The sequence below is a fragment of the Lycium barbarum genome, chromosome 9 (genome assembly GCF_019175385.1).
Source record: "Lycium barbarum isolate Lr01 chromosome 9, ASM1917538v2, whole genome shotgun sequence".
Classification (NCBI taxonomy): domain Eukaryota; kingdom Viridiplantae; phylum Streptophyta; class Magnoliopsida; order Solanales; family Solanaceae; genus Lycium; species Lycium barbarum.
Window position 1 is genome coordinate 24206524 of NC_083345.1, and position 119180 is coordinate 24325703.

A 119180-nucleotide genomic window follows, 5' to 3' on the forward strand; every position below is an offset into this window, starting at 1 on the left:
GAAGTAAACAGAAAAAAGAAAAAAAGGGTTATTCTAAAAACACTTACTTGGTCTCGAGGGATGACTTTTTTCCTGTTTTTGCGACGTTTCTTGTCTTTATCACCACCAAAACACCCAAGAAAACAACCCATTTAGGCAGGAAAAAACCTTCAAATCTTGGATTCAAGAAAGGGTAATGAATGTATATCTCTTCCAGCCAATAAATGGTGGAGAAAGAAGTAAAGGGTATTAGCCAAGAACCCTCATGAAGACAAAGGAGCGTTTGGATTGAAACGGTCAAGAAAATAGGTAAGAGAGGCTTTTAGGACAAAGGGGGGGAAAGGGGTTTATTACTTTGAAAAAAGAGTCAAAGTGACCGTTACAAATTGAGTTGATAAATGGTGTGGTGGGGTTTATTGTGAGAGAGTAAGAGAAACAGCCTGTATTACCAACGTTACTTATCCCCCTGGATTTTTGCCTTTTCAATAAAAAAATAATGGTGGTTTTCCGTTTTGCTTTTTGAGTTTAATTTCTACATTACAATGGATAGTGAATTTAATAAATATGCATATTTCATTAAAAATATCATCGTCGCTAATGAGATAATTTTAATTTGGATACATTTAAGGTAATCTTTCCTCATTAGTAGGCGCATTAGCGCATTATAATTTCTTGTGCATTGATTTATGTTATTATTTGCTACTTTCTGTACTTTGATTACTCTATTTTATCTGTGCCGCTTTCGTGATTTGCATTTCCATATCGCTTTGAATTCCTTGATTATCCTGTTTTACTGTGTCGCTTGCATTATTTCATTGCAATATCGTTTTAAATCTTTTAATCTTATCTGACCTCCCTTTTTATGCTTCTATTGAGCCGAGGGTCTCTCGGAAACAGCCATCCTACCTTGGTAGGAGTAAGGTCTGCGTACATTATACCCTCCCCAGACCCCAAGATGTGGGATTTCACTGCGTTGTTGTTGTTGTTGTTGTTGTTGTTGTTGTTGTTGTATACATTTAAGGTAAGCTTGTTTAGTCGAAGCGAAAAGGTATAAAGGTTGAAGATTATGATAGAAGCGTAATAGGTAATTGAGTAATGTAGTATCTATTTTGTGGGAGAGCCGGGGGGCTAGTCTCCTCTTCTCATCTTCATATCTTCTCCTTATTTAGTAGTATTAGTTAGTATGCGTGTAGTATCTTATTCTTCACCTTTTGCTACTATATGCTGCTTCATTTGCTTTGTTCATCTTGTTACTTTGTTATCGTTATTTTCTTTTATATTTCTTCTGAGCTGAGGGTCTATTGGCAAGAGCTTCTCTACCCACACAAAAATAGAAATAAGATCTGTGTACATCCTACCCTCTACATATTCCATTTGTGGGATTACACCGAATATGTTGTTATTGTTGTTGTGATCGTCATACTTGAACTGAACATAGCATTTGAAAAACAAAACTAGAGGAGCAACGAGTTCCCTACTTTGTTTTAAGTTTTTTTTTATTAGGGGTAGGGGAAGGGGATTACAGTCAAACCTCTGTATAATTGTCATTTGTTATAACGACATTTCACTATAGTGGCTTGATTTTCTCCGGAACCGATTTTTCATGTTATATTTTACTTCTCTACAACAACATTTTACTATAATAGCAGTGGCATTCATTATAGTGATACACTATTTATAAAATTACCTCTCTATAACAACCATACTAAAATATTGAGTAATAGATTTTATAAGAAATATATTATGTATAAAAATAAAATATAAAATATTTATGATAATCATCATTAATGTCATGCACATAGTAAATTTCAAGTACGAAGAGTCAATTGTTAAGTTCTTAGACAGCTATGACAAAATTCTTCATCGATTCAAGCTTTATATTATCACTAAGAGACTGCAGTTTGCGAAACAACCTACAATTGTAGAATTCTTACGTCAAACATGAATATTTAAATTCTCAATTAATTTTAAATGCATATGTTCCTTGGATTTTAATTCTTTATCGGTATGGTACAGCTAGTTATAGATTTATTAGTAATTAATTAGTCTTTTTAATTTTTAATTAATGGGATATGAAAATCAATTGCAATTTTAAAATTAACAAATTATTGTTTTCGTTTATAACATAAAAAGTGAAGAAAAATAGTTGTTTGAGTACTTTTGTTTCTAACAGTTAAATTAGATCTAAACATCAAATGTCAATATACATGCATAACAGAACTTCACTATAGCAGTCATGAAACTTGAGAACAAACGCCGTCATTATAGAGAGATTTGACTGTACAATGTGGGGTTAGGGATCCGACTCCTCTCCATTTCCTCCAAGTTCTAGCTTTAATTAGGGACACATAGCATAGGTTAAAATTGCTGGCTAAGATTTAATTAACTAAATCAAGATCCTAACCATGATTAGAATAACAAGTTATTTCTTTATTTACTTAGAAAATTTTGACAACCCCACAATTCTAGCTAAAACATTATCTCTTCCATCAATATAAATTATCTTCTCATTCAAACATGGAAATTTAAATTAACCCTGTGTCCCAAAAGAAATTAATCAACTTCTCTTCCCATTCAGACATGAGATATTATTGCACCAAAAAAACGAGTTCTATTATACGTAAATTTAGTGGGCCAATTAAATTAATGAACGTCCCTTAAAAATTAAACCAGTGTATGATATAAGAAAAAAATAACACATAATATTTATAAAATTAAAAGTAAAAATTAAATTCCAATATTCTTATTATTAAATAACTACGAACGTACACTGAAGATTAACAACAAAATATAAAGGGATAATTTCAGAGGGCTCCCTCCAGGTTCGGCTTCGTTTCGCTGACCTCCCTTGTAGTTTACGATATTACGCTTACCTCCCTTATTTTCAATTATTTGTAACAATTCTTTTAACCTATTTATTATTGATATAAAAAAATATGATATGACGAATTTACCCCTTAATAATGTACTTCTTTTGTTAATCAAAGTTATTTCATAAACATACTTTTAAAAAATTTATTTCCATCGATCCCCAATAATACTACTCTGAAAAATTCATAGAAACACCTTTCATGGCTATGATGATATTAAGTACATCAACTATTACTGTAAGTTCTTTTTTCTTTTCAAATTTTTATTGAATATCAATGTTAATTTAAGAAAATTCTCATTCGGCTTTCCCATGGAAAATGTTGCAGCAGAATTGTATATTGATGCCGCTCTTCATCCCTAAGCATAATGAGAAAAATCTAGCTTCTAATTAACCAGATGGGATTGCTTTAAAAATTGAATGGTGTATTTGTTGAATAAATAAATTTTACTCGAAGATGAAAAAATATATTATTCTAAGGAAATTTAAAAGATTGTCTACAAAGTTAATTAAACAAAAAGTACATTATAAGGGGTAAATTCGCCATATCATAATTTTTTATATTATTAATAAATAGATTAAAAGAATTGTTACAAATAAATGAAAATAAGTGAGGTAAGCGTAATATCGTAAACCACAGAGAGGTCAGTGAAACGAAGCCAAATCTGAAAGGAGGTCTCTGAAATTATTCCAAATATAAGAGTGACGTGCTTTAAGCCTTTAACCAACAAAACAGATGATGTTCTTAAGTAGGAAAGAGTGAGAAAAGATTTTTAATATATTGATGGAAGAGATAGTGTTTTAGCTAAAATTGTGGGATTGTAAAAATTTTGAAAGTAAATAAAGTAAATATTTATTAGTCTAATCATGGTTAGAACTAGGGGTGTACATGGAACGGGTTAGTTCGGATTTTTCAAATACCAAACCAAACCAATTGTGTCGGGTTATTGTATTTATAAATCAAACTAAACCAATAAAATTCGGGTTTTTCAACCTCGGATTTTCTCGGGTTATTCGGTTTTTTAGGTTTTTCGGGTTTTTTTCCGGAAAAAGTCTTCATACAAAATATATAACTTTTACTTTAAATATTTCTTTAGTCCTGGTAAGATACAACTATATAATTAAGGTGCTTTTCAAGAAATACACAAATGTGAGATGAGTGATGACATTGTATTAAAATATTCAACAAAAAAGATTAATAAAATCGGTTAAAACAAATATTGCTAATTAATAAGCCATAAAGAAAATGACCATAATCTAAAAATATTAAGTCGTGCTAAAATAAGTACGGCTAATAAGTATTAATTAAATGACAAAAAAAAAGTTATATATTTTCACTCTCTCAAACCAATTATGCAAAACTAAATAATAGATATCCAACATTATTGTCATTCCTAGTATTTGCATTGAATTTCTTTTGTTAACATTAGTGTTGAGTTGGTTTTTGTTTGGACTTTATTTGAGTTACTAACATCCATGAGATATAAAATTTATTGACATTCAAAATTCTAAGTTCAAAGCTTGAAATAGTATGATAAAGGACAAAAAAATATGAAAAAATTTAAGAAATATTTATAAATAACATTACAAATAAATATTTTATGTATAAACTATTCAAAAATTGAATACATATAATGTTGGGTTGGTTTGGTTCGGTTTGACTTTTTTTAGCTAAAACCAAACCAAACCAATTATGGTCGGGTTTTTTTATTCAACACCAAACCAAGTCAAGCCAAACCACTAGTCGGGTTTTTTTCTCGATTTGACTCGGTTTATCGGTTTAGTGCGGTTTGTCGGTTTGCTTTGTACACCCTTAGTTAGAACCCTGTTTTAGTTGATGAAATCTTAGCCATTAATTTTAACCTATGCCATGTGTCCCTAATCTAAGCTAGAACTTGGGGAAAATAGAGAGAAGAGAAATGGAGAGGAGTTAGAACTTGGGAAAAACGGAGAGAAGAGAAATGGAGAGGAGCGGATCCGATTCGAACCCTCACCAACAAGGTGAAAGTCAGGCAGACAACCAACTGAGCTACTAAGATTCCACTCGAATTTCCTACTTTCACCTACATAAATGTTTTTAGAAAACTTCAACTATTAATAGTGTAAAATGTTTTTTTTAATCAAGTCACCTAACATATAACTATACGTAATAATTTTAATTAAAATCTCAAAAAATATGATGAATAGCCTGTTAAAACAGGTTAAATTACACTAATAAAATAAAAACTTTTTATGTTGTTTGGGCATAGAACCTATCTCTTTTCAATAACTTTTGCACTTCCTTTTTTGAGTAAAGAGATTCAATATTACAATTCAAACCAATCACTAACTCAACTGAAATAGCAATAACTGGAATTAATTAGCCTATCTTATGTGATGCGACCACATTATCTGGTAAGCCTTCTTTTTGTTTGTTTATTATTATTTTCCTTGTTTTTAGCTCCCTCTGGATTAAGATATACTTCCTCTATCTCAATTTGTTTGAAACTTCTCCTTTATTAAAAGCTAATGTGATCGTTTTTTAATATTAAATAGAGTAAATCAATTTTCTAAATTAAAATTTTAATATTCATAAATTACATGAAAAGTAGAGTAAGTTATAATTTTCCAGCTAGTATCATAATGAATGAATACAATCTTAAATGTTAGTCAAAATTCATAGTTTTGAGACATTTTAATATGAAGAGAGTAATAGTGCCACCCACTTCCCTTAAAATTAGGCGCTGTATAAAAGATCTCATACTTTTCAATTATATTCCTCTTATTATTTTTTATTTTCCTGCAAATTTTATAGGGATCTTCAGTTTTCTCTTTCAGATCTTCCAGATTTTGCATTATAAATAAATGCAGGGTCAATTAAATGTCCATAATAGAAGTTAATACTACTGGCAAATAGTACGTCGACTGGATGTTATATCAAAATTTTCAAAAATGACATTACTGCTTTTGTATTGAAGATGTTTTTGTATGAATTCCTTTGAACGTAGTTATCCAATTTAAAAAGATGTGTGTGTAATATTCCCAAATATAAGAAATTTCACGTAGTTATGAAAAATTGGAAAAGTACTCTTGACTTTTAACAATGATATTAAGAGCCTGTTTGGATGGGCTTATGCCTATAAGCTGTTTGCAGCTTATAAGCTAAAAAAAATAAGTTGAGATAGTCTAACTTATTTTTTTTGGCTTATAAGCTGCTTTAGATAAGTTAAGTCAAATGAGCCCAATTATTTTTTTGAGCTTATTTTAAGCACAAAATGACTTTAAGCTGGCCAGCCAAACACTTAAAAAAAGCTGAAAACAGCTTATAAGCAACTTATAAGCCAATCCAAACAGGCTCTAAGAAACGTTCTAAATTTAGTTCAAAGTATGTTAGAACTCTAGACTTGCACATATAGTAATTTAGAGAAGAACGAAATGTGGATGACGAAATTTTATTAAAAGTAAATTCACAAGAAATTCGAATTATATTAAATCCAAGATATATTAGTCCAAACAAATATTATGGACTAATATAATTGGATTAATTGCTTAAGTCCAATTGTATGGATTTAATTGAAAGACCAATTCAATTGGACTAGTCTATCTTATCGGACTTCACATGATAAGCCCACTCTATTAGCCCAAGGTCCATGCCACGTATCAAATGACGTGGTGCGCTAAGTCAAGTCAAGGACCAATAAAATCATGCCACGTGCATAAGTGACGCAGCATGCCAAGACAATAGAAGAACCAATCAAATGTCGTCAAGTGTTCAAATGACAAGGTTCAACCAATCATATAAATACCCTAGCTCTCCCCTGCAACTATAAATAGGGGGGCCTTCATAAAGCCAAAGGGGAGGATCAAGAAAAATACATAGAGAAGCTCTCATCCGCAACTCTTCCGTATACTAAGAAGTCTTCGCTCCTAGTGGTGAGCCGCAAGTTTCCATACCTCTACGTTTGTGATTAAAGCTTGACTCCGCATTCGTAGTGAAATCTCAACAACAAGTAATCTGTCCATTCAAGAACAAGCAAAGCCCTTGATTGACCGCTGTATCGTGAGGAGAAGAATCAGAGGATTACATCTTTTTATTTAAGATTTCATAAAGATTGTAACCCTCGCACAAATTCTTGAAATCAAATATTATTCTTTGTCGCTATTTTTCTTGTATGCGGGAAGCGAGGCTGAGATGGTTTGGGCATGTGATGCAGAGAGATGCAAATGCTCCAGTGCGGAGGTTGGCTATGGACGGTTTCAGAAGAGGTAGAGGTAGGCTGAAGAAGTATTGGGGAGAGGTGATGACAGGACATGGCGCATCTCCAGCTTACCGAGGACATGACCTTAGATAGGAGGGTATGGAGGACTCAGATCAGGGTAGAAGGCTAGTAGGTAGTCGTGTTTATCATTTCTTGCGAGTAGCTGCATTGATCTTTAATTTCTTGTCCCTTGATTTTTATGAGTATATGTTGCACAAAATGGTTTATCATAACTTATTCACTTTCGTTGTTTTCATTTTCATAATTGCTTTGAATTGTTTGCCCGTATCTAACATTTCCTATGCCTTTTCTTGAGCCGAGGGTCTTCCGGAAACAGCCTCCCTACCTAAGGTAAGGGTAAGGTCTGCGTACACTCTGCTCTCTCCAGACCCCACATTGTGGGATTCATTGGGTATGTTATTGTTGTTGCTATTTTTCTTGTCTTGATTATTATTTTCAGGAATGAAATTAGTCATTACAAGAAAAGAAAAAAAAAAAAGTAAAGATAAATATTTGCTAATACAATCACTCTACCACACATCCCCATATTATTATCTCTTGCGTGACTCTTCTTTCTTGTGTTCTTTTACTACTAGTTCTCATGACAATGTTACGTCCCAATTTAAGTATTCAAAAAAAGATTGTCTTTTTCTATATTTAATAAATTGACAATTCAAATATCTTACATGATACGTTTATAATCATAAGATTCAGAGAATATTTTATTACATTACACACATCTTTAATTTAAGACCACAAAATTTAATTTTTATTTTTATTTTTTAAATTTCGTGCCTAGTTAAACTAAGACACTTACCAATTGAAACGGAGGAAGTACTATTTAACTTACTAGTTTAGTATGAGACGACATTGAAAGCAAGCTATATGTAGCGTTTCAGAAAATTTCAAATAAAGTTTGATATTTCAAATCAACTCCCCAACTCTATGAACAGTATAGATTCTTCAAGGAAATCTCAAAAATACTTCAATAAAAGTTTTGAAAATCTAAGGTTTAACAAAAAGTACTCCTCTACTCCAATATTATATATATAGTGTTTCTATGGACATTGTAGAGCATAATTATCAAGAAAGGATGGAGTTTAAAATAATGATTTTTGGAAACCTTAGAGACTACTCTTGAAATGGGGGAATTTAGTTGAAAGAGGAGATGAATGGTGTTTGGGTTGTATGAACAATGTTGTTTTAGAGTTTTTAATGAAGAGACTAGATTTCTTTACACATATAGTGAATGATTTGGAGTTAAAAGCTCAACAATCGACTTTCGAGGGGAAGATAAAGACTTTCTTGAAACTTGTTAATTGGTATTGTTCTGACATGTTTTTGATGAATGTGAGTTCGTCCATGTAGATTGAACTCACTGATTATAGATAGGGCGACCAACACGACTTATAATTAAATTAGGGTGACTTTGAGGTATGTCGAGTCTCTAGCTTCTTGTGTATCTTCAAACTAACTCATGACTCCAAATAATAATTTAAAATTTAAATGAGATTCTATGCACGCGGCACAATCTTGCATGGTTTGCTCCTGGATTGGGTTAAAATGATAAAAATGCCTAAATGTCTAAGTCTTGAAATTTATAAAAATGCTTATGACTCTTATATAATCCTCAGTTGTTATGCGATGCATTATATCATTTACATGTGTTCTTATAACTTAAACAACAACATACTAGCGTAATCTCAAATGTGTCCATATAACTTGTTGCTTATAATTAGTGAAATTGTTTGAATCACTCTCTTTCGATTTTCATTAAATAAGTGAAGCGAATAACTAGATTTGATGAAAGGCATTCAGTTGAAGGTCGTGACTTGAGAAATTGAAACAAATAAGGTTTTTATAAAATTCTTGATTGTGATTTTCTCATCCAGTCAAGAGAAAGATCAGCCATGTGAATTATGTACCTTGGTGTATAATTGCTCATCCAGCCGAGCAGAAGAGGGGATCCATGGATTCTATATCTCGATGTACCATAGCCTACCTGACGAGTAGAGTATGTCAGGCTTCATAGATATGGATGATATTCTGAATATATACATTGGGAACTTGTTTCATTATTATTGACCGTATTGGGCGGCATCAAGCGACGACGGAGGAACAGTAATATATTAGTGTAGTTTAAAGTAGCTTAGAGTGGCTAGGCTTAGTGGCGCTTAAAGTATCTTAGCGAGGCTTAAAGTGGCTAGGCTTAGAGGGACTTAAATTGGCTTAGCAGAGCTTGGCGTGGCTAGGCTTAGCGGAGTTTCGCGGGCCTTAGCATAGCTTAGCGAGGCTTAGGGGGCTTGGCATGGCTAGGCTTAGCAGAGTTTAGCAGGGGCTTAGCAGATATTAGCTTCATGTTAGTGTAATTTATGCTAAATAAAAAATTATTTAAAGCATCCACATTACATAAAAGTTGATCGCTCTCTCTTAATACTGGTGTCGTGGACTACACCATTTCTAAATACTCTCTTATTGATTGATTGTTATCTCATATTTATTTATGCTAAATAAAAAATTATTTAAAGCATCCACATTACATAAAAGTTGACCGCTCTCTCTTAATCAATAGGTGTCGTGGATTAGACAATTTCTAATCATTCTTTCTTATTGATTGATTGTTCTCTCCTATTTATGACAAAAGTTCTACACCCAATAAAAATGTCAAACAGAGCAGCAATGTGGGAAAAAGTCTAATCCTCGTGGACTTTTCCAAAAGGGGCGTCTTATGAACAAAAGATTTATCACAGGCCATAGACAACAACCGAAAAAACATCACTAAGGAAGGTTCAAGGTGGGGTAAGATCTGCGCACACTCTACCTTTTCAAATTCCACATTGTGGGATCCCACTGGATATGTTGTTGTTGTTGTAATGAGCTGCCATCAAGCGACGACGGAGGGACAAAATATTAATGTGTAGCTTATCAAAACTTAGTAGAGCTTAAAGTAGCTTAGAGTGGATAGGCTTAGCGGGGCTTAAAGTGGTTTAGCGGAGCTCGGCGTCGCTAGGCTTAGCGGGGCTTAAAGTGGCTTGGCGTGACTAGGCTTAGTGGGACTTAAAATGGCTTGACGTGGGTAGGTTTAGCGGGGCTTAAAGTGGCTTAGCAAGCTTGGCATAGCTAGGCTTAGCGGGGCTTAAAGTGGCTTGGCGTGACTAGGCTTAGCGGGACTTAAAATGGCTTGACGGAGGTAGGTTTAGCGGGGTTTAAAGTGGCTTAGCGAGGCTTAGCTGAGCTTGGCGTGGCTAGGCTTAGCGGGACTTGGCAGAGCTTAGCAAGGCTTGGCATGGCTATACTTAGCAAGGCTTAGCCTGCTTAGCAAAGCTTAGCTTCACACTAAATAAGAAAATATTGAAACATCCAAATTACATAAAGTTGATCTCACTCTCTCTTAATCAATAGGTGTCCTGGATTGTAGTCGGATTATCTATATCGTGAGCACTAGATTAGACCATTTCTTAAAAATATGTGTCGTGATTGTTCTCTCATATTTATGCTAAAAGTTCTACACCCAATAAAAGTGTCAAACGGAGCAGTAATGTGGAACAAAGTCTAATATACTCAAGTCTTTGCCCAAAGGCAAAAGATCTTATAGATAATAGATTTATCATAGGACACGGACAACAACCGAAAAAAAATCACTAAGGAACTTTTTCAATTATTATTGACCGTAGCGTCGGGGATTGTGCATTGGGCGAGCAAAACAGCATAGTCGAGGAGGCGTGGTAGGTCAGTTTCGAGGCAGGGTTTGAAGACCTCTGCTGCTGATCGAAAGAGTGTTGCTGCTGATTGCTCCCAGAGTAAGGTAGCCAAGTCAGATGCCAGTTTCTAATATATAAAATTTGCCCTTCATGAAATTGACTTTCCTTATTTCGGTATAACTTTATTTCCACTATGAGTGACAGTTATGACACATATATGAGTATTCATACTCATGCATCTTTTATTTAATGGCGTCAAATTTAGCGTCGTTAAGTGCAAGATGGTTTGTGTACTGACTAGGCTTCTTGGCTTCTTGCAATTTCATACTTTTAGTGAGCTCATTTTTGGACTCACGGATCAATCTATTTAGTTGTAATCTTTTGTATAGTATATGCTAGCCTCATAACTTTATTGTTACTCATTATTAGCATCACAAAAGCTCTATAGATGGAACTTGAATTATTTTGTGTCACGGGTTACTTGTATAACATTCGAATGATATTTATATTTATGTCTTGTATTATGAGTTGTCGCATTTTAATTCATATGGTAATTATCTCGTTATGCTCATTTAATATTGTAATTAATTAAATAAACTACACTACATGGGTATGAATTGAATACATAATACATCATAATGATTCGCCGGTGCAAATTATAGGCACGGTATGGAGTCCGGAAACTAAATGACCCAAAAAAAGAGAGCAAATGAACCAAAATACCCAACAAAAAAAAGTGGTACCAAAGTACCTTTAACGCAGTAATTTACTGCGATAAAGGACTTAACCTTAACGGCATGGTTAAGTCCATTAGCGCAGTAAATTACTGCGCTGTTTTTTTTTTTTTTTTGGGTTGATTACTCTTTTTCTTTTAAATTTTCACACTTTTTTCGTACTTTAGCCATAGGTTAATCATGTTTCGAGACTCCGGAATGTTAATATTTTATATAGAGCCCCTTTTTTTTGTGCGATTAATAATGAAGGCTCAATACATCAAGGATACGCAAAAGTTCGCGTCGTTGTTTTAGTGGTTGAAAAAGGCTCAAAGTAAGTTTTTGTTTGAAAACTTGTTATCATTAGCTTCAAGTTTTTAATTTTTGGGGTTTCGTGTTATTTTTAAATTAATGCGTAACTTTATTTTGAATATGTCATGATTTTTTTTGTGATCAATTTAGGATGTCACACGAGTTAGTTATAAACGATCGTAAAGACTAAGATAATATTTATAAATATAAATAGATATGCAAAGAAATATAATATTTACTTAAACTGTACAACTTAATTGCATATACACTATCGTGGATGGGTCCCACATGTGGTATGCCTGAAACTATCCTTAGGCCTAAGGTAATACCATCCCCACCAACCCTCGCCATCATCCTCATCCCCTTTTCTCCTCTTAATAAGAGGGTGCTTTAAGCCATGATCATCCACTCTTCGCCTCGCCCTTGCACCCTTAAGTATAACGTGCTTCTTCTGGGGATCTAGTCCTACAGTTACGCTCGAAATCTCCTGTTGATCCACATCGGGAGATGAGACCTCATCCTCATTGGGAGATGTGACTGCAGCGCCGAAGGATGAACCTGAAAAATATATAAAAATTAGTACCAAATTTTATTTATATTGAATACATTAACGAACGTTAAAAAATCAAACCTGTGTATCGACGGGTGGTTGAGTAGGCCCCTGAGAGGGCTCTTGAGGTGGGTTTGGTGTAGAATTTGAAGTTGTCTCATGGACGAGAGGCTGAAGCTAGAGCGTCGTGCTGTGCGAGGTCCAAATAAATGTTTAAGAAAATTAAAGTAATATTCATCTTATATTGAATAAAATTAACTCATGAGAAGACACTTATGGCTCGGCAGTCTCATGAGAAGACACCTGTGGCTCGGCAGACGCATGAGAAAATGCCTGAGTGGGTGGCTCTGATCGACCCACTGGCGCCGAATCCTAAAATATGAAAAATTACGAAATAATAAGTAACATATATATTTAAAATAAGTACTTTAATGTTTTAAATAAGTATATTAAATACTAACCGGGACTAAAAACTTGACGAAATCAAGATACCTGGGACCATCTACATTTCTCACTGGCCGCTCCTCCTGTAATAGTGCACGAAGCGCCGCCCAATCGATGTCATCAAGTATCTCGAGGAACTCATTCTGGCTCGACTGACATGAAGACTCAGGTATCTCCGCAAGTAGGCGCGCCGGCATAAACGCAGGTGACGATAGTCCAGCTGAGCTGCCACAGGGCTCGAACGGCTACGGATGGACTGGAACGGGAGCGGCCTCATTTACCAGATGGTGTCCTCTAGTAGCACCACGTTCTCCATCAGCACCACGTCCTCTTATATCACCGCCTCCTCTACCTAGCTATGCTCCCCGTCTGCCTCTACGACATCCTCCTCCTCGCAACGTCTGATACTGACCCTCTGGAATAGGATCATGCATACCCCTAATATCTCCTGCCTGCAGGATACCGTCTTCAGATATCCGTACCATCTCACCAGCAAGCCCCGCAACTCGAGGTTAGATATATGGTCTAACCCCAATACGCGCTGTCGTTGCACGCTCACTATCTGCATTTGTTTTCAACAGTAAAAAATAATTAATTTTTAAATATAATAATTAATACAATTAAATGCGATAACGCCTCATACTACCCCGCGAGTGCTGCGTATCCTACATCCCTTAGGGGACGTAAAGCAGGGTTACTAATTAAGCGGCGTGTTATCTTATGGTACCAGTGCATGTAATCCCAGATGGGAGTCGCATGACCGAATTCCGCTAAACTCCGTAACCTATGCTCCCAATGCTGGAGCTGGACACCCATAAAAGCCAGAAATGCATCATCGATGGCCGATCGATCGTCTCGTGTATAGTGTCGGAGCTCATGACGAAAGGAGGGGGGGAGGGGGGAGGGGGGTATAGTATGTCGATGCCCAAACTGTCTTAAGATGCGGTCGGGCAGGTGGTCCTCAACGATATCCAGTGTATCAATGGACATCGCGACCTCCACACGGCCTGACCAGCCCTGCAAAAGGCTGGTAAACCATCCAAAAAAGCAGCGTACAACGTCCATAAAAATAGCTGCATAAAATATAGCTACAAATTAGTGATCAGCAAGTACAAAATAAAATAATTAAATTAATAGTGTAAAATATATAAATAGTTTTACGGCATTGTCCGTCATACGATCAAGCTGGCCTTGGAATGGAAGTATACTATGGTGCATATCCATATCCCGGTCAAACCCTGCCGTCCACCTCCTTGGGTAGGGCATGTCATCAGGGAGATCATGCCTAGGTACGGGCTGAAAAGGTAGCATCCTATTCCACACCCATAACTGAATAGGCACCCGATGTGTTCGGGTATAGGATGCCCCCGAATATAATGAGCAGGTACAAACGGGCATGACGATCAACAATCACCTGTTGAGTGTCATCGTGAATAGGATCCTCCCCACGCAAATAGTCGCAGAGGACACTAATCCTCACCCTACTCTGTCCTGAAATAGTAGTAGGGCCCCTAGGCACGAACTCAGTGAGCCTAGTCAACTCCGACACCCATGTCATACCAGGAGGAGGCTCAACCCGACTGTATAATGGGTCTCAATCTACGCGCAATCTAAACATAACCTCCACATCCTGAAGCGTGATCGTGGCCTCACTAGTGCGTAGATGAAATATATGTGTCTCCGACCTCCACCACTCAACTATGGCCATAATGAGTGCCCAATCATGCTGTACCAGACCAATGGAGACGCAACGATAGATACCACCTCGATATAATATCTCTAAGATGCTGGGAGGTGGGGGGGGGGGGGGGGGGCACTGGCGTAAAAGAGTCCACACTATATCCAGCCTACGGAGACGGAGCAACGTCCCCATCTCTATAACACCATCCCATAATAGCTCGGACCTATGATTATCTTGCAGATCAAGTACTGATCTATCGTCGGGCCTCGGGTGAACGCTCGGATCCATGAAGGTGTCGTATCTGTACAAGCTAAATTATTCATTATTCTTGAAATTAAAGTGAAATTGTATTAACTAATTAATCATTTATCGGGAAATTATATTAATGATGTTCAATCCAAAACTAAGGATTTAGTTTATCGTTCGTTATTCAAGATTTAGTTTATTGTTCGTTATTCAGGATTTATTTAGTTATTTGTTATTCAGAAATTATATTAACTAACTATTATAATGAGAATTATATCCTTTGTCCTTTTTTATTCAAAATTTGTCTATTATAAGAATAATGTTGTATTATATTTCTGTGAATGATTATATCTAATTATAATTTACTCAGCTAAATATTTATATTAACTACCTAATTATTCTGCTAACAAACTAATTCATTTAACGGGAATTAAATAGTTACACATAAAATTAGATAACAAATTAGCACATTAACAATTAATATAGGGTAAATAATTTCACAAATAAATAAATTAACAATGACATAATTAACAAATAAAAAGAGATTACTATATTTTTCCAATTAAACAATCAATTAACAAATTAACAATTAATAAATAATTAACAAAAAAAAAAGCAACTGGCAGTTTCAATCAATTTAAGCAAAAAATTACGATAAAACGATTTTTTTTCAAAATTCGTGACATAGAAACATTGATCATGCTTAGAACCATAATGTATTTAACAAAATAGCGTTAAAAAGTTCATAGTAAAGTTCCTTGATCGAAGCTTGCTGTAAGGTTGTTTGAATCAAGTTGTACGTCACTTTTTTCCAATATTCAACCTTTGAATCTTGACTTTCAGAATAAAATTTGAAGCGAAAAGACCATTTTTGGAATGTGGGCCCACTATTTTTTGCCTTTAATGGCGTTTTCTGAGTTAAAAATGGGGGTAGGGGACCAATGGTGGGGAACAAATCCGATGGTCGTTTATTTAACTTCAATAACACAGTACTTTCTGCGTTAAAAGAGTTAACCGTGCCGTTACAGTTAACTCCTTTACCGCATGAATTTCCTGCATTAAAGGTACTTTGGTACCACTTTTTTTTTTGTTTGAGTATTTTGGTTCAAATGACCTTTTTTTTTGGATCATTTAGGTTCCGGACTCCGTGGTATGTCGATCGCGTGGCAATTTTTTTTTTTTTTTTGGGGGGGGGGGGGGGGGGGATGCCACTATATTAATTGGATGAAAAAATATGTACTCTATCTCACTCATATTATATGCTTTTAAAGTTTTTTACCCATAACTAATTAAGAAAAAAATTTAATCCGCTTAAGCATAAAGTGTCTATTCATAATAGGCAGGACATGTCACAATTTCAGCTTACCAAGGAGATGACCGTTGATAGGAAGGTGTAGAGGTCGAGAATTAGAATAGACGGTTAGTAAGTAGTCGGGCGTATTTCTTTTTCATTCCCAGGGTATTAGTATCATTCTTGTATTTTCATATTCTTAGATTCCATTAGTGAATGTTGTCTTTTTAGCCTCAGCTATTATATTATCTTCCTGTTGTTCCTGATTGTTGCTACTGTCTTCTTTTTCATCTTTCTTTGAACATAGAGTCTATCTGAAACAACCTCTCTATCTTCTCAAGATAGGGGTAAGGTTCGCTTACACACTATCTGATAGCAGCCATGGAAGCTCAATGTCACGACCCAACCCCATAGGCCGTGACTAGTGCCCGATCTGGGCACCCAAACACATCTATCAAATGCTATCTCAAATTTTTATCAAACGCATTCAAGTATATAGCAGAAGCCGACAAGGCTATATTTCAAATTTAGATAATTTCCAGAAAAATTTCGGCAGAGTTTCCTTTGTTTTACAGACTATCCAAATTAACCCTGCGCACAGATAATACCAACAATGACCACCCAGGGCCAACAAAGCAACATTTAAACATATGCGGACCGGCCGCCGCGGTGAATGGGATCGCCCAAACACAACATATACACGCATCCGTACAGAAAGACCCCAACCCACAAACATGTCTACAGACCTCTAAACAGACCGACAGAATCATATGACGGGACAGGGCCCCGCCGTACCCATGAACGAGAATATATAAATACAGTAGTGACAGACTGTACCAAAAGATGGGCTCTGAATAAAAGAGCGCTCCAAATGGCAGAAAAATATCCTAGACGGACGGATCAGCAAACCTGTCGTCGGTACCTGCGCGGCATGAAAACGCAGCCCCCGAAGAAAGGGGGTCAGTACGAAATATGTACTGAATATGTAAAGCCTGAATTACAGAAACAAAATCATAACTGGTACAGAACGTACAGAAAAAGTGAGTAGAAAATCCAAAGTATCAAATACATATTTTCAAAACATGCGGAATGTGTACAGAAACATATGTCATATCAAATCCGACCCCTGCCAAGGGACTCGGCAGACAGAACGTGGCCACCCTCCCGACGCTGGTGCCACAACACAGAAGAATCAGAATAGGGGCATAACCCCGTAACATAGTATATCATATCAGATGGCCATGGCAAATCATATCAGAACATGTGTACATGGCACAGCATACTCCACAAACCCATGTACACGTATACCTGCCCCCTCACATCGAGGCACGGCGAACAATGCAGAGGATTACGCTTGACAACATATCCTGGCCCGGGCTCAGTGTGGGAAACATTGGGGCATCCACGAGTGGAGTAGTGAGAAACTAAATGCAGTTAAAATATCATAAATATTTTCAGAGACTCGATGAGGCATATCAATGACAAACCAATTCAATGAAGTCAGACGGGATCATAATAAGTGAGTTTCGGATGTCATAATGAATTACAGAAGCATAACCTTTCTGAAGTCGTTCCGAGTGCCAAAACAATTTATAAGACTTAATGAATTATTTAAAACAATTTTTTTTGTTTAGTAGTTAAATGAGTAGTCAGAACATTTCTTTCCAAAAACTGCTCGAAAACGAGCCTTAAGTACAATAAGGGTAAAACCGGGACTAGTGGGCCCACCTTGGGACAAGCTAGGCGGTGGGCTCAAATTACGCATTTTAGGCTTATGGGGTCACCTACGAAGGTTCTACGGACATTTTATAACTTTTCATAAAGTTTGGGGAAGGTTTGCATAATTTTCAAGAAAGCATACAAAAAAAGGTTCAATTCTATTGAATGAAAGAGGGATATTTTCAAATGCGGATTCCGATGAGCAGAATATTTTCCGAGGCTTGAATCCGATCCTAGTACACCTAGGACATGCCAAAAGAAGAAAAGGGATAGCTTTACATACCTGTCGACGATTATCCGTGAATCCCTTTTGCCTCGTTGCTCTTTTCGCCTATTTATATAAAAGTGACGTTATCGTTAGTAACTATATTTCCTAGTTCGCCACTCTGTAGTTCATTCTTCTATAGGACCTACATTCCCGTCTATATATATGTTCTCACTTAAGTATTCTATTATCTAGCATTTTGGCGAAAATTCGGCAGCACTTCCCCTTATAGGTTCACCTATCCAAATTTCCAATTGTGTTCCTGTAGACACAGAAATACCAGCAACAATACATGGGTACACTTATACGTTCAATTCCTTCAATCCAATAAAAAAAAAAAAAGCGACAATATGATCGTATCAACACAATTCCAACTTTAACTTTCCAATCTTTTCGCCATATAGTTCGGGACAACAACAACTATAATTCTACTGAAAATTAACTATCATGCTTGATCAAAAATAACTCCTGCTCACGGCCCAAAACAGCAACATAACATTACCATTTACAATTTCTTGTGATCAACACTTATCTATCAAGTTTACAAAAATCGCAATAACTTGCAATTGTCCAACTCCAACCAAACAACAATAACATGTTTAGCAACATTGTCTATATAACCGCAAGAGACTATATTAATAGCATACTAACTCATACAACAGCCCATAACGACTTCAACTCCACTTTTTAACCATCGATGTCTTCATTCTTATTTTAGAACCCATGACAACAACAATCAACATTCAAACTAAATTAGCCCATCCATTTACATAAAACAGTCCACGGTTGGACTGTTTTTCCCACTTCCATATATATCATTTCTCTTACATCTTAACTCACATATTTAAAATGTAAACAATACACCACAATGTCCATAACAATCAACAACTAAAGTATCACATAAAACAGTCCATTAACTCCTTAAATCAACTCCTACACGGCTTCAACACAACTACATACAAAATTCCATAATTTTCATTCCTTTCAAACACACTACATCATTCAAACCATCCTTAATACATGTACAAGAAATTCAAACATTACTTCACATAAGCCCTTCACACGGCTAACTTTAAATTTCAACAACAACATTCAATACCAACATGCACCATTTTATACATATTCACAATGCATCCAACTCATTCTAAATGTAAAAGAAAATAACCAATTCTTACCTTGGATACTTGGCTCCAATTTGTGTCTTAAATCTTTATACTTGTTCTTGCTTCTCCACCTCTATCTCCTTGTCTTCTCCTTAGAATTTTTACTAAGCAACAAAACTGATTTTTTTTTTTTTTTAAGCCCCAATCTAGCCGTGAGCAGCCATGGGCATTTTTTTTCTTGCTCTTGAGCTTTGTGTACCAACAAATGACTTGAAAATGGTCATTTGCACTACATCCCATTAAATATATATATATATCCCATATTGCTACACGTATTCCCCCTTTTGATGACTCACTTTTGCACCTTGTTTTGTTAATTTCCAGATTTTGATTCCTTTTTTTTTTTTTTTTTTTCGGGTGGGGCCCACATGGCCCCTTAAGCTTAATTAATTAATGAAGTGATTTAAATTTTAATCCCACTTAATAATCTAATCATAGTTAATTTACCCCTAATCTCCAATAATATCTTTGTACCAATAAAATTCATACACAATTTATGTTTTAATTAAAATTGAAAATTAACGATTTCTATTTCGTATCCGAAAATAATTCCGCCTTTAACTTGAGTCGATTTTCTTGCGGATAATTCGTCATATAAATGTACGGGGTATAACACTCAACTCCATTAAAGGACAAGGAAATGTTATGCCAAGATCAACGGGCTTCAATTAGCAATTAAAAAAATTGTCTTGTGATGGCAGAAGACCTCCAGCCCTATTCAGATTTTTTTCCTCAAGTCTTACACCTATTTGGAGGCCCAAATTAAAGTCCAAAGTGAGATGAAATGAGACCCAAATCAGCCCCAAAAGAAGAAGTTTCCAGCAGCCCAAATTGGCCCAAATTAGTTTCTAGAATAAATAATTAATTGTTGTTTTAATCTATGTTGACTTGCATTGGTCCAAGTGTGGGTAGTCTTCTAGGTTGTTTTAATCTATGTTGACTACATTGGTCCTAGTGTGGGAAGTCTTCTATGTTTCTAGGGAAGATAATTCTCATTTATTTCTATTTTGACTAGTTCCTTCCTTTACAACTATATATAGGGGTGATTGTCATTCATTGTAAGTCAGATTTTGAAGAATATATTATATTGAGAGTTCTTTTGAACCTTTGTGGCATTACTTTAGGATTTATCTTTCAACCTAACTAGTTCCTAGTTCAAGGTAGTAAGATAATTTCTTCCTTGATATCTTTGATTTCTTTTTGGTATTCTTTCGAAGGCGGTTAGTTCTAAATACTAATCGTTGTCTTAAGTTACTCACAAAGCGATCAGGATCCTAATCTACTGTTTTTGATTTGTTATCTCAAGTAATGACGTTAGATTTCTTCCTATAAATCTATACGTTGTTACTTGGATCTTGTCAAGACTTTAGAACTAACGTTCTTGGAAATTCGTGGATTGTTCCTTCGAATTTCCCATATCTTTTATTTTCTAGTTTTTAGATTCTTTTCTATATTTTCTTCCGCACTTCTTATATTTTAATTATAAATTTGGGATCTCCCTAACCTCGTTGTTATCACTATCCTCCTTAGAACCCCACTTATAGTATTATACTGGGTTTTTTGTTGTTAATTAAACGTTTTATTTAATTAACACTCTGGTAATTGAACTAATAAGGTTAAATTTAGGGGGAAATGTAGTAAATAATTTTGTCTTTCAAAACCATCATATATCTTAAATTAAAATTAATCTATCAAAGATGACTAATATTTGAGACCGGCAAGTAGGGGTGTACAAAGTAAACTGACAAACCGCATCAAACCGATAAACCGAGAAAAAAACCCGACTAATGGTTTGGTTTGACTTGGTTTGCTGTTGAAAAAAAAAACCCGACCATAATTGGTTTGGTTTGCTTTTAACTAAAAAAAAGTCAAACCGAACCAAACCAACCCGACATTACATGTATTCAACTTTTAAAATATTTTATACATAAAAATATTTATTTGTAATGTAATTTATAAATATTTCTTAAATTTTTTCGTAGTTTTTTTTTATCCATTATCATATTATTCAAGCTTGAACTTAGAATTTTGAATGTCAATAAGTTTTATATCCTAAGGATGTTAGTAACTCAAATAAAGTCCAAACCAAAACCAACTCAACACTAATGCTAACAAAATAAATTCAATTTACCACTAGGAATGACAATAATGTTGGATATCTATTCTTTAGTTTTGCATAATTGATTTAGAGAGTGAAAATACATAACTTAAGTTTTTTTCTTTGTCGTGTAATTAATACTTATTAGCCGTACTTATTTTAGCATGACTTGGTATTTTTAGATTATGGTCATTTTCTTTATGGCTTGTTAATTAGCAATATTTATTTTAACCGATTTTATTAGCTTTTGCTGAATATTTTAATATAATGTCATCACTCTTCTCACAGTTGTATCTTACCAGAACTAAAGAATATTTGAAGTAAAAGTTATATGTTTTGTATCAAGACTATTCCGGAAAAAAAACCCCGAAAAACCCGAGAAAACCCGAGGTTGAAAACCCCGAATTTTATTGGTTTGGTTTGGTGTATATATTTAAAAATCCGACGCAATTAGTTGGATTTGGTGTTTAAAAAATCCGAACCAACCTGGTCCATGTACACTCCTACCGGCAAGAGTAATTTCAACAAAATTTTATCCAAAAACACAAGGCGAGACTTTTGCATATTTTTTTAAAAAAAAACACGTGGCACCAAACTATAAAGGAGGAAAAACATACTTATCAAAAATCAAAAAGAAAAAAAAATTGGCTTGGTTACTGTTATTTAACCATTTAATAATAAAAAGAAATATATGCTATTTTCGTATTTCAGTTTCAGTTGGAATAGGATTTTGGAGATTGATTCCAAATCTACCCTAAATCTGGAATATTATGTTCAAGACCGTCCTTTTCCGATTGTGATTCGTTCACACTGTCCCCAAACCCTAAACATGATTTACAAAAAAGCTTTATTCCTCTCTTTCTTGTTTTAGTTACACACACATAATCATCATAAAAATACATACCATAAACTATATTTTACGTAAACTCTTACATTACATAGCAGAAAAGATCTTTTTTTCTTCTTCTTTTTTCTCAAGAATTTGAAGAAGATGGATACAGATGAAGGGAAACTATTTGTTGGAGGATTAGGATGGGACATGAAGGAAGACAAACTAAGAGGTTATTTTAGCCATTATGGAGAACTTACACATGCAATAATCATGCGTGATAGAGTCACTGGATTATCTAGAGGATTTGGCTTTGTTGTTTTCTCTGATCCTTCTGTTATTGATGTTATTCTAAAAGAGAAACATGTCATTGATGGTCGTCAGGTAAGAAATATTACCAATTTATGATCACCCCACAACTTATTTTTTTATTGCAAAAGATTCTTGAATGTCTACGTGTAGTACTCCGAAAAAGAAATACTGGAATTAGCTAAGTGGTAGTTAATTAAATTGCTCGTAGGTAATATAATATTTTGATAATCCGTATTTTGCTGTTTAGCTACATAATTTGTCATTTTTTAGTAGTGACTAGTGACCGTATTAAATATGAACCTGCTATAAATCTTGAATCTGCCTGCTACTAATTTCTTGTGTGTTTGGTTTATTTAATCAATCTTGGCCTTCCAGTAAGAAAGATTACCAATTTATCAGCACCCACATCTTTCTTTTTACTGCATTAAGATTCTTGAATGTATACATACATTACAAACAAACAAAAAAACTGTAATTAGCTACTAACTTAATTGCTAATTTGTCACTAAATTTTTTATAGCTGATAGAATATTTTGATAATCCGTCGCTAATATTTTGTTGTTTAGCTACAATATTTGTCCGTCGATAATTCATGTTTTTTTAGTAGTGGCTGTATTAACTCTGAACCTGCTAATTCTAAATCTTAAATCTGCCTCCTACTAATTGAATGTGGTGTTTGGTTTATTTTATCAATCTTGTACATGTAGGCTTAGCCTGTTCAGTTTTTGTACGTTTCAAGATTGACCCCAATTGCGTTTTTCGTTTTTTCAACAGATATATGTTTGTACGTTTTCAAAGTTTAGAATTCAGTTATTAGTTGCATCAGCATGTGTTATGTCTAGGCCTTGCAGTGGCTTCAGTTTTGGCTCGAACTGTTTATGTATATGCAAAAGAGTTTTTATAACGTGTGTATTATAGACCACCTTCTCTAAATTCTAAATCCGCCTTTTTGTCCGCTTTCTCAAATGGTGGCTATGATTAATCATGTTTTCCCCCCTTTTATGGAACTAGAGAAGTGTGGATTGTTCTGCAAATCCTAAATGGGGATGTAGGTGCTCGTGTTCGTCTATTCTTCCTTTTCCCTTGCTTAGCTCATCTGTCACTCTTTTTACTTGTAATTTTACTTTTAGATTGTTTGATTAGAATCTGTGCAATGCTTTAGTGCAAATTGTCACATTTACGAACGCGTGGGGTGGGGGAGGGAAACATTCACTTTGTTTCATTTGGATTTTGTGGAAATGGCCCTGGATCAGCTTTTCAGGGTGGGTAGGACAAATTTCCTTAGAATAATTAAGGATTCTATTTCTTGTTCTTTTCAACAACAACATACCCAGTGTATGTTGTTGAAAAGCACAAGAAACAGAATCCTTAATCATTTTCAGTAAAATATTCATTCAAAGAAAGGACCCAACTTCTAACATTGCGATGCTCACTCTTTTTGGGGAACATTGGTTAGATGACTCTTTGTTATTCTTGTACTTGATGGCATCTTACTTGCAGCTATTTCAGTCAACTAAAGTTACTTATTTGGGAAAAATTTACCACAGGAGAGATGGAGAGTAATATGTTAGATTTTCTTGTTCTTTATCGGATATGTTTATCTGAGCTGAAGTCATTCAAATATTTGATATTCTAGTGGTATGCTTTAGTCACATAAATCTTTTCCTTGTTTTGAAAGTTCTCAGCGGTGTCAAAACTTGATGAACAATTCCGCCTGGAAGCTGTGATGTTGTAGCTTGGCTTCAGCTGAACCACACCTGTCTGTTTACTTGTCTGTCTGTTTTCACTTTAAACTCCAGTTTTGCCATTCAGGTGGAAGCTAAGAAGGCTTTACCAAGACAACAACAGCAGAGCTTGAGATCGCGACTTCCTCATGCCAGTGAAGATAGAAGACCAGAAGGGAATACCAGAACTAGAAAAATATTTGTTGGCGGGCTACCTTCGTCCCTTACTGAAGAAGAGTTTTGCCAGTACTTCCAAAGTTATGGTAATGTGACAGATAAAGTAATAATGTTTGACCCAAACACTGGTCTCCCTCGAGGATTTGGTTTCATCACCTTTGACTCAGAAGATGCTGCTGATAAAGTTCTTCATAAAAACTTTCATGAACTGAAAAATAAGCTAGTGGAGGTAAAACGTGCCCTGCCTAAAGAAGCAAATCCTGCAGGCAAAGCTTACCCGAGTTATGGTTCTTCTGATCCCATTAGGTTTCCGCAGCCTGCTTTTTGTGGTTACACTCCCTATAACAGCTACGGAGCTCTGAATTATGGTTATGGCTACGATCCTTATACTTGGTACGGTGGATTATATATGAATCCATCTTTGGCCGGCATTGGTTATGCCACAAGAAACCAGTGGGGCAGCCAGAATCTTGGGTATGGGGATTTCTATAATTTAAATGCAAGTTATGGGGCTTCTAATCGGTGGGGTGCTTCAGCCAATCGTGGTGCTGTTTTGGCATCAACTAGTACATCTCAGGGTCAAAATGGGAATCAAGGAAATGGTTACTGCAGCTACACAGAAAATGAAGGCCCTTTCACTGATTCTGATGGTAACGAGACTGGTGATAGGCATACAGGTAATACTCCAAACAGCAGCAGTGGTGAGACGCCTACCCAGGCAGGGCAACACGAGGCAAATGGGCACAACACAGAAACAATCTCTGACAACAGTAATGGTTCTCCAGGGGTTCCAGATGCAGCTTGGGTTTCCGATAAATAAGAAATATCGGGTTATTGTGGTTAAACTGAGGGAACACTGACAGCACTGACCATATCATTTAACACCACCAGTTCGGTCACAATAGATCCGATGACTGGTTGAATTGCTCTGCAGTCTATGTTGTGTTGTGTAACAGTTACATTTACATTCCTACCGATGACTAGTGTTGGTTTAAACTGGTGATAAAATGTATTGTCTGTTGAATGTTTTGCTCTTATCTGAATGATTATGTTTCTTTCTCTGCTCTCATACCTCAAGTAGCTATTTGTGTGAAATTTATTCCTACAGTTGGTTACTTGAAAATGATTTTAGTTTCTAAATGTTGGCATATAAACTTTGTTATATGAAAATAGCATAGAATTCAGTTGATTGCTAGTAGTTCTGAGACTTCTTTTGTTTGGGTGCTGAGGGGATTGAGCTATAGATACTTGACAAGCAATGAAGATTCCTTCATATTATGGTCCATGATTTGGAAACTAGTGGTCAGTTCTACAAATATGTAGACAGTAGGCACAAATCTTAGTATACCCTTTGTTGAAGAGGCATGTTTTCAAGATTTATTGATTTGGATGACTTCTTGGAATTTGGAGTAATGAGAGGGACTCAAAAAAGAAGAGGTTGATTTATAACATTTTTTTTTTCTTTCTATTTTATAAATCAAAAGTTTCAAGTCACATATATGAGAAGAAAGCAATTAGGTGATGTAGTAGCTTCAGTTCACAACTCTGTTTCATTCCGTCAAGGTCAAGTATGGCAAAACTAGCTAAGCTATCTATCATAGACAACAATTAGCTAAAGATATCTCTTTTTCACATGAATTCAAGTTTTATGCAATGACAGTACATATTCTGATCCTGCATATGTACTTTTGTTATGGGGATGAGGAGAAAACATTACTCTATAGTTTACAATACTTTAGGAGGAAGATCAGCTCGAGTTTCAGCAGTTGTAAATAAAAAAAGTATGCAATTAGTAAAAACTGCAAACAGAACTCGTGTCTAAGGAAAGGGGAACAAGAAAAAAGAAGTTATATGTATAAATGATGTTTCTCTTATGATGCATTCTTCTTTGGCATAATTAGAGTCATCACTCAAAGTAGAAAAAAGAACATATTTCCAGAATAATTCCAAACACATACAGGTTTTTCAGAACCAAATTCAAACGGGCGGTACAACGTCTTGTGATATACACAACCCAACAAAGTTTTATTGCATAAAATGGTGTAAAGATATTGTAAGGACGATATACAGTCACATCCACGACTACTGTATTTATATTTTCACTTCATTTTATTGCTTATAAAATCATTGTAACTTAATTTGATTTAGTGCAAGCACTAGATACTACTGAGTGTGTGTTTTTTCGTCCACGAAATATCAGGAAATTGCAATTGCTAGCACTTTTTGCAAGGGCAGATAGAAAGTTCATTGTATGGGTTCGGCAGGAAATCGTTAACTTTAACTCAGAGATTAAATATATACATATAATAATCTACGAACTCAATGTCATAAATGGGTTGAGGTTTGAAAAATGGGTTGGAGGCAAGTGAAAGGCTGCCAGAACTCATAAACTTTAAATTTTAAATTAACTTCTGACTTTTTATAGTGAATCTTTTCTAGAACCTGCTATTTTTTGTGATTAAATTTAGTGAAACTAAAAATAATCAAGCCGGCAAAGTCCTGTAATTCAAAGTGACATCTGTTTTTTTTTTATTGTTTAAGGAAATGGTCCTACATCCAAGATTATTGCCTTATTGGTTGTGTGACTAATTCCTAAAAGTGTCACTAGCACTCTATTTTAAGCAGGATATTGAAATCAATTTGTTTCATTGATATCAGCATTTTTAATACTTTAAACCAATGTATTATTATAAAACTAATGGGTATTCTTTCTTGGCAATTCTTAACTTTGTCAATTACTAATATCGTATGCATTTTGTAGCTTTCAAAATTTTCCATGCAACATCATACGTAAAGACAAGTTTGAGGCTGGTAAATACCTATGATGTGACTCATTTTGTTGCACAATAATAACAATACATAATTATTGATTAAAGATTACAACAGTGAATTCAAAATGAGTGTAATCTTACTACTTATATATATATAGTTAAAATACGTTTTGCGTATCTTTATAAGTATTTCGATCCCAAAGCGATGTGTTAAATTGAACACTTAATTGGCCCTAAATTTGCCTCTGTATATATAAGATGAGGCTGTCTTCTCTTCAACATGACTGTTTCTGGCTACTATATTAATTAGTCTTCTGATTTGACGTCGATAATATTGATGCTACACATTCTAAAAAACATATACTCCTATATAAATGTGGACAAGACACATCTTTGTTTAAAATTAAAACAAAATTAGTTGTAGGCAATTATATTTTAGATGCAAAATGAAAGCGACATTTGGAATTATGAGGACATGCATATAGAAACCTTCAATATATAAAAGCTGGCACACGCATGACTTTGAAATATATGAAGCAGTCTTATTAAAATAAAAAAGTTTTACAAGCCCCAAACCACCAAAATTCTGTAATTTATTCTTTGTACATGATGACTGAAAAATTAGAGAAAGGAGATGGGAATATTGGGAGTGAAGATTATACACAAGATGGGACAGTGGACCTCAAAGGTAGACCTGTTCTCAGATCCAAAACTGGCAGATGGAGAGCTTGCTATTTCATTGTTGGTATGTTAATTTTGCTACGACTATGGTATTCAGCTCTTAATTTACCGCCAAAGGTACCATGATCATACATAATAAGTACTGATTTGGAATGAGTTTGTATAGGTCCAACTAGACTCACTTTTTTCATGGATACACATGCAAAGAAGTTTCAAAACATGAGCATGTAATGCGATTATGCTCCTCCCTGATTCATTTAAGTACTTTAAATTTTGAATTCGTCTTTAAATAAATTTGGTAAACCTTTTCAGTTACCTTTAGATCAGATTAGATGACTCGTAATAGGAAAAAGCCCATTAGCTATGCTTATGCAACAAGAAGATCGTGTCATACATGCTTGACAGTCCCTCATAATTACAACCCTGATTATCACTTGGGGACTCCTATTTTTCCAAGTTGTTTATTTTTCTTAAAAAAAAAAAAGAACTATATTCAAAAAGCTCATTTACTTAAAGTAGGCCGTTAATTCATCATTAGAAAAATGGATGTAAAATCTCCGTTTTTTACTTCTACTATTTACGATAAGAGGCTCAAATTATTCCCTCCCTATTTATACTTCCCATTATATGTAGTTTGTTTAGTTATACATGTTTCTAGTGATTCAGCATCATCAAATGATACAAGTCTCGGGTAAAAATCTACAACACACTAAAACATCCTGGTTCTCAACATTTTAAATGGAACATTATCGTGTATCCTCAAACACTTTTTATTGATAAAAAAAAAATTATGAAAAAGTATCTAAATAACTCGTGGCGTTGTGAAGATACATGTATAACGATCGAGATTGGAACAAAAACGATACGACGCTTATAGTTGTATGCTAGATTGCTATGCAATAAATGTCTAACGCTTGTACGCTAAGATATCCCGAAAAAGTCTAAATTATATATACCATCAGTGTAAAGAAATTTTACATTTACAAAATGCTCTATAAGACTAATTAAGCTTTACATATTGATGAAAATGCTAAAAACTATTATTATATATGTACAGGATATGAGGTATTTGAGAGGATGGCATTCTACGGAATAGCAACAAATTTGGTGATCTATCTAACAGACGAGCTCCATGAAGGCACTGTCAAATCCTCAAACAATGTTACCAACTGGGTTGGTACTGTTTGGTTGACTCCCATAATTGGTGCTTACATTGCTGATGCTCTTCTTGGTCGTTACTGGACTTTTCTCATCTCATCTTCTATTTATCTTGTGGTAATTATTATAACTTGTTTCATCTACATCATATAAATATATATATGTATGGATAGTAGTAATCCAGCTTTCATTTCATCAGGTCTGCCAAAGTCATAAAACTATTTTTTGTAATTAAAAAGCAACTCAACTATATATGCATCAAAGAAAATAAAAGACGAAAATCTCGGTTCCAGAAAATATATGTAGGTTGCCACTTGTATAAAATTGCCATGTTAGTATAGACTTATAGTCATGCATGTCATCACCTCACTTTAAATAGTATTCACGTGGCACCACCTAAAAATACCTTTTCTGACTCAACTTAATTGCCAATGACACCATGAGGCACCTCGCGGGATCTTCTATTTTTCAATTAGTAGGTCAAAAATTGAGCTTTTATTTTTTTAGTGGTGCGCATGCATGGATTTTATTAGGAGTGTCAATGGTACAGTTCGGGCAGTTATTTTATAAAATTTATACTATACCATTTTTTTGGTTATTTTATTTGTATAACTAAAATAAGACTTTTCGAAACCGTCTCATCATCTTCGTTTTGGTACAGTGCGGTTAACTTTTGGTTTTTCAAAAAAAAAAAAAAAATCTAAAAGACAATAATAAAAGTTACAACAAGCTAACATGTATACTTGTGTAGGACTTTGGCAAAATTTCTCTCTACTGTTTAAAAGGTCATGAATTAAGAAAACATGAAAGACAACAACAATAGAGATTTATCCCACTATTTTATCATAGTGCAAAATAATTTTAAGCAGAGATTAAAAAAAAAAAAGATCACATGAGCGAGAAGAAATCAATCAAGATGGGATTCAAGAACTAAGTCTACTAAGATTAAGTATATATTCAATAAGAGAAATTTAAACCATACGAGAGGAAAGACATCTACTAAGTTGTAGCTTGCTACCCAAGATCATTGGGTTACCTTGTAGCTTATTAGTTACTACTCGAGATGCTAGAACTAATTTAGTTTCGATAGGAGTAGTATAATAGGTTTCAGTGTTTGGTGTTAATTATGTTACCGGCTTGTAGTCGTTTCCATCACCCCGGGTCTAAAGTAAAAAAAATAATATTTTATTATTTTTAAACTTAATATATAAAACACATATATTATTCAGTACAGTTCGGTATTTTTTCGTTTAAATTTTTATGAAATAAAAAACCTACCTAATTATTCGGTACGATTATAAATTTATATAAAAACTGTTGGTTTTATTAGGAAAATCTAAAAATCGGTTAGATACGGTTCGGTTCGGTCGGTTAAGTCGATTTTTAAAAATCCATTGAAACCCCTAGATTTTATGTAAGGTGAGTTATTAATGTGACAACTTGCGTTTTTTGGGATCAAATTTAACATTTCTTGGCATTTTTTATTTTTGTGATATATAGGTGCACGTCAGTTATTTTTTCGTTATAAAAATTAGTTTGATGACTTTGATGCAATAAACTGAAAATGGACTGACAACTATTCGTAAAATTAACCCGTCACATCACATATAACCACTTTTTTTTCTTGTACTTTTAACACATTAATTGCAACAGGGAATGTGCTTGTTAACACTAGTTGTTTCATTGAAATCCTTGAGACCTCCAAGTTGTGGCAAAGGAATCAAAGACATAGACTGCACTAAAAAGGCTTCTGCTTTCCAAATTGGCATATTCTATTGTGCTTTATATATAGTTGCTATTGGAACTGGTGGAACCAAACCTAACATCTCAACAATGGGTGCAGACCAGTTTGATGAATTTGAGCCTAAAGAGAGGTTTCAAAAGCTCTCATTTTTCAATTGGTGGATGTTTAGCATCTTTCTTGGAACTCTCTTCTCCAATAGTTTCCTTGTTTACTTGCAAGACAATGTGGGGTGGGGTGTTGGTTATGGCCTTCCAACTGCTGGACTTGCTGTATCTATCATGGTGTTCTTGTTAGGGACTCGTTATTATAGGCACAAAACTCCTTCAGGGAGTCCATTTACTAGGATTGCTCAAGTTCTTGTTGCTGCTGCTAGGAAGTGGAAGGTGGTTGTCCCTAATGACCCAAAGGAGCTTCATGAGTTGAGCTTGGAAGAGTATGCTAGCTCTGCAGGCATCTTCAGAATTGATCATACCACTTCTCTAAGGTGACAACATTCTGATATTTAATTTATATACGTTACAACATAAAAAAAAAAAAAAAAAAAAAAAAAACTAAACTAAACAATCAATCAAAGTTGTCGCCACGTGACAGAGGTCACGAATCAAGCCTTGGAAACAACCACTTGCTGAAATGCAAGGCAAGGTTGCATACAATAGATCCAATGTGGTTCGGTCTTTCTTTAGACCCCGTGCATAACGGGAGCTTAGAGCACCGGCTTGTCCTTGAGTGTATTGTAACCTGTTGTAGTAGATACTTTACCATATTTTTCAGGTTATTAGATTCAGTAGTTACTTGAATGGTGACCTGATAGTTTAAAAATTCTCTTACAATGGTGACCTAAGGTGAAAACATTCTGATAGTTTTAGATGCTTTGACAACATTGAAAAGTTTAAATTGTCAATTAGAGTTGTCGCCATGTGATCAGGTGGTCACGAATCAGGCCGCGAAAACAATCATAAAACAACCACTTGCAGAAAAAGGCACGGGCGCATACAATAGACCTAATGTGGTCCGGCCTTTCCCTAGACCCCGTGCATAGTCAGGTTACCATTGAGTGTATTTTAACCTATTTTAGCAGACAATTTGCCCTATTTTTCAGGTTATTAATTTCGGTAGTTACTTGCATGGTGACCTGATAGTTTAAAAATTCTCTTGTATAGAAGTTAAATGCTTGGTTTTTAATTTCTTTGCTTGGATTGTGTGTGATTGGGATTATTTTACATGCAGACCTCTTGACAAGGCAGCAGTAAAAACAGGGCCTAGTTCACCCTGGATACTTTGTCCAATCACCCAAGTTGAAGAAGCTAAGCAAATGATAAAAATGCTACCAGTACTTATAGCAACTTTCATACCAAGCACAATGCTAGCACAGACACATACGCTCTTCATTAAGCAAGGGACAACTTTAAAGAGAGGAATCGGTCCAAAGTTTGAAATTCCTCCAGCATCTCTTACAGTCTTCATAACAATCTCCATGTTGATCACCATTATTGTGTATGACCGCTTCATCGTACCCATTCTTCGAAAATACACAAAAAATCCAAGGGGGATCACATTGTTGCAGAGACTAGGGATTGGCCTTGTCTTGCATATCATAGTCATGCTTATTGCCTCCTTCATCGAAAGAAAAAGGCTTAGTGTAGCAAGAGAAAATGGAATTACTGAGAAAAAACAGATTGTTCCGCTATCTATTTTCGTTCTGCTTCCACAGTTTGCATTAATGGGAGTTGCTGATAACTTTGTGGAGGTTGCAAAACTTGAGTTTTTCTATGATCAGGCACCAGAGAGCATGAAAAGCCTTGGTACTACATATGCTACAACTAGTTTGGGTATTGGCTATTTCCTCAGCAGCTTTTTGTTGTCAACTGTGGCAAATGTCACCAAGAAAAATGGACACAAAGGGTGGATTTTGGACAACCTCAATATCTCTCATTTAGATTATTATTATGCATTTTATGCCGTCTTAAGCTTTCTCAACTTTCTTTTTTTCCTGGCTGTAGCAAGACTCTTCGTTTATAACACCGAGATCAACAAAACCAACGAGGAGTTGCGAGAGGCCATGCAACCCTCACTTAGCAAGTCAATAATCGAAGAAGACAAGGCACTGGTTAAATAAGCCAGTTTGCAAAACCCCCACCCCCCACCCCCCACCCCCACCACGCCCCCGCAAACCACCAAATACCTTAATGAATTGTGTAATACAAAATTATGAAACTTTAGAACCAAGGTTGTTATCTCTCTATTTCATTATGGATTCCTTTTCAGTATGTCACGTTTATATACAATATCTTGGAAGGACATTTTAGCTTTCAAGATTCAACTATATTTCATGGTGCAGTAAATGTACAACTACTTGTTACAATCAACAAAGATGCTTTCCTCTCATCTATCACATATATAAAGTCATTTATTTAGCAGGACTCTTCTTCTATAAGTCATAGTATCTCAGTTTCACAACTACTTGTCAACCATGATTGTCTAGACTTAATCATTTGATAAAGTTCTTAATTTACTGGATCATTTGCTGCAATACAAGCTTTTGCCCCTGCAAATAAACAAGTTTCTGAATGCGTCAACAGGAGATGAGTACTTTTACACTCAGGAAAAGGTGCCAAGTAAAGTGGAAAGGAAGAAATTGAATAGAGTATAGTGGATAAAAGCAGTACATATGAAAATCATAACAAAATTTCACAATTTGGAGAAATTCTGATATTATTTACTACTGCGTAATTTGCACACTAGGAATCCTGAGTTTGAAAGATTTCTAGAAACGATTTCAGGGGTATACTAAAGAAATTTGAGAACTAATGAATTGTAGTTCGTAACAAAATATTGCAAAGGAGCAAAAGAGAAGCTATAGCACACATTGTGAGCTTGAACAAAGGTGACCGGAAAAAGGATTGACATGATCAATTGCATGATATTGAGTGGATTGATCATACATGTTCTCCTTCTTCATCATGGTATCCTTGCAAGACAACTACATTTTGGTGATGTAACCTTGATACAGCGATATCTCTGTCAAGAATTCCTTTAGCCCTTGTACTGATCCTTCTTTTGCTCGCTTGACAGCAATAATTGTTTTATCAGTGAAAATCCCCTTAAAGACAGACCCATATCCTCCTTCCCCAACTTGATTTGAGTTATCAAAGTAGTTAGTGGCCAATATCATTTCTCTGAAAGTGAAGCTTTTAATTTTTGCAGAAAAAGTTCAAAGAAACATATCTGAATAAACTAAAGGTAAAGCTTACCAAATGAGAGAACACACATAAACGTTTCCTTGATAGGATGCTTTGGTATTTGGCATGTCATCTTTTGATAAACACAACAACAATTGTTGAAACAAAATGCAGCAAAAGCACCTGCTACAACGCCAACTATCAAAGCTGTTACATCCCGTATTTTTGAACGTCAGATTATTTGTAAGCTGAGGTGGGGCCCACACGTCAAGATTTTTTTTTTATTTTTTTTGGGACATGTGACAAATTATATGAATCACATATGTGAAGTTAAACACAACTCAAGAAGGACCCTTGGGCCAAATCAAAGTGGAAGTCCTCCAAACGAATATTTTTAAGAAAACGTTTTCGGGTGACCTGACTTTGGGGGGCAAAAACGGTATTATATGTTTGGAATTTGGAAAAATACCAAGAAGTAGAAGTTGTAGATAATTGAATTATCTTTCCAACCATAGGTCGTGGGTTCCCAGGTGACGTCGGTACAAGGAGATATGGACGTTTTAAGGTCGAAAGGTCAGTGGGCTAGGCCCAACTCGGGACCAACCGAGTTGGCCCAAAAAAATGAAAAGAAAAATTTAGGCCCAAGGTGAGAGGGTGGCCGGCCATACCTGGTCCAAGCCCACCAAATTAATTAATTTCCATGTGGCAAATTAATTATAAAGGGATCATTATCCCTTAGATGATTCAAGAAACTTAGAAGGAGAAAGAACAAACAAAACAAGAGCAAAAAAAAGGGCCATTTCGGGTTTGGCCATAGAAAATTCACCCCTCCAAATCTTCCTCCAAAAATTATTTTCTTGTGGTATTCCTACTAATTTAAGGGTCCTTTACAACTTGGTGTAATTGTTTTGGAAGAAGGAGCACTTATTTCTTCAAGTTGACAACTTGTTCAAGTGAAGGAATTGTAGAAAAAGGTAAGAATCAATTCCTTTTTCTTATGTTATGAAGGTTTGTTTATGTTGTGGTATGTGGAAATGAGTAGAAATTATGGAAATAAGGAAGTTTGCAAAGTGGGTATGTATATATATATGTAGCCATGAGTGTATATATGTTGTATACATATATGAGTTGAATTTTATGTTGTATTCTAGTTGTGGTTATGGTGAAAATTATATTGGGAATGAAAGTTGAATGAATTTTGGTTGAAGTTGGAATGTAGAAGATTATGTCACTTTAGAATGATTTTGTGATATTATGGAAATGAAGTTGTTAAGATGTGAATTATAATTATGGTTGATGAAATTGGAAGATGGAAATATGTTATGAATATGTAGGTTGAAGATTTGAAGTTTTGGGTGAATTATGTTTTGGTGGAAAGTTTGTATATTTTGTATATCTTGTGAATATTTCGTAGAAATGATATGAAATATTTCCAAATTATATTGTGATGATCTAGATTAATGATGAATGTGAAACCATTGAGATTAGTTTGGAAATTGAAGTTGAAATGAAGGTTATGACATTATGTTGGAAAGATAGCTAGTTAAGTTATATTGTGTTTATAGTGATTGTTGTTGTTGTTGATGTTGTTGTTGGGTTGTTGTTGATTGTTTTGGCCGAGTTAAATTCTCGGGGATGCTATATGTATAGGGGAGATGCTGCCCAAATTTTTGTAGGCAATTATGAATAAAGATTGAATACTTAAAGATTGGAAATTGAGAATTGGTAAATGTGACCAATTGCAGATTTTGGGCGAAACGGGAATTGAATTTGGAAAGGCGTAAAGAGCATATAAGGTATGTAAGGCTATCCCGATTCTTCTTTTGGCATGTCCTAGGTGTACTAGGATCGGATTTGAGCCTCGGAAAGTATTCTGCTCATCGGAATCTGCATTTGAAAATACCCCTTTTTCATTCAATTGAATTGAACCCTATAAGTATGCTTTATTGAAAGAATTGTGCAAACTTCCGCAAATTGTCTAGAAAATTTTGGAATGTCCCTAGAACCTCCGTAGGTGACTTTATAAGCTTAAAATACGTAATTTGAGCCCACCGCTTCGTTTGTCCCGAGGTGGGCCCACTATTTCCAATTTTACCCTTTATGTGTCTATGACTTGTCTTCGAGCGTTTCGTTAGAGATACTCTAACTACTCCTTTATCTACTAAATAAAAACTATTTTAAATATTTCATTAAGTCTTATAAATTGTTTTGAATCTTGAAAACGATCTCGGATAGATTATGCCTCCGTAACCCGTTATGACATCTAAATTTACTTACTATGTTTCCGTCCGATTTCATTGATTTGATTTGACATTCGATATGCCTCATTGAGTCTCTGGAAATATATATATGGTATTTTTAGTGCATTTAGTTTCTCACTACTCCGTTCGTGGATGCCTCAATGTTTCCCCCACTGAGCCCGGGCCAGGATATGTTGTCAAGCGTAATTCTCTGCATTGTTCGCCGCGTCCCGATGTGAGGGGGCAGGTATACGCGTACATGGGTCTGTGGAGTATGATGTGCCATGTCCGCCTATTCTGATCTGATCTGTTATGGCCATTTTGATATGATATTATATGATACGGGGCCACGCCCCTTTTCTGATTCCTCTGTATTGTGGCACCAGTGTCGGGAGGGTGACCACGTTCTGTCTGCCGAGTCCCGTGGCAGGGATCGGATATGATATGACATATGTTTCTGTACACATTCTGTCTGATTTGGAAATATGCATTTGACACTCTGGATTTTGTACCCATTTTCTGTAATCATTATGATTTGACTTCTGTGATTCCGTTTTACATATTCAGTACATATTTCGTACTGACCCCCTTTCTTCGGGGGCTGCGTTTTCATGCCGCGCAGGTACAGACGACAGGTTTGCTGATCCGCACGTTTAGGATCCCATTTCTGCTATTTTGGGGCGCTCTCTTCTACAGAGCCCATCTTTTGGTACAGTCTGTCACTGCTATCTAGATATGTACTTTGTTCAGGGTATGACGGGGCCCTGTCCCGTCTTATGATTATGATATGTTCTGTAGAGGTCTGTGGATACATCTGTGTGGGTTCTGTACATATGTTTGGGATGTTTTGTTTTATGATAGCCTTATCGGCTTCTGTGTGCCAAGTCTGCTCTTCGGCTAAATTCTGTAGCATCCACTAATGTTATTATTATATTATTATTCTGATAATATGCTAATTTGGGTATTGGGTACGTATAGGTGCCCAGATAGGGCACTGGTCGCGGCCCACGGGGTTGGGTCGTGACAAAAGTGGTATCAGAGCGGTGCGTCCTCGGAATGTCCACAGACCGTGTCTAGTAGAGTCTTGTTTATCGGTGTGTTGTGCACCACACCTATAAACAGGAAGCTACAGGACATTTAGGGTGTTTCTTTTTTTTGAAATCTTAGATCGTGCGATAGAGCTGTGCTATTAGGATGATTCTGTCCTGATCCGTTGTTGTTTTTCTTTCAGTGATGCCTCCGAAAAAGGCGACGGCTGCCCAGAAGAAAAAGGGCGTGGTAGGAGAGACCAGCCGGGCTCAGAAGGGTACTCGGACCCTTGCTCAGATGATGCGTGATATTGCGTCCCGGCCAGCAGACTCTGCTACGTCTTCATCATCAGAGGAGTCTGGGGCAGCTCCACCAGTAGCTCCAGAGGTTCCAGTACCTGAGCCTCCAGCTTCACAGCCAGGGGCTGAGGATCGGGCTATGAGAGATGCGGTCCAGTTGTTGACCAGACTGGTAGCAGGGCAGGTTCATAGGCACGGACTTGGGGATGGTCGTGCAGACAGACGTGACAGTTCGAGAGCTCGTGAGTTCCTGACCTGTAATCCTCCAGAGTTCTTCGGGACAAAGCCCGAGGAGGATCCTGAGGAGTTTATCAGGAAGATGCGGCGCACGTTACATTTGATTAAGGCATCTGCGACAGAGTCAGTCGAGTTGGCTTCGTACCGGTTGTATGATGTAGCAGCAAATTGGTACGAGTCTTGGGAGTTAGCCAGAGGCGTTGGTGCTCCCCCAGCAGTCTGGGATGAGTTTTCTAAGGCTTTTCTTAGCCATTTTCTGCCTCCGGAGTTACGGCGGGCCAGGGCTGACAGATTCTTATTGCTGAGACAGAGGGGCTGCAGTGTTCGAGAGTACAGTATGGAGTTCGACTCATTGGCCCGATATGCACCTGCTGTGGTAGCTACTATGGCTGATAGAATGCACAGGTATATTATGGGGCTGGACCGTTATTTTGTCGACAGTTGCTTGGTATTGGCCGCTCAGCCCGATATGGATATTGCCCGGATTCAGGCGCACGCTCAGGGCATGGAGGACCGGCACAGGGGTCATCAGCCCGATAGGAGTCAGGATCGGAGACAGCCCAAGAGGGCCAAATCATCTGGGTATTTTGAGGAATTTCGGAGTGGGCAGCCTCAGCAGCAGCAGCAGTCTAGCAGGCATTCTTCCCAGCCGGCACAGAGCACACCTCCGCAGTTCTCAGGCAGGAGATTTGATAGCCCAGGGTATTTAGGAGCAGGCCAGAGCTCCGGGGTTTCAGGTTCGCGGGTAGACAGGAGTTCCGGTCAGACGAGGCCACCCAGGCCTCAGTGTTCTTATTGTGGGAGATACCACCCTGGAGAGTGCTACCGTGCTACAGGTGCTTGTTATTCTTGTGGCCGTCAGGGCCATACTGTGAGAGAGTGTCCGTATAAGGGTAATTTGGGAGGTGCTGCGCAGCCTACCGGATCAGTCGCTGGGTCATCGTCTCCTTCGATAGCCATGCGCCCTGCGGGGCAGGGTACGTCGACATCAGCAGGCCGCGGCAGAGGTAGTGGCGGGGCTCCCAGTTCAAGCGGTCCTTCGAACCGCATCTATGCCTTGACTAGTCGACAGGACCCGAAGGCGCTACCAAACGCGGATACAGGTATACTAATGTCTTTTTCGAAATATAAGTGTATTGACAGATCTAGCCTGTACTTGTGATATATTTTCCCCAAAATGCTTACAAGACCCTATAAGATTAATTTAACATTCGAGGACGAATGTTCTAAAGGGGGGGAGGATGTTACATCCCGTATTTTTGAACGTCAGATTATTTGTAAGCTGAGGTGGGGCCCACACGTCAAGATTTTTTTTTTATTTTTTTTGGGACATGTGACAAATTATATGAATCACATATGTGAAGTTAAACACAACTCAAGAAGGACCCTTGGGCCAAATCAAAGTGGAAGTCCTCCAAACGAATATTTTTAAGAAAACGTTTTCGGGTGACCTGACTTTGGGGGGCAAAAACGGTATTATATGTTTGGAATTTGGAAAAATACCAAGAAGTAGAAGTTGTAGATAATTGAATTATCTTTCCAACCATAGGTCGTGGGTTCCCAGGTGACGTCGGTACAAGGAGATATGGACGTTTTAAGGTCGAAAGGTCAGTGGGCTAGGCCCAACTCGGGACCAACCGAGTTGGCCCAAAAAAATGAAAAGAAAAATTTAGGCCCAAGGTGAGAGGGTGGCCGGCCATACCTGGTCCAAGCCCACCAAATTAATTAATTTCCATGTGGCAAATTAATTATAAAGGGATCATTATCCCTTAGATGATTCAAGAAACTTAGAAGGAGAAAGAACAAACAAAACAAGAGCAAAAAAAAGGGCCATTTCGGGTTTGGCCATAGAAAATTCACCCCTCCAAATCTTCCTCCAAAAATTATTTTCTTGTGGTATTCCTACTAATTTAAGGGTCCTTTACAACTTGGTGTAATTGTTTTGGAAGAAGGAGCACTTATTTCTTCAAGTTGACAACTTGTTCAAGTGAAGGAATTGTAGAAAAAGGTAAGAATCAATTCCTTTTTCTTATGTTATGAAGGTTTGTTTATGTTGTGGTATGTGGAAATGAGTAGAAATTATGGAAATAAGGAAGTTTGCAAAGTGGGTATGTATATATATATGTAGCCATGAGTGTATATATGTTGTATACATATATGAGTTGAATTTTATGTTGTATTCTAGTTGTGGTTATGGTGAAAATTATATTGGGAATGAAAGTTGAATGAATTTTGGTTGAAGTTGGAATGTAGAAGATTATGTCACTTTAGAATGATTTTGTGATATTATGGAAATGAAGTTGTTAAGATGTGAATTATAATTATGGTTGATGAAATTGGAAGATGGAAATATGTTATGAATATGTAGGTTGAAGATTTGAAGTTTTGGGTGAATTATGTTTTGGTGGAAAGTTTGTATATTTTGTATATCTTGTGAATATTTCGTAGAAATGATATGAAATATTTCCAAATTATATTGTGATGATCTAGATTAATGATGAATGTGAAACCATTGAGATTAGTTTGGAAATTGAAGTTGAAATGAAGGTTATGACATTATGTTGGAAAGATAGCTAGTTAAGTTATATTGTGTTTATAGTGATTGTTGTTGTTGTTGATGTTGTTGTTGGGTTGTTGTTGATTGTTTTGGCCGAGTTAAATTCTCGGGGATGCTATATGTATAGGGGAGATGCTGCCCAAATTTTTGTAGGCAATTATGAATAAAGATTGAATACTTAAAGATTGGAAATTGAGAATTGGTAAATGTGACCAATTGCAGATTTTGGGCGAAACGGGAATTGAATTTGGAAAGGCGTAAAGAGCATATAAGGTATGTAAGGCTATCCCGATTCTTCTTTTGGCATGTCCTAGGTGTACTAGGATCGGATTTGAGCCTCGGAAAGTATTCTGCTCATCGGAATCTGCATTTGAAAATACCCCTTTTTCATTCAATTGAATTGAACCCTATAAGTATGCTTTATTGAAAGAATTGTGCAAACTTCCGCAAATTGTCTAGAAAATTTTGGAATGTCCCTAGAACCTCCGTAGGTGACTTTATAAGCTTAAAATACGTAATTTGAGCCCACCGCTTCGTTTGTCCCGAGGTGGGCCCACTATTTCCAATTTTACCCTTTATGTGTCTATGACTTGTCTTCGAGCGTTTCGTTAGAGATACTCTAACTACTCCTTTATCTACTAAATAAAAACTATTTTAAATATTTCATTAAGTCTTATAAATTGTTTTGAATCTTGAAAACGATCTCGGATAGATTATGCCTCCGTAACCCGTTATGACATCTAAATTTACTTACTATGTTTCCGTCCGATTTCATTGATTTGATTTGACATTCGATATGCCTCATTGAGTCTCTGGAAATATATATATGGTATTTTTAGTGCATTTAGTTTCTCACTACTCCGTTCGTGGATGCCTCAATGTTTCCCCCACTGAGCCCGGGCCAGGATATGTTGTCAAGCGTAATTCTCTGCATTGTTCGCCGCGTCCCGATGTGAGGGGGCAGGTATACGCGTACATGGGTCTGTGGAGTATGATGTGCCATGTCCGCCTATTCTGATCTGATCTGTTATGGCCATTTTGATATGATATTATATGATACGGGGCCACGCCCCTTTTCTGATTCCTCTGTATTGTGGCACCAGTGTCGGGAGGGTGACCACGTTCTGTCTGCCGAGTCCCGTGGCAGGGATCGGATATGATATGACATATGTTTCTGTACACATTCTGTCTGATTTGGAAATATGCATTTGACACTCTGGATTTTGTACCCATTTTCTGTAATCATTATGATTTGACTTCTGTGATTCCGTTTTACATATTCAGTACATATTTCGTACTGACCCCCTTTCTTCGGGGGCTGCGTTTTCATGCCGCGCAGGTACAGACGACAGGTTTGCTGATCCGCACGTTTAGGATCCCATTTCTGCTATTTTGGGGCGCTCTCTTCTACAGAGCCCATCTTTTGGTACAGTCTGTCACTGCTATCTAGATATGTACTTTGTTCAGGGTATGACGGGGCCCTGTCCCGTCTTATGATTATGATATGTTCTGTAGAGGTCTGTGGATACATCTGTGTGGGTTCTGTACATATGTTTGGGATGTTTTGTTTTATGATAGCCTTATCGGCTTCTGTGTGCCAAGTCTGCTCTTCGGCTAAATTCTGTAGCATCCACTAATGTTATTATTATATTATTATTCTGATAATATGCTAATTTGGGTATTGGGTACGTATAGGTGCCCAGATAGGGCACTGGTCGCGGCCCACGGGGTTGGGTCGTGACAAAAGCACCATAGGATGCTTTGGTATTTGGCATGTCATCTTTTGATAAACACAACAGCAATTGTTGAAACAAAATGCAGCAAAAGCACCTGCTACAACGCCAACTATCAAAGCACCTTTGCTTTTATGTTTAGCTTGAATATCAGGATTCACTGCTGCAAAGCACGGATCATCTATATGTCTATATGATAAAACAAAAACTCTGAGAAAGGAAGACACTAGGCATGCTAACAAAGATCATCCATGCCCCACTGTATATTACTGTCATTCTATAATAATGGTAGTAACAACTATCAACCATGACTGATGTTTAAAACTTCTTTTCCATTCCATATCCAACCTTGTATTGGTTATGATATGAGATTCTTTTACTATGATTGACTAGAGGTGGTGATGACAGCTAATGTCTTCCAATATTATCCTCATGATTTAACTCAATCAAGAAAATTTTACAATTATAACAACATCGACCAGATCATGTAAATTTGGACTAGAGATACATTGAAGCTATGAAAACTTAACAGTACGAATTGGGTCCCAGCAGAGTGAAGTTAAGGAGTGTTCATACTTCATAAGGTCCCAAAAGGTCAACCACTCTGATTTCCCAAGATGAGAAAATCTCTCTGATACTTTAACAACCTTACTTTTATATAATGTACTGAAGCCAACTGTTGGGAAAAGCTTCAAGTGCATTAGGAGACGACGTCTTTCTTCTTCTTCCCAAGAAGTTGAATCAATCAACATTTGGTAAAGGTCCAAGTGAAGATCACTAGTCATATACAGCTCAAATAGATGCACATATGGATCAAAGAAGGAAAAACTAGCACTTTTCCAGCCATCCAACTCCGAGAGGCGAGGCACAAGACCAAGGAACAGGTGATGTCGGGATATATTCAGAATAATTATCCTTAGGGCGTGCATGAAAAGGACAAGCACAATTTACATTCGTTGAATAATTTTGCATAAAGGTTCAATGCTGATAGCATATCAGAAATTTGATATTACAATTTAGCATCAGATCTTACATCACAAGTTTGGAACGGGTCACTCAATACAATCAGTGGATTTTAAATCATAAAATCCTACCTTTATCTTATATTTATTTTGACGTTATTTTTTCGGTTCCTATATTTTTCTCTTTCTTTTCAGTTTCTTCACCTTTTCGTATGTTTTTAATTTTATTCTTTAGTTTTTTTTGTCTCGTACTCTTCAATTCCTCCAGAAAAATAGAAATATTATTATATTACTTATTTTTAAATAACCAGGTCACCTCCCCATCCTCCCTCTATTAATTTATGGAAATTTTGAAAATTTCTATAAAAAAAAAAGTCAGTTTCTCTCTCGATTGAGGTTTCATTATATTTTTCATGGTTTATGTAAAAAACATACCCGGTGTAGTTCCATAAGTGGAGTCTGGGGACAGCGGCGGATCCAGGATTTTCATTCAGGGTGTTCGGAAAAAAAGAAGAAGCTAAATATAATTTATTCTGGGTGTTCAAAAGTTAAAATATGCACATAAACACAGAAAATTTACCCTATATATACACTGTAATTTTTTGCCGAGGGTGTTCGGGTGAACACCCTCGACAACATGTAGATCCGCCCATGTTTGGGGAGGGTACAATATAGCGTTGCTTATCAGGCGGATCGGGCAGATAATTACGTTTCACGATTCGGCTTATCTGTTATTGCTTTTAAATATACTAATCTGTGTGAACAGATAAGATATCGGTTGATGCGATTGTTATACCCCGTACATTTATACGACAAATTATCCGCAAGCAAATCGACTCAAGTTAAAGGAGGAATTATTTTCGGACATGAAATAAGAGCTTTTAATTTTCAACTTTGATTATCACAAAAATTGATTAATTAAAGTTAGATAAGTAAATTAGTGGGACATGTGTCAATGTTAAGGGCTACTTATATAAGGCATAAGATGACTTATATTCCTCCATTATTCACAAAACTCATCCATCAAAGTAGAGTTAGTGAGAGAAGCTCTCAAGCTTAGAGAGAGAGAGAAGTTCCTGGCGCTACTATTCACGGCGGCGCACTGTTCACGGCGCTGCCACTGTTCACGCGTACTGTTCACGCCACTGTTCACGGGCGGCGCACTGTTCACGGCCAGCCCATTTTTGCCCCCTTCTACACAATTAATTGGAGAGATTTGAAGCTCAAGAGGAGGAAAAAGATGGAGCTCATGGTAGCCATGGCTTTCTTGAAGACATTTCATGGTGAAAAATTAGAGTTTGTCTCTAAGGTAAGATTTAATTCTTTTCTACATGTTTTGGAGGTAGTTTAGACTTGTATAGCTTGGTAGATGTGTGTTGAATTCAAACGGGTTATGTATGTTGATGTTGAATTATAAATTGAGCCGTGTAAGGGGGGTGTTTTGAGTAAGAACGAGGAATTGATTTTAGTAGCATTATGTAGGAATTAAATGGTTAAATTTAAAGTTGTGTTATTTTATGGACATATTGCTATCCTTGCTAAATTGAAAGGATTGAGGGTATGATTATGTTCATATGATTATTGTTGTTGTTATCATGGGTTATGTGATGAGAATGAAGGAAATTAATGGTTAGAAACTTTATAGAGGTCGTGTGGGTGTGTGAAGAGGAGTGTGGCCGTGAGCCATAGTAATGAAAGAGAATGGTGAATTAAAATTTATTTAGCTTGTTAGAGGTGTCGTTGTGACATTGATGACGTAGATAAAGGGTTAACGAGTTGAGTTGGTGTTGAAATTGGTTGTATGTTGTTATGAGAAATTAAGTGATTTTTATATAATTTTTATGCAATTATGAAAGTAAGATGCTAAATGTGAACTATGGTTGTTATTAATGAATTTGGAAGAAAACAATGCGATTTGGTAGTTTCGTTGCAATTGTAGAAGTTTCGAATGGAATATGGAAATGGGCGGAATGGTTCGAATCCTTGGATATTGTTTAAAATGTTATTGAAATATGTTTGGGTAATCTTGAGTTAGTTGATGAATATGGAAAAAAAAAATGTTGATATTAGTTGGATGGTGTGAAGTTAGAATGGAAGAGTTACATTATGTGGAAAGGAAGGGAAAAATTTTAGATTGTTGGAAATGTTGTATGAATTGCTTAGAATGTCTTTAAGTATTGTTGGTATGAATTCGGGTTAGTATTTAAATATATATAAGCATCGATGTTGGCTTGAAGGTAAGTCGTCGAGTTGAATTTATGAAAGTTGTTGAATGATGTAAAAGAGAGTTACTATTATTATTTTGCCTTTCGAATTGGTTATCAATGTTACTAGGTTGGTTATTGTGGTTGTTGTTGTTGATTTTGAGCGAGATAAATTCTCGGGATGGCCTATTTACAGGGAAAGTGCTGCCGAATTTTCTGTAGAATTTAATGATTAGTTTGGAATGAATGGCTTAAGTGCCCTTAGCTAATGATTGGTTATTCGTTGGCATATTTGTAGACCTTGGGGAGCCCGAGGCGTAGATTGGGATTTACTTTAGATTGGCTATCTTGGAGTGCGTACGAGGTATGTAAAGCATCCTCCTTTCTTTTTGGCATGTCTTAGTTTTACATAGGCTAGATTAAAGCCTTAAGGAAATTCCAAATCCGAAATCCGAGCATGATATGATATATATATATATATATATTCCTTGGCACTCTTATGTATGATTTGATGAAATATGAACCATTATGTTTTTGAAAGAAGTGATTTCCAAACTTTGTACAAAAAGGTTTCACTTTAATGAATTTCGTAATTTTTGAATGCATATCTTTCGCATAAAGGCTCGGATTGTTCCGACATTTTCATAAGAGTTTGCATTATGTATAATGAGTATGTTTTCCATAAGCGGGCCCGACTTGGATAAATACCCGTCCGTGGGTCCCGCGACGTTCCTTTATGTAATTCGGGAACTTTTGAAAGAATTCGTTATGATTATTATTTCGATTTTTCAAGTATGATCAGTTTACTTATGTTTGAGTTCATGATAATGATTTTATGCATATGACTACTCACGACTCTACTCGTGCGTTCTGTTATATCTTTCGCCGGTTCCCGGGCCGGTTCTGTTATCGTGCACATTTTGATATACTCCGGAGTTATGCTGTGTTATGGTTCTCCGAGCTACTCGCTAATGAGGGTCGGGTTCCACATATATTTGGTGTTATGCTGTGTATGGCGTTATGTTGTGATGTGATATGTGACGGGGATACGGAGATTTGAAACTTTCTGGTGTTATGCTGTGTTATGACGCCATCGACGGGAGGGCGACCATATTCTTCTATACCCTATGCATGACTTACATGTTTGAAACTAAACATTTTGATATGATTGGATTTGTACTTATGTTCGGCACTTCTGCTTCGTTTATGTCTCAGGTTTGTTTTCTGTATATTCTGCTTTGCATACTCAGTACATATTTCGTACTGACCCCCTTTCTTCGGGGGGCTGCGTTTCATGCCCGCAGGTACAGACGCACAGTTTGGTGATCTACCCACTTAGGACACCCTCTTCTGCTGTTTGGAGTGCTCTTCTCATTTCAGAGCACACATTTTGGTATATATATTCGTTCGCTATGTATATATGTATTTGTTCAGGGGCACGGCGGGGCCCTGTCCCGCCATATGATTCGGTTTGTCTGTTTAGAGGTCTGTAGACGTATTTGTGGGTGTGTGTGCCTACTTCTGTACGGATGTGTTTGCATGACTCTATTCGTTATGGCAGCCTTGTCGGCTCGCACATGTATATGTTGTTCTGTTGGCCCTGTGTGGCCTTTGTTGGTATTTGCTGTGTACAGGGTTATTTTGGATAGTCCGAAAAACAAAGGAAACTCTGCCGAAATTTTCTTTGAAAATCTCATAAATATGAAACACCGCCTTGTCGGCTTTTGATACATTCGATAGCCTTGCCGGCTTTTTGATATATGTATATGCATATGGTTGCGTTTGAAATATGTCTAAGACAGTTTGATATAATTTGAGGCAGCGTGTGATATTTGTGCCTATATACGTTATCTGTATGTGATTAGATTTGGATAAGTATGTTACGATTTGATATGTTTGTCTGTTTGGGTGTCCAAGTAGGGCACCAGTCGCGGCCCACGGGGCTGGGTCGTGACAGCGATATCAGTTAGCCAGTTCGATTTCTCCATGACCGAGTTTATCGTGGCCGTTAGTCCGGTTTCTCCATGACTGAGTTGATCGTGGCCGTTAGTCCGGTTTCTCCATGACCGAGTTGATCGTGGCCGTTAGCCCGGTTTCTCCATGACCGAGTTGATCGTGGCCGTTAGCCCGGTTAATCAGTTACAAAATTGCCGCACGTCAAGACCGTTCTGTCACTTTGTACCGACAACCGTACGGGTGTCAGACCGTACGGCCCAACCTTATCCTTTTAGGGTTTTCTTTATTCGAAAAGGGCTTTATGTTTATGCAAGGCCCATAAGGCAAAACTATAAATAGGGGTATCTCCCTACTTTTAAGGGTTGACTTCTTGAGATCTAGAATATTGTAATAGCTAAAAATACATTAAAGCATTGTCTTTATTTCTCCTTAGTCCGAATATGTGGAGTTGTGATCTTTCATTCAATAACATATTAGCTTTAAACGTCACCGCTTGCATCTTAGCTCAAGTTGTTGATACACATATCCATATACGTATTCTTATCTTTACACACGAGTTCATATATGTTCCATATTAACCAAAAAATAGATTAAAATAGGTCCACATATCCTACACCTCACTTACAAATTCAATTGATTACCTAAAATCGGGATAAACAATTTGGCGCCCACCGTGGGGCCTAAGATAATAGTGGTCTTTTAATCTTGGCTTCTATCTCTTACCCGTTAGATTAAAAAAATCTTCTGTTCATCCCTGTGAAAACAGACCAAATGGCAAGCAGTGGACAATCTGGTCATGTCAACAACGAGATTGTTGTCGAAAACGAGAATAGTGGGCTAAGGGACTTGCCAGCAGATCCTATCGAGCCAAATTCCGTTGATTCGAGGGAAGGCCTCAACCGGCAGAACACCGTGAACCAGGAGAATGCCACCCAGCTGGCCACTAATCCCTTAAATACTCACAATTCAATTACTTTATCCCGGACACAGGGCCGGAAAGTATCGGATACCCCGGATGAGATTAACTTACGTTTAATTTTTGAAATGTTGCAGGAACAGAGAACCGCCATTGCCGAACAAGGAATCGCAATAGCCCAGCTGCAAAGCAAAGATGACAAAGCAGCTCCGGAGAGGTCGAAAGGCGTCCCGTACCCAGAAGGGATGAAACACAGATAGTCGAAAGCAATGGGTCGGGAGCTGGTTCATCCACCGAAGTTCTGAGAATGCTCGAAACATTGGCAAAGCGGGTAGACTCAACTGAGAAAAGGGTGGAACATATAACTCTCGGGTGGATCAGATCCCGGGGGCTCCGCCTATTCTAAAAGGACCGAATTCGAAGAGGTATATTCAAAGGCCCTTTCCTCCCAGTGCGGCTCTGAAATTGATCCCGAAGAGGTTCAAAATATCGGATATCCACAAATATGATGGTACAACGGACCCACAGGAGCACATGACTTCATACACCTGTGCCATAAAAGGCAATGACGTCGAAGAGGATGAAATTGAGTCCCAAATCTTGGCCGATTTTGTGGCAGATTTTACCCCGGCTATGGTCCCCGAGGTTGAGAAAGAGCTTCTGCTAACCTCAGGAAAGGCTTCGGGTATTTGGTCGTTACACACGGACGGGGCCTCGAACCTCAAAGGTTCCGGGATAGGAATCGTCCTTAAAACTCCCGCCGGGGATGTCATTCGACAGTCGATTAGAACTATTAAGTTGACTAACAATAAAGCCGAGTATGAGGCTATGATTGCAGGTTTGGAATTAGCTCGGAGTATGGGGGCCGAAATAATCGAAGCAAAATGCGACTCTCTCTTGGTCGTGGCGTCTTCGAGGTCAAGGATGAGTGAATACAAAAGTATCTGGCGAAAACCCAAGTGATACTACACCGGTTTAGAGAGTGGACCGTGCAACATGTACCCCGGGAGCAGAATAGCGAAGCCGACGCATTGGCCAATTTGGGCTCTTCAATCGAAAGGGAAGAAATCAACCCCGGTACTATGGTGCACTTGATGAACTCGGCGATAGAAAACGGGTATGCTGAAATAAACACGATGGCTCTAACTTGGGATTGGCGCAATAAATACATCGACTACGTGCAAGATGGAAAGCTTCTAAGTGACCCAAAAGAATCACGGTCACCAAGGACAAAAGCAGCACGATTCTGCCTAGTGGACGACCAATTATATCGACGGTCTTTCTTCGGGCCCCTGGCCAAGTGTTTGGGTCCCGGAGAAATCGAGTATGTGATGAGAGAAGTCTACGAGGGGACCTGCGAAAATCACTCCGGTGCAGAAGTCTTAGTCCGAAAAATTAGCAGAGCTGGTTATTATTGGAACCGGATGGAGGAGGATTCAAAGAATTTTGTCCGGAAATGTGATGGGTGTCAGAGACTTGCCCCAATGATTCACCAACCCGAGGAGTTGCTTCACTCAGTGGTGTCACCTTGGCCCTTCATGAAGTGGGGAATGGACATTGTTGGTCCACTACCATGGGCACAAGGTAAGGCCCATTTTATTTTGTTAATGACTGACTATTTCTCCAAATGGGTTGAAGCGAAGGCCATCGAAAATATTAGAGAAAAGAAGGCTATTGACTTCATATGGGACCACATTATTTGCCGTTTCGGCATCCCAACCGAGATAACTTGTGATAACGGTCCTCAGTTCATTGGCGACAAAGTCAATGATTTCCTCGAGGGGTTGAAGATCAAGAAAATTATATCAACTCTGTATCACCCAAGTGCAAACGGACAAGCAGAATCCACAAATAAAATAATAATTCAAAATCTAAGGAAAATACTTGAAACGTCGAAGCATCACTGGAGAGAGGTGCTGCCGGAGGTATTGTGGGCTTACAGAACCACATCAAAATCAAGCACGGGAGAAACACTTTTCTCGCTGGTCTACGGGGCCAAAGCCCTCATCCCCGTAGAAGTTGGTGAACCGAGTCTCCGATTCGGATACGCCACCGGTGGGTCAAACGAGGAGGCCATGGCCATAAAACTCAACCTCACGGATGAACTTCGCGAAAACGCGTTAGTCCGAATTGCAGCCCAAAAGCAGATAATGGAAAGGTACTACAACCGGAGGGCCAATTTTCGACATTTCCAAGTTGGAGACTTGGTGCTTCGGAAAGTTACTTTGAACACCAAAAATCCCAACGACGGAAAGTTGGCACCAAACTGGGAAGGGCCATATAAGATAACAGGAATAACGGGTAAAGGGTCGTATCAGTTGGAGGCCATGGACGGACAACGGTTGCGTAACAACTGGGATGTGGCTCATTTGAAGAAATACTATTGCTAAGGTACGGACGACTACCCTCGTGTTTTTTTTTTTGTTAACCTTTCTTTTTGCAGGAAATCGAGTACCGGATGAAGTTAAATGTTAGGTCTGAAAACACATATTGCACTCTTTTCCTTAGTACGGTTTTGTCCCAAAACGGGTTTTCCGACAAGGTTTTTAATGAGATAACAAGTACAACGTGTTACTTGATAGAAACGAGGACAAGTGTCCAGAAACTCAGGGGTATACCCTACTAGTGGGGACTTGATAGTGCTTACCCGACCATGCTGCTCGGATAAACACTAGGGGACTACTTTACCCACATCGAGGCTTACCCCGGTGAATAAAAAACGAAGCAGCTCAACAAAGTAGGACAACGCCGTTGGGCATTACCCCGGGGAAGTCCTTGTCCAGAACCAGACCTTCTGTATTAGGTTTTGATGTAAGGACCAAACGATCAGAATGAATCGTGTCCATTTAGTATTTGCTACGGCAAAAACAGAAGGAAACGGACAAAGTCTTCATATCATGTACGTGCAAATATTTGCAATATAAAGATTATTGAAAATTCAGATTATTTCATTTCGGATATGTCTTCTTGTTAAACACCCTACCCTCGTTGATCACGGCCGAAATTCGGCATCATTTTATCTAAATACCGTACACCGGGGACTATAGTCGAAATTCGACAAAGGCAACAAGGTCGCACTGAACCAAGCCAAAATCTTTAAACACCCCCGAATGGGGACTGCTATATCAAAATTTGCTAAGGCTGGGATTCAGGTGTCCGAACCTAATCCACGATAAGTGAACTGTAAAAAAAATGTGATTCAGAGACGTCTGAATTCACAGAGCATAAATAAGTCCCACGGGCAAACCACTCGATCATATCTCCGGACAAATTATACCGGACGAAGAGGAAAGCCAATATCGAGGCATAATCCGGAAAAATGGCTTCGAGCAAAAGTCATAATAAACATTCAGATTAAAGAATAAAGAGAACCGGCAAGAAAAATGCACATTCCATATATGTAAGGTTTTTTACACCTGAAATTCCTATGAAGTTAAAAAACAAAAAACAAGCCAAAAAGGCAAAGGCAAAATAAAGGCTAAGTGCAGGCCCTGATCTATCCGGTGCAGCTGGAACAGGAACGCTCGGATACTGTCCTCTCGGAATCCTCGGAATCGGTATCGAGGGCTCTCTTGGCTTCTTCCTCGGTATTTTTGGCTTCGAGTATCAGGGCCGGGAGGTCCCCAAAACCTTGTTCGGCTTGCTCAAGGGTGGTCCTCTGGGACTTCCACCGTTCATACTCCACCACAATCGTGGTATGAGCCTCGGCAGCCTCCACATTCTTAAGGGCTTCTGCCAAATCGGCCTCAACCTGGGCCAGTTTGGCCACTAATTCGTCTCTCTCTTTATCGAGGATTCTTTGGACTTGAGTAGCCGGCTCAAGCTAGGCCTTGAGAATGTCATTGGCCTCGGCCGTCTCCTCGAATTTGGTTTTGAGCTCGTCGCATATCCGAGCCCTATCCTCGTCTTTCCGCTCGAATACCCTAAACGTGTTCTTATACTCCGCATTCTCGGATTCAAGCAGCTTATGCCTCTCGACCATGTTCACGGCATCAGTCTTGACCGAGTCAAGCTACCTCCGAAGTTGAGAGATAGTGACTTCGAGTTCGCCGAGCCTCGAAGAAAATCGAGCGTTATCTTGGCTAAGGCTGACCTTGTCTGCTTCCAGAAGCCGGTTCTTTTCAACCATTCCGGCCAACTCTTCCTTCAACCGAAGGTTTTCGGCCTTCGCTGCTTCGAGCTCGGGTTGAAGGTTGGAAAGGGCAGCTGCTCGGTTCAATTGATCCTCTTTCACTTGCAAAAGGTGCTGGAATTTCTCCGTTTCCCAACCCTGGGCATCCAGCTGGCCCTTAAGGTCGTCAACCTCTTACTGAGCACGGATGAAGGCCTCGTTGACGAGCACCACACTCTGTAAATGAAACAAGAAGTTAAACTCGAATAAACAAGAAGCTAAAATTCATGTTGAATTATGGAAGGATCGGCTGATAAGCTTACACAGTTGCTTGCGTGTATGCTCTCGTTAATAAGACTCTGCCAGCGGACTCCGGTCATCTTTCGCTTGTACGAGTCCGAGATGAGGGGCCTCAGATAGCTTGCAATTCCCACGGGACGAGACAAGAAACTACAATCCTCGGGGACAGTAATCGTGGCCGACCGTGTCCTTCTCGGTTCCACACTCGGGGCCGGAAAGATGCGTACAAGGCTTTCCCTTGAACCAGTCTCAGTGGACCGATTAGCTGCCCTCGTGACTCGTGGGATAGGGAGATGTCCGAAGCCGGCTGCTTCCCCGGTTGCAGGTGGGGTATTCGAGAACATGTCATCGAGGTTATCTAACCTCGGTGCAGGAGAAATTGGAGCGGCCCCAGCGGGCTCGGTAGAGGCAGGTACCTCGGATGTTGCGGCTGGGTCATCACCGGGCAGTGGACCAGCATCCATTGGAGCCTCGGTCTCATGGACCGGCTCAGCTCTTCGTTCGGCCTCAGCAGTCGACGCGAACCGGGATCTTCTAGTCCTTTGCAAGAGGGTCTCCTCAAATGAAGCATCACCTGAAATGTCAACGTATTCAATTGACCTTAGAGGAGTCGGGTAAAGAACTTCTTCCCCACCTGTGCGCAAAGCCGGAGCTGACGGTCCTTCCTCGGCTGAAGGAAATGACGGAGTGGTGGTTTCCTTCTCCGGAACTGAAGCGACGGAGGGTGTCACAATGACCCTCCGAACAAGGAAATCGGGCTCTGCTTTGTCCCTTAGAGTCCGAACGACGCTTCTTGCCCTCTTCTTTGTTTTCTGCCCTTTGTCCGAGGGTTTTCTCCGCCTTTTATTGGCAGCAGCAATAATATGGGATGTCCCCGCTGAATCAAATTCAGGTACTGGCACAGCTAGTCTGACTACTGGCTCCGGTCTTGGCTCCACCGAGCCTCTGGGTAAACCTGAATACTGAAGAGGTTGTTAAAAAAATGGGGGTAGAAGAGACGACATATTTCAGCTCAAGCAGAGTATTACCGTGGTTTTGAGCAACCCATTGGCCACGTGACAGGTTCCCCCATGTCCGTGCTTAATGGGTGTGTTGGCTGAGGAGTGCCCCAACCTATTCATTCATATTTCGGACGGCCGGAGGTATCCATGCTACGGCTGATATAAAGAAAGCGGAGAAGAAATCGTATTAATTCAAGGGAGGAAGTGTTTGACAAAGCATCAAAGGATAGTTAAAGGAAGAACTGAGAAACTTACGATTATCTTTCCACCTCTCCGGGAAAGGCATATAGTCGGCCGGAATAATGTCTGCGGTCCTCACCCGGACGTAGCGTTCTAACCAACCTCGGTCTCTGTCTTCGTCTATCTTTGAAAAGACCGGGTGTCGGCCTCGCTTGGCAAGCTTTATCATGCCTGTTAGAACCCGTATTTTTGTACAGTGGAATAGTCCGGATTTATTTATGATAAGCTAAGGACAATTTTTTTTTTCGGGATACAAAGTCGGGATTCTTAACCTTCGATTTTATTTTGAGATATAAGTTGTGCATGAATTTATTGGTATGGAACAATTAGGAAAATTCGGGACCAAAAGTGATAAAAATTGGAAGATAAAAATCATCCACAATTTCCATGGTTGGCCCACACAAATGGTGTTCAATTTTAATTGGGACAACACATTAGTGTGGGCCAAGGGGCAAGTGTACACTTCGTTTAAGTATTAGAAGATGACCACAATTTTATTTCACTTCATTTGCTTCATTCGCCACACTTGAACAAAAAAAATTGAAGACCCTCCATTGAAGGCTCTCGGCCAACAGCCCTGAAAATTCACTTCCATTTTTAGCTCTCCAAAAATTTATTTCTTGGTGTTAAACCACTAATTAGAGGTCCCTAAGTAACTTGGAAGCATTGTTGGGGTGATCAAGTCCTTCATTCAAGAGATTGGAAAACCCTAGCCTATTAAAAGTTGAAGAGAAAAAGGTAAGATTTGATCTTGTTTTTGTGTTATGAAGGTTCTATTCATGTTGTAGTATCTTATTATGGTTGAAAATCATGAAATAAAGAATGGTGAAGTGGATGCCATATGTATGAGGGTTGGGCGTGTGATGGTGTTGTTGTGTTGTGATTGAAATTATGAATTAATGTTTAGTTAGTTGATTAGGATCATTGTAAGGTGAAGAACAATTGAGAATCATCCATATATGTGTATATATAGTGTTGATTGAAATGGGTCACATTATATGACGATGAACGAATGACCGTCGCCTAATGTTTTAATCGCCGTCGCTATGAATCTTATGTTGGAAATGAATGTTTGTTGACTCAATTTGATGTTGTTAATGTGCGGACTGTTTTTGGAGGTTATTGTATATTTATTGTAATTGGTATATTGATGAGATAGCATTGTTAGAATGTAATTTGAGGATACGAACCATGATTTGGAAATGAAGAAAAAAAATTTTTAAAGGGCTGTCTCGGTTGGGGCTGTTTTCGGCCAGCTTGGAAAAAAAAATCGGGTTGTTGGAAATGTGGTATGAATTGCTTAGAATGCCCTTGAATATTTTTGGTAAGGATTCCGGTTGATAATTGAATGTATAAGCGTCGATTTTGGCTTGAAGGTAAGTCGTCGAATTGAATTTATGTAAGTTGTCGAAAAATGGAAAAGAAAACGATTATTGTATTTTGTCTTTCGGATTGGTTGGTGGTGTTGTTAGGTTGGTTATTGTCGTTGTTGATTGATATAGCCGAGTTAAATTCTCGGGGTGGCCTATTTATAGGGGAAATGCTGCCCAAATTTCTGTGGAATTAAGGGCGAAATTGGAATTTATTGCCCAATAAGTCTTTAGCTAATGTTTGGCATTTTATGGCTTATTTTTAGATCGTGGGCAGCCCGAATCATAGTTTGGACTTAGCTTGAGTTGGATCATATTGGAGAGCGTTTGAGGTATGTAAAGTAACCTTTCTTTTTGGCATGCCTTAGTTAAAGTAGGCCATGATACGAGCCTCTAGGAAACTCTATCCTCGCAAATCCGAGCTTGTCTATGATTCGTATTTGTTTCCTTGGTATTCTTGGGCGCATATGCCATAACATTGATCCTTATATCCTTGGAGTTTATAATTTGTAAAGATTTCATGAAAGCTGATTTTTGGTTTCAAAGATTGTTCTTTAGCGATTCCAAAAGTTCAAACGCCCATAACTTCCTTAGAAAAGCTCGGATTGCTTTGAAATTTTCGTAGGAGTTTGTATGATATAAAATGAGTATGTTTTTCATAGGCGGGCTCAGTCGGGTCTATACTCGTCCGTGGGTCCCGCGACACCCTTTTTTTGTAAATTCGACAACTTTGAAACAAAAAGTGATAATTATTATTCCGATTTCGAATATGACTATTTTACTTATCCTTCAGATTTATAATAATGATTTTATGCATATGATTCCTCACTACTCCGCTCGTGCCTACTGTGATATCGTTCACCGGTTCCCGGGCCGGTTCTGTTATCGTGCGTTTTTTGATACATTCCGGTGTTATGCTGTGTTTATGGTTCACCGTGCTCCTCGCTCGAGGGCCGGGTTCCACTTATGTTTGGCGTTATGCTGTGTTGTGATGTGTGACGGGGATTCGGAGATTTGAAACTTTCTGGTGTTATGATGTGTTGTGGCGCCATCGACAGGCGGGCGACCACATTTTCCAGTGCCCTATGCATTATTTATACTTTGAAAATAAACATTTTGATATGTATTATTTTCTATATATCTGATTCGATTATTATTCAGATTTATTTCTGTACCTTCTGCTTTGCATACTCAGTACATATTTCGTACTGACCCCCTTCTCCGGGGGCTGCGTTTCATGCCCGCAGGTACAGACGCACAGCCTGGTGATCCACCTGTTTAGGACACCCTTCCTGCTATTCGGAGTGCTCCTCTCTTTCCGGAGCTTATACTTTTGGTATATATATTTATTAGTGCATTTGTATATATTCGTTCATGGGTACGGCGGGGCCCTGTCCCGTCATATGATTCTGTCGGTCTGTTTAGAGGTCTGTGGACATGTTTGTGGGTTAGGGTCTTTCTGTACGGATGCGTGTATATGTTGTGTTTGGGCGATCCCATTCGCCGCGGCGGCCGGTCCGCATATGTTTACATGTTGCTTTGTTGGCCGGTGTGGCCTTTGTTGGTATTTTCTGTGCACAGAGTTATTTTGGATAGTCTGTAAAACAAAGGAAACTCTGCCGAAATTTTTCTGGAAATTATCTAAATTTGAAATATAGCCTTGACGGCTTCTACTATATACTTGAATGCGTTTGATAAAATTTGAGATAGCATTTGATAGATGTGTTTGGGTGCCCAGATCGGGTACCAGTCACGGCCTACGGGGTTGGGTCGTGACAGAAGTGGTATCAGAGCGCGGTTGTCCTCGGAGTGTCCACAGATCGTGTCTAGTAGAGTCTTGTTTATCGGTGTGTTGTGCACCACATCTATAAACAGGAGGCTACAGGACATTTAGGATGTTGTCTTTTCTTCTGATCTTAGATCGTGCGAGAGAACTGTGCTATTAGGACGATTCTGTTATGATCTGTTGTTGTTTTTCTTTCAGTGATGCCTCCGAAAAAGGCGACGACCGCCCAGAAGAAAAAGGGCGTGGTAGGAGAGACCAGCCGGGCTCAGAGGGGTACTCGGACCCTCGCTCAGATGATGCGTGATATTGCGTCCCGGCCAGCAGACTCTGCTACGTCTTCATCGTCAAAGGAGTCTGGAGCAGCTTCACCCTTAACTCCAGAGGCTCCAGCTCCCGCGCCTCCAGTTTCCCAGCCAGGGGCGGACGATGGTACCCTGCGAGAGGCAGTTCAGCTATTGACTCGACTGGTAGCAGGGCAGGTTCATAGGCAGGGAGGAGGAGATGGTCGGGCAGACAGGCGCGACAGTTCGAGGGCCCGTGATTTTCTGACCTGTGGCCCCCCAGAGTTCTTCGGGTCAAAGCCCACAGAGGACCCTCATGAGTTTATTCGACAGATGCAGCGGACCCTGCGACTGATTAGTGCTTCTAATACAGAGTCAGCTGAGTTGGCGTCATACCGGTTGCACGACGTAGCAGCCAATTGGTACGAGTCTTGGATGCTGTCCAGAGGTGAGGGTGCCCCTCCAGCTGTATGGGATGAGTTTACAGAGGCCTTCATGGCCCACTTTCTACCTCCGGAGGTGCGGCGCGCCAGGGTAGACCGATTCCTGCTGTTGAAGCAGCGGGGCAGGCCGGTTCGGGAGTACAGCTTAGAATTTGATTCACTGGCCCGATATGCGCCTACATATGTAGCTACCATGACTGACCGGATGCACCGATATATAGTGGGGCTGGATCTGTATTATGTTGACAGTTGCCTGGTATTGGCGGCCCAGCACGGTATGGATATTGCCCGTATACAGGCCCACGTCCCAGGCATGGAGGATAGACGCAGGGGGCGCCAGCCTGACAGAGTTGATGATAGGGGCTAGCCCTAGAGGGCTAGATCGTCCGGGTATTCTGGGGATTTCCGAGGCAGACAGCCTCAGCAGCAGCAGCAGAGCAGATATCCTTCTCAGTCATCACGGGGTACACCCCCACAGTTTACCGGCAGGAGATCTGAGGGTGTCGGATATTCAGGGGCAGGCCCGAGCTCCAGGGCTTCAGGTTCACAGTTGGACAGAGGTTCCAGCAGTCAGATGAGGCCACCCAGACCTTTGTGTTCCTAATGTGGGAGACAGCACCCGGGAGAGTGTTTCCGAGCTACGGGTGCATGCTTTGTTTGCGGCCGTCAGGGCCATCAGATGAGAGACTGTCCGGCTAGAGGTGGTTCAGGCAGTTCAGCTCAGTCTACCGGGTTAGCCGGTGGTTCATCTTCAGCCTCGGTGGCGATGCGCCCTGTGGGGCGAGGTACTCCAGCACCAGCACCAGCAGGCCGCGGCAGGGGTCGTGGCGAAGCTTCGGGTTCTAGCTGTCCTTCGAACCGCATTTATGCCTTAGCCAGCAGACAGGACCAGGAGGCTTCGCCTAATGTCGTCACAGGTATATTACTGGTTTTCTCTCGATCTGTGTATGCGTTGATTGATCCTGGTTCGACTTTATCGTATATTTCCCCACTTGTTGCTAATGAGATTGGGATAGAATCTGAGCCGATAGAGCCTTTTGAGGTAGCTACACCTGTAGGGGATTCTGTTATAGCCAGACAGGTTTATCGGGATTGTTCTGTTATCATATCTGATCGTTGTACTAAAGCTGATTTGATAGAGTTAGATATGCTAGAGTTTGATGTTATTATGGGCATGGACTGGTTAGCGTCCTGTTATGCTAATGTTGACTGCCAGCAGAAGGTAGTTCGTTTCCAGTTTCCGGGGGAACCAGTTATAGAATGGGCAGGTAATACAGCTTCGCCGAGGGGTAAGTTTATTTCATACCTCAAGGCTGAGAAAATGATCAGAAAGGGGTATATTTATCATCTGGTCCGTGTTCATGATTTAGAGGCAGAGGCACCGACCCTTCAGTCAGTCCCAGTGGTTAATGAATTTGTAGATGTATTCCCAGATGAGCTTCCAGGTCTTCCTCCCGAACGGGAGATAGAGTTTGCTATTGATCTGTTTCCAGACACTCAGCCTATCTCTATTCCTCCGTACAGAATGGCACCTGCAGAATTGAAAGAATTGAAAGAGCAGCTGAGAGATTTATTGGAGAATGGTTTCATTCGGCCTAGTGCGTCACCCTGGGGAGCTCCGGTATTATTTGTGAGGAAGAAAGACGACTCGCTGCGGATGTGCATTGATTATCGGCAGTTGAATAAGGTAACCATCAAGAATAAATATCCCCTCCCCAGGATTGATGATTTGTTTGATCAGCTGCAGGGTGCCAGGTACTTCTCGAAGATAGACCTGCGATCGGGTTACCACCAGGTACGGGTACGAGAGGCTGATATTCCCAAGACAGCATTCAGGACCCGATATGGGCACTATGAGTTCAGAGTTATGTCTTTTGGGCTGACAAATGCCCCAGCAGTATTTATGGACCTGATGAATCGGGTATTCAGACCGTTCTTGGATATGTTTGTGATCGTATTTATCGACGATATTCTGGTTTATTCTCGGTCAGAGGCAGAGCATGCGGACCATTTGAGGACGGTACTTGGCACACTTCGGCACCAGGAATTATATGCTAAATTTTCTAAGTGTGAATTCTGGTTATCTTCAGTGGCATTTCCGGGACATATTATTGGGGTTGATGGGGTGCGGGTGGATACCCAGAAGATCGAGGTCGTAAAGAATTGGCCTAGACCTATGACGCCGACAGAGGTGCGTAGCTTTCTGGGATTGGCTGGTTATTATCGGAGATTCGTGGAGAAATTTGCTTCCATCTCAGCGCCTTTGACAAGGCTGACTCAAAAGGGAGCTAAGTTTCAGTGGTCAGATGCTTGCAAGCGTAGCTTCCAGTTGCTGAAAGAGAAGTTGACTACGGCTCCAGTCCTGACTCTTCCCGAGGGTCCAGATGGGTATGTGATTTATTGTGATGCCTCTAGTATTGGTTTGGGATGTGTGTTGATGCAGCACGGCAGGGTGATAGCTTATGCTTCCCGGCAGCTCAGAAAACATGAAAAGAATTATCCTACTCACGATTTGGAGCTGACCGCGATCATTCATGCTTTGAAGATGTGGAGACATTATTTATATGGGGTTCACGTTGATATTTATACAGGTCATAAGAGCCTTCAGTACATCTTTAGGCAAAAGGAGCTGAACTTGCGACAAAGGAGGTGGTTAGAGTTGTTAAAAGATTATGATGTTGATATTCTCTACCATCCGGGAAAAGCTAATGTTGTGGCAGATGCACTTAGTCGCAAGTCTATGGGTAGCCTAGCAGACGTGCCATCAGGGAGGAAAGAAATGGTTCGTGATATTCATCAGTTGGCTAGTCTTGGAGTTCGCTTGGCTGATTCTGGAGATGTTGGGGTTTCGGTTCGAGGTATTGCTGAGTCCTCTATTACAGAAGATATTAAGCGGCATCAGTATGAGGATCCTATTCTGGCACAGTACAGAGATGCAGCTCTGGCACAGGAGAAGACTCCGTTTGAGATTTCACCTGATGGAGTGTTATTTCACAGAGGCAGATTGTGTGTACCTGACGTTGAAGGGTTGCGGCGACAGGTTATGGGCGAGGCACATTACGCTCGATATTCTGTTCACCCAGGGTCGACGAAGATGTACCCTGATATCAGATGTCTATATTGGTGGGACGGTATGAAAAGAGATATAACAGAGTTCGTTGCTCAGTGTCCAAATTGCCAGCAGGTTAAGATTGAGCACCAGAAGCCCGGTGGGCTATTGCAGGGGATGGAGATACCGACGTGGAAGTGGGAGATCATTAATATGGACTTTATTACAGGTCTACCTCGCACTCCACGGAGGTATGATTCTATTTGGGTTATTGTTGATCGGCTGACGAAATCAGCCCATTTTCTTCCGGTTCGGACCACCTATTCAGCTGAGGATTATGCCAGGCTTTATGTCAGGGATATTGTACGACTTCATGGAGTTCCTGTGTCTGTTATTTCCGATAGAGGTGCCCAGTTTACAGCTAAGTTCTGGAGATCGTTTCAGGAGGGATTGGGGACCCAGGTGAGCCTAAGTACAGCCTTCCATCCCCAGTCCGACGGACAGGCCGAGCGCACTATTCAGACATTGGAAGATATGTTGCGTGCCTGTGTTATTGATTTCAGGGGTAGCTGGGATGACCATTTACCGCTTGTTGAGTTTGCGTATAATAACAGCTACCACTCCAGTATTCAGATGGCACCATATGAGGCTTTGTATGGCAGGAAGTGTAGATCACCGATCGGTTGGTTTGATGTTAGGGAGACTGAGTTGATTGGCCCAGATGTGGTCCAGCAGGCCGTGGATAAGGTGAAACGTATTCGAGAAAGATTGTTGGCAGCCCAGAGCCGACAGAAATCTTATGCCGATAAGCGACGTCGACCGTTAGAGTTTCAGATTGGCGATTGGGTGTTCCTGAAAGTGTCACCGATGAAAGGTGTTATGCGATTTGGCAAGAAAGGAAAGCTCAGTCCGAGATATATTGGGCCCTATCTGATTATTCGCAAAATAGGCAAGGTGGCCTACGAATTGGATTTGCCAGCTGACTTGGGAGCGGTACACCCGGTATTTCATGTTTCTATGCTTCGTAAGTGTATTGGTGACCCTTCCAGAGTCTTTCCTGTAGATGACATTCAGGTCACAGAGGAGCTATCTTATGAGGAGCAGCCTATAGCCATATTGGATCGCCAGGTAAAAAGGTTGCGGAACAAAGATATGGCTTCTGTTAAAGTGCTGTGGCGGAACAATAACCGAGAGGAAATGACCTGGGAAGCTGAGGAGCATATGAAGAAGAAGTATCCTCATTTATTTTCAGAACCTACATGTAATCCAATTCTCTATTTGACTATGTTGTTTGATAAATGAATCGTTCATCAATGATTGTATTGTTGTGATAGTTAGTAAGGAAACTCCCCCAAATTGTTGTATGACCGGTAAGGTTAATCTGACATTCGGGGACGAATGTTCTAAAGGGGGGGAGGATGTTAGAACCCGTATTTTTGTACAGTGGAATAGTCCGGATTTATTTATGATAAGCTAAGGACAAATTTTTTTTGCGGGATACAAAGTCGGGATTCTTAACCTTCGATTTTATTTTGAGATATAAGTTGTGCATGAATTTATTGGTGTGGAACAATTAGGAAAATTCGGGACCAAAAGTGATAAAAATTGGAAGATAAAAATCATCCACAATTTCCATGGTTGACCCACACAAATGGTGTTCAATTTTAATTGGGACAACACATTAGTGTGGGCCAAGGGGCAAGTGTACACTTCATTTAAGTATTAGAAGATGACCACAATTTTATTTCACTTCATTTGCTTCATTCACCACACTTGAACAAAACAAATTGAAGACCCTCCATTGAAGGCTCTCGGCCAACAGCCCTGAAAATTCACTTCCATTTTTAGCTCTCCAAAAATTTATTTCTTGGTGTTAAACCACTAATTAGAGGTCCCTAAGTAACTTGGAAGCATTGTTGGGGGTGATCAAGTCCTTCATTCAAGAGATTGGAAAACCCTAGCCTATTAAAAGTTGAAGAGAAAAAGGTAAGATTTGATCTTGTTTTTGTGTTATGAAGGTTCTATTCATGTTGTAGTATCTTATTATGGTTGAAAATCATGAAATAAAGAATGGTGAAGTGGATGCCATATGTATGAGGGTTGGGCGTGTGATGGTGTTGTTGTGTTGTGATTGAAATTATGAATTAATATTTAGTTAGTTGATTAGGATCATTGTAAGGTGAAGAACAATTGAGAATCATCCATATATGTGTATATATAGTGTTGATTGAAATGGGTCACATTATATGACGATGAACGAATGAACGTCGCTTAATGTTTTAATCGCCGTCGCTATGAATCTTATGTTGGAAATGAATGTTTGTTGACTCAAAATGATGTTGTTAATGTGCGGACTGTTTTTGGAGGTTATTGTATATTTATTGTAATTGGTATATTGATGAGATAGCATTGTTAGAATGTAATTTGAGGATACGAACCATGATTTGGAAATGAAGAAAAAAATTTTTAAAGGGCTGTCTCGGTTGGGGCTGTTTTCGGCCAGCTTGGAAAAAAATAAATTCAGGTTGTTGGAAATGTGGTATGAATTGCTTAGAATGCCCTTGAATATTTTTGGTAAGGATTCCGGTTGATAATTGAATGTATAAGCGTCGATTTTGGCTTGAAGGTAAGTCGTCGAATTGAATTTATGTAAGTTGTCGAAAAATGGAAAAGAAAGCGATTATTGTATTTTGTCTTTCAGATTGGTTGTTGGTGTTGTTAGGTTGGTTATTGTCGTTGTTGATTGATATAGCCGAGTTAAATTCTCGGGGTGGCCTATTTATAGGGGAAATCCTGCCCAAATTTCTGTGGAATTAAGGGCGAAATTGGAATTTATTGCCCAATAAGTCTTTAGCTAATGTTTGGCATTTTATGGCTTATTTTTAGATCGTGGGCAGCCCGAATCATAGTTTGGACTTAGCTTGAGTTGGATCATATTGGAGAGCGTTTGAGGTATATAAAGTAACCTTTCTTTTTGGCATGCCTTAGTTAAAGTAGGCCATGATATGAGCCTCTAGGAAACTCTATCCTCGCAAATCCGAGCTTGTCTATGATTCGTATTTGTTTCCTTGGTATTCTTGGGCGCATATGCCATAACATTGATCCTTATATCCTTGGAGTTTATAATTTGTAAAGATTTCATGAAAGCTGATTTTTGGTTTCAAAGCTTGTTCTTTAGCGATTCCAAAAGTTCAAACGCCCATAACTTCCTCAGAAAAGCTCGAATTGCTTTGAAACTTTCATAGGAGTTTGTATGATATAAAATGAGTATGTTTTTCATAGGCGGGCTCAGTCGGGTCTATACTCGTTCGTGGGTCCCGCGACGCCCTTTTTTTTGTAAATTCGACAACTTTGAAACAAAAAGTGATAATTATTATTCCGATTTCGAATATGACTATTTTACTTATCCTTCAGATTTATAATAATGATTTTATGCATATGATTCCTCACTACTCCGCTCGTGCCTACTGTGATATCGTTCACCGGTTCCCGGGCCGGTTCTGTTATCGTGCGTTTTTTGATACATTCCGGTGTTATGCTGTGTTTATGGTTCACCGTGCTCCTCGCTCGAGGGCCGGGTTCCACTTATGTTTGGCGTTATGCTGTGTTTGGCGTTATGCTGTGTTGTGATGTGTGACGGGGATTCGGAGATTTGAAACTTTCTGGTGTTATGCTGTGTTGTGGCGCCATCGACAGGCGGGCGACCACATTTTCCAGTGCCCTATGCATAATTTATACTTTGGAAATAAACATTTTGATATGTATTATTTTCTATATATCTAATTCGATTATTATTCAGATTTATTTCTGTACCTTCTGCTTTGCATACTCAGTACATATTTCGTACTGACCCCCTTCTTCGGTGGCTGCGTTTCATGCCCGCAGGTACAGACGCACAGCCTGGTGATCCACCTATTTAGGACACCCTTCCTGCTATTCGGAGTGCTCCTCTCTTTCCGGAGCTTATACTTTTGGTATATATATTTATTAGTGCATTTGTATATATTCGTTCATGGGTACGGCGGGGCCCTGTCCCGTCATATGATTCTGTCGGTCTGTTTAGAGGTTTGTGGACATGTTTGTGGGTTAGGGTCTTTCTGTACGGATGCGTGTATATGTTGTGTTTGGGCGATCCCATTCGCCGCGGCGGCCGGTCCGCATATGTTTACATGTTGCTTTGTTGGCCGGTGTGGCCTTTGTTGGTATTTTCTGTGCGCAGGGTTATTTTGGATAGTCTGTAAAACAAAGGAAACTCTGCCGAAATTTTTCTGGAAATTATCTAAATTTGAAATATAGCCTTGACGGCTTCTACTATATACTTGAATGCGTTTGATAAAATTTGAGATAGCATTTGATAGATGTGTTTGGGTGCCCAGATCGGGTACCAGTCACGGCCTACGGGGTTGGGTCGTGACAATGCCCCCTCGAAACAACCTCGGGGAATACAAACAGATGAAGTGTGTCATCGTAAATTCCCTATTTATGTTGTTGGCTAACATCCGGAGGTAGGCCACGGTCCTCCAGATTATCGGACCAATTTGGGCCAAGGTCACGTTGTATGTCCGGCACCTATCCAAAATAACCGAGTCAATTGGGGGGTTGAGCTTGAGTGTGAAGGGATAGGTGTAAACATACAAGAAGCCTTCCCTATGATCGGTGATGGACTCGTCAGGACTAGGGGCGAACACTTGCACCGAACGGTTATCCCATCCACAATTAGCCCGGACCTGGTCGAGTTTATCCTCGGTAATGGACGAAGGATATCGCCTTACATCGAACCCTCTATCCACAACCGGAGAAGGCTTCTCGACTTCAAATTCTTTGTTGTAGTTGGGTTTGGACGGTACTATGTCCAAAGCAGTGGGCTCAATGACAGTTTTTCCCTTGGGTTGTGAAGTTGGCTCGGCTCCTTGAGAAGAAACCGAGGGAACATCCTGGTAGGTGGTTTCAGTGTTGGCAAACATTCGGAAGAAATGGAAAAGGAGATTTAGTGAATTCGATAAGGGAGAAGGAACAAGTTAAAAAATAAGAAAGAGTGAAGCAGCAGTTGAAAGAAAAATTCAAAATGGCAAAGTGAGAGAAGAAACAAAGCAGCACTTTCAATCGAAAAACAGCAGATGAAAGGTTGACAAAGTTGGTTCTTGCAATCAATGTAAGCAACAAGTTGGGGGATGAGAACGGTTGAAAGCAGCAAAAAATATGAGATGAAAATGATCAGAAGAGAAGAAGTAAGAAAGTGAAGAAGTAAAATGGTGAAATGAAGGGGTGCATGGCCTTATATAGGCGTGGTAACTGTAGCAGTTGCAGAGGTTGGCCAACCGGGGGTGCCACGTGTCCCATAATTAATGAGACGTGATTTGAAACGACGTGCGTTACGGCGGTTACCGAAGTCGGCCGTTCAGGATGAGACACATGGCTGATGGCAGAGGGACATGACATAACTGTTCCCGCCAAAATGAAAAGATAAGAACGAGCTTATGAAACCGCCAGTTTGGTGACTCATCCACTTCCCGTTACTCCGGTAAAACTACGGTCCGGGAAGTGTGGGGACTATCTGTATACGGTAAAAACCGGATGTATGCAAGACCGGGGACCGGAGATAAGAAGAGACAGGCATGAGTACCGAGCCTTTCCTTCGGACTGGTGGAATTGCACTAGATGTGGCTGATCCGAGAAACGAGAAGCAAATCTGTTTGGTCCGGTATCTCCGGACCAAACTCCACATCGCAGCTAGTCCGGTTTCTCCATGACCGAGGTGATCGTGGCCGTTAGTCCAGTTTCTCCATGACCGAGTTGATCGTGGCCGTTAGTCCGGTTTCTCCATGACCGAGTTGATCGTGGCCATTAGCCCGGTTTCTCCATGACCGAGTTGATCGTGGCCGTTAGCCCGGTTAATCAGTTACAAAATTGCCACGCGTCAAGACTGTTCTGTCACATTGTACCGACAACCGTACGAGTGTCAGACCGTATGACCCAACCTTATCCTTTTAGGGTTTTCTTTATTCTAAAAGGGCTTTATGTTGTATGCAAGGCCCATAAGGCAAAACTATAAATAGGGGGCATCTCCCTACTTTTAAGGGTTGGCTTCTTGAGATCTAGAATATTGTAATAGCTAAAAATACATTAAAGCATTGTCTTTATTTCTCCTTAGTCCGAATCTGTGGAGTTGTGATCTTTCATTCAATAACATATTAGCTTTAAACATCAACACTCGCATCTCAAGTTGTTGATACACATATCCATATACGTATTCTTATCTTTACACACGAGTTCATATGCGTTCCATATTAACCAAAAAATAGATTAAAATAGGTCCATATATCCTACACCTCACTTACAAATTCAATTGATTACCTAAAATCGGGGTAAACAGTTTTATTTATCCAAGATAAAATTAAGTAGCTTTTTTCCATTTTACCCTTGTATTAATTACATCAATTGGCTGATTTTGTGCGTTCACATACCAACATTTAAGAGGTCATCATTAATTGAGTAAATATTTATTGAGGAGAACATGATGAAATATGTTAAGAGGATAAATTAGTCAAAATGCTACCCTTATAAGTGTTTTCATAACAAGCGTGTAAATGAAAAAAATAACAAATATTTTGAGACGGAGGGAGTAAAGATTATATGTCCAAATTCACGGTTAACATAGAGAAGTTTAACTCTCAAAATCTAAACTGTATCACATAAATTGGGATAGAAGGAGTAATTTTCTTTTGAAAAAAGAACAGCTAATACTTCATTATATTTTATTTTTATTTCGGGCGCGGACAAGTACACTGGTAACTAGTTAACTTCATAGCCCTGCTTCATAACACTTGTTATCAGTTCTCATCCTTGGACTTGGAAGTGTCAGCTTCTCAATAAACAACCGGAGTAGCTATGGGTCTCTTTGTAAGTGGATTAGTATCTCCAAAATTAATGTGGGTCGCTAGTTTAGTGCACTGAAGATTTTCCATATGAATTGATGACATTTCCAATTGCCTCTTCAGAGTTTAATGGATTGCTTTTCTTTCCTTCAACTTCAACAGAAGTCCGTTTCGTTTCACCAATGTTATTACTATTTATGAAGCCATTTTCTTCTACAACACTTGCATCACCTTCCTTAGGTAAAATACCTGTTTCCGGGATCTTGATACAAGCTATAATATCTTGATCCAGGGATCGTAATACCTCTTCTGATTTGGTAGCATCAATGCTCCCCAACGATTCAGTGGATTTGTTTGTTTCTTCTTCAGTATTATTAATAAACTCACCGCTAAGCATTTCCTTTTTATCAAGTTCATGCAGCTTCTGTAGGGTTTCAATAGCGGTCTTTGTCGCCCACTTGACATAGATCATGTGCCTGGAAGAGAACAAGGCAATATGCTGAAAACTTGAGAACTTTTGCTTGGGCGTATGTATGTGTGATTTAACCTATTGTAGAGGGTTAATGCACCTTATTTTTCAGGTTACCAATTTCACCTACTATGGTGACTTGATCAGGTGAAATTTTTTCTAAACTGTCAGTTTATAGAAGTTAAGCTCAGCAAGATATTATGTGCATGTTAGATGATAGTTTTAGATCACCGCCATAGAAAGAAAAGTTACCTTTCAGGATCCATCCCAACAGAGAGGAATGTGGATTTCATACGAGATTCAGAATCCAAATAAGCATTCATGATGGTATCAGACAAGTATCCTCCCCATTTAGCAATTTCAAGGAGAAAGTGGATATCAAGAGTAAGCTGTTTAAGATTCAAAATGAGTACTATTACATTCAAAAAATGTGAAAAGAAGATGATGAAGCATGATATCAGATAAATCCATCCGTCACATGGTCCCTAGCATGCATAGGCATGGAGATTTTGAAGTTGCTGATCTGAAACACAAGCAGAAACCAAATGTTCTTATTTTTAACAGTATAATCTATGTATGTCTACTTTTGTGAGTTGAAGGTCCATATTTGATCATATGGTACTTAATACTTCACTTGAAATATAGTTGAAATACCATACGAATAGTGTATAACAAACGTATATATGATGAATAAGATATGTATATTTAATATATAGTTTTATGTATCAAGATGTAAATCTGTTGCATATTAATATCTACAAGTACATTTTCTCTGTTAGACAGAATTCCATGTCAGAATAAAAAGAGCCGCAAAAATTCATCAAAAATTTGAAAATAATTCATAACTTCTACTAATTGATAAAAATACACGAGTCATTTCTACATAACTTTCGCAACCCAGAAATCATGGTTCAAGAAAAATGTCATTTTCTCAGAAACTTCATTTCATTCCGTCACAACCCAGTCACAAATCAATCCATAAACTGGGAAAATGGAAAAGCAAAAAAATATATCAAAAGATAAACGACTATTCAGTCAACAAAAATTGTCACGATCCAATATCACCTAAGCTATGATGGCACCTACACCCCAACCTGGTAGGCGTACCAATTTCAGTTTTAACCGCATTATTGCAATGTGAAATATAAAAATCTGAACAACTATAGGTCATAAAGGTGTCTCAAAATAACATAAGTCCGGAATAATACAGATCTATATTTGTTTTTTTTATTTATTTATTTATTTTGATTTACAATTATTCTGTGGGTATAACCTCAATTTTTGTATCTAAAACGGAACTTACCCACTGGAAATCTTTCTTGGCTGAAGACTGTTTATCACTAGTAATTTGATCGTGAAATAGAAAAAGGCAGGTTCAGGGGTGTGTATCAAAGCTTAATCTGGAAAAGACGGAAATGCATGTACCTGTATAAACTTGACACACCATTCATTTGGCAAATGCTCGTCAGTGATTTTCGAAATTTCTTCTTTATCCAAAATCATCTCAAACATCATCTCCATCAGCTCAATGAATAGATCATTTAACCAATCCATTTCGATAAGAGTGTCATGCTCTTTTAGATTCCTTAACGCGAAATACAGTTCCTGGTAGTTTGATGTTCCAAAGAAAGAAGTTTTAATCCAGAAAAGTGGACAAAAATAATATGCTTTGATCATTATATAATCCTAACAATTGGGTCCACTCTCTTGTTAGTAAAAGGATTAAAATATTAGCAGCAAAAAGTAGAACTAATAAGGCATTCCATCTCTCCCTTATTTCCTCTCATGGTAAGGTCTATGATTTTTTTCATATATTTCCATCCTCGTACCCGCCCACTGGAAGGGTCCTGGTCGTTCTAGATTCTGATCCTAATTCATGAGACATCCCCATGAGTTATTAAAATTGTTGAACTTGTGTGATCCGCCGGAGCAAGTGGAATCATATTGAGTATGAAAATTCTAGCTTTTGATAGTACAAATGAAGGCTCTCAATGAACGAGGTTAAGTCTTCAAAAAATAAATGACTAGGCTAGACCCAATGGAGCAACCCTAACAAAGAGCAAAATGGGCAAGCAAGGTAATTAAAGGTTTGAGGAAACATCAAACAGTAACACTGCTTCTGGAAAATCAAGTACTATATGACTAACTCAACTGCCAACACATAATTGTGTCATTAGTTTGGTTAATGGTCCAGTTTATGAAAGGGAAACATACCTGGTAAGAAACGGTGGGCTCTAGATCAGTGCAACATCCTGGAGGAGGCCTACTTTCAAGTGGCCAGGATTTAAGAATTAATTGCTTGCAGAATTGAGATCTTAGACGACCACAGTTTTCATTAATGAAGAGCTCATAATTATCAATCTCTAACTGCAAGTGGTAGGTGTCACCGAACGCCCTCCTAATCATACTAGAGAAGATTTGTGCTAGTTTTGATAAGTTAGCAATCAGAGAAACTTGTTGTTCTACTGACTCTGCAATATTGGTTCTTGAATCGACTTCCTCAATTTCTCTCTGATTCATCAAGGCGCTTTCGAGAATAGCAGTATACTCTGTAAAAAGATCCAGAAGGCCTCTCAGAAGTAAGCCATCCATATGTAGTTGGATTAGAGGAAAAACTTCTTCAAGTATGGCCTACAATAAGACGACAGATGGCCATTATCTTCTTGCTTTACATCTTAATGAGAAATAAAGTTATTCAGTAAACACTAAGATGAACAATTAAAGTTGTTGTTTCACTGCCAACGGAGTAAGGGTACTCAGAGATAGACACAATCCAGTAGTGTAAAACAAGTAGAACAAATTGTAGGTATAGATATGGCTTCAACTTAATCTTAAAAATGATTAACGTAGTGGAGCAATTTACGCAAGTATTACCAGATTTCTTAACTGTGAGCACCCTACTTCCTTCTCAACTTGAACACTTCACTTACCTGATATGCTTTGAATAGCCTATGAGTTACTATGAACTTTTGCTATAAATAGAGCGAAATCAAATAAAACAAACCTGATTTAGTGTTATGAACTTCCGACCACTGTTGGCAAGCAGAGAATATTCTGATAGCTGGCCGCTGTTGGTGTAATAAATATCAGGCGATAGAATTCCTGATACTAGATATCTTCCCAGAACCCAAGTCTCACATGAGGTAAAGATACCAATAACTTTCTTAAAGTGTTCTACATGGATCTGTAAGACCTCTTGTATACAAGGACGGATATGCTCTATCAAAGTTGATTGCAATTCAATTCCCTGTGCCTCTAATAAAGAGCAATAAGCCATTGTCGATTGTACAGCCTCCACTGCTGTTGATAGGCCAGTACTTGGCTCTACCATGGATATAACATAATTATTGAAACAGACAGCAAATATTGCAGTTTGTTCCATCATCCACTGATGTAATTCCGACTCATAAGGAGAATTCTCGCCATGCAAGAGGGTGAAACTTTTAGCTGCTTGGGAGATCATGGAAAATAAAAACTTCGAGATTTCTCGAAGATATAGTTCGTGTGTGTAGGCCTTCGAGAAAAACAAATCATGTGTGCCAGCTGCAATACGTGAATGATAATACTTAAGCAATAATTGAGTTGCAAGATCACTTTCACCAATTCTGCGGAGTCCGACCAATGCTTTCTGCAGCTCAGGTGCAGAAACTCGAGGATTTTTAGCTACTAGTGTCAACTGATCTGCAATCATGGAGGTCTTCTCTGATATTTTCGAGTTATAGCACGTCAGTTCGTCCGTTAAAGGGTTCTCTGCCAAATGGCTATCTTTGAAGAACTCAGCTTCCTTCTCCAAGAAAGAAATAGCTTCATCCAATCGATGTTCTGAAAGAAGATCATCCAGAATTTCAGAAACCTCGTTTGTGTGAGCATCAATAATGCTAGACAATGATGTGTAATCTGGGAAACTGTCTTCAAGATTTGATTCCTCTGCAAGAAACTTTAGAAAAACACCGCTTGTAAGGTCTTTTATGAGCCCTTTCTGCTTTACAACCTGGTACTTCAGTTGCAATAAGTCACTCTCTAGATTTTTTGTCCCTTCAAATATCCTGCCAGGAAAAGACACAAAATTGCATTCTAGCACTGAAGGTTGTATACATGCCGGGATAATGGATTAATTGGATTACACACTGTAAGGACAATTTGGCAATAAAGTGGCAGCACAAGACAGACAGCGACACATGCACCCTTTTAAGTCTGTTAACCATAAGTCATATACATTCGATAACAAGGGAAGATCTTGATAGATAAGATTACAGTAGAAAAAGGTAAAACAATAGAAAATATCACATTAGTTGTTGGAGTATAATCAAGAGAATGTCATTTGACTTCTAGAAGTTTCTTTTAGTACTAGGGAAACCTGAAAGCTCCTGCTGGCAGTATACATTATCATTGAGGAAAGAGTCCACCTATAGTTTGTGGCGCCTATGAGGACTGACATACCTGGTTCGGGAATGAGAGTTAATAGTTGCAATACCTTTTAAAAAAACTGAATCAGAACACTTGACATCCTATTATAGACTCTATCCAAATGCCATAAAACATGCTCTCTCGGTACTTTAGAACCATTAGACTCTAAGCTTTAGCTAGTGTAACACAAACAACTATGCAGAGAAGTTACTTAGCAATAGGTTATTTTTGTGAGACATAGTGTTGATGCACTAGCAAATCTACAATTTAAAGATTCATCACCCCATAGAAGCATAAAAGAATAACATATGATTGTCAGCCACTAGAATAAGTCACCGGAAATCATCAAAATAACTTTGTTATTGGTTTTATAGAGAAAATAACTAACCCAATAAATGCTGAATAATTTGTGAAGATGATTTTCTGAAAATCTTCCTCGGACTCTCGTTTCAACTCAAGGAGTTCTGAACAAAGGTGAGTAATACCCTGCAAAATCAAACATCATTAGAGAAAATTTTAAACAACAAGGAGTGCTAGGTGAAACACGTTTAAAATAAAGGTTGGACACTTCCGTAGAGATTGTTGTGTTAAAGACATGATTAAGTAAATAAAATATGTCAAACAATTTAAGCTTTCAGATAAAAGAGTATACGCTGCTCAACTAGATACCACAAATAAGATGTTTAGCTTTCAAGCCTTTTCCCTTTTTATCAAGTCTCATTTTCACTTTCATCAAAAATTGATTTTGACGTGTTGGAAGCATAAGAAAGTCAGATGCGCGCATAAGGATCAAAAAGTAATTTTCTAAGAGAAATATACCCTCACGTAAGGAGCTCACATTTAGTAAAATTTTAAGTTTTGCGCACTGTCAATTTATAGATTTTTACATCATCAAGTTAACCCATTAAATTTCATGAATACTGTTAATATATGTTACTTAAATCCTTAATTCGTAAATGAGTTTAACCTCTATTTAAACTACTTTTTATATTGTAAGGTTGTTTAAAAGAAGAAAAAAAGAGTACCTAGCTGGTAGTAAGTTGAAGTAGTAACACAATAATGCTATAAAAGGTTAAATTAATATTCTCTACAATATTTCCTGAGTAAATAAGTATAGGGCTTCTTTCATTTTTGGTCATTATGGGAGCTAGCCAAAATATATGAAATATACACTGATCATGTATATTATGTGTATATTTATGTATAGTGCAGGGACGATTTTATAGCCTAAATTTAGAGCACGTGAACCTATGGTCTCTCCGTATAGGTATTTTATGTATATATTTTCTAATAATGGTATAATATTATCTGCTGACACCCATGCTAGCTATAAAAAGATTAAATGGTGCACTTGGTCAAATGCTGAGTTGGTTGCCTAGAGAACTAGGTATCAATTCCCACTTAATACATTTTCCTTCTTTTTTTAGTAGTGCACCCATGTTCTACAGATCATAGATTTGTCTATGAAGTGTATGTATATTTATATTTAAACATACAAAACCTAAACATTTGATGTCTATTTTGTAAACTAGATGACCGAAAGGCATTGGACCTGTAATTATCTCATAAGTATATCGACAAAAACGTTGAGGACACCAGACCTTAGCAGTCATAGACTGAAGCTCATGATCGACATCAAGTTCACTGGAGACAGACGAAATGTCAGCACTGGAATGACCATCAGTTGAATCATCATCAACGGGAATATCCCTGAAACGAAATCTTGATGTCGACGAAGTAGCAGTAACGGTATCCATGAGGGAATATTGTTTACACAAGCTTATTTGTTGTGTGTGGCCATTGCATGCAATTTCTGTAAATATTGGCAATGCTTTGATTTTGACGTTAGAAACTGCCGGATGAAGACAGAACAAGGAATATAATTGATCTCTATTGTTGTTTTTGCTTTCTCGTTTGCATGTGCTGTTGCCTCAGCCGGCATTTTTTGGTCGTATTCAAGAAAAAGCTCGAATTAGTCCCTTAACTTTGGATTTGTACTCAAAATAGTCCCTTAATCTATAACATGGAGTACTAATAGTCCTTCAAGTATCCAAAATTAATGCATTTTTGGTCTTGGCCGAACAGTTCCGTTAGGTTTTAGGGAAAAGGGTCAAATATACCCCTCTACTTTAGTTTATTGGCTAAATTTGCCCTCCGTTAGCCAAAGTAGTCAAATATACCCCTCCCGTTACAAGTTGGGGCCAAATATATCCCTACCATTAGCAAAATTTCAAAAATACCTCTCATTTTTAACATATTCCCACATAAACAAGTCTAGTCATTGGAATTGGGTGACATGAACGCCACATGGCATTTAACTTATTCTATATGGTGCTTACGTGGCAATTTTTTTAAAAACAATCCAGAAAATTGATTTTTTTTTTTTTAAATCTGGAAAAAAATGGCTTTTATCATAAATCTGAAACTTTTTTATTTTAATAAAACCCATTTTTTTAAAATATATTTTCGAAAATTGGATATTTTCGTTAAAAAATCTGAAAAATTGGATATAAGCCCGTAAAACCCTATACGGTCCGTATAACCCTGGTCGTAAAAATGACAATCCACTTAACTGGAACGAATTTAATTCTAACACTCCCCGTCTGGTTTCCTAAGTCTTGAATCACGAACATAGCTTAGTTAGGAGGTATGAGGTGTTACAATATCTCCCTTGGGATCATTCGTCCTCGAATGATGGTGTCACGACCCAATCCCGTAGGCCGTGACTAGTGCCCGATCTGGGCACCCGAACCCATCTATCAAATATTATCTCAAATTCTATCAACTCATTCTAGTATATGGCGGAAGCCGACAAGACTTTATTTCAAATTTAGGTAATTTCCAGAAAATTTCGGCAGAGTTTCCTTTGTTTTACGGACTATCCAATATACCCTGCACGCAGAAAATACCAACAAAAGCCACACAGGGCTAACCAAGCAATATATAAACATATGCGGACCGGCCGCCTCGGCGTATAGGATCGCCCAAACAACATATGCGGACCTGCCGCCTCGGCGTATGGGATCGCCCAAAAGACATGTACATACATCTATACAGAAAGACCCTAACCCACAAACATGTCCACAGACCTCTAAACAGACCGACAGAATCATATGACGGGACAGGGCCCCGCCGTACCCATGAACGAATATATACAAATGCACTAATAAATATATATACCAAAAGTATAAGCTCCGGAAAGAGAGGAGCACTCCGAATAGCAGAAAGGGCGTCCTAAACAGGTGGATCACCAGGCTGTGCGTCTGTACCTGCGGGCATGAAACGCAGCCCCCGGAGAAGGGGGTCAGTACGAAATATGTACTGAGTATGCAAAGCAGAAGGTACATAAATAAATCTGAATAATAATCGAATCAGATATATAGAAAATAATACATATCAAAATGTTTATTTCCAAAGTATAAATTATGCATAGGGCACTGGAAAATGTGGTCGCCCGCCTGTCGATGGCGCCACAACACAGCATAACACCAGAAAGTTTCAAATCTCCGAATCCCCGTCACACATCACAACACAGCATAACGCCAACATAAGTGGAACCCGGCCCTCGAGCGAGGAGCACGGTGAACCATAAACACAGTATAACACCGGAATGTATCAAAAAGCGCACGACAACAGAACCGGCCCGGGAACCGGCGAACGATATCATAGTAGGCACGAGCGGAGTAGTGAGGAATCATATGCATAAAATCATTATTATAAATCCGAAGGATAAGTAAAATAGTCATATTCGAAATCGGAATAATAATTATCACTTTTTGATTCAAAGTTGTCGAATTTACATAAAGGGCGTCGCGGGACCCACGGACGAGTATAGACCCGAACTGAGCCCGCCTATGAAAAACATACCCATTATACATCAAGCAAACTCCTATAAAAATTATTGGAGCGATCCGAGCCTCTATGCGAAAAATATGGCATTCAGAGATTACAAAATTCCTTAAAGTGAACATTTTCTATGCGAATTTCGGAAAGCGATTACTTCAAATACATCATGGTTCATATTTCATAAAAACATACATAAGAGTGCCAAAGAATATATATATGGATCATAACATGCTCGGATCTCGAATTTGGAATTCCCTTAAAGCTCTAATCTAGCCTATGTGAAACTAAGGCATGCCAAAAGAAGGAAGGTTGCTTTACATACCTCAAACGCTCTCCAATATGATCCAACTCAAGTTAAGTCCAAACTATGATTCGGGCTGCCCACGATCTAAAAATAAGCCATAAAATGCCAAACATTAGCTAAAGACTCTTTGGGCATTAAATTCCAATTTCGCCCTTAATTCTACAGAAATTTGGGCAGCATTTCCCCTGTAAATAGGCTACCCCGAGAATTTAACTCGGCCGTATCAATCAACAACAACAACAACAACCAACCTAACAACATCAATAATAAATTCGGAAGACAAAATAACATTAATAGCTCTCTTTTTCATCATTCGACAACTTTTCAAATATTCAATTCAACGGCTCACATTCAAGCCACCACATCGCTCACACATTTAATTATCCACCCGAGTCTTTACCACAATATTCTAGGACATTCTAAACAATCCACATAATATTTCCAACGACCCGAAAAATTTTCCACTGTTTGGCCGAAAACAGTCCCCTTTTCCATTCCTCATTTTCAAGTCATGTTTTGTACCACAATCCACAATATAACGATATGATTTTCATAAAATATACAATTTACGTCAAACGCACAACTAGCCTCAAAACAGCCCACAATTTCTCAACATCAATCTTGAGCCACTTAAACACTTATTTCCAACTAGAATTCGTTTCGACGATAACTAAAATACTAAGCGATAGTATTACGATCTTCGACACATTATAAAACTCACATTCGCCCGCGCCACACACATACACATGTTAATGATTCTTATATATACAAATTTTATTCAATGCACAAAGTTCTCCAAATCAGTCCGCAACGCTTACTATGTCAATTTAGGACATTAAATTCTCATTTCTAACCTACAAGTCATCACCATAACCATTACGACGCTAAGCGAGATTAATTCCTTCTTTGCTACAATTTGGAGGCTATAAACACGGCTACACTACACATATACATGTATCGATGATTTTTTTATTCTTTTCCCCACTCGATACCAATCTAACATAATATAGAATTAATTCATCAATTCCATTTGTCACACCCATATACACGGCTAGAACACCCATCACACAACCCACTTCCAATCATACTATATTTCATGATTTCCATCCCTATTAACATACCATAACATGAATAAATGTTCACAACACAAAAACAAGAGCAAAACATACCTTTCTTCTTCAATCCACCAAATAGTTAGGGTTTGCAAATGGGTACAACTAATGATTGGATGACCCGAAAAAATCTTCCACGCTACTTAGGGACCTCAATATAGTGGGTTAACACCAAGGAAATAATTTTTGGGAAGCTAGAATTTGATTTGGTTTTCCTAAGGTTGGGCCGAAAACAGTGGGGGTTGGGAGCTCTCTATTTTCTTGTTTTGTGCTAAGTGATGAAGTGAATAAATGAGGAATGAAGACTTGGTCTTCATCTTTTAAGTGGTTCACAAAATATCCACATTGCCTTGGGTCCACACAATGTGTTGGACCAATTAAAATTGGTCACACAATGTGTGGGACCCCTTTTTAATTCACACGGCCCCCATGGCATTTTTGGCACCACATTTTAAATTCCAATTTTATGAATTGTGGTCCCAATTTTCCCTAATTGTTCAATGCCAACAATTTCATATATAACTTATATCTCAAAATAAAATCAAATGGTCAAAAGTCCCGACTTCGAATCCCGGAATGGTCTTGGCCTTAAATTATCATAGTTAATCCGGGTTGTCCTAATGTATAAAAAAAATACGGGACGTAACAGATGGGTCATGGTTAGGAATGCAACTGGACATGGCTTGAGTACATAAACGTGAAGAAAACATGACATGGAACATGGGGACTGAAATAACATGACATGATTTCGTGAAAACATGAACGCTGGGACATGAGATATGAATACTGAATCCATGAACGTGAGATATTAATATGTAAGGGACATGACAAGGCTATGAAGGTTATGTACCTTGAACGCTTTCTGCTTGCTCTTTAAACAAATGCGGATATCTGGATTTCATGTCCTCTTCGGCTTCCCATGTAGCCTCTTCGACTTTCTGACTTTTGCATAAGACCTTTACTGAGGCTACTTCCTTAGTTCTCAACTTGCGAACCTGACAATCAAGAATAGCCACAGGGATCTCCTTATAGGTTAGGCCATCCTTAACTGTTATAGTATCAGCAGGAACAACCAACGATGGGTCTCCCACACACTTCCTCAACATAGATACATGGAACATTGGGTGCACAACCGTAATCTCTTATGGCAACTCAAGCTCATAAGCTACTTGACCAACCCTTCGCAGGATTTTATAAGGTCCCGTATATCTGGGGCTGAGCTTTCCCTTCTTGCAAAATCTCATCACACCTTTCATAAGTGAAACCTTTAAGAACACCCAATCATTAACTTGAAACTCTAAGTCTCTTTGCCGCACATCTGTATAAGACTTCTGCCGACTTTGAGCCGTTCTCAAACGCACTTGAATCAACTTGACTTTCTCCATAGCCTGATAGACCAAATCTGGTCCCAACAGCTCTACTTCACCAACTTCAAACCAACTAATGGGTGATCTACACCTTTTCCCATCGGCTACAACATTCGCCTTCTCTGGATGATAGAGGATATCTACATCATAATCTTTAAGCAATTCGAGCCACCTCCTCTGCTTGAGGTTCAACTCTCTTTGCTTGAAAATATACTGCAGGCTTTTTTGATCGGTGAAAATATCAACATGCACTCCATACAAATAATGACGTCATATCTTAAGTGCAAAAACCACAGCTGCCAATTCCAAGTCATGATTCGGATAATTCTTTTCATGAGCTTTAAGCTATTGAGATGCATAAGCTACAACCTTACCGTGCTACATTAAGACATATCCGAGACCAATTCCCGAAGTATCACAATATACTACGGACCCTTCGGTTCCCTTTGGTAGTGTCAAAACTGGAGCAGAAGTCAACTTCTTCTTCAACTCTTCGAAACTTTGCTCACACGCATTTGACCATTGAAATTTAACCTTTTTCTGAGTTAACTTAGTCTGGGGCTGAGATAGAGGAAAAGCCCTCTACGAAACGTATTTAATAGCCTACTAGACCCAAGAAACTTCTTATATCGGACACTGAGGTAGGTCTGGGCCAATTCTTTACGGCATCTATTTTCTGAGAATCAACTTTCACACCTTCCCCTGAAATCACGTGGCTGAGAAACGCCACTGACTTAAGCCAAAATTCACACTTTGAGAATTTAGCATAAAGCTCACGATCCTGAAGTGTCTACAACACTATTTTGAGATGTTCTGCATGTTCAATCTCACTACGGAATACACCAAAATATCATCAATGAACACAATAATTAATAAATCAAGATAAGGCTTAAAGACTCTGTTCATAAGGTCCATGAAAGCAGTTAGTGTGTTTGTCAACCCAAATGACATGACAATAAACTCTAAGCGACCATAACGGGTTCTGAAAGCGGTCTTAGGAATATCAACTTCCTTAACCTATAACTAATGGTATCTTAATTTGAGGGCAATCTTGGAATAACAGTAGGTACTCTGAAGTTGGTCAAACAAATCATCTATTCTGGGGAGAGGATATCTGTTCTTAATGGTTTCATTATTCAAATGGTGGTAGTCAATGCACATGCGTAAGGAACCATCTTTCTTTCAGACAAACAAGACTAGCGCGCCCCAAGGTGAGACACTTGGCCTAATAAATCCCTTGTAAAGAAGATTTTTCAACTGGGCTTTTTAACTCTTTTAACTCTGTTGGAGCCATTATGTATGGTGGAATGGTTATCGGCTCAGTAACGGAAAGTAGATCAATTCCAAAGTCTATCTCCCTGTCGGGAGGAACTCCGGGAAGATCTTTTGGAAAGACTCATGGAAACTCATTAACAACTGGTACGGATTGGAGAGTTGGGGTCTGGGTATCTGTATCCCTGACTCGGACTAAGTGATAGATATACCCCTTGGAAATCATCTTTCTAGCTTTAAAATAGGAAATAAATCTACCCCTGGGTACTACTGAATTGGCCTTCCATTCTATTACTGGTTCATTAGGAAACTCAAATCTTTCTATTTTGGTCCTACAACCCACTGTGGCATAACATGAAGTTAACTAATCCATACCCATGATTACATCAAAGTCTACCATTTCCAATTCTGCTAAGTCGGCTATGGTTCTGCGGTGATAGGCCAAAACTGGGCAACCCCTATAAATACATCTAGCTTTGACTGACTCTCCAATTGGAGTGGACACTTCAAAAGGTTCATGCAGTTTTTCTGCTTCTATCCTAAATTTCTTAGCAATAATGGGGTTACATAAGGGCATAAACGTCGAAAGTGAAAACTGTTAGTGTACCTATGACAACATCTGCACGTGCCTCTGTATCCTGACGACCTGCTAAGGCATACAAGCGGTTTCGACCTCCGCTTGCAATGCCAGACTTAGTTGCACCATGCCCTGACTGGGCTTGAGAATTCCGAGAAGTTGCTGAATTATGGACTGAGCCACATTACCACTGGTACCTTGTCTCGCTGATGGACAGTCCCTCTAAAAATGGCCCCGCTGGCCACACCCACAGCATATATCCATACCCATACGACACTAACCTAGGTGTCTCTTACCATACTTGCTGCAGACCGGATTATCATAAGTCTTCTGACCCACACTAGCTTGAGAATAGGTGTTATACCCCATTTTAACCGGGTTGAAGCGGAGTACAACATATTGGAGATTCCTATATTGCTTTGTTTTAAGGAGTCGCCACCTAATTGATTTAAGGTGAATTAGGGCACCTAATTATTAACTAAGGTAAAGCTAACTAAACTTCCGTTAATAGTCTGTTTAATCAGTGTGATTCTAGATAAGGGTTCTATATTATCCTAAAGGGAAGGGGTTAGGCATCCTTTAGAATCCGTTAACTACGGTTATCCGGCCAAACTTAGGTTAATTAATTAATGCTAAATAAGGTGCTTTGAATTTTAAGAAAAAGGGCTAAGAATGGTTGTTAAGGTTTTAAGGAAAATATAAGAATGTTGTTTAAAATAAAATTTAGAGAAAATATAATAATTTGCATAAAATAAGACTTTAAATAATTTTAACATAAGAACTGAAACATAGGGAATTAAGTATTGGTTTCCCCTTTAAATTTAACTACCCGTTACTACTAACATTATCCCCACTAATCTCTAGGATTCATCTAATGTTAAGAAAACGAAACAAGGCAAAGCGTTAGTCATTCAATACCAAAGCAAAAATGCACAACGGAGCATAAAATAGAGGAGGAAAGGAATTAAATGGATCGACCCATTTCAGGCCAATTGCTGTGCACTGTTGCTGCTGTTATGGGTCTCGGCCCAGAATCGTTTTACACAGCTGATGGGGCTGACTCGATAGAATGTTTCGTTGGGCTTTGGCCCAACATCAAATGCGGAAGAAGACGAGTTCCTCGGACTCGCACGCGGTGGTCATGCATAAAAAAAACGAAAGGAAAAAGATTAGTATGTAATCGATAAATATGGCTAAACATATAAGATACGGACTCAAGACAGATTGGTAAGTTAAGTATATATACTGTGTATATTTAAGTATATATACACAATTCGGCCAACACAAACATTTCAAATACATGACAGAGTCAACATAAGACGATATCAAATCAACATATATCTCGATCCATGAAGCAGGGACTAATAAGAGAAATTTTCTGGTCAAATTGGGTTTAATGCCTATGTATCAAGGCTGCCAGGTGCTCAAGTATGTTTCAAAAGACATCTTTAGATTGTTTAACTCTAAAACAACATCTAATCTCCTTAAGATAATATAAACCACCCCAAGAACTGAAACTGATGTATGTTAATAGCTCCAAATAGCACATCCATTTTATCTTATGCTAATTTTTAACCAGATTTATTTATCTTATCCACAGGCCATCATTCTTATCATAGTACAAACTGGATACGTTTTCTCTATGTTACAATTTCAGCCCTCCATATTACTATGTCATTACTAAATTGCATTAAACAATCTTGTGTTATAATCAGGAGCAAACAGAAATCAATCACAGATTTAACTACTAGTCATGCCTGACCTAACAACGAACACTTAAACAAGCTCAAACATCCTACTAACTGATTGTCCAGATTTATACGACGACGTGCAACTTAAACCAACTAGCATGATTAACTCATACATCTGAATCGACTGAAGCCAATCTATCACACATAATATATGTCATTACGTAAGCAGAGCCCAACTCGATACTTAAATCATCACACCAGACTGATTAGGTCCGAATTAATATCAACACACAAACAGGCTTACCAAGCTAATCTTAACTAATCAACATATTTCAAAACCTAACGACGATTAAGAAAAGCATAGATTAAGCAGAAAGTAAAAAGGAAAGGGGAAATTACCTTCTTCGGGTGCAGCGAAATGGGTGCGGGGCCTTCGATTCACGTTCGAACACTATCAAATCCGAGCTTGCGATGCTCGGATTCGAACCAATACCCAAGGACGAAAGAGGGACAAAATGTGATCTGGTATTTAAAGCACAACCGATGCAAACGAAAACAAAGATGACTGAATTTTGACTCAATATTCAGAAATAAAGCTGATGCACTAATATTGCTTAGGGGATTTTGGTCGTTAAAGCAAAAGCTTCTAAACTCTATGGAGTTTTCAGGCGGCTCTCCTTTTTTCTTGGGGAATTTCGTGGCTCAAAAAAATCCCAGGTTCTTGGGGGTGTTTCCGATCAAAAAAAAAATTCCTCCCTAGATCGATTCAAACCGCCACTATTTATATGGCTTTTGTTGAAATAGAAGAAAAAATACGCGTGGGGAACAGGAAGGAGTGGGGGTGGCAGTGGCGTGGGGTGTCAGACGCGTGGGGTGGGCGACAAGGTGAAGTGGGGCGGCAGAGGTGTAGTGGAGGGAAGATGGGCGAAAAAGGGGGAGGAAAACAGAGAAGGGAGCAGGGAGGGGAAGCGGCGGATGAAATGAGGGAAAAGAAACCTAGGGTTTCTTTTGTTGAAGAGGGAGTTGGGCCGATCCGGATGGGTAATGGGTATGGGCTGGTTTAAACAAAAATGGGCTGGTGGTTTGAAGATGTGGGCTGGAAATAAACGCGGGCTAATCGATTTGGGCTGGGGTGAATTGAGTTGGGCTGAAAATGTTGGGCTGGGTATTAAAAATGTGGATTGGTCCGAAAATTGGGTTGGTTTCACAAATTAGGCTTTTTCCCAAAATAGTTTTTAGGATTTAATTATGGACTGAATTAATACGGACTAAAATATAAAATATATAATTATTAGTGCTCGGATAATAAAATTATATGACATGGTAATAGTCGTGCAAAATATATATTTTTTTTTAAAAGTTCAACAGCAAATGAAAAATATTATTTAACGGTGTGAAAACAAATGCGATGCCTGCATATATGAGGGTAAAAAATGTTGAAATGATAAAATAAAAAATAAATGCGAATAATAATAATAATAATAATAATAATAATAATAATAATAATAATAATAATAATAATAATAATAATAATAATAATAATAGTAGTAGTAGAAACGGTAATAAAAGATAATGACAGGATAATGCAAATGACGGTATTAATAAGGAGCTAATAATTATAGTAAGGTATAAATATATATTGTTTAATTTTCCAAAAATATTAGAAGCGTAAATAGGTATTTCGGAGGAGAGGCGGGACAAAATTGGGTGTCAACAATAGGAGTATATATGTTGGCCTGAAAGTCTGTATCTTCTGATCATTCCTGAATTTTGGGGCTGGGGCACTGGCTGCAGATATAGCGAGTCCTGATGACCTGTTCTTGAAGAATTTCCTGGCTCCACCTCCCTCATGACTGAAGTTACGTATAGACTTAGTTTTTTTTTTTTATTAAACTCTTTAACTTTCTCTTTCTGAAGAGCTTCTTCTTCTTTCATTTCGTCCTCAATACCCTGAACAAAAGCAACCATCTTGGTAATAGTCATCGTCCCATTCTGAGCAGTAATGTTCGCATCACCATGTAAGTCGGGTATAAGGCCCAACACAAACCACCTAACTAAGGCCCTCATATCAGGGACCATATACTGAGCATACTTAACCAAAGAAACAAGCTTAAGGTAATACTTATTCACACTCATACCATTCTGCCTGAGCCTCTCAAATTCGTAGGCATTCACCTCTCTGACCTCAATCGATTAGAAGTGGTCAACGAAAGAATCTACAAACTCATCCTAAGTTGCTGGAGATGCATCTTCCCCTCAAGACTGTTCCCACGTCTCATACCAAATATGAGTAACATCTTATAATTGATAAGCTCCAAACTCTGTTGTCTCTGTCTCAGTAGCATGCATAACACGAAAGAATTTTTAAAGCCCATCGATGAAGTTTTTTCGCAGATCCTCTGCCTTAAGAGACCCTGTGAACACAGAAGGCTTCATATTCAGGAATTCCTTGGTCCTAAAATTGTTTGACCCTCTACTAGCACCTGTGCAGGAGTTGTTTCCTGACGTTGAGCTTGGTTAGCAAAAATTTTAGATGAGCTGCTGGATTCCTCCCCTAACATCCATATTGGTAGCACTAGGCTACAGAGTAACTGTAGACCGACCTCCGCAGGCCTTTCTGTAGCTGGGGTTTCAGTAGGGGGCACTGCATTCGATGCAAGCCAGCCTTGGTGTGAACTTCCTGAGTCTGAGAGTCCTCAGCAGTAACCTTTTGGCTAGTAGTTGGCGTCTTCTTGGTGTCATTTCTTTTCGCAAGCATTGTCTGAAATATGTAACACCCACGAGTTAGAAGAGTTCCTGAAAACATAGTTCTAACTGCACGATCTAGAGTATGAAAAAAGTGAGACAATCCTAGATGTCTTGGTGGTCAACTGTTTATATGTGTGGCATATGCCCACGTATAAAAATGACCCCACTGGACACGATTTCATAGACTCCCTAAGACACTTGAACCTAGGCTCTGATACCAAGCTTTGTCATGCCCCGAACTATGGCCTGGGCGTAACACGGCTCTCGGTGCCTTGCTACATATGACCGAGCGAACCACATGACTTGCTGAATCAAGATGGGGCATGAACTGATGCGGAATATAAGTTAAAACATGAATAGTATGAATAAAACATGGGACATCATTGTAATACTGAAAATATTGTTTATATCACGATGCGAAAATATTCTGAAAATATAATAAATGCTGAGCCAATACTGGATGTACGAATCTGAAGATTCGACATGACATAACTGATCTAGTCTAGTCTATGAAACCTCTGACATGAGTCTGAATACTAAACTTTTTACCAGGACAAGTCCACCGGCATACCTTAACTGTATAACTAACGATAAATAAATAAAGATAAAACCCCCGAATGAGATGGGCTTCACCAATAGTTGATACGTGCAAGGAACTAACGAGCTGATCCGTCGTCCTGTAAATCTGCATTGTGAAATGCAGGCCTCTAGGCAAATAAAAGGGGACGTTTGTACATTTGAATTGCACTGGTATGTAAAGCAACTGAATGAAATAAGCATGGCACATGAAATAGCAGAACTGAAACTGTATCCATAAGCTGAACATGAACATGAATATCCTCTGACTTGAATATATATATGCAACATGAGTAAAATATTTTAAGTGGGAGAGCCTTAGTATAACCGACATGTAACCACCACGTAAGTACATGGCGTCTGATCTCTGCCCGACCAACTAAGCCGTCCTGTACCTTGCCGAGGTACAAGACATGAACATGAATGGATCCAATTACCCGCAATGGGTAAACATGAAGGAGTCGTCCTAACTGGCGGAGCGATCCTTATCCTATGCTGGCATACGTAGTTTCAGGCTGTCTGAGCCTTTTCGGTAATCTATACAACTCCCAAAACATGAACATGGATATAATTGAATTAGAAGCCCATGAATTATATAAACATGGTTGTAAACATGATTCGTGATTATATTATAACATGAATGTCATACCCCATTTTAACCGGGTTAAAGTAGAGTACAACATATTGGTGATTCCTATTTTTATTTATTTGTTTTAAAGAGTCGCCACCTAATTATTTATGGTGAATTAGGACACCTAATGTTTATTAAAGTTATTCTAAAGTTAACTCCATTTTACAGTCTGCGAAACTTAAGATTCTAGGTAAGGGTTCAATTAGTCTAAAGGGAAGGTATTAGGCATCCTTTAAGACCCATTAACAATGGTTAACCGACCGGACTTATGTTATTTAATTAAGGCTAAAAATATAGATGTAATATGTAAATATTTAAGAAAATATCTTGTAAGTATTGGTAAAGTTATAGATAGTAATAGAATGTTATTTAAAATAAAACTTGTAGAAAAGTAATAGTTGCATAAAAGAGTTTAGTCACAAATGAGCTAACAGAAACAAGATGTGTAATGTTTATATGTATTTGGAGAAAATGACTAAAAAATTTAAAAGAGTTATTTAATAAAGTTTTATAGAAAATACTATTAATTCAAATATATATTTCAAGTGTTAGAAAGAAACTAAAGTGGAAGAGTTATCTGTTGAAACTAGTTTGCCTTTCATTTCTTAAAATGAGATAACTGTCACACCCCATTTTAACCCCGGAGAATTAAATTTAGAAGTACGACGTATTGGAGATTCCTATGTTTTGTTGGTTTTGTTTTAAGGAGTCGCCACCTAATTATTTATGGTGAATTAGGACACCTAAAGTTTATTAAAGTTATGTTTAAAGTTAACTCTGTTTAAGGTCTGCGAAACTTATGATTCTGAATAAGGGTTCAATTAGTCTAAAGGGAAGGTATTAGGCACCCTTTAAGACCCATTAACAATGGTTAACCGACCGGACTAAAAGTCAATTAGGCTAAAATGTAAATATTTATCTTATAAGGAAGTTGATTTAAACTAAAAAAAGTGAGAATTAGCGTTAAAGTGAAAGGCGATGACTAAAATGTATTGTGGGATTTTAGCTCCTTGTTGGCAAATTTCATTCTTCATAGGTATGAAAACCTTTCTAACTTCTCACAAGTAATAGCAAAACACAAAATCCCTTCAATATGTCCTAACGGATGTTGAACTTAACTTCCAAATTTTCAATCTTCTTTGCTTTTAGAAACCCGACAGTTTAATCTGTTTTCTTGCTCACAATTGTGAAATAGGATCTCCTTTTAACCTAGTAACAGTTGTACACTTGCAGGAAGAGCAGTGTATATGTACTTCAGCTAAAAAATTTATGTTCACATAGTTTTTGGAGTTACAAACCTTAGTCTACAAAATTAGAAAGAATCTAGTAGTTTGTATTTATCTAGATATCTAAACTGGTTTCAGTTAATTTCTAAGGCTTTAAGTTCGGCCAGGTCACTGAAAACAAACAAAGCAACAAGTATCTACTATAATCACAGAAGAGAAAAAAAAAGAAAGTTTTTGAGTATGGTAATGGAAAAAGCATATTTTGGTTGCTCGTCATTTCCTTTCACCCTTCGCTTCCTTTGGTTTGGATAAGTTTCGAAAAGGATGAGAGATATGAGTAGCATGAAGGAGGAGGTAGATGCGCATTTCAAGCCCTCGCGGGGTGACGTCGAGTCTTAAAGTAAGACTCTTCCACTCCGGTGTACATGTCAAAACAAAAGAAATAACGGAGGATTAGAGTAACGATATGATTCTTTTACGAAATAAGTAAGCGAAATAAAATAACACTATGGTTCAATTCACAACCCATAAATTCAAGAAAGTTATTACAAACATATACGTGAATGAGGACCTTAAAGATAGGAACAAATAATCAAGTTTTCATACCACAATAAGCACGGAACATGCTCTATGTGAAGTTGCAAATGTATGAGTAACCTTACGAATTTATTAAACTTTCAGTGAATTTAATATTCTTACATTGCTCTCATGTTTTCTAGTGCCCAAACAAAATGCTCATAAAACTGAAAAAGACAACATTTTTAACTGATATTCATCAAGAAATTAACTGGAGCTATGGGTTTAAGGGAACGTTATCCTAGTTTTGTCTCCAGTAGTCTAAAAAAACAAATATTGCTACAATCCAAGGTGTACAGTCATTGGAGTTTTGGTAGTTCTGGTTATAGTGAACATAAAAAAAAAAAAACCAAACCAAGTTTATAAAAAAGAAAAGTTCACAAGTTGTTCTGACAGTAGTCTTTCTTGTCCATACTTGTATTGAGTCAGATTCATAGGTGAAATACATCTAAAGAATGGACAAACATCCCTTTCTATATACACCAGTATACCAAACAGTGGCAGCAGAATTAACATAGGGATTAACTATCCTTGGCGATGTCGAGAAAGAAATAAGAAACGACCATGAAATCATAACAATCCTGTGAGACATATTAACATTCATGTCACAACCAACAGTCCAGCAGCATGATTTATATACCAACACCATATACTTTCTTTTAAAAACAGTTTCGGATCTCGTTTACGTTTAAATATGTTTGGAGATTGAATTTTAACAAACTATAAGGCCTGAAAGATACTCTTTTTGAAAGGGCTGTAATTACGGCAATTCATGACCATAAATGAAACAGAAAATGGCTAAAATGCAACGGCAATTTCGAACCCGAAATACCGCGGCAAAACGGCTGAAATACACCAGCAAATCTAGAACAGAGGGACAATATACCAGACAAGTTCAGTTATGCAAAACATAAACAGCCTCAGTCAGCAGATACAGCAGAATCATAAAACAATAAATTCTTGTAAACGAAATATGCCGGCAGGTTTCGATTAATTCTGTTATTAATAGATTTTGACTTCAAATGGCATGTCAAAGTATTTATTGGACTGATCAATCAAAGCAGCAACATGTAATGCTTATTTAATCACAACTTCTAAAATAGTAAGGATACTTAAACAACTTTCAGATTTTCAATCCCCAAGTCCATTTTTAGATATGACTTAAAGCCATTTCTATCAAGACTGTAAACATGCTAGCAATATTTTCCAAGTTATCCAAACACTTAGTTAATAGTTAAACCATATCTAGATAGTAGAAGAGGACTGGATGGGATTAGCAGTCCAAAACAAGCTCAAAATACCCAGTTTCACCAGAAGTGGCATCCAAAGTTGACAAATGACTTCTTATCTTACTTTTAGAGGAACATATCACTCAAAACAATGCTTCACATATCAAGTAAGTGTATTGCTTTAAAATGAATCAAATGATACATGCTGATCACATTTAACTAGACTAAAACCAAAACGAACCAAACAACTGCAAATACTAATTCCAGATTTTCAAAAAAAAAAAACAAATAGCCTCATTTTAATTAATATAACATCATCTTAATGAAACAACTCGAATATCCAAGACGTAGTATTTAGACCATACTCCCACCCCTTTTGTTTTTGTCATTCTTTTATTTTTTACGAATCTGACAGATTATAAAATTTACTTAGCACTATCTACAAGCACCTTGATATGATTAAACAGGAACTTCAACATGCATAAACACTACTTAATTACCAATAAGACCTCTTCGATTACACCCACATAGCAGATTGCCTAAACTCACGAAATTACTACTAAATCGATTCACAAAAAATCCCAAACAAACTAAACTACTAGAATGAAAATAAACTAAGACGAGGCAGAATTTACCTTTTTGTGGTACAGTGAAGTGGGTCTCGAGATCTCGAATCTACGCTCGAACTCAACGAGCTCGAAATCGATTGAAGAAACTAAAGTTTTAAACAGAAAATGAAAGGAAAATAGAGTAATTGTTCGCTGTCTTTGTTGATTAAAACTTGTGTTTGTGGGGGGTTTTCGTTTCCAGATCTTCCTCCTCAGTTCCTTCCCCCTTTCGAACTATCATTCGTCCTAGATTTATAGGGCTTCGTTTGGTTTGAGAAAGAGAGGAGCGTGGACAGAGAGTGGGGGACAGCGACGAGGAGAAGCGAGAATGGAGGAGAAGAAGAAGGCGGAAAAGAAGGAGAAAAGGGAGAAAGAAAGATGGAGGCGGAAAGAAAGAAGAGAGAAAGAGAAGAAGGGAAAGAAGTAGGGTTAGGGAAAAAAGAATTGGGCCGGATCGGGTATTTTTGTTTTGGGCTGGACCGGGTAGAATTAGGTAATGGGCTGGTAGGCTGATTTATTTCAATGGCTAATGGGTTGGGTATTTAAAATGTGGGGTTGTTTAATTGGGTAGGGGAATAACATTGTATTTGTATTTTAAGCCATTAATTTGGCTGAAAATTGTTGATCCTTCCTCCGCTATTTAATTATTTTTGGGCTTCTAATTTAATAACTGGTATAATATATATTATGCAAAGATAATAAATAATTCATATATAGAAAAAAAATATATTTTACAAAGTGTTGTCTTGTAATTAATTTAACGAGTCCAAACCCGAAAAAAAATAAAATGATGACGAATCATCTAAAATTTGTAGTAAAGTAATGCTCGTAATGTTGAAAATAAGAGTAGCGAAAATAATAGTAGTGAAGTAAAAATAGAGTAGTGAAAATAAAGTATTTGGCTCGTCAGTAAATTTAGAAACCCCGGGTAAATTAAATTGAAATAAAGGAGGGACAAAATTGGGTGTCAACAGATGCCCCTCTTCGACTGGAGACGATGTAAGAGTTTTCGGGCGAAGAATTTGACGTAGTAGCCAATTTTGTTTGGACCAACGAATATGGATTTGTAAGAAAGTACGGTTTAGGAAAATTGGTGGAAATATTATGAGGACGGAAGGAATTATGGAAAATTATGGCCGAATCTCAGTTTCGAGTTGCCTACATATCTCGGGCTGCACAAGAATCAGGCCATGTGTAGTTCGAAAGTTTTTCTGGGTTCATAATCTTGCGGGGGTTGTAGACAGGTGACGAGAACGTTCAAGAATGGAACACATGCTTATAGCCTCCTAATTATAAATGTGGCGCGCAACACACCTTTAAGTAGAACTCTACTAGGCACGATGTGAATTCTTCAAAGATGCCCCAGTGTTGAGTTATGGAGACACTGGGGATGTAGAAAGGAATATGAGATTGTGGAAAGAGTTGATTGAAATAGAGTTTTAGTAGGGAATATGAAAGAAAAATTAACCTACGTATCACGTGTTTGTGGACGTAGGCGGAGTTGAGTTCGAGAGTAGATCCGTGACCTTTGCTTATGAGTTTGATATTCCTCTTCAGCGTATTTGCCCCAGTTCACTGCGTAAGATAAAGTTCCACGTTGTGTTGCATCACTGCAGGTTGTACTTTCTGCCAAAACTGAAATTTATGTCAAAATTAGTAATAAAGTTGAAATTATAAAGAGTGTAAAATGATAGTAAATATGAGTGTGGGAATGAAAATGTAGCCGTGTGGCTAATGTTGTCTCTGGTTGTCTTCAGGGACTTGAATGAATGCGTGACGCGTATGCTGAGGATGTGATAATATCTCTAGTTGCATTTGAAAATGATAGTGATAAGGTCTCCGGCTGTCTTCCGGGACTCGATGATAAATGATATCTGCGAATTTTAAGGTAAATTCATTAAAGTGGTAAAGTAGATGATGAAATAAAGGAATGAAGTAAGGAGTAAAACAAGTGTATAGCCGTTTGGCTTTATGCAGGTGAGGCCGTGTAGCCATGCGATGTCTCCGGTTGTCTTCGGGGACTTGATGATATGTCTCCGGTTGTCTTCGGGGACTTGATGATATGTCTCCGGTTGTCTTCGGAGGCGTAATGATATGTCTCCAGTTGTCTTCGGGGACTTGATGCTATGTCTCCGGTTGTCTTCGGGGACTTGATGCTACGTCTCCGGTTGTTTTCGGGGACTTGATGCTATGTCTCCGGTTGTCTTCGGAGACTTGATGCTACGTCTCCGGTTGTTTTCGGGGACTTGATGCTACGTCTCCGGTTGTCTTCGGGGACTTGATGCTATGTCTCCGGTTGTCTTCGGGGACTTGATGCTACGTCTCCGGTTGTTTTCGGGGACTTGATGCTATGATGTAGCCGTTTGACTTATGCGGGTGAGGCTATGTAGCCATGTGATGTCTCCGGTTGTCTTCGGGGACTCGATGATATGTCTCCGGTTGTCTTCGGAGGCTTAATGATAATTTCTGTAAGGTTCAATGTAAAATCGTCAGCATTGGTAAAGTGAATGATAAGGTGGAGAGTAGTGTCATAGTGTAGCCGTCTGGCTTATGCATATGAGACTGTATAGCCGAATGATTCCCCCGGTTGTCTTCGGAGACTCGACGCCAATCCTGTAAAATTCAAGATAAATATGTGAATTCTCATTTTAGGGTAGAATGACCCAATATGTCCTATTTTAGGGTGGACGAACCCGAGTATCCTATTTTAGGGTGGAAGAACCCGATATGTCCTATTTTACGGTGGACGAACCCAAGTATGTCTCCGGTTGTTTTCGAGGACATGATGCATATGCCGTGTGAGGCATTTAAAAAAAAATGATGTCCTATTAAAGGCGGGCGAGCCTAAAGTGTCCTATTAAAGGCGGACGATCCTAAATGTCGTGCGTTTGTGAATAATGATACTGTCCCTTTGTCGGGCATTTGAAATCAGTAGTGCATATGCAATGCGATGCTTTTGAAAAAATGATGTCCTATTAAAGGCGGACGAGCCTAAAATGTATAGTTATCCTCGGGGTGTGATATTGATGCCTCCAGCGGTCTTGGGAGATGCCTTCAGCTGTCTTCGGAAACTTAACAATGATTCCTGCAAAGTTCAGAGTAAAATGGTTAAAGCTGGTAAAGTATATGATAAAATAATTGATAAAGTATGGAGTAAAGCGGTGGAATAGCCGTCTGGCTCATGATGTTGATGGTATCGTGACAGGCCAAATTTAGGACACGTAATCCTGATTTAATTCGCCTTCAATCTCGTCAACCTACAAAAACAAGTGTATAAAGTTATAAAATTATTTTGATAAAAATAAATTAAAAGATAAGGTTGGAAGTAAAGCCGTATGGCTTTTGAGGCGAGGCCACAATGAGCCCAATGATGCTTTTGGCCCCGATTGATAGACTTGACTGTTGATCTCACGATTTTAGGTTCCTGCGCTCAAAGAAAAATTCTTAGTTTGGGAGGGGGAAGTTGATTCGTGTTGACTCGAAGCTTGACGTTGTTGGCTGCTCCATTCGTCTTATTTGTTTGGATCTTGTGATCTCCATTCAAGCCTCGGTAGATGAACAGTAGTGAAACAATTGAAAGAAAGTGTTTCATTTGAAAGGCATGTATGTAAGTATATGTATAAGGAAAGAAATATACGTAAGTATATGTATATAAGAAAAGATATATATGTAAATGTATATATATGTAAGTTGTAAAATATTCTGCCAACTTTAGATTGTGACACTTCTAAAGTAATCGGTTCATAATACTTCCTGTCTGGTAGCCTTAATCTTGTCGATGCACAATTGTTGTTTTGTCTATATCTTTTCAAAAAATGCCCCAGTTTTGATTCTGAAGGGTGTACTAAATTTATGTTGCGGTGTGACCGAACCTTATATGGGTTGCCTACGTATCCGCCAAGGAATCAGGTCAGAACGTAGTTCGTAAAACAAAAAATGGTCTGAAGTTTTCTAATAAAGGGACCGAACCCGATGTGGATTGCCTACGTATCCCACCAAGGGAATCAGGTCAGCGTAGTTCTGTTATATAAATGGTAAAAGGTTTTTATGGATTTTATCTACGTGTGACGGATCTGTATGTTAATAGTCTACGAATCCCGCCGAGGGAATCAAGCCCTGTGTGGTTTTCTTTGTGTAAGGACTTTGGATTTTCTGTTATAGCGCAACCGAACCCTGTGTGGGCTGCCTGCGTATCCCACCTCGGGAATCAGGTCAGAACGTAGTTCGTACGCATGCAAAAATGGGAAAAACTCTAACCTAGTATGACCGAGTCCCTATGTGGGCTGCCTACGTATCCCCCGAGGAATCAGGTCAAGCGTAGTTCGTAGGGTACATAAGAAATTTTTGAATTTTTTGTTGTAAAGCAACCGAACCCTATGTGGGCTGCCTACGTATCCCCCATGGGAATCAGGTCAGCGTAGTTCGCACTGTTGTTAAAGGAAGGGTTGCAAACTAGGCTGTCTAACCTAATATTGTCTTTCAATGTCTTCTTGACTTGCTAGCTTTCAGGCTTATGTCATCACCTATCGGCTATTTCAATTTCTTTCGAATGGAATCTTGTCTTGTCCCCTAGTTTTTTTTTTTTTGTATGTTGTCTTCATCTCATGTCATAATCCTAGAGTTGGCAGATTTGATAAATAAAGTACAAATAGCAATAGATGATTAAGGAAAATCAGAAATGCATTTATAGATTTTGCAATTAAGTTTCAAAAGATGAGGCAAAGCAACAAAAGTCTTGAGCATGATTCAAACCTCAATTTTAAAATCGTGTTATTTCAAAAGTTTTCTATATGTTCAAACTACCAAGACTCCTGGAGTAAGAATCCAATTCTTCAAAGTCTCTCCTGGTTTGGCATCCCGGATGGTCAGTGTCTTGGTGTCGACACGAATCAACTCTTTTTGGGGATATAAGAACATAAAAATGCAAAATGATGTCAGTCCCATAACATAGAGTCAAGTAAGTAAAGTCATGATCACATAGAGTCAAGTAAGTCATGTAGCAAATAATTTGTCAAATAAAGTCAAACAAATTGTCAAACAAATGTAAACGATTATATCAAAAAAAATAATAACGCGTCCTAATATGCATGTGACCTCTTTGTGCCAGAGGTAGGCCTAACGTTTGTTTGAAGGGTAAAGTGTGCCATAATACGTCATCCCATTGCTTTGATTGATTAAACAAATTCTATTTCCCCAAAATAAAGTACAAAAGTAGTGTAATATTTATTACATGTCAAATGAGTACAACATAAAGTGTTTCCTAATCTAAGTAAAGTAAATACAATTTCCTATGTCTAAATTTAAGCTCTGTTTTGTGATGTCATTGATCTTCGTCATTCATTGTACTCCAATGTAAATCCATACCTGTCATAGAAACGTTAGTCATTCCCTCCCTCCTAAAGTTTAATTAATTAGAGCAAATAGTCAATATTTAGGCACAGTTATCCTTCAAACGTGCATATAAAGTATGATTATTGTCGCTTGGGGTCGTGAACCCGCTTGGACGTTTGGGTAAAGTCATCTAATGGGCTTAATACACCAAGGGTATTAAACCTCCTAGGTCATGAAAAGTATGCTCCTAATAAAGGTGTTGGTATAGCTCTATCTTAGGCTGACTAAGAGTTGTTTTCCTATGACACAAGGTTCCCCCAAGCGGACAACTTGGGAGTGGAAAGTCTGTGGCCGTCGACTGCACCGCCGATCGACTAAATCCACAAGATCGATCCAACTAAAAGGTAATTTGATAGTGAACGGGCGCGAACCGCGAAACCGTTTTAAGTGTGTGAATATGTGTGAGTTTTCCAGAAGTGGAGGAAATATGAACGGAATGACAGTTTTATCAAAGCAGTAACACATAAACAGTTTATATCAAACAAACAGTTTATATCAAGCAAACAATTAATAGCATGTAAAAACAGTTAACAAATGATAAAGTAATTTCAAATAAGCACACAAAGCCTATTTAAACTAAGTCCGTTATGGTTAGAACCTTCTACATCCCCAGCAGAGTCGCCAATCTGTCACACCCCATTTTAACCCCGGAGAATTAAATTTAGAAGTACGACGTATTGGAGATTCCTATGTTTTGTTGGTTTTGTTTTAAGGAGTCGCCACCTAATTATTTATGGTGAATTAGGACACCTAAAGTTTATTAAAGTTATGTTTAAAGTTAACTCTGTTTAAGGTCTGCGAAACTTATGATTCTGAATAAGGGTTCAATTAGTCTAAAGGGAAGGTATTAGGCACCCTTTAAGACCCATTAACAATGGTTAACCGACCGGACTAAAAGTCAATTAGGCTAAAATGTAAATATTTATCTTATAAGGAAGTCGATTTAAACTAAAAAAAGTGAGAATTAGCGTTAAAGTGAAAGGCGATGACTAAAATGTATTGTGGGATTTTAGCTCCTTGTTGGCAAATTTCATTCTTCATAGGTATGAAAACCTTTCTAACTTCTCACAAGTAATAGCAAAACACAAAATCCCTTCAATATGTCCTAACGGATGTTGAACTTAACTTCCAAATTTTCAATCTTCTTTGCTTTTAGAAACCCGACAGTTTAATCTGTTTTCTTGCTCACAATTGTGAAATAGGATCTCCTTTTAACCTAGTAACAGTTGTACACTTGCAGGAAGAGCAGTGTATATGTACTTCAGCTAAAAAATTTATGTTCACATAGTTTTTGGAGTTACAAACCTTAGTCTACAAAATTAGAAAGAATCTAGTAGTTTGTATTTATCTAGATATCTAAACTGGTTTCAGTTAATTTCTAAGGCTTTAAGTTCGGCCAGGTCACTGAAAACAAACAAAGCAACAAGTATCTACTATAATCACAGAAGAGAAAAAAAAAAAGTTTTTGAGTATGGTAATGGAAAAAGCATATTTTGGTTGCTCGTCATTTCCTTTCACCCTTCGCTTCCTTTGGTTTGGATAAGTTTCGAAAAGGATGAGAGATATGAGTAGCATGAAGGAGGAGGTAGATGCGCGTTTCAAGCCCTCGCGGGGTGACGTCGAGTCTTAAAGTAAGACTCTTCCACTCCGGTGTACATGTCAAAACAAAAGAAATAACGGAGGATTAGAGTAACGATATGATTCTTTTACGAAATAAGTAAGCGAAATAAAATAACACTATGGTTCAATTCACAACCCATAAATTCAAGAAAGTTATTACAAACATATACGTGAATGAGGACCTTAAAGATAGGAACAAATAATCAAGTTTTCATACCACAATAAGCACGGAACATGCTCTATGTGAAGTTGCAAATGTATGAGTAACCTTACGAATTTATTAAACTTTCAGTGAATTTAATATTCTTACATTGCTCTCATGTTTTCTAGTGCCCAAACAAAATGCTCATAAAACTGAAAAAGACAACATTTTTAACTGATATTCATCAAGAAATTAACTGGAGCTATGGGTTTAAGGGAACGTTATCCTAGTTTTGTCTCCAGTAGTATAAAAAAACAAATATTGCTACAATCCAAGGTGTACAGTCATTGGAGTTTTGGTAGTTCTGGTTATAGTGAACATAAAAAAAAAAAAACCAAACCAAGTTTATAAAAAAGAAAAGTTCACAAGTTGTTCTGACAGTAGTCTTTCTTGTCCATACTTGTATTGAGTCAGATTCATAGGTGAAATACATCTAAAGAATGGACAAACATCCCTTTCTATATACACCAGTATACCAAACAGTGGCAGCAGAATTAACATAGGGATTAACTATCCTTGGCGATGTCGAGAAAGAAATAAGAAACGACCATGAAATCATAACAATCCTGTGAGACATATTAACATTCATGTCACAACCAACAGTCCAGCAGCATGATTTATATACCAACACCATATACTTTCTTTTAAAAACAGTTTCGGATCTCGTTTACGTTTAAATATGTTCGGAGATTGAATTTTAACAAACTATAAGGCCTGAAAGATACTCTTTTTGAAAGGGCTGTAATTACGGCAATTCATGACCATAAATGAAACAGAAAATGGCTAAAATGCAACGGCAATTTCGAACCCGAAATACCGCGGCAAAACGGCTGAAATACACCAGCAAATCCAGAACAGAGGGACAATATACCAGACAAGTTCAGTTATGCAAAACATAAACAGCCTCAGTCAGCAGATACAGCAGAATCATAAAACAATAAATTCTTGTAAACGAAATATGCCGGCAGGTTTCGATTAATTCTGTTATTAATAGATTTTGACTTCAAATGGCATGTCAAAGTATTTATTGGACTGATCAATCAAAGCAGCAACATGTAATGCTTATTTAATCACAACTTCTAAAATAGTAAGAATACTTAAACAACTTTCAGATTTTCAATCCCCAAGTCCATTTTTAGATATGACTTAAAGCCATTTCTATCAAGACTGTAAACATGCTAGCAATATTTTCCAAGTTATCCAAACACTTAGTTAATAGTTAAACCATATCTAGATAGTAGAAGAGGACTGGATGGGATTAGCAGTCCAAAACAAGCTCAAAATACCCAGTTTCACCAGAAGTGGCATCCAAAGTTGACAAATGACTTTTTATCTTACTTTTAGAGGAACATATCACTCAAAACAATGCTTCACATATCAAGTAAGTGTATTGCTTTAAAATGAATCAAATGATACATGCTGATCACATTTAACTAGACTAAAACCAAAACGAACCAAACAACTGCAAATACTAATTCCAGATTTTCAAAAAAAAAAAAACAAATAGCCTCATTTTAATTAATATAACGTCATCTTAATGAAACAACTAGAATATCCAAGACGTAGTATTTAGACCATACTCCCACCCCTTTTGTTTTTGTCATTCTTTTATTTTTTACGAATCTGACAGATTATAAAATTTACTTAGCACTATCTACAAGCACCTTGATATGATTAAACAGGAACTTCAACATGCATAAACACTACTTAATTACCAATAAGACCTCTTCGATTACACCCACATAGCAGATTGCCTAAACTCACGAAATTACTACTAAATCGATTCACAAAAAATCCCAAACAAACTAAACTACTAGAATGAAAATAAACTAAGACGAGGCAGAATTTACCTTTTTGTGGTACAGTGAAGTGGGTCTCGAGATCTCGAATCTACGCTCGAACTCGACGAGCTCGAAATCGATTGAAGAAACTAAAGTTTTAAACAGAAAATGAAAGGAAAATAGAGTAATTGTTCGCTGTCTTTGTTGATTAAAACTTGTGTTTGTGGGGGGTTTTCGTTTCCAGATCTTCCTCCTCAGTTCCTTCCCCCTTTCGAACTATCATTCGTCCTAGATTTATAGGGCTTCGTTTGGTTTGAGAAAGAGAGGAGCGTGGACAGAGAGTGGGGGACAGCGACGAGGAGAAGCGAGAATGGAGGAGAAGAAGAAGGCGGAAAAGAAGGAGAAAAGGGAGAAAGAAAGATGGAGGCGGAAAGAAAGAAGAGAGAAAGAGAAGAAGGGAAAGAAGTAGGGTTAGGGAAAAAAGAATTGGGCCGGATCGGGTATTTTTGTTTTGGGCTGGACCGGGTAGAATTAGGTAATGGGCTGGTAGGCTGATTTATTTCAATGGCTAATGGGTTGGGTATTTAAAATGTGGGGTTGTTTAATTGGGTAGGGGAATAACATTGTATTTGTATTTTAAGCCATTAATTTGGCTGAAAATTGTTGATCCTTCCTCCGCTATTTAATTATTTTTGGGCTTCTAATTTAATAACTGGTATAATATATATTATGCAAAGATAATAAATAATTCATATATAGAAAAAAAAAATATTTTACAAAGTGTTGTCTTGTAATTAATTTAACGAGTCCAAACACGAAAAAAATAAAATGATGACGAATCATCTAAAATTTGTAGTAAAGTAATGCTCGTAATGTTGAAAATAAGAGTAGCGAAAATAATAGTAGTGAAGTAAAAATAGAGTAGTGAAAATAAAGTATTTGGCTCGTCAGTAAATTTAGAAACCCCGGGTAAATTAAATTGAAATAAAGGAGGGACAAAATTGGGTGTCAACAATAACGTTAGTGTAGAATTTGCGACGTTTTTAACTTCTAAGATTGTAAGCGTAAATTATGATTCCTTTAGCCAAAACATATAGTCATATGATTTTGAAAGTCAACTATTCTAAAAGATAAATATTATAGATACTATAAATAATTTTTGACATAAAAGAAGTGAATGTAATTTGTGGAATTAACTACCCATTACTAAACTAAACCCCCTTAATGTCACTAAGGTTCATCTAAATTAACAAACAAAAATGTTAGTCATACAATACACATTAAATGCACACAAAATAAAATAGAGGAGTATATATAATGTAAACGGGCTCAGCCCATTTTAGACCGCTGTGATCTGTTGACTGTTGGGCTTCGGCCCAGCTGCCTTAATACTCATCGCCTGTTGGGCTTCAGCCCAGATTTTTGCCTTCTTATGTGGCTGCGGACAGGACTGATATGGAGGAGGTCATGTTGGGCTTTTGGCCCAACGCCAAAATGCAAGAGTGGGCTGACTCGAGAGGAGGATTTTGTTGGGCTTTAAGCCCAACACCAAATGCGGCAGGTGATGAGTCCTGAATTAGGACTCCATTTTTCTCCGATGTGTACATGTAAAGAAAGAAGAAATAGGGATTAGCACTCATATAGGCATAAGTTGATTGAGACTGTAAATTTTAAATTAAACTGTCAGCCCAACATAAACTCAAACAAGATGCATGCTCGGCTACTTTAAGAGACAAAGGCAGAGGAAAATTTCAGTTTGAAAGATTTTGAACTGAAACAATATTACATATTTATACACTCAAATTCCTTGTTAGGAACTAAAGAACAAAAGATCAGAAGATAGGCATATGAAGTTAAATCATGCATAACTTGGTTCTACCACATAGGAATAATCATTATTTAGTGTCCATGATCAAATGTAAACACATAGCTTCATGAGGATCATGCACAAATAGAAGTAGAGGGTAACAAGGTAAAGCGGGGTACAACTGCTGAGTGTTATAGAAACCTAACATTCTATCAACCACAGATTCAGATTTAGATCATTCTATTTTAGAAAACTGACACAATTACTACCGGAATTGAATTTAAAATAGAAAGGGGAGAGGCAGAAATAGAAGTACTGAGCACTTCTAAAACATATTATCAAACTCGACAGCATTGGATAATCATTCTTCTAGCAAGAACATTTGAAACCATCTTACAACTAAACAAAATGGGACTAACGCGGCTAAACCCGACAACAATATCATGCTTGGACAGGGAGCATTTCGAAATTTAAAGCATATGATTCACAACCAATTTGTATTAGCCAACTAACATAAACTATAGCTTAACTCTGCTAGTAATTATACCAAACAGTGTACCCTCTTAAAACACATACGTTAATCTCATCACAACTTAATCCTCAGCCAATCCCACATTGAGTAAACATAAACTGAACTAGATTGTGACCCCAAATTTCAAGGAAAGACTTCTACCGTACAACGCAGGATCAACTTGAAGGTAAAGAAAGGTTCAAATTTTATAACTGGGAACAACAATTGTGCTAACCTCTCTTTTAATAGGAGGGAATTATGGGATCCGACAATTAACAAATCATACTGGACTCAGTTTCGACAAGGTGTAGATGCTTGACAAACAGACACAATATCATTCGGTATAGATTTTCTTTAGTGCTGCTGAACAAATGCAAACAAACAAGTAGTCTGACCATCATCAAACATTTGGACATAGTCCACCGACTCCCTATTCTACCTAAAATGGTTCAGGCCGCAGAGATCCCATTGTGATTTACAACGTCATTTAGACTGGTTTTATAGGATTTAAAACATATAAATCTAGGAGTTTATAGCATGCTCTTATACCATAGTTAGCTTGTTAGAGTGTTCAAGCGAAAATAACTCATATGAACATCAAACAGAGATCTTAAGCCATATTTTCAAGTGAAACACTGAATATACTAAATGAGCAGCAACCATTATCAAAAGAAAAAAAAATGTAACTTCCTATTTTACGACATCAGACATAACTTCCTATTTTTGTGACATCGGACATACAAAACCTTATCGCAGCACCCGACTTGAAGCTAGAAGCACTTTAAACATACAAACAAGAAATCATCAACACAAATCAGAATTAGATCGAAACTAAAGGGAAAAGAGAAGGGTGGCACCGACCTGCTTTGTGTGCAGTGAACAGGGGCTCGGGTCTCGGATCTACATTCGAAGACGACGAACAGAGGGTGCTCCGATTAAACCCGAAATTTCGATTGTATGAAAATATAGTGATTTAGAGTAACAACCGGCTAAAGTTCACCGGAAAAGTGAAAATCATGGTCGGAAGATGGTGAGTGTCCCTAAACACTGAATCAATTCCCAAAATCTGAAAATCCATCTCCCTTTTGTGAATAATTCTTGTACCTTTATAGAGGGAGGAGAGAGAGGGGCGTATGAGAGAGAGGAGCGGGGGACAGAGATGAGTGGGTGACAGAGCGTGGTGGAAGTGGCAGGGAACGAGGAAGGTGGAGAGGAGCGTGAAGTTGAAGAGGAGAGGTCAGAAAGAGAAATGGGGTAGGCGGCTGGTTTGAAGAGAAAGAGAGGGATTAGGTTTTTCATTAGGTTTAAGGGGAATAGGGCTGAAATGTGTTGCGTTGGGTCGGGTGAAGGTATGGGCTGGACCGGGTATTGTGGTGTGGGTGTTGGGCTGGTCCGAAAGTTTAGGGGTAATGAGCTCAGTTGTTTGTTGTTTGGGCCATTAATTTGGCATCTATTGTGATAAATAATTAGCTCCTAGGTGATATAATTTGTGTAATGTGATTAGTAATTAATATGTAGAAAGTGAAATGATGATGAAATATCATATTGCTGGTAATGGTGAAAATAAAATAGTAAAAATAAAGTATTTAGCTCGTTAATAATTTAGAAGCTTCAGTAAATAAATTGAAACAAAGGAGGGACAAAATTGGGTGTCAACAATGAAGATAGATACATGATATAACTTGTATGAAAACATGGAAGCATGTAAAATTTCATGAAAGTATATATAAAAGTTCATATCTTATATTTAAGGACCCATGGAATGCAAAGTATGGGTTTTCATGGATTACGAACAGATTCTCAATAACCAAAATGGAATATTAAGAACACAATAACGAATTAATTATACAAACATGGTATATCATGGTACATGTGCTTAGGGTTATCATGAACATGTCTAGAACCCTAGTTTTGGTAAACTTTCGTATAATCATGGAAGAACGTGGGGTGGAGAAGAACAATGATGTTCCCACACGTAGATAGAAACCCTACATACCTATAATGCTCCAAAACTTGCAACATTTATCTGAACTTGGGGAAGAAATCCAAAAGCTTAATCTTGAAAACCCCAGGTTAGGAACAATGAATTCTTATTTAGAAATCATGGATATACATTAGCATTCACTTGGAATGGTTAGAATAGGCTTACCTTGGTGTATGATACTGATGGGAGAAGATAACCTTCGTGCTAGGGCTTGAAAATATGAGAAAAAAATAGAATTAAAACTGAACCCGCGTATTTCTCATGGCATAAAACAGAAACCCAATATTTTTCAAGCCTTGTTACAGACCCAAAGTACGGTCCATACTTTATTAGACGGTTGGTAATACGGCCCATATAATTTTATACGGTTTGTATCTCCTTCCGTAATTCCTAAATAGTGAGTTGGATTTTCTTGGGGAAATGTACGGGAAATTGTACGACCCGTAAAACCTTATACGGTCCGTATAACCCTTGTCATAAAAACGATAATCCACTTAACTGAAACAAATTTAATCTAACACTTCCCGTCTGGTTTTCTAAGTCCTAAATCACGAACATAGCTTAGTTAGGAGGTACGAGGTGTTCATAAAATGCCCCTGAACTATCATTTTTTGTACAATAATACCCTCTATCCACCTTTTGGGCCAAAAATGCCTCCGTCGTCAACCTTTTGGCTCTAAAATACTCTTATTTTTAATGGCCCCCAAAATCAAAATTAATGAATTTATTTATTATGTGGCGTGATTCTATTGGCTAATTTGAAATGATTCAAATTAATTAAAATTTCAACCCAAACCTGGATCCATCTAAGAGTCATACCTACCTCGCCTAAAAGCCCCATTTAACTAAAACACCCCCAATTCTCATTATGTTAACTATTTTAAATCTGATTTGGTCTTCAAAATGTTCATCATCTTCTTCGTTGAACTCAACTTCAAAATCGATCAAAGCCACCTTAATCCAGATTGAAAGCACTCCAAAATTAAAATACAACTTCACAATGATGAACAATAATCTGAATCAAACCCACTTCAAAATGAGCCATAAGTTATAGATCGAAATTCGAAATATCCATTAGAGGTTCATCTAAACTTCAATAGTGTTAAACAGATTTTAAAATCAATTTTTTTTTCTTATCAATATTCAGCCCTTTCACAATGATTTCTAAGTTTAAAGTACAACACCAATCAGATTTAAGCTCAAAATCACGTGTTTACTAAAATCAAATTTATCTACTGATTTGGGGGTTCAAGGATTTCGAATCTGTTTGGGGTTCAGTTTAAAGTTGTAAGTTGCTGAATCTTTGAGTATAACCATCTTTGAGATCATTTTGGTTTGACCTAATTTGATTTAGTTGTTGTTTTGGTGAATATGATGGAAGAAAAAAAATGAAGGAAACCATTAAAAATCCATTTTTGAAGTTGAAGGATTTCAGATCTCAATTCAAAATCTGTTAATTAAAGTTTGTAGATTACTCATTGTTAAACTCTTTTGGGAAATCATCTGTAGTACTTAGGTTTAGATTTACTTACTAATTTGGGGATGTATTAAAGGTAAATTATAATCACCATTTGAGGGTTTGAAAAAGCTTGAAGAATACCCAAATGTGTTTGTTGTGAATCCATAAGAATTGAGGATGTTTTCCTTAGTTAAATGGAGCTTTTAGGCGGGGCGTGTATGACTCTTAGATGGATCCGGATTTGGGTTGAAATTTTAATTAATTAGAATCATTATAAAATTATCCAATAGAATCGCACCACGTAATAAATAAATTCATTAATATTAATTTTAGAGGGCGCCGTTAAAAATAAGGATATTTTAAAGCCAAAAGGTTGACGGCGGGGGCATTTTTGGCCCTAAAGGTGAATGGAGGGTATTATTATACCAAAAACAATAGTTCATGGGCATTTTAGGCCCTTTTCCGTAATACAAAATTCATGTATTCGTGGAAGATTAAACAAGTGTAATTGTTACAAAATTAAACAAAAAGGACTAAGTGACAATAATATAATTCATTAGAATTTGAAGACTAAAAAAGATTTAAGTATTTTGAATATTCGGATATTAACAAAAAATATTTATAAATTCAATAATAGTTTTATAATCGCGTGAAGCGCGAACCAATTCACTAGTAAATAGGTAAAAATTAATGATTAATTATATGTGTTATAGTTAAAGAATTATTTCTTCAACGTAAAAATAATTCATAGCCAATAAAAAGGAAACATGTTTTTGTGCGGATTGCCCTTCAAAAGCACCGGTCTTTAATTTTTGCCCCTTAAATTGGTGGTCTTTAAACTTTGCCCTTCGCTAGAAGCGCCTTGGTTCCGGGTTCGAACCCCCGCTCAGTCAAAAAATTAAAAAAAAATATCGCAAGGCATAAGTTGGGATTCGCAGGCAGAGTTTTGCATGACTTAGGCAGAATTTTGAATGCAAACTCTACCTGCAGGCAGAGTTTGAAAGTATGCCTGCAGGTAGAGTTTTAAAACTCTGCCTGAGGCCTAACTTTGTTATGCCTCAGGCAGAATTTTGAATGTAAACTCTACCTGCAGGCAGGGGCGGATCCACCCTTTAGGTTGGGGGTGGCATGGCACCCCCTAGATTGATAAATTTTTTATATACTTATGTTGGAATTTGTTTAAACTAGGTTAAATATTTGATCCTGCCACCCCAGTCACAAATTAGACAAAGGTGTCATGGCTGGTAGACACAAGTTTGAATCTATCTTGAATATTTACGACTCCCGTTTTTCTTTGTGCTTTTTAGTACTTTTATACCAGTAATTCTCTTTTCGGCTCTCCCAATTTTTTATTTATCTTTTTGTTATTTCTATTATCTTTCCTTTATTATATTATTTTATCTGTGATCTCACAAATAGAAACTTCAAAATCCCTTAAATTAAGCATTTTTCTTAATCCAAATCTATGAGTATTTAAGTCAAAAAACTTGAGTCTCAATGGGAATTGTGGATTGAGATCAAAATTCAATTTTTTTTTATTTTTTATAATTTTTTTGTTTATTACTCCCTCCGTCCATGTTTACTTGTTTATCTTTGACTTGGGACACTCTTAATAAACAATAAATAAAATAAGAAATGAACTGGAGTCCTTAATAATAAGGGTAAAATATGTATAAAATGGTAAATTATGTCTTGTTTTCAAACTATACAACTTACAAGTAAAAGTGGACATATATCTTTAGTATAGTGGACAAATAAAAATGGACGGAGGGAGTGAACTATAAAAAATAGTGCTATTCTATAATTGTTAAATTCAATTTAAATCACTTTACTACTTAAATTGGGATGAAAATTTCATAAGCATTTCTTAGAAAAAAACATGAAATTTATGATTTATTTTTGAGAACCTGTAGTTTATCTAATTATACATTTACTTATGGGGTGCAATTACCTATTGAAGAATTTTTCTATAATTTTTCTTATTTTGATTGGTGTAATTCCCTTACTAAAGATGTTATTTTAATTGTGCAAGTACATTTTTTAATATACATAAAAGATGCAAGTCCCTTGGTGAAAATGTTTATTTTACCTTTTTGTTAATGGGTGTGATTCCTTGTTTAAGATGTTAATTATGTTCGTTTCTTGATTTTTAAGATGTAATTTTCATATTTACAAATATAAAAAGGCCTATTGAGTTGACCCGAATAAACTTAAAAGAGATGGACCCGACCCAACACGTTCCTAACAAGATGTATGTTGAAGGAAATTATGGCACCCGACACCTTCAAATCCTAGATCCGCCTCTGCCTGCCGGTAGAGTTTTGCTACAAACTCTGCCTTGCAATTTTTTTCTTTGACTGAGTGCGGATTCGAACCCCAAACCTCATAGTATTAGGCGAAGGGCAAATATTAAAGACCACCAATTTAATGGGCAAAAATTAAATAACACCCCAAAAGAAGGGGCATTCCTGCGAAGAAGATGCTCATACTATTAGGTCGGAGGCCACCAACTTGCCGAAAATGTAAGTTTACATGTTAGACTTTGATTTGGATTCATAAAAGCATAAAGGGTCTTAGAAATGTTGATTGAATTTTTACCCTTCATTAAAATATCCTATATTATACAAAATTATCATTTATTATTTGCCTAATATGTAGGACTTTAGAATTAAAGGATTTTAAAATCCTTACTTATTTGAACTGCTATTAAGAAAGTCCTAATATTTAGACATTAAAATAAAAAAAATTACCTTATATAGACCCACTGGAGGGGAGCCGAGTCCCTTATTATACATGTACGCTATTAAGAGATTTGATTTTCCATCTATCTTATTTAATTAACTAGATGGTCCGTACCCGTGCTCTTACGCCTAACATCGTTGTTCAATCATAACAAAGATATTTCATATTTGTTTTTATTGTTTAGTAGGATTTCCAATAAAAGAAGGAAGCAATACCATAAAATTGAAAAATAATCAACATAAATATGTTTCATATTCCGTAGATTCATTTGTGGAACAAAGTTGTACAGTCACATTCCTCAGCTTGCTTCATGAGGTATGTATAAATGAAGTTCTCAGTATCTGATAATGAATACATATTATATTTTTTTGAGATTACGAATACCACTGAGATTAAGGTCCACAAATAATATGATTTGAGCAGTTTGTGGCGCGGAGGCTAGCTGACACTTTGGTCTTTCCATATGCCAGTTCCTCCTCTTCCACTGCTCTTGACTCCCTTTACTACACTGCAAAGAAAGACAAAGTAATCCCATTCCACTAATCAAGTCCTAACTCTTTATTCAATGTACAACAACAACACTAACAAACCCCGTGTATTCTCATAACCGTGGTCTGAGGAATTCCCTAAAATAATAGAACCCCAGAGCACGCCAACAAATATCTTATTAGTTTTAGCATCCAAATAAATACCTATTAATCCTAAATATTCAGGGGGGAAAAGAACTACCAGTCGCATCAATTTAGAGCAAAAAGACTACCTTGTTTCAAAGAAAGATAATATGCAACAAAATCAGGGGCGGATCTACGTGTAAGTGAGGGTGTTCACCCTCGGCAAAAAATTACAATGTATATATAGGGTAAATTTTCTGTATTTATGTGCATATTTTAACTTTTGAACACCCTCAACAAAAAATTACAGTGTATATTTAGCTTCTTCTTTTTTCCGAACACCCTGAATGAAAATCCTGAATCCGCCGTAAATGTGTATTGTGTTCATAGTACTCAAAAGTACACCACGTGCGAAATTGTGTCGAAACAAAATTAAAAGTCAAAACAAAAGAAACAAGGAAACAAAGTATCGACTTACTTTTATTTTCAAGGAAACAGAGTATCGACTTACTTTTATTTTCAATCTTCAGGACAAATTCCTCCTGGCTTATCTTTAGTAACATAACCAAATGCTATCGTCCGAACTTCGTTGTCAAATCTAAACAACTAAGAGATAAATGTTCAGTAACATCCAATTAGACTTATGGTTGAGTTACTATACTCGTATGACAACCTAATGTATAGAAGCTTCATGATTCTTTAACCAAAAAAGAATCATAACAAAGCTGAATGGCTGTATGCTGGACCTCTATTGCAAAGGTACAATGCCCACCTTTATGGCCTATGCTTCCTCTCATGCCCTGAACTACAAAGAAGTCCTTATATTATTTGCCAAGCTATATTCAACAAAACATAATTGGGAAGAGGAGAGGAGAGGAGACCAAAGCAGAAGATACCTTCCTCTATCCCCTATTATCCAAACTAAACACAAAGCAAGCATGGGAGCTGTTCAAAGCGTTGCAGTAAGAGTTTGATGGAGACGATGATCAACCCAACTAATGTTAGACCACTTATTACCCTAGATAGTCGCAAAATAAAGGGAATTAGTCTAAATCATATCAACCGGAATTTACTATGATCTATATACTTTTTAGTTTCCTCAACAACCAATAATTCTTGGAATTATCCTATACCAACCATCTAGATTTATATAAGCTGGTCTTAAAATAATACCGAATTATACTCTTATTCCCTCAAGTGCACCTTCCAGTTGCTTATACTGATTTACGCTCTTCTATATTAACTTCAATTTTGAAGTATCAGTTTCATGTTTATAAATTTTCATTCAGTGATGCTCATCTTCTGCATGTAAACGCAGTATATTTACGTGAGATAAGAAAGTGGTTGTTGTTTTGTCATCATAAAAGACTAAAATGAATAAAAGCTTAAAACTATATGTGGTTTATGGATCACTTGGAAAACATTTGATTACATATGTCTTATAAAGAAATAATTGTATTAATTCCAAAGAATAATAAATGAAGAATTAATAAATGAAGTACTCCCTCCGTCCCATATTACTTGATCACATTACTAAACTACTTTTTTATCCCACGTGGACATATGTCATAGTATTGGATATTTATTTTCTTATCATGTATACACGTATGCACTTCAATTTTAATTCTCCGATACATATTTATTTCCTCCATGCACTATTACTTGTTCACTTTTGACTTTTCATGTTCTTTAAGAATTAATAAATGAAGTACTCAACATTACTAAAAATATATGTCCAAATTACTTGTTCATTTACAAAATCAAGATAAAATTAATTAAATATTTCCCATCTTATCCTCTTCGTCCCATATTACTTGACCACATTACTAAAAACTGGACATATGTCATAGTAGTGAATATTTATCTCTTCTCATGTATACACATATGCACTTCAATTTTAATTCTCTGACACATTTATTTTCACCGTGCACTTATATTTGTTGACTTTGATTTTTCAAGTTCTTTAAGAATTAATAAATGAAGTACTCCCTCCGTCCCATATTACTTGGCCACATTACTAAGTTATTTTTTTATCCCACGTGAATATATGTTATAGTACTGAATATATATTCTCTGCCCATATTTGCACGTATGCACTTCAATTTTAATTCTCCACATATTTATTCCCTCCGTGCATTTTTACTTGTCCACTTTTGACTTTTCACGTTCTTTAAGAATTGATAAATGAAGTATATATTTTATCATAATATTCGTATTTATTGGTGTATAGTCTCAATAGCCTCAGAAAATGATTTGAAAATGAGTAATTAATGTGAAGAATAAAATAAGAAGAAGATTTTTTTTTCTCTTGATATGTTAATGTGGACAAGTAAAAATGAAGGGAGGGAGTGACTTTTATCCCCATTTTCCTTCTTTATCAATACTTTACTTATTTTACTCTCCTTTACATTTTCTGATTATTGTTTCTTTACATTTATAAAATGTATTACGTTATATTTTCATTTCGGAATTAAATTTTTGGTGATTTACGATATAACATATATCTTTCTAATTTTGATTTCTTTGTAACAATATTTTTTAAGTAATTTAATTTAAATAAATTATTAGTTTTGCTTTTAAAAAATTCAATATATACATTACTTGACATGGATATCAACATGTCGGTATACATATAAGATATTAAAGAATTTAAAAGAAAAATTTTAGAATCAAAATATTAATTTTTCCTCATATTCTTACTAATTGTTTTTCCACATCGATGAACAACTTTCATTGTCATGACAATGAGAAAAAAGTCTGATTCGTTCCATCTCAAAGACTTAATTCCATCATATGTTTTTAATTTTTAAACTCCATTTTTTAATTATAACTAAAGTAATGGTACATAAACTATATTTTTTATATGTTGCTAAATATAATAACAATTAGAATGTTTTTAAAAGTTATTTTCAAAATACAAACCTTAAAGACTAGCTAATTAAAGTGAATAGACATGTTCGGTCCGTGCATCGCACGGGCATGTATTGCTAGTCCATTACCAAGGGGGGAATTGACACGCTATACCCACTTCCAAAAACAATTGGCATTTCTTTGACCCATTTTTTATTGGGCACTTCACATAAATAGCAAACATTTGGGGTTTAATCAAGTTGCATAGCTAATGTTTCAATATTTATGTTCTGTAGCAAATCAGCCCAGCTCCCACATGTGTATTCAATTTTCTTTTTTTTAACTTTATTCATGAATACAATAATTTTTTTTCCACTGTATTCATAAAATAATTATCTGTATTCATAAATTGGTTTGTTGTATTCATGAATACAACGAGTAAAAAACTGAATACATATACACCAATAATTACACAAATACATCATATTTTCAGGTATGTATACAACAAATACAGGCGAAAAATATTGTATACAACATAGATACACCAAAAATTAACAAAAAGGCCATATTTTTCGGTATGTATACAACAAATACAAAACGAAAAAAATTGTATACACGGTAAATATACAACAAATACAGCAAAAATCTAGACTTTTTCCAGATCTGACCGGAAAATATTTTTCGGTATGTATACAACAAATACAAGCGAAAAATATTGTATACGCGGTAAATATACAACAAATACAGCGAAAATCTAGACTTTTTCCAGATCTGACCGGAAAAAAATTCCAGCGAATACAACGACAAAAATTTTTTTCCGACGTAGATCTGAGTTTTTTCTTCTTCTCCGGCATAGATATGAGGTTCTTTTCCGGCGTGCCCTCGTCGGCATTTTGAATTCTTCGTGGTGGCGACGGCGGAGATTGGAGGGACTTCGTCGGAGCTTCGCCGACCAGCGGATCCGTCATAGATCTGGGTTTTTTTTTTCCTTTTTGCCTCCGGTTATTGCAGTTGCCTATGTTCGTACTTGTATTTACTTTGGTGGTAAATAGCAACTGTGTTTCTTCCTACTCATCAGGATACTAAACACCTTAATCTTGTTTCTTTTTTAACACAAGAACTCACAAGAAAAGGACATAATTGCGAATGAGGCCTATTTCCTTTTGGAGATACTTCTCCAATCAAAAGCCTAAAAGAACGTTTGAGTACGCATGAATTAAAATGAATTCTACATAAACTAGATTTGGGATTTTACCTGCAACAATTCCACAGAGATGGGAGCTCCGGCGGTGGCGGTGGCCGGCAGAGCAGTGGGGAGAAGAGGGGGGGAGAGAGATGGGAGGGATGGGTTGGGAGTGAATAGTGTGATGAGTATTCTATTTTGTGTGTGTATATATATAGTTACTAAATGTTATTAGTACACAAATGTTTGTTATGAGAAGTAATTAAGTTAAACTATAACTACTAAATGTTAATACCCACTATATGTTTGTTATGTCATGTAGTTATTCCTTTATTATTTAGCAAAAGCAAGCCTGATAATGTTGGCATTAGGTAGCCAAATATGTATTAACCCAGCGCAAGAATAGGCATTCACATTGTTTTGTTTTTTTTCCTTTTTCTTGTTTCGTACAATAATGTATTTTCCTTGTTTACCTCCGGGAGTTACATGCAAACTTTGATTTTTTCTTCCATTTAATAAGTAAAGTTTCATGATAGAGTTTTATATTACTTTACGTTTTTCTTAGTAAGTAAAACTTATAACTTCTGAGCAGCCGTAAAAAAAATTGTTATTAAAGAGTATTCAAATAAAAATAATTTGAAAACATTTATTCACAAAATATTTTTCTTCCACGTTGAATTTTGGAATATATACTTGATGGTTATAGTTTTACAAATTTAATGCATAGTTGATATTTTTGTCCTTTTTTATATAATAAATATACACATTGTCTAATAGTATAATAATTAGAATGTATGCATGGTATTTCACATTATATATCAGAATGTATACATGGTACTTCACAATACATATCGGAATGTATACATGGTATTTCACACTATATATAAGAATGTATACATGATACCTCACAATATATACCAGATTGTATACATGGTACTCTTCTTCTCTATCAAATTCACAAAATGTACACGTGATACTCTTCTTCTCTATCGAATTCCTAGAATGTATGCATGGTACTCTTCTTCTCTATCGAATTCCTAGATTGTATGCATGATACTCTTCTTCTCTATCGAATTCCCGTAATGTATACATTACCATGTATACATGGTACTTGATCTTCTTCTATATCGAATTTCCAAAATATATACATGGTAATGAATACATGGTACTTTACAATATACATCAAAATGTATACATGTTACTTCACAATATATACCAAAATCTAGAGTTAGCATAGTATGTGTTAGATGATTACAATGAGATAACAAACAGTGTATTAGCCTAGTTATGGTCCTTTGTAACTGGTTTTCAATTGGTGATTCATGGAACAGTTAGTTACAAAAAAAAAAAAAAAAAAGTAGGGAAAACAAGTCGCACAAATGACATTCCATATTAATTGTCCCGTTCTCATCGTCGAACTCACCTCTACTCGTAACCCACCACCCCACTGTTTAACCCCACCCCCACCCAGCCACCACTCTTGAATGCACCTCGTCTACACCCCACCCCATACCCCCACCAGAACACACCTCCTCTTCATCCACCTCTATCCCCACCGTCCACTCCACCCCCACACCAAACCCATCCACCCCCTCCCGCATCCCCAACACCTACCCCACACCTACCCCACACCCGCCATCCACCTACCCCAACCATCCTATCTCTCTTCTAAATTTTCTATCTCATATATTTTATTTTACTTTTATAAAAAATTATTAAAAATGAGAATTTTTTACCCCCACCTCTTGGGTGGTGGTGTGGGGTGGATAGGTAGGTGGAATGGGTGGTGGGTGGTAGGTAGAGTGGGGGTTGAGTGTCCAGAAAAGTGTGGCTGATTTGTTCTTTTACTATGTCAGTCGCTCTCTCATTTAGTCAATCTTGATAGTCCGAACACAAGAAGTGTCTTAATTTTTCTACTTTTATAGTTGATGAGATCCAAATGAAAAAAAAAAAAATGAGTGCAATCACGAAATAAATCTAAAGAAAATGATTTTCTTAATCAAACTTGTGAGTATAACTCTGTGTCTCCCATGATTCTTGTCTCTAATTTCTTTTCCTTGATTCGAGGGCTGAAGCAACATATGATGAATTAAATCATTCTTTGAAATCTAGGAAGACTAACCACCTAATCAATCTGCTCTTATGACACCTGGCCAACTCCGTCAATATCCAGGTCCCTAAGGAACGAGTCATTCGCTTTTGTTTGATCAACCAATGGCTATAATGATCCTCGCGAATTGAGCCCAGTAGGATTGTGCATGGGCGAGCCTCGATTGGGCATATTGATGAAAAAATGAAAAAATTCCCGTCGCATAGTTAACCGGTGTAGGATTCAAGATCAGGTCCGTCAAATCCCAAGTTACCTCTCCTCTCCTCTAAGGACGATCACATCCATTTTTGTAGTCCCTCGTCTTAGAGTACAACACCAACCCAGACATAGACCGAATTAGGGGTTGGATAGTGGGGTTCCACTGATCAACCGACAGGGGCGGATTTAAAGAGGGCTGAGGGTGTTCTCGGCAAAAAATTACAGTGTATATTTAGGGTAAATTTTCTGTATTTATGTTCATATATTAGCTTTTGAACACGCTCAATAAAGGCAAAAGACTTTTTTTTCCGAACCCCCTGAATAAAAATCCTGAATTCACCACTGTCAACCGAATATGAGAAAATAAGTAAGAAATTAACTTATTTTAAAAAAATACATTTTCCAGGAAAATATTTTTCATCAAAAACATTTTATCCTCCATACCGAACACATCCTTAATCAAAATCAAACCTACTCATAATGTCAAAGTATAATAAAAATTTGAGAGATAAATATAATTTTTTTTTCTCGAGAAAGTCGAACACATTCATCTGTTTCAGTTAAAGTTCATTAAATCGTAATCTATAAGTATGAGAAGATTCACTATTAACTAGTACTCTCTCCATCTCAAATTATTTATTGTGATTATTAAAAAGAGTTGTCTCAAATTATTTGTCATTTTAAATGTTCAATGGACGATTAATTGTTTTCGTCCCATTATCCCTAGTATAATTCTGTCATTAATGGAGATGACACATAAATTGGAGTAAATATTTAATAAGGTTAAAGTTAGTCAAATACCCTCTTAATTAATATTTCTTAAGGGCGTGTAAAATTAAAAAGTAACAAATAATTTGACACGGAGGGAGTAGATGTGAATGAGCCAAAAGTCTAGTAGCAAAAAAATAAAATTGAGTAATTTCGTAATACTCCCTCTGTCTCAAGTTATTTATCGTGGTTACTAAAAATAGTTGTCTCAAATTAGTTATCGTTTTAGAAGTTCAAGACATAATTAATTATTTTTTCTCCATTTTACCCTTCGTAGAATTTTGTTATTAAAAGAGATCATACATAAATATATTAAACATTTAATAGGGAGAAGTTAACACTTAAACATAAATACCCTTCCTAATTAATACTCTCTCCTTCCCTAAAAAAGTAGTCTTACTTTCCGTTTGTTCCAAAAAGATTGACACATTATTATATTTAGTAACAATTTAATTTTATGCGATGATTTATAATTCCACAAATATTTAAAGCTTGTTCTAGACCACACATTTTTAACTTTTTTTCTTTCTTAAATTTTGTGTCTAGTCAAATTAAGACAATCTTTTTTGGGACGGACAGAGTATTTCTGAAGGATGTATAAAAAAAACGATAAATAATTTATGACGGAGGGAGTAAATAAACGGTCAAAATTGTACTTTTTGTTTTGGTTTAATACAGAGATAGCAGCAAGCCAGCCACCATGAGTCCGTGAGCAAGAAGGCAACATTGAAAAGTTTCCAACTCCCAACAACACCTGCAGTTTAGTTCCATGTGAAAAAAGGAAATCTCCAAATTATTCTTCTTCTTCTTCTCACCAATGAGAGGAGGACACGTGTCGTTCTTCGTCATGAGTGTGATCATCGTCGTCCTAGGCAACAACGTTTGTTCGGGGGAGTTCGGAGGAGATTACTCGAAGCTGTCGGAGATAATAATCCCAGGCTTCGCGTCCACACAGTTGAGAGCATGATCAATAATAAAAGATTAAATTAGACTGAAGTAACTAAAACACCCTTAAAATTGACACGAATTGCAACTTCAGTCTCCAAACTATTGTTGCACTTCAAGACACTCCTAAGCTTGGCTAATTGGGTTTTAATACACCCCTGAATTGCCACATGACACAACAAGTGTAGTCACACACCAACAAGCGCGTGAGAGGTGCCACATCAATTTTTTTTTTTTTTTTAGAAAGAAAACTCAATTTTTGAAAATTTATTAAAAAGTATATTTTTTTAAAATCAGAAAAAACTATTTTTTTAAAAAAACTGTGGAAAACCCATTTTTTAAAAATAAATCTGGACTGGTATTTTATTAAAAAATCTAGAACTTTTTAAATCTTGAAAATTGAATTTATTTAAAAAAAATGTATGAAACCCGTTATTTTTGTAAAAAAAACTGGAAAATTGATTTTTTTATATTAAAAAACCTGGACTTTTTAAAAATCTAGAAAACTAAATAAACCCATTTTTCTAAAAACGAATATGAAAAATTGAATTTTTGATTAAAAACCTGGATTTTTTAAAAATCTGGGATACTAATTTTTTTTTTTAAGAATAAAGTGGAAAATTGATAATTTTTTTCTAGATTTAAAAACTAATCTAATTTTCCGGGATTATTTATTTATTTATTTTTTAAAAATGGGTTTTCCACATGCTAAAAAAAATATTTTTTCGATATTTTTATAGAACTCCAGTTTTTATCCTCTGTTTTCCCGTTCTTTTTTAAGTGTCTTAAAAGAATCATGAAAATCTGGATTTTTTAGGACACTTTTAAAAAAAATATCAAGTCCATTTTTTTTTAGAGATATTTTAATTAAAACTCTAGTTTTTCATTTTTTTAAATCAAATTTTCCAGATTTAAATTAAATATTCTATTGTTCCAATTTTGTTATAAAAAAAACCAGTTTTACATTTAAAAAAAAACAATTTATCTATGTGGAGGATACGTAGGACGAAAATGCCAAGTGGACGGGGAGTGCATTCCACTTGCCATGGCATGTCTACTCGGGGGTGTATTAAAACCCAGTTAGCCAAGCTTAGGGGTGTCTTGAAGTGCAGCAATAGTTTGGGGACTGAAGTTGCTATTTGTGCCAAGTTTAGGGGTGTTTTAGTTACTTCAGCCATTAAATTATTTGTCATTTAAGAAGTTTAAGGCGTAATTAATTATTTTTTTCCATTTTACCCTTAATAAAATTTTATCATTAATGGAGATGACACACAATTGAAGTAAATATTTAATGGAGAAAGATTACAACTTAGACATAAATAAGGGTAAAATTGGTCAAATACCTCTCTTAATTAATACTCCCTCCGTTTCAATTTATGTGAACCCATTTAACTGGGCACGACATTTAAGAAAGAGCGAAGACTTTTGAAATTTGTGGTTCAGAATAAGTCTTGAATATTTGTAGTGGTCGTAAATCATTTCATAAAGTGAATTTGTTTCCAAATTAGGAAATAGGTCATTCATTTTGGCACGGATTAAAAAAGAAATAGGTTCACATAAATTGAAATAAAGGGAATAATATTTTTTAAGAGGCGTGCAAAATAAAAAAACGATAAATAATTTAAGACGGAGGCAGTAATAAAGAGAGAGCAGCTCCTACCGTGAGTCCACGAGCAAGAAAAAAGGCAACATTGAAAAGTTTCCAACTCCCAACAGTCGCCATATAGTTAGTTCCATGTGAAAAACGGAAATCAGCTCATTGTTCTTCTTGCCAATGAGAGGAGGACGCGTGGAGTTCATCGCCACCGCGACCCGTGGTGTTGGTCGTCGTGAGTTTGATCATGGTCCTAGCAGCAACGTCGCTACTCCCTCCGATTCAAAATAGGTCTCTCCTTAGTTTTTTCACACCTCTTAAAAATAACAACTTTAGAAAAAAAAAATGTATTTTAATTAAATTATCCATAATTAGGAAGAATTTTATTTATTCTGGTGTGGATGGCAGGCCTATATTTTTTGGTTTTAAAAGGACTCCATGCAACGTATTTCTCGAGCGCGGATGATGTGGACCTCCTTTACTTGATCGCCAAGAAGAGTTAATAGCACTTCGAATTGATCACTCCTTGTTGAAGAGTTAGGCCTCATTTGTTTGCACTTAATGGAGATCTGAATCTGAATGGTTCAGACCTTATGTCATTAAGTGCATTTGTTTACATTAAGATCTAAACACTTATTTGGTCTGAATAGGTCTTAATCATTAAGATCTTGAACAAAGTATTAATATTATTCTGTATGGATAATTTTTACTACTAGCTCCACCCCTCCCCCCTCCCTCTTCCCACCACCCACCCAACCCCCCAACTCCACCTACCCTTACCACTACCCACCCAAACCCTCCACTACCCACCCCAACCCTACCCCCCACTTACCAACACTACCAACATCTACCCTACCTCACCTACCCACCACCCACCTTCCTTACCCCTTACCACCACCCCCACCACCCACCCTACCTCTATACCCACTGCACCCCACCCCCCACCCCCCACCCACCCTACCTCCAGACCCGCTGCACTACCACCACCACCCCCACAACCCTCCCACCACCATCCACCTCACCCTGCAAAACCTAACCCACCACCCACCACCACTATAAACATCTCAATCATTACTAGCAAACATAAATATTTTATTTTTTTTATCAAATAATATTTTTATTTTATTAAACTTGTATTTATTTTCTAATATTTAGTTACTTTTTTTATTTGACTTGTATATTTATTATGTTTAAATAAACACATTATGCACATTCAGATGTTGAAAAACAAACAGTCTTAACCATTCAGTGTTTAGATCTAGAGACAACATCTTAATCATTCAGATGTGCATTTAGATTCAGACGTCTTAATCTTAATGAAAACAAATGAGGCCTTAATAGCGCTTCAGATT

General features: G+C 37.5%; 4 protein-coding genes and 4 long non-coding RNA genes across 9 annotated transcripts in view; 5 read left to right on the forward strand and 3 right to left on the reverse strand.

The window, feature by feature from the left end:
• LOC132610790 (uncharacterized) overlaps window positions 1-344 on the reverse strand; it is a 2772-nt gene extending 2428 nt beyond the window's left edge. The window contains exon 1 of the mRNA XM_060325188.1: window positions 48-344. Within this exon, the coding sequence (XP_060181171.1) occupies window positions 48-131 (84 nt within the window). The 5' untranslated portion in view covers window positions 132-344. The remainder of the gene's footprint in view (window positions 1-47) is intronic.
• Window positions 345-16465: 16121 nt separating this feature from the next.
• On the reverse strand, window positions 16466-19756 carry LOC132610547 (uncharacterized). The gene is made up of 3 exons (XR_009571168.1): window positions 19184-19756; window positions 18027-18074; window positions 16466-16946 (listed from the first exon to the last, which is right to left on the reverse strand). It is a non-coding gene; the product is annotated as an uncharacterized LOC132610547 (long non-coding RNA).
• Window positions 19757-21695: 1939 nt separating this feature from the next.
• On the forward strand, window positions 21696-25368 carry LOC132610549 (heterogeneous nuclear ribonucleoprotein 1-like). The gene is made up of 2 exons (XM_060324867.1): window positions 21696-22482; window positions 24223-25368. The coding sequence occupies exons 1-2, from the start codon at window positions 22261-22263 to the stop codon at window positions 25129-25131; spliced, it is 1131 nt and encodes a 376-aa protein (XP_060180850.1). The 5' UTR covers window positions 21696-22260; the 3' UTR covers window positions 25132-25368.
• Window positions 25369-28718: 3350 nt separating this feature from the next.
• On the forward strand, window positions 28719-32952 carry LOC132610244 (protein NRT1/ PTR FAMILY 5.2-like). Its single transcript, XM_060324547.1, has 3 exons — window positions 28719-29038; window positions 30575-31149; window positions 31893-32952. Exons 1-3 carry the CDS (start codon window positions 28841-28843, stop codon window positions 32779-32781), a joined length of 1662 nt encoding a protein of 553 aa, XP_060180530.1. The 5' UTR covers window positions 28719-28840; the 3' UTR covers window positions 32782-32952.
• A 700-nt stretch (window positions 32953-33652) lies between these two features.
• LOC132610327 (uncharacterized) lies at window positions 33653-36993 on the forward strand. Its single transcript, XR_009571113.1, has 3 exons — window positions 33653-34818; window positions 35590-35640; window positions 36707-36993. It is a non-coding gene; the product is annotated as an uncharacterized LOC132610327 (long non-coding RNA).
• A 1835-nt stretch (window positions 36994-38828) lies between these two features.
• Window positions 38829-41832, forward strand: LOC132610361 (uncharacterized). Its single transcript, XR_009571124.1, has 3 exons — window positions 38829-39657; window positions 40429-40479; window positions 41546-41832. It is a non-coding gene; the product is annotated as an uncharacterized LOC132610361 (long non-coding RNA).
• Window positions 41833-54176: 12344 nt separating this feature from the next.
• On the forward strand, window positions 54177-57311 carry LOC132611119 (uncharacterized). Its single transcript, XR_009571464.1, has 4 exons — window positions 54177-54367; window positions 55266-55331; window positions 56247-56335; window positions 56984-57311. It is a non-coding gene; the product is annotated as an uncharacterized LOC132611119 (long non-coding RNA).
• A 9866-nt stretch (window positions 57312-67177) lies between these two features.
• On the reverse strand, window positions 67178-74081 carry LOC132610440 (exocyst complex component EXO84A-like). Of its 2 annotated transcripts, XM_060324733.1 has the most exons (7): window positions 73911-74081; window positions 72698-72795; window positions 70907-71948; window positions 70117-70533; window positions 69328-69507; window positions 68155-68291; window positions 67178-67909 (listed from the first exon to the last, which is right to left on the reverse strand). In XM_060324733.1, the coding sequence occupies exons 1-7, from the start codon at window positions 74064-74066 to the stop codon at window positions 67501-67503; spliced, it is 2439 nt and encodes an 812-aa protein (XP_060180716.1). In that variant the 5' UTR covers window positions 74067-74081; the 3' UTR covers window positions 67178-67500. The 2 variants fall into 2 exon arrangements, with proteins under 2 accessions (XP_060180716.1, XP_060180717.1); XM_060324734.1 differs by lacking the exon at window positions 67178-67909 and having other exon boundaries at window positions 68228-68425.
• Window positions 74082-119180: the final 45099 nt, after the last annotated feature.

Bases quoted from the DNA above. Each gene is read 5' to 3' on its own strand.
- LOC132610244 (XM_060324547.1), top strand. From the start codon at position 28,841: ATGGCATTCTACGGAATAGCAACAAATTTGGTGATCTATCTAACAGAC. The intron at 29,039-30,574 runs GTAATTATTATA...TAATTGCAACAG, and splicing joins CATCTTCTATTTATCTTGTG to GGAATGTGCTTGTTAACACT. The intron at 31,150-31,892 runs GTGACAACATTC...TTTTACATGCAG, and splicing joins GATCATACCACTTCTCTAAG to ACCTCTTGACAAGGCAGCAG.
- LOC132610549 (XM_060324867.1), top strand. From the start codon at position 22,261: ATGGATACAGATGAAGGGAAACTATTTGTTGGAGGATTAGGATGGGAC. The intron at 22,483-24,222 runs GTAAGAAATATT...TTTGCCATTCAG, and splicing joins ATGTCATTGATGGTCGTCAG to GTGGAAGCTAAGAAGGCTTT.
- LOC132610440 (XM_060324733.1), bottom strand. From the start codon at position 74,066: ATGGATACCGTTACTGCTACTTCGTCGACATCAAGATTTCGTTTCAGG. The intron at 70,534-70,906 runs GTTTGTTTTATT...GTCTTATTGTAG, and splicing joins AGTTCATAACACTAAATCAG to GCCATACTTGAAGAAGTTTT. The intron at 69,508-70,116 runs GTATGTTTCCCT...TCAAACTACCAG, and splicing joins AGCCCACCGTTTCTTACCAG to GAACTGTATTTCGCGTTAAG.